General features: G+C 32.7%; 16 protein-coding genes, 1 long non-coding RNA gene and 1 pseudogene across 38 annotated transcripts; 10 read left to right on the forward strand and 8 right to left on the reverse strand.

Annotated features, from left to right (window-relative positions):
- The first annotated feature begins 12,455 nt into the window (after positions 1 to 12,455).
- Positions 12,456 to 14,449, forward strand: LOC111279789 (transcription factor MYB108-like). The gene is made up of 3 exons (XM_022866843.2): positions 12,456 to 12,749; positions 13,371 to 13,500; positions 13,581 to 14,449. The coding sequence occupies exons 1-3, from the start codon at positions 12,587 to 12,589 to the stop codon at positions 14,233 to 14,235; spliced, it is 948 nt and encodes a 315-aa protein (XP_022722578.1). The 5' UTR covers positions 12,456 to 12,586; the 3' UTR covers positions 14,236 to 14,449.
- Positions 14,450 to 21,872: 7,423 nt separating this feature from the next.
- On the forward strand, positions 21,873 to 25,449 carry A/N-INVC (Plant neutral invertase family protein). 2 transcript variants are annotated; one of them, XM_022867408.2, is made up of 6 exons: positions 21,873 to 22,928; positions 23,404 to 23,569; positions 23,751 to 23,962; positions 24,067 to 24,584; positions 24,665 to 24,713; positions 24,869 to 25,449. In XM_022867408.2, exons 1-6 carry the CDS (start codon positions 22,131 to 22,133, stop codon positions 25,196 to 25,198), a joined length of 2,073 nt encoding a protein of 690 aa, XP_022723143.1. In that variant the 5' UTR covers positions 21,873 to 22,130; the 3' UTR covers positions 25,199 to 25,449. The 2 variants fall into 2 exon arrangements, with proteins under 2 accessions (XP_022723143.1, XP_022723144.1); XM_022867409.2 differs by having other exon boundaries at positions 21,876 to 22,928; positions 24,067 to 24,560.
- Positions 25,450 to 27,216: 1,767 nt separating this feature from the next.
- Positions 27,217 to 31,661, reverse strand: LOC111280211 (gibberellin 2-beta-dioxygenase 2-like). The gene is made up of 3 exons (XM_022867410.2): positions 30,945 to 31,661; positions 29,095 to 29,467; positions 27,217 to 28,409 (listed from the first exon to the last, which is right to left on the reverse strand). Exons 1-3 carry the CDS (start codon positions 31,322 to 31,324, stop codon positions 28,146 to 28,148), a joined length of 1,017 nt encoding a protein of 338 aa, XP_022723145.2. The 5' UTR covers positions 31,325 to 31,661; the 3' UTR covers positions 27,217 to 28,145.
- A 7,294-nt stretch (positions 31,662 to 38,955) lies between these two features.
- On the reverse strand, positions 38,956 to 40,078 carry LOC149510810 (uncharacterized). Its single transcript, XR_016334794.1, has 2 exons — positions 39,942 to 40,078; positions 38,956 to 39,608 (listed from the first exon to the last, which is right to left on the reverse strand). It is a non-coding gene; the product is annotated as an uncharacterized LOC149510810 (long non-coding RNA).
- Positions 40,079 to 45,590: 5,512 nt separating this feature from the next.
- On the forward strand, positions 45,591 to 49,958 carry LOC111279635 (beta-glucosidase-like SFR2, chloroplastic). Of its 2 annotated transcripts, none has more exons than XM_022866603.2 (10): positions 45,591 to 45,820; positions 45,918 to 46,275; positions 46,400 to 46,538; positions 47,111 to 47,277; positions 47,656 to 47,877; positions 48,071 to 48,242; positions 48,344 to 48,577; positions 48,671 to 48,820; positions 48,917 to 49,046; positions 49,525 to 49,958. In XM_022866603.2, exons 1-10 carry the CDS (start codon positions 45,649 to 45,651, stop codon positions 49,710 to 49,712), a joined length of 1,932 nt encoding a protein of 643 aa, XP_022722338.2. In that variant the 5' UTR covers positions 45,591 to 45,648; the 3' UTR covers positions 49,713 to 49,958. The 2 variants fall into 2 exon arrangements, with proteins under 2 accessions (XP_022722338.2, XP_022722339.2); XM_022866604.2 differs by having other exon boundaries at positions 48,074 to 48,242.
- Positions 49,959 to 50,096: 138 nt separating this feature from the next.
- On the forward strand, positions 50,097 to 52,709 carry LOC111279114 (serine carboxypeptidase-like 26; annotated as a pseudogene). The gene is made up of 6 exons (XR_016334578.1): positions 50,097 to 50,823; positions 50,955 to 51,052; positions 51,177 to 51,417; positions 51,502 to 51,650; positions 51,735 to 51,830; positions 52,196 to 52,709. The product of XR_016334578.1 is annotated as a serine carboxypeptidase-like 26 (transcript).
- Positions 52,710 to 53,577: 868 nt separating this feature from the next.
- On the forward strand, positions 53,578 to 55,162 carry LOC111280129 (F-box protein At5g49610-like). The gene is made up of 2 exons (XM_022867304.2): positions 53,578 to 53,841; positions 53,942 to 55,162. Exons 1-2 carry the CDS (start codon positions 53,821 to 53,823, stop codon positions 54,992 to 54,994), a joined length of 1,074 nt encoding a protein of 357 aa, XP_022723039.2. The 5' UTR covers positions 53,578 to 53,820; the 3' UTR covers positions 54,995 to 55,162.
- Positions 55,163 to 56,747: 1,585 nt separating this feature from the next.
- On the forward strand, positions 56,748 to 62,819 carry LOC111279099 (uncharacterized). Of its 3 annotated transcripts, none has more exons than XM_022865995.2 (10): positions 56,748 to 57,072; positions 57,864 to 58,788; positions 59,065 to 59,194; positions 59,275 to 59,726; positions 59,999 to 60,079; positions 60,169 to 60,267; positions 60,907 to 61,065; positions 61,229 to 61,315; positions 61,549 to 61,620; positions 62,161 to 62,819. In XM_022865995.2, the coding sequence occupies exons 2-10, from the start codon at positions 57,991 to 57,993 to the stop codon at positions 62,485 to 62,487; spliced, it is 2,205 nt and encodes a 734-aa protein (XP_022721730.1). In that variant the 5' UTR covers positions 56,748 to 57,072; positions 57,864 to 57,990; the 3' UTR covers positions 62,488 to 62,819. The 3 variants fall into 3 exon arrangements, with proteins under 3 accessions (XP_022721730.1, XP_022721731.1, XP_089612866.1); XM_089756740.1 differs by having other exon boundaries at positions 57,065 to 57,768; XM_022865996.2 differs by lacking the exon at positions 61,549 to 61,620.
- A 767-nt stretch (positions 62,820 to 63,586) lies between these two features.
- On the forward strand, positions 63,587 to 66,012 carry RFC3 (Translation elongation factor EF1B/ribosomal protein S6 family protein). The gene is made up of 5 exons (XM_022865998.2): positions 63,587 to 63,971; positions 64,225 to 64,279; positions 64,382 to 64,438; positions 64,840 to 64,917; positions 65,389 to 66,012. The coding sequence occupies exons 1-5, from the start codon at positions 63,714 to 63,716 to the stop codon at positions 65,877 to 65,879; spliced, it is 939 nt and encodes a 312-aa protein (XP_022721733.1). The 5' UTR covers positions 63,587 to 63,713; the 3' UTR covers positions 65,880 to 66,012.
- Positions 66,013 to 72,955: 6,943 nt separating this feature from the next.
- On the forward strand, positions 72,956 to 75,340 carry LOC111280098 (uncharacterized). Of its 4 annotated transcripts, none has more exons than XM_022867261.2 (5): positions 72,956 to 73,072; positions 74,266 to 74,409; positions 74,483 to 74,678; positions 74,826 to 74,845; positions 74,989 to 75,340. In XM_022867261.2, the coding sequence occupies exons 2-5, from the start codon at positions 74,294 to 74,296 to the stop codon at positions 75,017 to 75,019; spliced, it is 363 nt and encodes a 120-aa protein (XP_022722996.1). In that variant the 5' UTR covers positions 72,956 to 73,072; positions 74,266 to 74,293; the 3' UTR covers positions 75,020 to 75,340. The 4 variants fall into 4 exon arrangements, with proteins under 4 accessions (XP_022722996.1, XP_089612867.1, XP_022722997.1 ...); XM_022867262.2 differs by lacking the exon at positions 72,956 to 73,072 and adding an exon at positions 73,361 to 73,551; XM_089756741.1 differs by lacking the exon at positions 74,826 to 74,845 and having other exon boundaries at positions 75,022 to 75,340.
- Positions 75,341 to 75,940: 600 nt separating this feature from the next.
- On the reverse strand, positions 75,941 to 79,757 carry LOC111280042 (protein REDUCED WALL ACETYLATION 2-like). The gene is made up of 16 exons (XM_022867195.2): positions 79,487 to 79,757; positions 79,297 to 79,388; positions 79,069 to 79,209; positions 78,896 to 78,952; positions 78,749 to 78,821; positions 78,452 to 78,610; positions 78,125 to 78,274; positions 77,787 to 78,042; positions 77,589 to 77,704; positions 77,341 to 77,427; positions 77,170 to 77,258; positions 77,023 to 77,085; positions 76,866 to 76,922; positions 76,618 to 76,714; positions 76,383 to 76,541; positions 75,941 to 76,285 (listed from the first exon to the last, which is right to left on the reverse strand). The coding sequence occupies exons 1-16, from the start codon at positions 79,517 to 79,519 to the stop codon at positions 76,280 to 76,282; spliced, it is 1,635 nt and encodes a 544-aa protein (XP_022722930.1). The 5' UTR covers positions 79,520 to 79,757; the 3' UTR covers positions 75,941 to 76,279.
- Positions 79,758 to 82,205: 2,448 nt separating this feature from the next.
- LOC111280027 (importin subunit alpha-4-like) lies at positions 82,206 to 85,125 on the forward strand. The gene is made up of 10 exons (XM_089756263.1): positions 82,206 to 82,811; positions 83,149 to 83,245; positions 83,342 to 83,433; positions 83,526 to 83,657; positions 83,755 to 83,940; positions 84,090 to 84,253; positions 84,340 to 84,418; positions 84,524 to 84,652; positions 84,747 to 84,878; positions 84,987 to 85,125. Exons 1-10 carry the CDS (start codon positions 82,452 to 82,454, stop codon positions 85,023 to 85,025), a joined length of 1,410 nt encoding a protein of 469 aa, XP_089612389.1. The 5' UTR covers positions 82,206 to 82,451; the 3' UTR covers positions 85,026 to 85,125.
- Positions 85,126 to 85,785: 660 nt separating this feature from the next.
- On the reverse strand, positions 85,786 to 87,468 carry LOC111280030 (uncharacterized). 2 transcript variants are annotated; one of them, XM_022867179.2, is made up of 3 exons: positions 87,254 to 87,450; positions 86,791 to 87,144; positions 85,786 to 86,273 (listed from the first exon to the last, which is right to left on the reverse strand). In XM_022867179.2, the coding sequence occupies exons 2-3, from the start codon at positions 87,142 to 87,144 to the stop codon at positions 86,040 to 86,042; spliced, it is 588 nt and encodes a 195-aa protein (XP_022722914.2). In that variant the 5' UTR covers positions 87,254 to 87,450; the 3' UTR covers positions 85,786 to 86,039. The 2 variants fall into 2 exon arrangements, with proteins under 2 accessions (XP_022722914.2, XP_089612390.1); XM_089756264.1 differs by having other exon boundaries at positions 86,791 to 87,468.
- Positions 87,469 to 89,389: 1,921 nt separating this feature from the next.
- LOC111279115 (uncharacterized) lies at positions 89,390 to 93,603 on the reverse strand. 4 transcript variants are annotated; one of them, XM_089756710.1, is made up of 4 exons: positions 92,669 to 93,602; positions 91,622 to 92,420; positions 91,116 to 91,257; positions 89,390 to 90,971 (listed from the first exon to the last, which is right to left on the reverse strand). In XM_089756710.1, exons 2-4 carry the CDS (start codon positions 92,160 to 92,162, stop codon positions 90,944 to 90,946), a joined length of 711 nt encoding a protein of 236 aa, XP_089612836.1. In that variant the 5' UTR covers positions 92,163 to 92,420; positions 92,669 to 93,602; the 3' UTR covers positions 89,390 to 90,943. The 4 variants fall into 4 exon arrangements, with proteins under 4 accessions (XP_089612836.1, XP_089612834.1, XP_089612835.1 ...); XM_089756708.1 differs by having other exon boundaries at positions 89,390 to 90,976; positions 92,669 to 93,597; XM_089756709.1 differs by lacking the exon at positions 92,669 to 93,602 and having other exon boundaries at positions 89,390 to 90,976; positions 91,622 to 92,647.
- A 1,216-nt stretch (positions 93,604 to 94,819) lies between these two features.
- Positions 94,820 to 99,275, reverse strand: LOC111280004 (galactokinase-like). Its single transcript, XM_022867132.2, has 13 exons — positions 98,953 to 99,275; positions 98,407 to 98,591; positions 98,117 to 98,163; positions 97,853 to 97,947; positions 97,642 to 97,724; positions 97,506 to 97,574; positions 97,170 to 97,355; positions 96,864 to 96,998; positions 96,615 to 96,749; positions 96,116 to 96,186; positions 95,746 to 95,823; positions 95,192 to 95,333; positions 94,820 to 95,112 (listed from the first exon to the last, which is right to left on the reverse strand). Exons 1-13 carry the CDS (start codon positions 99,113 to 99,115, stop codon positions 95,002 to 95,004), a joined length of 1,500 nt encoding a protein of 499 aa, XP_022722867.1. The 5' UTR covers positions 99,116 to 99,275; the 3' UTR covers positions 94,820 to 95,001.
- Positions 99,276 to 104,752: 5,477 nt separating this feature from the next.
- Positions 104,753 to 115,764, forward strand: LOC111279147 (flowering time control protein FCA-like). 8 transcript variants are annotated; one of them, XR_016334853.1, is made up of 19 exons: positions 104,846 to 105,495; positions 105,840 to 105,934; positions 106,148 to 106,226; positions 110,213 to 110,295; positions 110,400 to 110,451; positions 111,053 to 111,120; positions 111,379 to 111,445; positions 111,644 to 111,723; positions 111,812 to 111,882; positions 112,123 to 112,185; positions 112,313 to 112,475; positions 112,957 to 113,031; positions 113,108 to 113,689; positions 114,071 to 114,265; positions 114,369 to 114,557; positions 114,641 to 114,706; positions 114,976 to 115,038; positions 115,116 to 115,371; positions 115,458 to 115,764. XR_016334853.1 is itself a non-coding variant. In XM_089756712.1 (19 exons), the coding sequence occupies exons 1-18, from the start codon at positions 105,147 to 105,149 to the stop codon at positions 115,158 to 115,160; spliced, it is 2,385 nt and encodes a 794-aa protein (XP_089612838.1). In that variant the 5' UTR covers positions 104,846 to 105,146; the 3' UTR covers position 115,161; positions 115,458 to 115,764. The 8 variants fall into 8 exon arrangements, 4 of the variants coding, with proteins under 4 accessions (XP_089612838.1, XP_022721774.2, XP_089612839.1 ...); XR_016334854.1 differs by having other exon boundaries at positions 114,641 to 114,679; XM_089756712.1 differs by having other exon boundaries at positions 115,116 to 115,161.
- A 2,897-nt stretch (positions 115,765 to 118,661) lies between these two features.
- Positions 118,662 to 120,466, reverse strand: LOC111280154 (WRKY transcription factor 71-like). Of its 2 annotated transcripts, XM_022867339.2 has the most exons (3): positions 119,840 to 120,456; positions 119,535 to 119,678; positions 118,662 to 119,339 (listed from the first exon to the last, which is right to left on the reverse strand). In XM_022867339.2, the coding sequence occupies exons 1-3, from the start codon at positions 120,307 to 120,309 to the stop codon at positions 118,925 to 118,927; spliced, it is 1,029 nt and encodes a 342-aa protein (XP_022723074.2). In that variant the 5' UTR covers positions 120,310 to 120,456; the 3' UTR covers positions 118,662 to 118,924. The 2 variants fall into 2 exon arrangements, with proteins under 2 accessions (XP_022723074.2, XP_022723076.2); XM_022867341.2 differs by lacking the exon at positions 119,535 to 119,678 and having other exon boundaries at positions 118,791 to 119,339; positions 119,840 to 120,466.
- A 9,114-nt stretch (positions 120,467 to 129,580) lies between these two features.
- On the reverse strand, positions 129,581 to 133,099 carry LOC111298600 (prefoldin subunit 3-like). 2 transcript variants are annotated; one of them, XM_089756587.1, is made up of 7 exons: positions 132,802 to 133,099; positions 132,494 to 132,551; positions 131,582 to 131,653; positions 130,790 to 130,909; positions 130,605 to 130,706; positions 130,165 to 130,297; positions 129,581 to 129,719 (listed from the first exon to the last, which is right to left on the reverse strand). In XM_089756587.1, the coding sequence occupies exons 1-6, from the start codon at positions 133,068 to 133,070 to the stop codon at positions 130,211 to 130,213; spliced, it is 708 nt and encodes a 235-aa protein (XP_089612713.1). In that variant the 5' UTR covers positions 133,071 to 133,099; the 3' UTR covers positions 129,581 to 129,719; positions 130,165 to 130,210. The 2 variants fall into 2 exon arrangements, with proteins under 2 accessions (XP_089612713.1, XP_022749063.2); XM_022893328.2 differs by lacking the exon at positions 129,581 to 129,719 and having other exon boundaries at positions 130,002 to 130,297; positions 132,802 to 133,098.
- Positions 133,100 to 138,520: the final 5,421 nt, after the last annotated feature.

The raw sequence follows: 138,520 nt of genomic DNA on the forward strand, positions 1-138,520 counted from the left end.
AATATCTTCACATCTGTCTTCTCTATGTGGGATTTTAGAATACCCTTGCTATGCATTATATTTTCTTAAATGTAGTATATGCTATGCAATACGTGTGAAATTCAATGCATGCTATGCAAATGTTGGATAATTAATTCCTATTCAATTGTGGTATTCAAGTTTCTCAAACTCTTTTCTTGGGGCTTCAAACCCTTGATTCTTTAAAGACCAAGTTACACTATTCTTTTAAGATCGAGCCAGTGTAACTCTCAATCATCTTTTTCATTTAGTTCTTACATTCTTTCTGTAATAAAATCTCTTTCCAAATTCAATGTCCTTATCAAGAACTGAACATCTTAATTTTGCCTTTTTCACTTTTGACTTTTTCAATGTAATGTAAAAATCTTTCATGCCATTATTCATTTATCAATCATTATTTCAAACTCAAAAAAGTAAGAATGCACTTGCACATTTCTTCCATTGTAGGGTATTAAGAAGAAAAGAATAAGAATGGTTAAGAAACAGTCACCAAAAGAGGCACATAAAGAGTGAAATAGAATGTCTTTTATTAGCAAAATGTTGACAAACTTTGGCTAATAAAAAACTACAAGGATAAGTATGGGAAGACAACGCCCAAAAATGAACAATCAGACAATCATGATAACACATCTCAAGGTTTTTCTGAAAACCTAACCAATCTGATGCATTTAACAACTTAGAGCTCCTCCGAATTTGCTAGCCTTCATGCCAATGAATTTTCAAATTTGATGTCCTATTCTCCTTATCTAAGCTGCCTTTTCAGGTTTTCAACTTAGATAAACCCCTTATGACTCAAACCGCCCTTTTAGGATTTTCGCCTTGAGTCTTCCTTTTTCATTCACTTTTTTTTTATTTCATTTTTTCTTCTTTTTTTCAAGCATAGTATTTTTTCATAGCATCAGAATTTATAAGATGGGGTAAATCATTTCCATTCATCTCAGTCAGTATCAGTGCTTCACCTGAAAAAGCCTGTTTCACCACATACGACCCTTCCTAATTCAGAGTCTATTTTTTTCTATTATCGTGTTGGGTTGAAAAGATTTTCTTCAAGATCAACTCTTTTTCTCGAAAGCAATGGGGATGAACTTTTTTATCATGAGCCCTCATCATTCTTCTTTGATGTAGCTGATCATGGCATAATACCGTCAATCTTTTTTCTTCTATGAAATTTAATTGTTCATAGCGTTCTCTAATCCATTCAACTTTTTCCAACTCAACTTCTTTTAGAACCCTCAAGGATGGGATCTCCACTTCTACTGGTAATACAACTTGCATCCCATAAACCAAAAAAAATGGGATTGTCTCAGTAGATGTGTGCACTGTCGTTCGATATGCATGTAGTGTAAATGGTAACTTCTCGTGTCAATCTTTATAAGTCTCGATCATCTTCTCAAAATTTTTTTTTATGTTCTTATTGGCTGCCTCCACTGCTCAATTCATTTTTGGATGGTATGGTGTCGAGTTATGATGCTTGATCTTGTATTGAGCACATATTTCTTGCATCATCTTACTATTTAGATTCTTGACATTATCTGAAATAATTTTTTCTGAAAGTTTATATCTACAGATGATCTCTCTCTTTATGAACTTACAAATCATAGATCGTGTTACATTTACATATGATGCTGCCTTCACCTATTTTATAAAGTAATCTATCATCACAAAAATAAATATATGCCCATTAGAAGCCTTTGGGGTGATAGGACTAATGATGTTCATGCCTCACATTGAGAATGGCCAACGTGGTGCTAAAACATGTAAAGCAAATGATGGAGTATTGATCTTATCAGCATATATCTGACATTTATGACATTTACGAGCATAGTCAATGCAATCACTCTCTATTGCCAACCAATAGTATCCTACTCTCATGATCTGTCTCACCATCATATGTCCACTGGCATGTGCCTCACATATTCCATCATGTACCTCTTTAATAATTTTTCTTGCTTCAGCCTTACTTACGCATCTTAGTAATACTTGATTATAACTTCTTTTGTACAGAACATCCTCATCCAAAAAAAAAATCATAGCTAATCTTCGGATGACCTTTTATCATTTTTTGTTGCTTGAACTAGTATTGTTGATCCTTAATATACTGTAAGATATCATAATACCAGGGCTTCCTATCTTTCTCTTTTTTTATATTGGAACAATGAGCTGGCATATCCTTAACATCTAGCCTAATGGGTTGAATGTCAGTATCGTCATTAATTCGAATTATTACGGCCAGAGTTGTCAAGGTATCGACAATCAAATTCTCTTCTCGAGGTAGATGGTCAAACTAGATATCTTCAAATTACTTTATCAACTCTAAAATATATTTATGATATGAAACGAGTTTTAAATCTCTCGTTTCCCATTCTCCTTTCAACTTATATATAACTAGAGCTAAATCTCTAAATACTTTTAATGCTTTCACTCTTCTATCTATAGCAGCTTGTAAGCCCATGACACATACCTCATATTCAGCAATGTTATTTGTGTAATTGAAATTTAACCTTGCTGTTACAGGACAATATTGTTCTTCTGAAGAGATCAAAATCACCCTAATTCCATGTCTCAAGGCATTGACAGCTCTATCAAAATACATTTTTCAACACTTTTCTTCATGCTTCCCCTTTTCCAGTTAGAAAATAGTCAATAGATCTTCATCAGGGAATTTCAACCTCATTGGTTCATATTTTTCAGTAGCACGATATGCAAAAAACCACCCTCTTTTATTACCTTTTGGCTTACATATATAATATCATATTTCGATAGCATTATTTACCATCTAGCAATTCTTTTAGACAAAGAAGATTTCTCGAAGATGTATTTAATTAGATCTAATTTTGTTATAAGCCATATAGTATGATAGAGCATATATTGTCTGAGTCTTTTAGTAGTCCACAGTAATGCACAACATATTTTCTCTAATAAGGAATACTTGGATTCATATTCTGTGAACTTTTTACTCAGATAGTAAATAGCTCTCTCATTTTCACTAGACTCATTTTGTTACCCCAGCACACATCCCATTGAATTTTCACACACTGTCAAGTATAGAATTAAAGGTTTCTTTGAAACAAGTGGTACTAACACTGAAGGGTTTGACAAGTATTACTTAATTTTATCAAAAGTCACTTGGCATTCTTCATTCCATTCTCTAAGATTATTCTTGCAGATAAGCTTAAACATAGGATCACATTTATAGGTAAGCTGAGAGATGAACCGAGAAATGTAATTCAATCTTTTCAAAAAACTTTAAACTTTCTTTGATGTACTTGGAGGTGACAAATTTTGAATTGCCCGTATCTTGTTTGGATCAACTTCAATCCCTCTTTCACTAACCATAAAGCCTAGTAACTTTCCTGACTTTACCCCAAAGGTGCACTTGGCTGGGTTTAATTTAAGCTGCAATCTTCTCAACCTCTCAAATAATTTTTTGAGGCTGGTGACATGATCTTCATTCTCACAAGATTTTGTAATCATATCGTCTACATACACCTCAATCTTTTTATGCATCATGTCATGAAAGAGCGTCACTTTAGCCTTTTGGTATGTTGCCTCAGCATTCTTTAACCCAAAAGGTATGACTTTGTAACAAAAGGTTCCCCACATGGTCATAAAAATGGTCTTTTTCATATCATCTATAGCCATTTTTATCTGATTATACCTTAAAAAACCATTCATAAAGGAGAAAATTGAATGTTTAGCCGTATTATCTACCAGTAAAGACAAGATTTACATAGCTATGGTAATACCCTAGATTCGAAGCTGATGGTATTTTGGGGTATACAAGATATGAGAACTATTGTGGTAGAATATCCTGTGTGGGTTGGGTTTGTTGTAGACCAAAACCTAGATAATACAAAGGGTCGACCACTTTTTATGATGGGAGGCCTTGTTGGCTTATTTTTTTTTTATTTTTTTTCTCTTGTTCAGCTTATTGAGAGAATCTAGAATCTTGTTCAACTCATTCTTAATCTTTTTCTGTGTTTTCTCCAGCTTTTCAAATCTGTAAAAATTTTTTTGCTCCATCTGTTTAGCTCTGGCTCTTGTGTTATATCGATGGATAGGGTTCTCACTAGATGGAGCTATCATTGAACCTTTAATATCATATTTTAGAATTAACAAATTTATATGACTATCTCATGGTTACTTTGTTAAGTGTAATGAGTGAGAATATAATGAATAAAAATACATGTATGCAAAGAACATTTGTCTTAAGACGATATTTAACTAAAAGATTTCATTTATTCCAAAGAACTTTTATTTACATTGAGTTTGTCATCTTAAAGTTATAACCATAAAATCGTTTGATCTGCTCATATTGGTCCTTGGCTTCTTCGATAAAGTTTAATAGATGTTGCCCATGTTCTCCTACTAGGGCTATCACTTGTTTTAATGCCTCTGCATTTTCTATCACCTCTCTTGTCTTGCATATCCCTTTATAAATTTAGGTTGATAGGTGCTCAATGTACTTTTATCTTTCTAAGTTCTCTCTTTTACCACACCAGACTTGGTATGATAACTTTCTATGCTCTATAACCAATGCAGTAATATGATCTTTTTGTTCATTCAGCTTTTATCTTAACCTGCTTAGGTAGCTATTCAACATGTTATTCTCTGTTTGTACTTGGGTACTTTCTTCTTCCAATTCAGCATATTCTTGTTTCAATCTTACATTCTCTTCAGTCAGCTCAATAATTGTTATCTCTTTGGCCCTTTCTCTCATACATAATCTCTTATGTTTTTAGTGTAGCTCTGCTAGGTCTTCAATAGTTGTATCACGTTCTCTAACAATCTTACAAACTCTAGCTTCATGTCTTTTAGCTCTATTTTTCCACTGATCTTTTTTTTCTCGAAGCTTCTAAATTTTTTGCTTTAACTTATCCTTTTCAGACTCAAACTATTTTATCGTAAGCTCTAATTCTGATGGTGTCTTTTCAGATTTTCCTTCTATTGACGGTTGAAAGCTTTCATAAGTGAATATCATTTCTTGCTCTTCAAGGTAAATATCCTAGAGTGATTTTATCAGTAAATGATTCAGGACTCACTCTTCGAGGGTTTTTTCATGCTTTAATCATCTCATTCATCCTCTGAAATACTTTTGGATTGCTGTAAGAGAAATCTAACTGATGAAGCCCATGCGTCATATGAATGAACTATTCTACCCTGAACTACCTTTTCACTATGAGTAGTGCATAATTTGTCGCTCCCCATAAACCCAAAAGTGGGACCACTGTATTATCTCCATACTGATACAACATAGGTTCACGATTCATCAACGAGACCAACCATCTTACTTCGGTACTGGTCAATTTTTGTAGGAAAGCTATCCATTCCTTTTTAAACTTTTGTTCTGACCACCCACTTTCACAGAATTCTTTGATTGAAGCTCGATTTGAGAAAGCATTTTTTTTCATTTGAAGTAGCTTTTTATTCATAAGTATAATAACTATATGCAGCTTATAAAGCACCCTCCATTCTGATGACAGTAACTCAAAGATCTGATAGTCTCTGCTAATATTACCGTTGAAGGGTTATAACCATTGATCACACTCTCAAAGAAGTCAACCATCGCTATTTCAATGTAACCCAAAACTTTTGAAAAGATCATTATTCCGTATATAGCTAAGGTAAATACATCTAACCCCTATTTTTCATTGGCATGTTACACTAAAAACTCATGAAAGAACTTTTACGGTATGCAAACATGTTTTTGTTTCTTCTTTGTATGAGAATCCATAACTTCTTTGTCTATCCCCATGAGTTGAGCCAGACCTTTACGAAATCCTGACTTGTGCTTTTTGATATATATCTTATTAGGAGCCTTGAGGTGCAAACTCAATAAAGTCGAATATTCTTCGATGGTTGATGTCATATCAACTTCATTGAAGATGAAACACTTGTATGCAGGATCCCAGAATTATGCTGTAACTCTGATTAGTTGATCGTCGATAACTACTATGAGAAGGTGTGCTATATGCCCATGTTTCTGGCAAAACTTCTCTTGTCTTAACGGACTCATCTTCTTCCATATATCAACCAAATCTTCTAGATTATTTTATTTGAGGAGGATAGATATTTCTTGAGATAAGGTAGAATCATATTTGATTGGTAAACCATCCCTTATCTTCAGTTGAATCTTTTTTAACTGGACCCTTACTTCGTTGGGTAACTCGCAAGGAGCTAATACAGATGAAGAACAAATTAGTCATTCTGTGGAGTCCATGAAAAATTTTTGTTGAAGACCATCTTTCAAGTAAATATTCTTTATGCAATTTTATGATATGAGCATGAACCAATGCAAAAGAATGAGAGAAAAAGTTAGTATGCTAAAAAAAAAAGGAATAAATAAATAACTAAGTAAATTAAAACATCACACAGAATAAGAGGAATGAACCTTATGCTTTTAGTCAATTCTAAAAGGGAAGAATGATGGCTCTATCTATAGGTTAGGCATTCTTAAGGTTCACTATATGTGGTTTAAGGTTAAAGTCTAAAGGTTCTCAAATTGCTCCTTACATCATTGTTCATCACAGACTAGTAAGGTATCCCAATCCTCACCCATTACAGGCTACAAGCGGTAAAGGTTCAACTTGAGTGAGAGTATTTCGCTAGCCATTGCAGAGGAATTAAACCTCACGAAAGCAATAGGTACTTTACTCCCTCCTAGAAGGATGGAGCTTGGGTAAAGAGCTCATGTTATGCATATGCATATGAATGACATAATTAATAAAGTAAATAAACATGAATGAATAAAAAAAATCTATACAAAAGGTTTAATTTTATTAGGTTTTTGGATAACACAAATTTATTTGCTGGCCTGACTCTCAGACTTCCTCAGCGGAGTCGTCAAACTGTCATAACATCTAGATCCGGGGATTCATCGCTAGACATTAACTTGAAGGAGTTACCATAAATCTTTTTTATCTATGTGTGATTGGCCACCTAAAGAATCTATCCTTTTGAGGAACACCTAAGCCTAAGGGTCCCTAAAAGAATAGGTTCAGGTTTACTAACCAGAACAGAGTTCGGGAGTACGGTTACGTGTGAGAAATGTTATAGCATCCTCACAACGCCCATCGAAAGATGGTACCAGCTTAATTTTATGTTATCCAATAAGCCTTAAAATTTTATCAAGTGATTAACTATTGAAAATTATTCTCAATTGATTCTAATACTTTTAGCAAAAAATTAAAAAAAATTCTCTCACCTCAAGAGTATGCAAGAAAATTATTGTTTCACTTGCAAAGGCTCCATCGTCGGATTATTTAACATTAAAGAAAATTCAATAAACAAAAAAAAATAAAAAAAGAATAATGATTCAGCTTTAGATATAAATCCTTTTCTCTTCAAAAACTCATTGCTTTTGTACAAAGAAAATTGATACTTTCAACTTTTCCTCGAAAATATTTTCTAAAAGTTTAATTTCGAGAAAAATTGATACTTTTAACTTTTCCTCAAAAACCTTTTTTAGAAAATTATTTTCAAAGAAAATTGATATTTTCAACTTTTCCTCAAAAATATTTTTTCAAAAAACTTATTTTCAAGAAAAATTGATATTTTCAATTTTTCGTCAAAAATATTTTTTAGAAAAACTTATTTTCAAGAAAAATTGATACTTTCAACTTTTTCTCAAAAATATTTTTTCAGAAGACTTATTTTCAAGGAAAATTGATACTTTCAATTTTTCCTCAAAAATATATTTTTTGAAGACTTATTTCCAAGGAAAATTGATACTTTCAACTTTTCCTCAAAAATATTTTTTTTGAAGATTTATTTTCAAGAAAAATTGATACTTTTAGCTTCTTCTCAAAAATATTTTTTTGAAATTTTATTTAAAAAAAATCAAAAAATAAAATAAGATAAAAATAAAAATAAAGGTAAAAATAATAAAAATAAAAATAAAATAAAATAAGAAATACTAAATAATTCTAATTTAATCAATAAATAATACTAATAATAATAATAAATAAATAAATATAAAAAAAGGAAAAAAAAACCTTTTGAACTACTCGGCTCAAGATAGAAAGGGCAGCTTGAAGACGCGGCTCGGGGATGTCGGCTCGACTCGACTCAGCTCGGCTCCAGGGATCGGTTAGCACTCGGGTCACACGTGGGTCAAACATAGGTTGGCGCTTGGGTCGGGTCGCCTGATTTCAAAACGCGTGAATTTTTTGGGAATAGTAACGTCAAAACGATATAGTTTTCAGCAAGTATAAAAGGCTCTAACCTTTGTTTTTCAGCAGACCGCTCATTCCTTCTCTCTCTCTTCCCTTCCCTTCCTTTCTTCCTCCCTTTCTCTAAACTATCTCAGATTTCGGTTGAATTTATACTGTAATTTGGAAAAAGTCATCGAAATCTTCAAATTTGGCCGAAAAACTTGTCAAAAAATTCAAAGTTCGTCGAAAAATTTCATCGAATTTTGAAAATTTTCTAGAAATTTTCCAAAAAAAAAGCAAAAAATTCGCAAAAAAAATTCCCACCAATTCTTAAAGCTGTTATAACGTACCAGAACCCTTTTTAGCTTCTGTTTTCTTTCTGTGTGTGTTTTCTGTTCATTTTTTGTGGATCTATTTATAGGGATTGATCAGAAGAGTTTCTGATCAATCCCAAGTCCCTCTTGGATTGGGATTCAATGCTTGAATCAAATCTAGATTCTGATTGAATCTCAAATTTTCGGTAGAATTCTAAATTTTTATCATAATCCCAATCGAATAAGAAGAAAAGGAAAAAATAAAAATAAAAAATAAAAATAATATATTAATAGATAACTAAAAGAAAATAATAATAATAATAGATAAATAATAATAATAATAATAATAGATAAATTATAATAAAAAACATATATATTAATAGATAAATTAAAAAAATGTTAATAGATAAAAATAAATATATTAGTAGATAAATAATAAATATATTTAAAAAATAATAAAAATAATAAAAATAAAAGTAAAAATATGCCTATTTTATCCATTTAGACTAGACCCAATTGATTCAGATCTGGATCAAATTGGGTGTCTACAGTATTGCATCTCATAATAATTTTTTACATCACTTTTCAAATGCATTTTATCCAAATTGAACTTTTTCAACCGTAATAGCAATACTAAATTAGATCCTAGTGTCATTCAATTTTGATTATTATTTAGACTTGTGTAGAGAAAAAAATATTTGAAACATAAACATAAAAATTATTAAAAATAAAATTTTAAATGCATTAGACCAAAGTATGAAAATACATCTTTTAAATTATTCAAGGAGAGAATTAAGTCCGAACAAAAATTAGAGATACCATTGATCATATTCTTAAAGAAAAAAAAAACCCTTTTTCTTTTGATTCATGAAATAAAATATGTTGCAGAACTTCGCTTGGAGACTATTTGGTTTTTTTTTAATTTTGTTTTAATTTTTGCTTTTTGGAAAGAAGTGTAAATTTCGGTAAAAAAAGAAACAAGTGTAAATTGATATAATGGGATGATATGGAAACAAATAATTTATCAAAGTAATTAAAATTCCTCTCTAATTTTGATGTCCAATTAAAAGAAGGTACTGTCCTTTTAACCAAAAGCAAATGAGACATTGATTAATTTGTTGGCAACTTAACATATACTGTCCTAGTTGTATGTTTAACCTATGCTTTTCAAATGAATTTTATTTAAAATATGATATGAGATAAATATGATATAAAAAATAAATATTAAAATGACACGATTAAAAATTTAATAATTATTATATAAATTTAATAAAATATTTTTTTTATATTTTATATTAATATAAATTATAACATATAATTTTTATATAAAATATGATATAAATATTTAATATTTAATATTTAATATAATAATAATATACGAATCATTAAATTTACATAATTCCACTAAAACTCTCCAGCTAAAGTAGAAAAAAAAAAATTCTGCCGGTTTCAACAGGGAAGTGGCTTTGAACATAGGGAAAGCTATAGCCATAACTCTTGCTAATTAATGAAGTTAAAATTGGGAAAATTATGACTGGTCCTTTCCCCCTACTATCTTCTTTTATTTAGTTGAGTAATTAAAAGATTGCTAAAGCCGCCCTAAGCTACTCTTATCACAAAATAAAGACTGTGCAAGTTTGCTTCTTCTTTTGTTTTTTAATTTTTTTCAAGTTATGCTGAATTTGTTCAAAATTTGGTCCCAGATATATACCCAACTTTTTCACAATATTGTCACAATTATAATTTTTTTTTCTCAAATTCAAGTGTTTTTTACTATGGTTTTTAGGATTATAAAACTCAGTTCTTATTGTTGTAAGCATAATTATGCTTTAATGCTTTCAAAAAATATAGTATAGGTTTTATGACCGGAATAAATTGACATAGTAGTGGTGACGAAAAATAGAGGTGTTTATAATTTGATTTTAATTAAATTATTTGATCGAATTGATTTAATTTGATTAATCGGTTAGTAATCGAATTAATTTCGATTGGTGAACAAAAATTATTTTAGAAGAATTTTGATTTTTGGTTAATATGGTTTTTGAATTAATTAAAATTTTAATCAAAATATAAAATATCCAAATATAAAATGAAAAATACACCAAATGAATCATTTTATTTCATAAGTTGTTAAAATTTTTAACATAACACTTTGGTAGTTAAATATTTTATATAGGGATGAGCAAAAGTTGATTTGAACCAACTAGACCGACCGAGACCGAGTGAATTCGATTGAATTAGTTTGGTTTATTCGATTTTAGTTATAATTGATTTTTTAAATTGGTTAAATTGATTAATTTGATCGGTTTTCGGTTTTTAAAAATTGATAGCCGAATTGATCGAATTAACCGACTTTTTAATAAATAAAGGTAAAAAAATTAAGATAAATATTTTTATTTATTTTTTTCTTATAAAATATTGTTAAAATTATTAAATTTTTTAGTCATTTAGTTTGAATGATACTTGAGTTTGAGTTTTATTGAATTAAATTTGTAGTTAAATAATTATTCATAATAAAAAAAATTGATTATTTAATCGAACCAACCGAACCGAACCAATTTTGGTTGGTTCGGTTATGATTGGTTATGAATAATATTCGGTCGGTTCGGTTAGTCGATTAAATCTATTATTAATTTTTTCAAACCGAATCAATCAATTACTCACATTTAATTTTATAGGATAATTTTATTTAGTTTATTTAAAATATGAAAAATTAAAAATTAAAAATTAAAAATATAATATAATTTAATATATTTATTATTTGATTAATAAAAAAATTAATTGAATAGACCAAGTTAAATTTGATTTGTTAATTTTTAAAATTAATAAATTTGATTCTATTAATATAAATAAAATATTATAAATTTATTTTAAATAATTTAATTTAAAATTAATTGAATCAATCGAATAAAGAACCTATAATGCAACAAGGTAATTTTTATTTGAAGGGTATGGCGAAAATTGTTGATAATTTGGAAGGTTTAAGAGAAGATAAAGGCTTTTCTGAGAAACACGAGATGAGAGCTAATGAAACAAAGAGTACGTAGTGAGGCATAGAATGCTGGTTTGCTTGCATGGAGTCGAGGGCTGAGGGTAGAGCCATGCCCACAACAACAGCCGCCTAAGCAATTTAGCAATTAGCAACACCGTCAAGAATTAGCAACGATAACAATAACAACAACATTTAATTAATTATAAAAAAATAAGAATATATAATATATCATTTTCAATTCAACAATGAATAAATAATACTAGTTCCTACAAAAAAAATATTATTTATATATGAACATGGAATTCGAATTTCATACTTCAATTTTTATTTTATTTTTTGATTTGCCATGTAATTAAGGTATTCCCAATATAAAGTCTAAAATGTTGCAATTTGTTCCGTAAATTTTATAGTTATCAAAGCATATAGACAAAATTGCAGACTGGAATGAATAAAAATAGACAACTTGTTTGGAAGAGAAGAAAATAAAGAGGAAAGAAAAGAAAACGATTCCCACGGAACTGATAAACTTATAAGTTAATTTATTGGCACACACAGAGAAAATAACAAAGTCACAGCGTCAAACTTCAAAGCCCTGTTGCTACTTGCTAACTAAGTTACTATAAAGCTTAAGTGCTTAATTAAATTAATTACTTATTTAATTAAACCTATGTTCCTATTATGATTAGATTTTATAATTTGTATGTTCATGTAAAATATAATTCGTATATTGATATTATATTTTATATAAAAATTATATATTATAATTTAAAATATATATTTTTAAATTCGTAAATGAATTTTACTAACATTTTAATTTTTGTATTTTTTTTTATCATTTTCTTATTATGTTTTTCCATCTTGTCTTAGATAGTCCATCTAATTGCGGCTATTCTTACTTTCTCTCTCAAATGCTTACCTTTTCCTCTATTTTCAAACCAATCTCCATCTATAAAACCCCACTTCTCTATCTTCCCTGTATTAATCCAACTCTCTCTCTCTTTCTTTCTTTGTTTCTCTTTCTCTTTTCTGTGTCTCAAAAGATATCTCTATATAAAAAAACTTTATTCTTTCAGATTTCAATCAACCAGACTCACCATTTAAGGAAAAAAATGGATGTTAAAGCAAGGGGTTGTAGCGCAAACACCCAAAGTGAAGAGGATCAGATCATGGACTTGAGAAGAGGTCCTTGGACTGTTGAAGAAGACTTGAAGCTCATCAATTACATTACTACTCATGGCGAAGGTCGATGGAACTCTCTTGCTCGTTGTGCAGGTAATAAATGCTAATATGTCACCATATGTATTTGTTGTCACCCCCCCCCCCCCCTTTTGGTTTAGGTGAGATTAACGTGTGGCCATGGAGAGACCTGTGCCATAGTACAACAAGTTGGCAAGTTGATTTTAACTTTTATTTTGGGTCTTGTTTTCATCTTCATGTCCTATCCTGATTAATCAAATGAGCTTTTCAACATGATCACATGAATGCCCTTTCATCGCCAAAAACAAAAGTGAAAAGGTCCTGCTTTCCTCTCTTCTTTAATCCCTCTCTCTCTTCTCTAACAAAAGTGCAAAAAAAAAAAAAAATCTTGGGGTTTGCTGATTCTTTCTTTTTCTCCAATTTTTTGATTGATCCTGAGGATTTAATCTGTATATAAAAAATACCAACCTGAAAATTAAAAGCCGGACGTTTCATGGAAAAGCTACTGTAGCCTTGATTGTGAGGTTGATGATGCCCGTATAGGAGAACTCAATCATGAAAGTTTTGAAGCAAAAGCTACAACTCATGAAAAAAAAATAGTATAGGAGAAAATGCCCTTTCTTTTTCCCCAAACACTTGTTTTCCACATAACTTTACCAAAAACTTGTCGTGTCTAAATAGAATTCAATGAAACAGGTCTCAAACGGACAGGAAAAAGCTGCAGACTGAGATGGTTGAATTATCTCCGCCCCGATGTTCGACGTGGGAGCATCACTCTTGAGGAACAGCTTTTGATTCTTGAACTTCACTCTCGCTGGGGAAACAGGTAAAATGTTTTAACCTCAACTCTCTCGATCAGTTTATGATTTTTTTTTTTCCAAATTTACAGATATTTTTATGTTACAGATGGTCCAAAATCGCCCAACACTTGCCTGGAAGAACCGACAATGAGATCAAGAACTATTGGAGAACTCGTGTCCAAAAACATGCGAAACAACTGAAATGTGACGTGAACAGTAAGCAATTCAAGGACACCATGCGTTACCTATGGATGCCTAGGTTAGTTGAAAGAATTCAAGCTGCTGCTGCTGCCGCCACACCCACCTCCACGACCGCTGTTACCGAGGCCTCTACCACCACCTCCGCTTCCGTCACCACAGCAGGCAACATAGGCATGGGGCAGATGGTCATGCCTCAGGGGGTTATAGGCAATGACTTTGGAGGCGTACAAATAACCCCAAGTTACACCCCAGAGAATTCTAGCACTGCAGCCTCATCAGACTCCTTGGGCACTCAAGTTTCACCGGTTTCAGATTTGACTGATTATTACAGCAACATCCCGGTCAACAACCCTAATCCGGATTATCTCCAAGCTAGCCAAGTTGGTTATTCTGGGTCCTCCTTAATAAGTCCCTCTGGTACTAATTACTACAACCACGGCACAGATTTTCAGTCCCTGGAGCAGAACAACCCCTGGCTAGATGGTGCTGATGGATCATACAACTTCTTGAACGCTGAGGATTTTTTTTTCTTGCAGCAGCAGTTCAACTTCAACATGTGAAGATTTCTTCAAATATACTAATAAATTCATGGGGGAAAATGAAACTCAACTGTAGATGAAAAAAAGAAAAAACAAAAAGGAAAAAGAAAATCAGAATAATCTTTTGTATTTTTGCTAGTTTTTCTTTCTATTTTTTTATTTGGGGGTGAACAAAAAAAACTTGTAATTTGAGGCTTTTGTTTCTAATTAATCTCATTCATTGATATTGACTTAATTGATTTTTTCCTTTTTATTATTTTTTAAATTTTTTTTTGGGTTTATAGAAGCATATTTTAGAAAATAATTTAAATAATAGATAAATGTGAATAATTGGTTCCACCATACGTTTTTAACAATTATAATTAATTATTATTAGAATTTGCATTATTTTTATATTTATATTTATATTTATATTCTTCTACTTTTGAGACCTTGTCCATGGGGCATGAACCACAGACCCTAATCCTCTCCCATAAGCTTCTAGATGTCTAAAAGGCAAAGCTTGAGCTTAATCAGCAATAAACAAAGAGAAGTTGGCCATTAAGAGACTTTTGGACATTCAAACATTTTATCTTTTATCATGTTTAAAGAGAAAAAAATAAAAATATAAAGTACAATTGCAAACTCCATTAACTAGTTTCTAGTTTTGTTTTGTTTGCCTTTGTACGGTCATAGTGTTTGCTTCATCCCACTTAACCAGACAAAGCTTTTATATTAGTGCGTTTAAAGTAAATTTCATTCACACATTGTGATTAGAATTGTTTATTTTAATTTATTGTTAAAATATTAAAAGTATTTTATATTAATATTTAATAATAAAATTTTTTCACAAATCAAACCAAAATTGAGCTTGAAAATTTTATCCAAATCTAAATCGTAGAAAAGTTTGATGGATTGTGCCATCTGATCTGTGAATAATCTAGTTTTGTTAAGGGTAAAATTGTTTAAAAATATATTTTTTTAATTTATAGTGCAAAAATTAAAAGTGATGACAATTGATAATTATTAGAATTGGATCAGATTTGATTTTTTAGATTTCATATAATTTTATAAATTTTAAAAATTTGATTTGAATTCGAATCGATCTTTCACATGATTTGATCTTAACCAAACCAAAATTTATTTATTTTTAAATTTTTTATATATTATTTTAGTATAAAATTTTAAATATTTAAATAAATTTTGATATAAAATTATTATTTTTATTTTATAAAACTTTAATATATATAAATTAATAAAAATATATAATTTGATTTAATTTTTTTATTTTTATTTTTTAATATGATATTTGATTCAAATATAATATATATTTAATATTTAAATTTAATTTAAACTGAATAAAAAATTTACATCAATCACTATAATTTTAAATTATTTTTTATTTTTTTCATCTCTCGTGACATCTCCAAGTGTGAATATAAAAATTTGTATTTACATTTTTTTAAAAAAATCACAAACAAGAAAGGCTTTTTTTCTTTTTAAAAAAAAAAGGAAGGCTTATGAATAATATATTATTATTTATAGAATTTACATACATAAAATAACAATCTTTTTCCTAAAAGGAGGAAGCGGCACGCGCGAGGATAACGAGAAGGTGAAGCACGTGATGGAATAGTTTAGAGAGACAGAGACAGAGAGAGGATGGCGGCTGGGAATTTTTGTAGGCCGCGTGCCAATGGAAGAAGCCACCGATGTGGTCCCATGTAAAAAAGATATTAAAGAACGACACGTGTCATTAAGGGATTTAACAATAGTCAGGAGCAGTATGTTTTCTCAGTTCCTGGGACCCCCAAGTCCCAAGGCCAACTCCAAAGGCAAAGGCACTTACGGCCGCAACCCTTGAAACAGGCCTAAGCAACAATTCCACGTCAGCCCCTATTTGCCCTTTTTTTTTGTCAAATTAAGGAAAGAATAGGGTAATTTTTTTTTAATTCTTAATTTACCTTTAAAGTTCTTATTCGACTACTTACCCAATTGAAAAAAAATATTAAATGCATAAATTTTTTTAAATTTTTAATTTTTAAAAAATTAATTTTAAAATATCAACTAATTAATTAAGAGATAGTCGGCAGAATAAGCAACTAGTTAGAGACAAAGGAACAATGTTGTTGAGTTGAGACGTGATTACGTAACCAGCTCTTTAATTACTTTAATTAAATAAATTATTAATTATGTTGCAAAGATTAGATGAATTTTGGCAAGTGGATAGCACTTGCTTTACATGTTGTAAACTTTTATTTATTAGCTAATTAAATTAGGTTCTTAATACTATAAATTAAAATCGCCTCAAGTATTAATTTTAGACTAACCTACATTATCATTAATCAAATCAAGGTCCAATTAATTAATTAATATGCCATTACTTTATATATAAATTTATAATATATGCTACTATATCTGATAATGTCAAATTCACATATATCTATATATATTAGTCTTTTGCACAACAACATTGATATATACATATATGTTATAAAATTATTACTAAATCATTGATTATCTTTCTTATTTTTAAAATTAAATTAATTTTGTTATATTTAATATTATAAAAAATTGAATTATGATAATTAAAATTATAAATATAATATTTTATCAACAGATCATATAATTATTAATAAAAAGATAAGATATTATTAGATCATTCATTGAAGCCTTTGTTTTTTCCTATTCTTTTATATATCATTTTCATTTCCAATATATAGAACTTCACATTAAGATCTTATACTTTTGAAATTAAATGGTTAAAATATATATCTACATACAGGCTTCAACACATATGATTAATTAAGTTGATGAAAGTCATAATGGCAATTTGTGGGCTTACATTACATGCATGCAATCGCAAAACCTAGCACTTACCTTCGATCCACGTTCAGGTTTTTAATTACCTTCCCTAATCACCCTTCTAATAAACTTTCAAAAGCTGACTCTTTCATTCTCTTCTTTCTGATGATCAGGGCCCATCCGAACCACGGAGTGATACACATCACTCAGTTTGCAGTGAAGATCTGTGGGTCCTGATAGTTCCACGTGGAGATCAAATTGGCATGCAATGATATCGATCATTGGATGTGACCTCACTTCCCCCCTGATGATTTTCCTGAATAGTGGACGGCTACTGTTTGGAAAGCTACCTTACAAATCTTTCATTTCTTTATTGAGGGGTCCTTCAGCTTCAGCCATTCAACAAGTCATTTGAAAAAAAAAAAAAAAAACAATCAAAAAGAATAAGAAGATGCTTTCTGTTCGTTCAGGACTAAGGCTTTTTCCCAGAACTGAAGTGGTACCTCAAAGCCAAAGGCTGACCACGGAGGCAGCCCACCTAACAACAGGCCATGTGCAAAGATCTCTTTATCGTCTGGTATGACTTCGATTATCGAACTAACAGGAATACATACATATCGTCAACTGAAGGCTAGAGATAAGGCCCTTCGTCGTCAATTCAACTCTAACACCTGATTCTGTATTTCCTGTGCATGCGAAACGTTATTTTTTTTTTATTTTGATTTTTCTTTCGTCAACAGGAAGAAAAGTCTTGCTCCCACCATCTTACATTTTCTTTCTTGACTGAGAATGTGTATGAGATGTTACGTCAATGCTTTATCCCTGAAAAAAAAGGAAGTAAGAAACTGAAAGGAAATTACGGTGGAAATTAAGAAGAAGTTGCATGTGCCACACAAACTTTTAATGGCTTTGATTTTATTTGGATTTCCAACTGGTCATTCATTGTGCTTTGCAAATTGCAAAATGCCATGTTGATACTTACATTATATTCATATTTTACTTTCAATTTCCTTTCCAAAAATTTTAAATCACAATTGACAAGGAAGAAAATTTGTTTCGTTATCAGCTGCGTTAAATTTGATTCACTCTTTTAATTTAATTAGCCATAAATAAAGAAAAATCAAAGAGAGTAAAATAGTCAACTATTAGCGACAGCCAATCAATGTGTAGCCTAGAGGTCTCAAACGGGTCGATCTTTAATTACCGACTTCAAAATATTCATTTTGGACAAGACCAAAAAAATGCGTTTAACCTTATTGTAAAGGGGGACTGCAATTACATGATCAGTAAGTTGGAACCAGCTTCTCATTTATGGCTATGGACTTTAATTTTGCAGCTACCTTCTCTTCCTGAGCCGCGAGGCCTTAGCCTCAAAGAAATCACCACGGAGGCTGTGGCGCTTGAAACTTGTTTTGTTTCATGCATGTGATCGATTACTGAATTAATCCAAGTAACCCTCAAATTCTCACGTAGCCGATATATATTATTGATCCAACCTTTAAGATGCTAAAACATCATATATAGTTGCAGCAATACTAACGAAAGAGGTTCAAGTTCAAGGGCCAGCAACGCATATCATGTTTTTCAATATTGTTAAAAGGATATCGATCAAGCCAACTGACGTATATTACCGTTCCTTGATCACTTGAGACAAGCTAGTTTGGTTTTGAAGGCAATCCTTTACAGAGGTACTCCTCTAAGCCACTTAGCCACAACAATTTGATGGAGTTTCAACCAAAAGGTAAAAATGAATCAGTGCTATAGCTTTCAATTTCTATATATAGCTTCATCATATTGCCAAAAATGTGTACAAGATCTTTCCAACCTATAACAAATAAAGTAACTGCTCATGTTGGGATTCCACTATAAGTTAATTAGAACACATGTTCTTATGCTTATCTTAATTGTCTACTGCGGGCCCAAGTAAGGTACAAGTTTTGTACTATACATTCAAGCACTTTCCTGCTGAATTACGCTAATGTTAACACAACTTAAGCGAATTGCTGTCCACAATTTCATGCTTCTTCAAAGGGTTTCATGAGCATTATCTGATGTTTCTCCTTCGTAACTTCATTACCTTCAATGGAAATGATGTTAATGCGAAAGGCATATGTCCCTGCCACAATTCTAACCACAATCTATAAAGCGAGTAATTGGAATCAAAATTCATCCGGTATATACTCAATTCGTTATACCCTATTCTTTGAAAGTAGATTTTAAATTCAAATCTCTTTTTTTTTTAGGTAAATTTCGCGTAAAGAGAGTACAAAATCAAACCGGTATGAAATACTATTAAAATACTATCACTAGGGAAACAACCATATATGTAAAGCTTAATTTATTGGTATCTGACTTAATCAAATTCTATGTATCATTTGTAGAAATACCAAATGCTGTGGAAATTAAACCAATGCAATGAGAGAGGAGTCAAAAGCTCCATTTCTACAGCTTAATTTAATTATACCATAAACCTTGTTCTAACCAGTTAATGGATGATTCTTAACAAGATAATTAAAGCAGCCTATTTGATTGACTAAAAGCTTGTTTAAAAATAAATTAAACCCCAAGAAAAACACGGGTCAATCAACTGGGTTTTTTAATCTATTTTATGGTAATAATGATTTAGAAGCGACTGGTCCCCTGCACCAATTTAATCATAGTTTAGTATACATCCATTCGAAAACGATGTTCAACGTGAAAATTTGACTCCAATTTCTTTCAAAAATTAATATATAAAAACAAATAAAAAAAGAAAACTTTTCTTATTAGTTTAGTTTATCTTGATCTGCATATTGTTTTCGGTGTTTTGCTTTTCGCCTAACCATTTTCATTTCCAGTTGTGCTGTGTGGTGAAGGTGAGAAACACACAATTGAGTCTTTTCCACAATCCATATCAATAATGGTGGAGAATGCAAGGATAGGAATGTCCAATATTACCTATATTTAATGAAAATTTTGAATTTTTTCGAATGAAGATAGAGATGAATATTATATTATATTCATCTAGATGAAAATTATTATAATTTTAAATTTTTATTAGATATAAGATGAGAATGGATAATATAACACTCGTATCGTACTTATATTTTTACATATATTTATATATATTTAGTAAATATATTTTTATTAAATAATATAAATTATTATTTTAAGTTAATTAGAATTAATATATTTTTATTGAAAACATATATATTAATAAATATTTATAAAAAAATATCTAATTATATAAGATAAAAATAAAAAACTAAAAAAATAAATTTTTTTTAATTTTTTTTAATTTATGGTTTCGATGATTATCTATATTCATTAAATATCCATGAGAATGAAAATAAGAATAAAAATAAATTTAAAATATTTATTAAATATGAAAATAAAAATAGATATAATTTAAAATTTTAAAAATATTCAAAAATAAAAATAAAAAATACTCCATTCGTTTTATATCTTACCTAGTAACATCCATTTGCTCGTATTACGAAAATTCTTTATTTGTCGGTTCAAATTTTAGTGAAGTGGGTTGAAAATACTAGGAAAATGCCCAAATATAATCTAGACATGACTAGAGTTAGGCCCATATTTGCAATCCTCCAATCATCATGATTGGACCCAAATTCACCACTTAACTTTTCATTGGGCACAAAATGGAAAAAAAAAGAAATATTTTGGGCTTTTGACCACAAAGTAATTTTAGAATAAAAAAAATAAAATAGAAATGCCTTGACAAATAACAATTGGGTTTTTCCGAAGCGTGTAGACCACTTCAACATCTAGCGTGTGAAACTCGTTTCCCCGCCCATAATATACACACGTTTCATGCGTGCGACACACTATCGGACATATTGCCCCCGCACGTGCCAACAAAAATATTTTCCTTCAAAATATCGCCATGTCACTCCAACATTTTTTTTTTTCCCTCATTTTCTTTTTCTTTTTCATTTTCGACATCTCTGTTAAATGGAAAAAAAAAAAAAAAATCTGTTGTTATCTTTACTTAATCCAACTCTCACACGTTTTAAATGTACGTATAATGATACGTATTTTTTTGGCTTTTACGCTACTTTTGGCTACGATTTTATCCTGTCGTAAAATCCACGTGTTCAGATGAAACACATTGCGCTTTCTTGTTTTCCTCACATTTGTTTAAGACTAGAAGATGGGGACCACCGCCGACCAACCTGATCCATTCGTAGTTGCCAATTTTATTAGGACTGTTTTACCCTTTCTATTACAATTTTTTTTTTTGCTTTTTTTTCCTTTCGTAATCAGAAAAATACGTTACATAATATCAATTTTGAAAAGTCAAAATATATAAAAAAAAAAATTACAAGTTAAAGAGAATATTATTTGCTTTATTTCATATTTTAAAATATCTCTGATTTTTACAAATTTCTGTGCTTTTACAAAGCCTAAAATAGTAGAAGTACTTTTTAAAATCTCATGTTGATTTTAATAGAAAATTAAACAATAAAATTTTAAATTTATATGTTGAAAATTAAATCTGAATAGAATATGTAATATAAAACCTTCTAAATTTCTACTATTGAATTTTATAATTATTCAAAATTATTTGTTTATTTTATTTTCGTTATTTTTGTATCAAAACGATGATATTTAGGAATGATTCCTCTTGTCCAATCGGCGATCGTCAATTATAAAAAAAAAAACCATTCAACTGTCGTGCTCAGACAAAGTTGTAAAAATCAACCATGACAAAACAATCTCATCGTTCCAATGGTTTTCTGGTCAATTCATACAAATAATATTCCAAAGGTCTTTAAAGTGCAGGGACAAAAATGTAATTCCATCCAGGAAACTCCCCCTTTCTCCTGTCTATAAATACTAATGAATGCCTGCCTGATTCAATTCCCAAATTGTATGAATCCCAGGACAAGCTCTCTCTCAATTCAACTGTAAGTGTTCAATTCAGAATTTCGTTTCCATTTTTAGTTCTTTAGTATATACTATTTAATTAATTATTATATTATATATATATATTTTTTTTTCTAGCTTTAGGCGTCTCTGTGTTTTTCTGTTCTTCAATTTATAAGATTAACAGAGCTGTGTATATACATATTCCCTTAGATATATTTAGCAATTTGTTTCTTGAATTCATAGAAAAGGACAAAAAAAAAATGAAGTCTAGCACTTGTATTGGAATCTCCAGCATGAAACCTTGTTGTAGAATCCTAATTAGTTATAAAAGCTCTTCCTTTTTGGGGTTTTCTCCCCCGAAAATGAACCGTTCAGGAATCTCAAATTTGTCGAAATCACTTTCCAAAGTAGTTGATCGCCGTAGATTTCACTCTTATAAGCATATTAGGTCACAGATTGTAGGTTGTAAGTGTGTTGTTGATCTGAATCGGAGGGCTATTAGCGTGTCCGAGTCGAGTTGGGGTCAGGCTAGGGTATTTGCGGGTAGTTTTCGTGTGGATAAAGGTAGGGCTAGGGGTGTTTTAGTAATTCCTAAAGTAGCGTCAGATTTTAGGAACCACTCAACGTCCGTTGAGCCTCATGTTAACGAGAAGAATTTTGAGAGGATTTACATTCAAGGTGGGCTGAATGTAAGGCCTCTGGTGATTGAGAGGATTGAGACAGGTAGCGGTTTAGTTAAAGAGGATAATACTGGAGTAGATGTTAATGAGAAAGGTGTAAATACAGATAATTTTAAGGGTTTGAATCTGACTGAGCCTAAGATTGAGAGAGAGGTGTCTGAAATTGACAAAGAGGCATGGAATATACTACGTGGTGCTGTGGTGAACTATTGTGGAAATCCAGTGGGGACCGTAGCCGCTAATGATCCAGCAGACAAGCAGCCATTGAACTATGATCAGATATTTATCCGTGACTTTGTACCTTCAGCGCTTGCTTTTCTGCTAAATGGAGAGGGGGAGATTGTGAAGAATTTTCTTCTTCACACATTGCAGTTACAGGTACATATGATCTTTATGCCTAAACATTGCTTTTACATTTTAATCAAATTATCAGTGTGCTTTTTGATCATTGGTGGAAACTTGAACACCATATGTAAATTGATTGGTCTTAATGATATCTTATTTAACTTTATGATTGTACAACTGATTTCTGAATTTGTAGAAATTAAAAAGATGTGTTATCAACACTAAGCTACATTTAGCCCGGAGAAAAACATGAATTGGTATTTGCATGTCACAATGATACCATAGAAGTGCAAATTCGGAAGTGCAGATCATAACTTGATACCACTTTGCATTTTTATTTTTGCATTTCATAGATCCTCAGGGAATTTCATCATCAGATAATATCAAAGGAGGCTCATTACTTTAACTGGTGGATTAACTTATGGTTATTAGGGTGATATATTGATGGGCTCTCTTGCATTCTTTCTGGGCATTGGCTGTTTTTTGATGATGTTTTTGTTGGTTTTAGAGCTGGGAGAAGACTGTGGACTGTTATAGCCCCGGGCAAGGGTTGATGCCAGCAAGTTTTAAAGTTCGATCTGTCCCTCTTGATGGAAGCACTGAAGCATTTGAAGAGGTTTTAGATCCTGATTTTGGTGAATCAGCCATTGGTCGTGTTGCCCCTGTTGATTCTGGTAGGATAGTATGACTTTTAGTCACCGAAGAGTTTATTTATAATTAATTCTTTAACATCAAATGCCATAAAAAATTTTTCTTGCTGGTGTTAATTCTCTGATTAGCAATTATTTATTTTCCAATAATGGTTCCATCTCGTTGAGATGGTGTTAATTCTCTGATTTTGATGTTAATTCACAGGGTTGTGGTGGATTATCTTGTTGAGAGCTTATGGAAAGATCACTGGGGACTATGCATTACAAGAGAGGGTGGACGTACAAACAGGCATAAGACTGATCCTAAATCTGTGTTTAACTGATGGTTTCGACATGTTTCCTTCGCTGTTGGTCACTGATGGTTCCTGTATGATTGATAGACGAATGGGTATTCATGGCCACCCTCTGGAAATTCAAGTAAGCTGAATACTTTTTTATTATATATTTATATATATATATATATATATATTAGGCATTTCCCTTGTCTATTTGTTAAAACCCAAACGACCCTGATCTTACAGGCTTTATTCTATTCTGCTTTGCGTTGCTCCCGTGAGATGCTCACTGTGAATGATGCAACCAAGAATTTGGTAGCTGCCATAAACAACCGACTCAGTGCACTCTCATTTCACATCAGAGAGTATTACTGGGTTGATATGAAGAAAATCAATGAGATATATCGTTACAAGACAGAGGAATATTCTACAGATGCCATCAACAAGTTCAATATCTATCCAGATCAGATTCCTTCATGGCTAGTTGATTGGATTCCTGATAAAGGTGGCTACTTCATTGGCAATTTACAACCTGCTCATATGGATTTTAGGTTTTTCACTCTTGGAAATCTTTGGACCATTGTTTCTTCTTTGGGAACCTCGAAACAGAATGAGGATGTTTTGAATTTGATTGAGGAAAAATGGGATGATCTTGTGGCTAACATGCCTCTTAAGATTATTTACCCTGCTCTGGAGTCTGACGAGTGGCGGATCATCACTGGAAGTGACCCAAAGAATACGTGGGGCTTTTTTCATTGCATTCTGTGATTCTCTTTACTTCTCTGTAAGCATAACAAATTGGTGAATAAAATTATTCAGAAACTGACTCCTGTCTTGTTTGCAGCCCATGGTCATATCACAATGGTGGATCCTGGCCAACGCTCCTGTGGCAGGTAAAGCTTATGTATATTTTGAAATCTTTTATAATGCTTGTGAAGGTTGATAATGTAGTCAGTTACCTATCTAATACACCTTAGTCATGTAATGATTGTAATGATCTTGAATCTTGTAATTATGCTCCTTAATGAATTGCATTTTGTTATTTCAGTTTACATTGGCCTGTATAAAAATGGGGAAGCCAGAATTAGCACAAAGAGCAGTTACTTTGGCAGAGGAAAGGCTGTCAGCGGATCAATGGCCTGAATACTATGACACAAGAAGTGGAAGGTTTATAGGCAAGCAATCCCGGCTCTTCCAGACATGGACAGTTGCCGGTTTCCTTACCTCAAAGATGCTATTGCAGAATCCATGGAAGGCATCCCTGTTGTTCTGGGAGGAGGACTACGAGCTTCTCGAGACTTGTGTTTGTGGCCTTAGCAAAACTGGTCGAAGAAAGTGCTCACGCCTAGCTCCTAGGTCTGCGAGTCCTGGACGGTAATGACCCTTTGTTAATAAGGCGTCGGTGTCTTTGTGTTTCCTTAGCAAGCATGGGAAATAAAGATGGAAGAACAGAGTATAGCAATTATCAGAATATTCTGAGTACTAACAGCCATCATTTATGTAAAGCACCTGTTTGTTGTATCATTCATTGACTTGAATTATGAGGCTCAGTTTTTGGAGAGCTTCTAACATATTGTAAGGTTCTAAACCTGAATAATTGAACATATGAATTCATTATTCTATTATATATATCACAGCTTCTTTATTTTATGCTGTGAACACATTGTTTTCTTTATCTAATTTAAGTTCTTGCCTTTGAGTCTTCCCATCGAGGAAAGAACCAAGGCATTGTCCACAAATTGAGGGTATGCATTGATATATTCAGGCTGCCATTGTTGCATAAAATCATAATTGTGGCCATGGGAGATCTAGCTCGATTCTTATGGTCGTAATTTCTGATGACAACCTTCATCTCATTGGCAAGAAATCAACTCCACGGAACATATGATACTCCTTCCTCAGAAAACTTATCATTAGCCAATTTTCAGAATATTCTGAGTACTAATTCATGTTAAGTACTTTTAATGCTACATTTGATTTCCAAAATCATAAGGAATTAACTTAATTTTGAAACACGATCTCTGCTTTTATTTCTCTTCTGATACAGGAATCAAATTGCCGGGGTTTCTGAAGGATGCAGCCTGAGCTTGAAAGAAACTGAGTCAATAGTCTAAAGGGCTTGCATTCAACTTGTTCATAATCAGATTCAGACAAGAACAGGGTGCCATATGCCAATTTCTAGGCAAAAGAGTAAGGACCTGGGGAATTGAAATTAGGAGCCCAATTGTGCTGCAAGAATGGCCCCAAACCTGCAAATTAGTCCAATTACGCCCCTGTCAAGCCACTCAAAGCCCACAGTGCGAGTTACAGAAGCCTATCCTCCTGACAGCCCTCCATCCTTATCTACACATTTGAACTCTGGAACCCAACATCAAATCCTTAGCACTGAACTTTAATGCATTATCACCTTTTTCCTGGGAAAATGGCTTCATGCATATCTCAACAACAGTGGACCTTTGGCAATTTCCTAAAAGTGAACGGTCTAATCCAAATCTACGTCAATAAATTATAAGCTCTTCATTTTCATCGTCTGATTTTATTTTGTTGCATTACTTTCTGTGGATTTTGACACAAAGCCGGTACTTGTCTTATGTCCCCATCCAAGTTCTGAAGTGGAGGCCTGGAGTGGAGCCATGCTATCTTAGCCAGGCAATAAGACTCTATTCAGTGGAGTGGAGCAATCTGGTATCAAGACTCAATTCCATTAATTCCCTGGTGAGACTACGCACTTGTATGAAGGTTAGTAAAGGAAAGGAAAGGATGCCTTAAAAGAACATCTTCAGTGGTTGTTTCTTGGTCAAACACCCCCAAGGGTTGATGCCATGATCAATGCCACGGCAGAAATCAACGCCACGGAAGATATGATGCTTCTTCCTCATAAAACTTATCATTAGCCAATTTTCAGAATACTCTTTTCAGTACTTATTCATGTGAAGTACTTTTAATGCTACATTTGATTTCCAAAATCACAAGGAACTAAATTAATTTTGAAATACGATCTCTGCTTTTATTTCTCTTCTGATAGAGGAATCAAATTGCATTGGGCTTCTGAAGGTAGTAGCCTGAGCTTGAAAGAAACTGAGTTAATAGTCTCAAGGGCTCGCATTCGACTTGTTCGTAATCAGATTGAGACATGAACAGGGTAAGGGACCTGTGGGATTGAGATTTGGTGCCCAATTGTGCTGCAAGAATGGCCCCAAACCTGCAAATTAGTCCAATGACTCCCCTGTTAAACCACTCAAAGCCCACAGTCCTGAGTGGGTTCCACGAGTTACAGAAATCTATCCTCGATCCTTATCTACACATTTGAACTCTGGAACCCAACATCAAATCCTCAGCACTGAACTGTAATGTGCATGATTACCCTTTTTCCTGTGGAAAGTCGCTTCATGCATATCTCAACAATAGTGGACCATTGGCAATTTCCTAAAAGTGAACGGTCTAATCCAAATCTACGTCAATAAAATATAAGCTCTTCATTTTCATCGTCTGATTTTATTTTGTTGCATTACTTTCTGTGGATTTTGACACAAAACCGGTACTTGTCTTATGTCCCCATCCAAGTTTTAAAGTTGGAGGCTTGGAGTGGAGCCATGCTATCTTAGCCAGGCAATAAGACTATTCAGTGGTGTGGAGCAATCTGGTGCCAAGACTCAATCCATTAATTCCCTGGTGAGAATACGCACTTGTATGAAGGTTAGGAAAGGAAAGGATGCCTTAAAAGAACATCTTCAGTGGTTGTTTCGTGGTCAAACAACCCCAAGGATAGGACGACATGTTGAGTAACTCATCTAGTGCTGTAAGCCATGCTAGCTTTCAATTTTGTGAACTTTTGACAGGCCATTGAAAATGAAAAACCCCTACTAAACTGCTTGACATACCTGTCTTTGGTCCCTCATTATGTCCTATTCAGCTTGGAGTATGGCATCCAAATTTCGATTCCCCAATCTTGTGGTCATTTCCTATTCATAGCGTTCAGTCCACTGCATTGGTATGTTCTATCTCTATCCATGGCCTTTCTCTCCCAGTGTATGTCATTTCCCACTCAGGACCATTAGCTAGGGTCAATCTTGCAAAAAGATCAGGACCATAAGGATTATTGTTCATGTGCAGAAATATAACTGCACAAAAGAATGCCAAAGCTGCTTGGAAAAGAGAACTTTTCACTGATGACTAAACTACATATAACATAAACCATTTTCCCACCCCAAATAACAAGTTTATGACTACATTTTCTTCCTGTAAACAAAAACTATGGGAAATGGGAAGGATTACAGCCAAAATTCCCCCATCAGGAGCAGCTAAAGATGTAACTTGGAAAGTCGTCAAGCAACGTGTTCATCTATACTGTGCTTTCTGAAAAGTTCAAGGCGGCCTTCTCCAAGCCGGAGAGAATATGAAGCTTTCTTGTATTCACCCCAGGTAAAAGGCCTGTACAGCAAAGGCTTTTGGGGGGTGACCAGCTCTGCGGGAGCACTGACCCAAGCATGTAGTGGTGGTGCCCCAAAATAGGCCATTGACATTCTAGACTTGTAGGAATTGGTCAAGGCTCTGTGCCTCACGCTTACGAACCTCCCATTGGTCATAGCCTTCAAAATATACCAAAATGAACATGTATTAGTTTATGGTACTGCAGAAGCTTACAGTAAGAAACTGTTCACCTACCATTCCTACCTTTAACATTTCAACTTCATAAAGGAATGTCTCTAACTTAAACTACAACCATTTTGGATGAGCTAGCTGCCTTTCCTGTCTCAAATTGGTTTTTGACGATCGCTTACTCAGCTGTTTATCTTACAAAATAAAGTATAGCTTAAAACATAAGTATGTCCCTGCAAGGAATCGAACCTAAATGTGCCAGTTAAAACTTTTCTGTTTTTATTAACCCAATTCTGAAATGTCCCCCAAGATTTGTCTCTAGAGGAAAGGAAAAAGAGATGTTGGTAACCGTACCCAAACTTTACGGATTACTATAGCTGCTTGCAAGAACAATAAATGGTAATACAGCCTAAGCAACCAGAAACTTTTCAGTTCCATTTGTTCTCAAAGAAAAGTTAGTAATCAATTACTCAAGTCCCTAGTGTTCATTGGATAGAAACTCATATATGGGGGTCCCTTTTATAGGGTGGTCAATCCAAAGCTGCAGTGAAAAACTGCAGTGATTCCAAAAGCATATTTCAGTTTCTATCAATCCAATTCACCTTTTCTTTTGGGGGGTCTAAGACGTTACTATGATTACTATGAGAGAGAAGCGAATGAGAGAAATGTACCAACCTGTAAAACATCACCCACATTAACACAAAAGGCAGTGGGGTCAGGGGGGACAGGGACCCACACACCTTCATCCAGAGAAATTTGCAGGCCACCCACATCGTTGGATCTCAGGATGGTCAAGATCTGAGGGTCGGAATGCTCCCCAAACCCAACCTTGCTGCTGCTGTGACCATGAAATGATGAGGGCGACGTTTCCCTATCCTTGCAGAGAATGGGTGGATAGTGATTGAGCCTGAAAAGCGAGTCACTTTCAACGTCCCTGATCATCCTACTAAACACTGATGAATCATGGACCCACAATCCCTCTGCCATCAGATCCAGGATCTCACATGCCAATCCCCTAACTGCTTGTATGTAACCACTCACAGCAAAGCTGCAACCATACACAACACACAATCACCATCACACATTAGAAAAACGAGTAACTAGCAAACAATCCCAGCATAACTAAAGGTGCGGGCTTGAGTTAAAAACTCAATACTGTCTCAGCCTGAACACTGTGCCCTTTGTTTTAGATTTGCTTTATCAGTTTTTCTTTCTGTGTTTTGCTTCATTAGGGAAGATTAGTCAACCTGTTACTTTTCTCCATTTTTGGGTAGGGGCATGAACTCTGGAGCCACTGCATTTTTTTTTTTTTGAAACATCCCTTCTTTCAATTCTTTTGATTTGATTAGACCTTCTCCGCTGCAGCCCTCTTTGCTGTGATTTGTCATTCTGATATCGCAATCTTTTATGTCATGATACTTTCCTTACAACCCACATTTCTTCCAAGAGGTGATGTTTCTTATACGCGCTTTCTAGGGCTCGTAGAAATGAGCCCGACCGCAAACATAGGGAAGTGTCTCTGACATCAAATCCCACCTTGTAGGAGAGTAGAGGAGAACTATATCCCACATACCACAGTCCCATGTGACTTGAGGCTATTTCGAAACTCACGTGTATTCATGATTTTGAATCACTTTTTTTTTTTTTTAATTTTAATATTTCTCTTCTCGATTCCTATTCATCCAATGAAAAAACTATATTTTTCTCTACATGTCTTTGGTTGACCTTTAATTCTTTACCAAAGTTAAAGAGAACAAGACATGATCTGCAGTTTCTTCTCAAACCAGTTCTAAACTGACCTATGTTTTGATTTTTCCAGATGTCCTATTTATGAAAGAATTAAACATTATGTCTTAATAAAGTTTGGTTTTTTGGCTAAAAGAATGAAAAACGGCCTAGTTGAACCAACCGACAAATTTAGATTATGACACTGAATCCATAATTTTACTTCTCAGTTAGGAAACAAAATTTCGGTTTCACCAAATGGTCTGAAAGAATAATAGTAAAAAAACACAAAAAAAAAGAGCTACAACTTGGCTATGAAGCAGGTTTTCTTTCCGCATATTTTTTCACCAGATACAACCCTACCCAAATAAACTTGCTTAATATCATGGCAAAAGAAAGGGAAACTACAAGTAGGCTTTTTTTGTGAATGTATAGTTGTAACATTTATTTGGGGACTTTTGAAAGGCCACAACATCAGCAAAATATAGTAATCATTGCCATTTAAAGCAGGTATATATGGTTGGAGAGTTGAATGCAATGGTATAGAAAAGAAAATATACAACTCATCAAAAGCCCACCTTCATGGATTCATCAAATTGAACAAATCAGTAGGAAAACATGCTGGCAAAGATCTTGCTAGTCACTGAACATGGCCCAAACTCATCAACTTCATATAGCTTATTTATATACTTTGTATATATTTTTTTTCTCTCTTTTTACCTATCTATCCTTTGGCCGCCATTCAAGAAAAGGAACATGCAACAATTGAAGTACTAAAAAAATTGAGGAAAATAAAGTACCTGAACTTTTTGGGGTCATTGGAGATGGTATTGGATCTCTGAGAAATGGATAGAGGGTTGGTATCAAACAGAAGATATTCAACTTCTCCAATATCACCATTGAAGCCAATGTTCTTGCAACCATAACCAAAGGGAGTGGCAGGTCCAGCTCTTTGTTTCTCAGAGAGTGGCTTGGCAAAGAAGTTGAGACCTTCTTCTTCCATTTGGGCAATGATATCCTCAGACACTCCATGGTTGATCACCTGAAAGAAACCATACTCTTCACAGGCTTTAACAATGAGGTTTGACACCTCTAATCTCTCAGCTGAAAGGTCCACGACAGGAAGCACAATGGGTTGAAACTTTTCAGCCCGAGCTGGGTTTGGTGAAGCCACCACCATATCTCCTCTCTTTGGAGCTCCAACAACACTTAGAACAAGAGAACCAATTAAAAAAAGAATAAAGACTACACGGATTCTGATATTTGTATGTGAAAAAAGATAGGGCAAAGGGTGCGTTATGAAGAAACGTAAGAGCCTACGATATTTAAGAAGAGAGAATCTGAGAAAAGTAAAAAAGAAAAAAACTTTTCGTGTTGATGATTCAGGGAATCACTTCGGGTGAAGTACAACTGTACAAAGCTTTGGCAAATTCCTGTTTCAGAAAAAATTTGACTTTCATTACACTCCCCTTGACTTTTTCTTAATCCTCTTTTTTATCTATCTTTTTTGCTTAAATGTTGCTTTAAATAATGAATACTCTCTTTTTTTACTCTAACTTGTCTTAGTATTTAATTTAAGGACGAAACTTACGTAAATTTTTTTAATTTAATGTAAAAATTAATAATATATAAAAATTTATTATTAAAAATATTATTTATAATTAAATTTTGACTAATTTTTATTTAATTGTAAAAAGTTTATCAATATTTTTATTAAAAATATTTATTAATATATATATTTATTAAATTTTTTTAAAATTTTACACACTTAATTAATATAATAAAATCTTTTAATCTATCCATTTTAATTTTTAATTTTCATTTTAATTTAATCATTTTTAATAAAAAATTTTATTAATTTCACCTGAAAATTTTTATATAATTTTTTTAATTTAAACCCATTACCAAATTTCCATTTCATTATTTGTGTCAAAATTATGTTTGGATTTACATTTTAATTAATTATTTTAAAAAATAATATTTAATAAATTATAATATTTATAAAATTATATTTATTTTTTAAAAATAATTTTTTAAAAAAATTTAAAAATAAATAAATTATTCAATCTTTTAAATTAAAATAAAATATATCATATTTAACAACTTAAAAAAATAATTATAAATTATATATTTAAAATAACCTCAATAAATTATCCACAAAACTCAAAATTAAAATATGAGTATAAAAATACTCTACCTTAATAACTAATTGGACTAACCCTAAAAAATTCCTTCCTTTGTTTGCAAGTTACATTAAGTATGTTCTGTGACTCCTTTTGTAAGGATATTATTTTATTCTCTTTTTTATTATATTTTCATGACATCATCGTATTCATAGACAACTTTATAGTATTGTTGGGCGATGAGACAATAATTGGGTAAACTTATAAAATTAATTTCTGCTGTCCAAATTTGATGTCTAATGCTGAAGTTAGATGGATTAAAATAAGGTTAAGATCTCCCAATCTGCTTCAAATATTGGTATTTTGGGAAATTAAAAATAAATGTTTGGCCCTAAACAAGTATGGGTTCTCATTGGACCATTGAACAGGAAAAGAAAGCACGAGGAAAGCAAACTGAAGTTTCCCTCTCAACCCCTTTTAACAGCTTAAGAATATATAAATTATTTAATTTTTTAAATTAAGATATATCATATCGTATTTAATAGCATAAAAAAATAAATATCATTATATCTTTGAGATAATTTTAATAAGAAATTATTAATTAAATTTAAATTTATTATATCAAAAAAAATTATATTTATTATTTTAGAGATCATAATGAATTGAAATAGGACAAATTTTTGTTCGCCTTAAATTTAACTTAACTTTTATACTTGTAATACCTAAACCCAATCCAATGATTTTTTTTTTTTTACATATTGACTCGACCTGATTTAATATTGTATAAAATTGTATTTGATCTGAAATTAATAAAATATTATTTTTAATATAAATATAATATTAAATAAAAATATTTAATTATATTTAATTAAAAATAACTAAATATATTAAATTGGATCGGAATGAGTTTACTTAAAATTTGATCGGATTTTTTTTTTAAATTATCTTATAATTAAAAAAAAAAAAAAAGCATAAGAGGTCGAACTCGTTGAGGATGAGTTGGGCCGTCATTCGTATACTAATTGAATCAATTTTTTATTGGTAATTAAAAAACTCTATCACACATTATTAATTGAGTAAAAACAAAAATTAAATGGGTAATTCTGAAAACCAATTCTGTTTAAATTATTCATAGCTATGTGCTGTTTTTATACATGCATGGACAAGAAATTTTGGAAAAGCTTCAGTCTTGCAATTATTCATACCATTCTGAGGCACTGTCCAACAACAATCACAATTGCATTTTTTTTTTTTTTTATGAATCACAATTGCATTATGAACATTGATGAGACTCTGATTTTTTTATAGCTTTGAGTGGCACATGGCAGCGGTGGCCCATTTCAAGCCCAATCTGGTGTGCAATTTCTAGCAGTCCGAAGGTCCAACCCACCAATAAAACATTAGACAGAGATGCAAGCAATTTGTTTTTGGGTAAAAATAATAAAAAAAACCTTTGAATTTCATCAATCTTTTTAGATAAATTCTTATATTTTTATTGTATCTAAATAATTTTTTTTTAAGTTATATTCAAATAAACTTTTATTTCAAGCAAATGATAAATTTATGTTAAAAATTTATTTAAATACAAATTAAAGATTAAAATTTTATTTGAACATAAATTAAAAATAAAAATTTGTTCGAGTGTAATAAAAATTAAAAAAAAATATTTAAATAAAACGATATAATTCAAGAAATTTTTTATTATTTTAACCTTAATCTTTTAAACAAGACATGCAATAATTGAAGTTGAAAAGCCCATAATTATCCATAAAGATTTTTTTATTAAATTATAAAGATATTACCCAAAAGTTTTTTGAGTATATGATTCAGGTTGGTTAGGATTTAATAATCAATGAAGTCACTTGCATTATCCTCCTTGTCCCCTCTCTTCTTTTGTGAAAACAACTTTACCCCTTACAATAATTATATAGGGAGTCAAATATCAACAGTTACCTAAATTTAGGTTCAATGTTGAAAGAAACATGCTACCATGACAGTTACCCTTACAAGAAATTGAGTCATAAATGATGTCACAATATATATAGCATGATTTTAATTTGCTTTTAGAATAAAAAAAAATTAAAACTATCTTGAAATTTGAAGTGAATGGAATAGTGTACATGCATGTGTAATGGATTTATATTTTTAACTCGAAAGATATGTTTATTAGATGGAGAAAATCTAATGATTTATAAGATCAAAACTATTATTTTCTCTAATAAACATAGGATTCGTTACATTCTCTATTATCTAATTGTATAACGCTCTATTATCAATTCTCTTATCGATACAAGATTCGTGGCACATGTGTATATATATATATATGTTATTTATGTCAAAATAAGGGTAGCAAGAATCATACTTATCGGAATAGAATTAGGAACCCTAATTAAGATAGGGCAACAAGAATATGGAGCATGGCCCGAAAAGAGGAGACAGATTAAGCATGCCTAAGCTTTTAAAATTTCTTTTTAGTTTATGTTAAGTTGCTGCTCTTTGTATCCATCAACTCGGATGCTATCAAAGCAGTTATCTTCTTTCTTGTTATTCAATTTGGCATAAAATGAATAAGCATGAGTTCTTCTTTGATGGTGGGTTCCTATGTAAGCCTATCCACTTTCAAATCAATGGACGAAATTTGAAAAAAAAAAAAAAAACCATTTTTGAACTGTTGACACTTATGAATGAAATGTTTACAATATTGAAAAAAGAAAACGATAGGTTAAGAATCATATAACACTTATTAACGATGGAAGTCAACTAAAGGATAATATTTCTTTTCATTCCTATTGAAAAATCCAATTCTTTTTTTTTTCAACATTACTATACAATTTTAATTTAAAATTATATTTTAACATGATTCTTTTTTTTATCTTTCATACAGTCGACTATCAATTCCAAAATTAAGAGATATAAAGGTTAATTTATTCTTGTTGTTTTACACAGTCTTAGCTTTCTGTATGAAGTTCACATGCATGCACTATGTAATACATTTTGATAGTAAATGGTAACCAAAGGGAAGAATTAGAACAGTTATTAACCCAACAATAACTTGTAAGGGAAAATAATCCTTAAAAATTGTTTTTATTTCTAAAATCAAAGAATATTCTTTGGAAATCTTTTACAAATTTGTATAGCATCAGATATTTATTTATAGTTAATCAAACCAGAAGAAACCTATTATAATTGGATGTTAGCTGAGCTGAGTTTTCAATGTCTTTTTCGGAATGAAACCTCTAGAAAATGACATGGGTGGAATAAATTAGGGTTCATATACACAAAACTAACAGTCACGCTTTATCGATAGAGTGTTAAATTTTTACTTATAATAAGGATTAGCATTCAATTTTTAATCAACTCGAATAAAAAAAAAAGTATAGTTTGTGTGAGATTAATTTGGGATGCCATGGAAGTCCAATTATTGGGTGGGATCAGTGTGCCTATGGTGGACTGTGGGTCTTTGACACAAATTAAGGCAGACAAACAGCTCAGAGCACATATGAAAAGCTATCATTCTCTTTGTAGTTACAACTTTGACTACAACTCGCAAGTTCTATACCAAAATGAAAACAAATTCCAGCTTCTTAATTGGTTGGTCATGTCATGTTCAAACTTGAAAGCTTAATCTTGTGGAATATTATTGTATGATTATGAATCATGGAAAAGAAAAACCTAACAATTAATCAAAGATTTGTTGATTGTTGGGCAGCCCAGATCCTTCAGACTGTCCTTGGCCCATTCAAATACATCTATTTAAGGCTTATTTGTTGCTGTTTCCTTCACAAGACTCAGGGTCCACCCCTATCTGATCAGCCATAGCCCACAGCTTAGGAATATATTCTTGTAAAAAGGGCAGTGGATGGGTGGAATTCGTTACTACTTTCTAGCTAGCTCCTTGTCAAAAATCAAAATCCAATGTGTTGTTATACTGAAGATGGAAAAAGAAGCTTAAATAAACTAACCAGGATTGAATGATATCCCCTCATTTGATCAATTCTTCGAAGATGTATTGATTTTGGTAGTCAAGTGTTTTGCTAGTTATCTGGATAAAATTCTGAAAACACAAAGGAAAGAAAGAGAACGATTATCGACGAAGGCCGACGATGATTTTAGCATTTATAATTTGACATTTAAATTAGAAATTGATCTAAGAGAGAGGAGGAAAAAAGAATGGAATAAAGACTTAAAAGTTTTAAAGTTTAAGATATAATAAAAATACAAAATTATTCATATCTTTGTGATGAAAAGTTTTGGACTTAAGCTGTACAGGTCAACTTAAAAGACTAAGGTTGATCTCATAGATTCAAGCTAAGTTGATTATTGACTGCTCATTTAAAGTACGATAAATCAATATATTAAAACATTTACTCTTAAGTTGTTCAGATAATCAAACTGACGTAAACCTTAATATTTTAGATCGATTTAATATATCAACTCAACCAAAACAACTAATATATCTTTATTTGTTTATTGCCTTATATTAAGTAGAGAAAAATCTATTTTATAATTTAGACATTAAAATGCCCCTATCATCAAGCATAACCTATTTTCAATTCCTTGTCAAAATCAAGACATTGGAGTTTATATTTTGCCCATGGTTTTTTAAAAATTTCGTTTAGGCAATTATTGAGAGGTCATTTATCAACTATGAATACTCTCCTTTTCAAGGGTCATGGAAAGAATGATTGGAAAAATATTGAAAAAAAAAAAAAAACCCTAATGAATGTGCCATGTTAGTATGTTGCATAAAGATGGTAAAAAGATAGAGAAAACAAATGGGCCCAATGTTGGCAACACCTAACACAAAAGAGTTGAAATAGAATACAAGAGACATCATGAGGCTCAATTCAAGCTTTTAGCTTTTATGTTGTCACATTCCCCCCCTAATTCACTGCCAGAAAACACATAGGAGTAAAATAAATGGCCAAGCCTTGGGGTGAGACAAGTTAAAGCCTGCCCACTTGAGGACATAATCATTTTGTGGTAGAAAACTCAGCAGCACTCCCCCTTTTTGCTACTCAAAAAGTAAGTCTAACAAGATAATAATTACCAAGTACTACCCAATTTGAGAAATTCTTTGTTTGACAAAACAAAGCTACAACAAAGAGTCTTTTCCTAAGCAATTAAGAATAGAAGTTAAACCCAATGGGCCCATTATAAAAGCAACAGAGGCTGCCTCAGTAGAAATGAGCTATGCCATTACTCTCACCTTCACTCAAAATACTAACCTGATTTGTGGGTTTTTCTCCTCAGTTTGCGGTATGTTTGGGTTGAATTGTTATTTCAAAACCATGTATGTTGAGTCAATTGAGGTCCATGTGAAGTCTACACTTTGCTTAATCTACATATACCTTCATATATGTTTTCAAATTGCATGTTAGATTATCATCATAGTTGGGGACAGATGTTGATATTCTCTTCAGGTATGTCTGACATAATTTATTCTTTTTTTTTTCGCAAGTAATTGAAGTGATGCAAGGAAACAGCCTCTTGTAAATGTAAAAAAGTAAATGTAAAATTGCGTACAATAGATATTTTCTGGAATCCCATGCATAACGAGAGCATTTTATGCGCTGGCTGCCCTTTACAAGTAATTGAAGTGATAGGTTTGGTAAACCAAGACATTATTCGAGCCAACCTGCCTACAAAAGTTATTTGATCATGATGATGCTGACATATTTCCAATGAAGTAAAGGAATCTCTTATGTGAAGTTGAAATGTGAAAAAAAACAGTAGTAAACCTAGCTATTGCCTCCTCTGATCCCATTTCAAACTCTGGTGGTTGTATCAATGTGTTGTATAATTCATCCTACCCCAAATTGCTTGTTACCATTTAGGTTTTGTGTGAAATGAAATGTTTATTTTGAGTTTCCAAAGTCTAATCCACATCAATTGGGACAATCCCAATTTGGCAAGGAAGGAGCTTCCTTTCTAATCCACATCCTAATTCTTGAACGTAGCTCATATATTAATTATCAAGGGAATTGTAAGAGTTGTGGGAGTTAAAGACACATTATCCAAACATATATTTGTGTGGTAGATGGCTGAGTGCACAGTTGAAATTACTTTGGATTCCTTTGAAGTCTTGACCAAGAATATTATATAGAACACTTAGTTTAAGATTTCTCAAATAAGCATTTGCATAAAAATATGTATTAAAAATAGCATCTATATTCCCAAGAGTTCTCCTTCTTAATCAAGACAAGTTGTCTGAAAGTAGTACTGCCCTCTCTGTCAAAGTGGGTTTTCTCAAGTATATGTTTCTTTATGCGTTTTGTACTGATCATCAATTCATCATCACTCATCAGCAATGTTACAAAATGAGTTTTAACTGTCGTTGGGCTTATATGCCAAATTGGGTACTTCAATCTTTCACTTATATCCCACTTGTCTTGCATTAAAGAAGAAAGTAAATCAAACTGATACATGGGCATGAAATTAAGGAAATTAATCAGCTTTTGTGTGAATAAATTTCTTTGGAGAGAGACAGAGAAGAAGATAGATGAGAAAAGCTCCAATAATACAGTGGATATATATATATATATATATATACGTTAGTGTGTTGTACATTAATTAATTCATTAACATTAGAGCAGTCAGTCACGAGGAGAAACTCTTACACGCAACAGATCAGAGAGAATATTTGTTCTCTCACTTGTTAGCCGAACATCATATAAAACAACGAAACTGATGCCATGGAAAGCATATTTCTGCACATATAATAACAATCGACAATGATGGCCTTAACAGAATATGAAACTGAAAGCTTTTACTGTTTAACAAAAATACGAAAACAAATGCTTCCATTCAACCACTATACTGTTATTACAAGCAAACTCTACCTCAAAACATGGATTTCACCACCGTTTCTTTCCTAAATTTTACATGTTATCAGGATGGAAAAGCAAACCAGGATAGGATTTTGATCAGGGACAAGTTTTTTGAGGAGAGATGGCTAATTCAAACAGCTCAGGAGGGATAGACAGGGAAGGAGAAGAAGAGTTGGACAGGAATGGGGAAGAAGAATAGGCAAACTCTATATCAGAATGTTGTAATATACAGTTCACAAAGAAAACAAGAACAAAAGGAAGAAACACTGGACGGGGTCTTACAAGGTCAAGAAAAGGTCTTACAAGGTCAAGAAGACAAAAAAAAAAAAGAAGAATGATGATGTAAAAATAAAAATAAAAAGCTCAGGTAGGATAGCACCAGATTAAGATGAACAAGCATCTGTTGGATGGTAGCTGCCGGCACCAAATTGGAATCCACCAATAATTTCATTCCTCAACAGTACTTGCTTGCCCTTGATGATCATACTCCCATGCATCAGTACTAGGGAACCTGCATGACATACATGACAAGAATACAGATGGAATGAATAGGGATTGATTAAAGGCAAATTGGATCAATTCTTTGTAAATACATATGAACTCGGCAGATTTAAGACAATCAGCTGCAACAAAAAAGAAGAAGAGCTTGACAGTGGGAGAAATTTCTTTTTTTTTTTTTGTTTAAAAAAATCGTTTTAATTCAATCATGAAATGTTTGAACCAGCTGAAAGTGCAAAAGAACATGTAGCATAGGCTTTTATGAACATGTGAAGAAATAAATAATAATGACAGCACAGAGAAAAAAGATCAGAGCTTTGACACTATGAAAAGTCTTTTTTCATACCCTGTGGAAGCTTGTGCTTTGCTTTCTCCTGTGAAAGCTTTTCTTTTTCCTCCATATTTTCTAGAGAATGACAGCTAATGAGAATTATAAGCACAGGGAAAGGTGAAGACTCTTTGTAAGAGAAAAGTGAGAGATGGGGTTAGGCTTATAAAGCCAGAGAGGTGACTCAGACAGCGAGGAAAAGGGAGAGATTTCAGGGCAGCCCATGGACCTGAAAGCAACTTGTCCAGGCCCAAAGGAAAAAAAAAAAAAGGAATTTGGTTCAATTAAATACATGTTTAGACTAATGAGACTGTGTATGTTTGATTTGCGTGGTCTTAGTTGTACAAAAAAAAGGTGTTTTTGAAATATTAAAACTTTTCATAGAATAGATTATATATACTTAACAATTACATAAATTTTGTCATAGTTTAAATTTTATACATTATTAATAAATTGAATAATATCATCTTATTAATAAATAAATATAAATTTGTATTAAATCCTTAAGAGAAATATACAAAATTTTAATTTGTTTTAAAATTTTTTCATTAATGAGTTAAATATCATCTGATTCGTTAACAATATATAGAATCTATATGCATTAAATATAAACTTCTTTTATACACATACTTATAACATAGTGACTAAATTTTAAAAAAATAAAAAAAAAGTTGCATTGATGTATAATTTAATTATGTGAATGAAATATATGTATATAGCATTGTCTTATGCATCTTAATCATTATATTAAAACTTTTCTTTCTTATATATTTCTATCAAACAAAACCTTAATAAAAATTAACGTACATTTGATTTTTTTTTTGAAAGAGTGGAGTTTATTGAACATTAATTTTCTAAAGCTCAAACCACAACATATGATCACTTGTTGAAGGGCACCCTAATTTATAGGGGAATATACATAGAACCTCAAGGTGAAAAGGGCATGTGAATAGAATTGATAATTTCAAATATAATATAGTAATATAACATAAAATCGATACGAATAAAATGATTTAAAATTTTTAAAAAAATTATAAATAAATTTAATAAAATTAAAAATACATATTTTATATTTTCTTGTAAACACAAATTATAATATATAATTTTCATATAAAATATGACATGAATATATTAATTATTAATATTTTATACGATATAAATATATAAATTATCAAATTTACATGTGAGCGAAAGAGATGTTAGCATCACAGTCTCCTAAGATATGGTCAAAATAATGCGAAATTAATCACCTTCCCCAATTCCTTGGCTTCCGTTCTTTATTAATTAATACTGTATTTTTGGCATGGATCGATCCTCTCCATTTCCTCACTTTCTAGCATATCCTTGCACAGTCAACACTAAATCATACACAAACTTAAAATTCTTATTAATTTCATGGCCCAAAACAATACTGTTAGCAGTATCTTATTGTTAACAAAACCTGAGAAGAAACCCCCGAAAGTTTCCAGTCCCACCATGGCCAATGTTACTTCAATAAATATATATTAATTTCCTCGTTTACTTTTGGGTTTTTCTTTTACAATAGCCATGAATCTTCTGTTGTCAGGTGATAGCATTTGAATAACCGGTGACATTAATGGTTAATGAATTCTTGTTTGGCTTATGGCTTTGACTGAAATTTTGTGTTTACAAAAACAAAGGTGAGTGCCATATAATTACACCCAGTAAGCCAAATTTAAGTATGAAATATTAGGCGGCCATGCAAGAGGGCAGCGGCAAGCTGATCACATCTTCCACTATTAACGCTTAGGAAATTCTTATTATGTGGTCGTTACTATTTCTTCACAAAATTGATTTATCATGTGATCATTATCTTTTCTTCACAAAATTGATTTATTTGAGTGTATAACACCAATGCATACATACCTAATAATTTTTACTTTTCTATCCTATGTGAGATTAATATACCCTATCTACTTTCTTTGAGTGCTTTGTGTAACATTATGATATGTATTTGTCAATTGATCCTTACGGCTGCTGCTTACTTCCATTCCCTGCTCATTTCCTGACTCAAGGGAAGGCCATTCCAGTTGCGGTCCAGCTCTAGCTATAGCCCCTTTTGGCCCCTTCCCCATATCATGCCCGTACCATTGCTTCGCTCTAGAGTCTAGCCATAATCCATATATGCATGTAACGTTAAATTGATATTTATTGGAATCCCTTCCCGTTCTATATTGGAGTAAAGGCTTTTAAAATACATGGAATCAAAGGTTTGAAAAAGATCAGTACCATATTATTGCCGTACTCTAATGCTGTCTACTAGACTATGTATTAGCCACGATCGATCCTAAACCAGGATCGCAATATATAAAAGAAAATAAAGAAAAAAAGAGAGTTTTTAACCGTCGATGTAAATAAAAATGATAACGATTCGAATTAAATCGAATTTAATTTAATTTTTTTGAATAAAACATAATATTATAAATTTTTAAAATTTAATTTGAATTTGAATCAAATTTATTTGAACCGAATTTTATTGGTTTAATTTGGTTTATTGATTTTAAAATTTTATTTTTTTATTTTTTATATATTATTTTAATATATTTTAATAAATTTATAAAAAATAATTATTTTTATTTTATAAAAATTTTAAAAAATATATAATTAAGTTTGATTTTTTTTTGTTTTTTACCTCTAAATCTAAAATTTGATTTAAACTTAATATATATATATTTAATATTCGAATTGGATATAAATTAAATAAATAAATAAAATTTAAATTGAATTAAACACTATATAATTTCGATTTAATTTTAATTTTTTCGATTTTTTTCTCGTAAGGTTAGAATCAAGCCCTTTTCGCCATGAAATATCGTGTAAAAGTAGATATATAGAATCATTGAATTACCATTGGACTTGAAGCTGTTGCACTAGCAGCTACCAGCAAATTGTTTTGCCTGTAGCAGATTGGGGAAGTTGATGTGACATATGAGACCCAGAATAAGAAAAACCACGTTTGGACAAGGAATCACTGAAATACTAGGAGACATCCACTACTTGGAAATAAATCATTAGAGGATGCAAACCATGCATGCAGCTACTACTGCTACTGAATGATCAAAGCTTCAAAGCAGTACTCGTTTGGTGCTGGAGTGACTTTGACAATAAAACTTCGTAACCATATCAGGAAACCAATAATGTTGAAGATAGGGATAAAGGATGGTGTTTGTGATTTGAATTCCATCGGTACATGTCTCAAAGAAAAAAAAAAATTCCCTCTGCATGTGAATCCAAAATGGAGCTGTGCTGTTCTGTTCTGGTCTTTTGGAGAGGCCCGTTTGGTAGAAGAAAGGGAACAAAACCCTGCAAAGATTCTTGCAGACAAAATAGTGATTATTTTCTTCTTGAAAAATCTTGGTGCTTGGTTGGTCCACCTACAGTTTTCCAGGTAAAATGGTGACAGCCCATTTCTTTTCTTTTATATTTTTAGTCACTTCCCTAACCCACTTCTCTAACCCAATTTCCCTGTCATTTACAAAGAAGAAAAACAGATGCAATTTTAAATTTGGAAGTGCCAAATCGATGGAAGCAAAAGCCTCAAGAGTTTTCTGGCTCAAAGCGTGAAAAATGAGAAATTATCTGATTCTGAAACTGGGAAGAAAAAAAAAAGGCCCACAAAAATTCACTCATTTAATTTTGCAGATTTTCATTGTAATTAGGAACACACCCAATTAATTGGCTATTATCCACTTGAATAAAATTTATATGAAATTTTATCGGTAAAATTTGTAAAATTTTTTATTATAAATAAGTAAATAAAAAATTTAAATTAATATATTGATAAAATTTAATGTGAATATTAATATTATGTAAAATAATATTAAAAATATTGTTTATAATTTAAATTTAATTGATATTTATTTTACCATAAAAATTTTATTAATATTTTATTAAAAATATCTATTTAATAAATATATCAAAATTTATTAAAAAATTTTAAATTTTATACATTTGATTTATATAATGAAAATTTTTAATTTATTAATTTATTAATTTTAATTTTTAATTTTAATTTTTTGTTTATTCATTTTTCATAAAAATTTTGTAACCTTTACCTATAAAAGTTGGTGTAAATCTCTTCCTATCCGCTTTACATGCTGACAAAAACACTCATTCAAAATACTTGGCGCATCACCTGTTTGAGGTTGACTATGGTAAAAAACAAATGAACTAGTTGCTGAAAGCTGATCGTGGACCATTCACTGCTTCCTAGACATAACCCTTTATTTATTTATTAAAAAAAATTATATGCATAAATTTTTTTTAAATTCGTAATTTTTAAAGGTTTATGTGGGCCACCTTGGGTGCAGATAGATGGCTATGTTGGTCCAGCCTGGTCCATCTGGGGCCAATGGTCTCATCAATAATGTTGTAATCCCAATCCCCATCAACGTGGTAGGCTTGTGGGTTTTAATGTCTTATTTGGGCTGGACCCATTCTTTTACCTTTCACCATGTATTATCTTTTAATAAATAATTTAATAAAGATCACATTATTGTTAAATTAATTATTAAAATATAAATATTTTATTAAAAGATCACATTAGTGTTAACTTTTTTTTTTTCAGTGTACCAAAAAAACCATATTGTCAACTATTAGTTATATTTTAGCCAATAACATTCAAATGGTGGAAAATATGATAATAATAATTTTTTTTTCATTTATCAATAAAATCATATTGAAAACAATCTTGAATTTTTTTGTCTTCAAAAATATTAATTTAAATTATCTACTCACACCAAGAATATAAAATAAAGTAACAAAAATTCTATAATTAAACTAAAATAAACTTTTCATAGTTATATTTACTTATTTAGGAAGTAAGGGTTGAAATTTGAAGGTGAAACATATACACGGAATATATTCAAGTTTAAATTTAAATTTAATTAGAGGATAATGATTTATATTAAATTAGATTATTTTTTTATAATACATAAAATTAAGAATTTATAAATTTTGATATGATCAGATTTGAATCGAATTTTATTAATTTAGTTCGATTAAATGATTTTTAAATTTTAAATTTTTTATATATTATTTTAATATAATTTCTATTATATTTAAATAAATTTAAGTATAAAATAATTATTTTTTATTTTATAAAATTTTAAATATATAAATTAATAAAAATATATAATTTAATTTGATTTTTTTTATTTTTTATTTTTTAATTTAAAATTTAATACGAATTTAATATATATATATATATATATATTCAATATCTAAATTTAATTTAAATAGAATAAAAAATAGATTTTTTTTTACCCTAAGTCCAACTGCCCACTTATCGCTGGCCTAATATAATTATAATAAAACACTAGCCATTTATCAGGCTGGGCCGGACTTCTAATCCCTGTGATTTAACGCGCCACCGGGTTCGGCGGTTCCTGTCAATTATATGAGGATGGTACCAGAAGCATCAACTTTACCCACGCTCCATCAGAAGCGAAAGTTTCACTTCGCTTGAAAACGAACCGCGCAAATACAGAAATACAGCTTGCGTGCACGCCACCCACCTTCTGTGGTTTAAGGCTAAGAACGGATTCCGTTACATCCATGTCCGAACTATGCCACGTGGACGCATCTCGTTTTTCCAAGTCACCATCCGTGTCTTAATGATAACAAACCGCTCGATCTCGAAGTCCCAACTCTCACGCTTATCATAAAACAGTCTTTCAATCTCAAAATTCAAACAAAAGCAAAAATGGCGTTGACAGCGCTGTTTTGGTCGGCGACGAAGCTCGCCGGAATAATTGTGACATTGTCCATCGCAGCCAACGCTTTCTCTTTCTCGCGTTACAGGAAAAAGAATCTCCGACGGTTCAAATCTCCAATCGACGAATCCTCTGATACGCTTGCTGATTTCAATGTCAACGGTAACACTCAATCAGACCCAAAATTTCTTTTTATTTAGCGTTCGAGATGGATTTGACGATTTAGAGTGAAGCTAGCTGGTTATTTTTATGTGTTCAGGTGAGGAGGAAAATGGGTTTTTCTTTGGATTAGCAACAGCGCCAGCACATGTTGAAGACAGGCTCAACGATGCTTGGCTACAGTTTGCTGAAGAAAATCCTTGTCATAAATCAGAAACAAGAGATGATCCAGCGCAAGCTGATGCAGTGATTGGTGGTGCTGTTGCTGCTGATGGTAGCTCTCATCAAGCTCCGTTAACAGGGAAACAGTCTAACAAAAAGAAGAAGCCTCTTAAGGTTGCCATGGAAGCCATGATAAGAGGGTTACAGAAGTTTGTAGAGGAGGAGGAGGTTGAAGAGCCTGCATCGAATGACGAATGCCATCATAATGTAGCTGCATGGCACAATGCTCCTCACCCGTAAGCCTTATTATGTAATTTGATGCCTTTAGTTACAAGAAGGGTCCTTGGTGCATAAAATGTGTCTCTTACTCCTCTCTGGTTTTGTACAACTTGAGAAACGGATTGCTTTAATCGGTTTCAGGGAGGAAAGATTAAGATTTTGGTCTGATCCTGACACAGAATTGAAATTGGCTAAAGATACTGGCATCAGTATCTTTCGAATGGGAATAGACTGGAGTCGAATCATGCCACAGGAGCCAGTTAATGGGATTAAGGATGCTGTAAGTATGATGCTACTTTACCATATGCTTTAATGCTTGTCATCTGTTTTGTTTCCATTTTTCATAATATAGACAACAGAAATTACAAATGGTATGATATTTTAACCAAGTCAAGTTGATGCCTTTCTGACTGACTCCGGATCTGATTTTGGTTTGGTCTGCAATTGAAATATGTTTCTATGTCCATGGGAATGACTGCAGAATGTTTCACTACAAATCTGAAAGTGACAGCTAAAATGCTTGACCATAGCTCAAATATACCCAATTTATCTCTCTCTCTCTCATATGCATGTTCACACCATACGTAGTGTTGTCCATTTTAATCTACAATAACTGTTAAGGGATCCTTGAGTTCAGTAAGTAAAAGAGAAACAAGTTGGAGGGTATTTATAAGGCTATCATACTTGTGACAAAAGAGGGGAACAATCCTCCTGCCTGTTAAAAGTATTTGTTTGTTGGATGCTTTTTGGTCAAATTTTAGACGCCTATATGACTTCCAAGTTTCCTTGTTTTTCCTATATTCAACTTAAATGAATCCATATTTAGTTAGGCCATATGGCGTTGCTTTTTAGGTCAATTATGCCGCATTAGAGCGATATAAATGGATCATCAGCAGGGTTCGCTCTTATGGAATGAAGGTGATGCTCACACTGTTTCATCACTCACTGCCCCCATGGGCTGGTGATTATGGTGGATGGAAGCTGGAGAAGACAGTTGATTACTTCATAGAGTTTACCAAGTAAGTCTTCCATTAAGTAGTAGTTTCTGTTTTATACTTTTGCATCTCTGATTTCAGTAATCATACTTTTCTTAATGCAATCAAGGTTGAGCTGATTTCAGTATTCTCATCTGTCCGTTGCATAAGCCAAAAGAGAAAGCTTTATAAACAAATTTTACTGTCTTTTGCTTTAGGTATTAAAAGAAAGGTAAATTTATGGAGTTAAAAACTTACAGTTACTAGGTGTGAAAGTGGTAAGAATTCAACATTCAATTGCTGCTCTTAACTGAACTTTAACTCAAATTATGAGACAGAAAGATAAGGCTGCTTTTAAGAATGTCTGGTTTTTGTATGTCCTACCAGTTTCATAACTCCTTTTTTTGTGTGCATATCATGCAGGCTTGTTGTCAATGGCGTATCAGATATGGTTGACTATTGGATAACATTTAATGAGCCTCATGTCTTCTGCATGCTTACTTATTGTGCGGGTGCTTGGCCTGGTGGTCATCCTGATATGCTGGAGGCTGCCACTTCTGCTCTACCAACTGGTGTTTTTAGACAGGCCATGCATTGGATGGCTATTGCACATTCAAAGGCCTATGACTATATCCATGAAAAAAGGTTTCTCTTCCTTATGAAGACTCTGAATAATAGGAATTTTTATCAAAGAATTTCACATATTTCTAACAAGTTGGATTAGTGGGTATTTGAAGATCAGAAAACATAGATATACATGTCCTCACACATTTGACAAATTTTCTATATTTATAATTGCTGTTTCAAATTTATAACATTCCAATACTATTTCTTTCAGCAGCTCATTATCAAACACAGTGGTTGGTGTAGCACATAATGTATCATTTACGCGGCCATATGGTCTCTTTGATGTTGCTGCTGTTACATTGGCCAATTCTCTCACTCTTTTTCCATATGTGGATAGCATATGCGACAAGCTGGATTTTATAGGCATAAACTACTATGGACAGGTTCTTCTTCTTTTTCCCCATTTGACTTTTTTTAACAAAAAATTCCTGTTAACAAAACAATGTACATATAAACCTATTGACCTTATTCTTCTGATGGCCAGGAAGTGATATCTGGTGCTGGACTGAAGCTAGTAGAGACTGATGAGTACAGTGAATCAGGGCGAGGGGTTTATCCAGATGGCTTGTTTCATCTGCTAATACAATTCCATGAAAGATACAAACACCTTAAGGTTCCCTTCATCATTACAGAGAATGGGGTTTCTGATGAGACAGATGTGATCCGTAGGCCGTATCTTTTAGAACATTTGCTTGCTGTTTATGCAGCAATGATCATGGTTTGGCTGTAAACTTGACAAAATCTGGAATTTGGTTTTCTGAAATTAGTTATTTACAGAACCGAGTGCTAATCTTCTTCTGGCTTATTACAGGGTGTCCCCGTGCTCGGTTACCTTTTTTGGACTATTTCTGACAACTGGGAATGGGCTGATGGTTACGGTCCCAAGTTTGGACTTGTAGCAGTTGATCGTGTCAATGGCCTTGCTCGGATCCCACGTCCTTCATATCACCTATTTTCCAAGGTTATGTTCTTTTCCACATGAATGTTCCATCATTGGGCTTCCCAATTCAACTCTCATGTGTTTGTACTGAAACATCATAGTCCATGTTGATTTCAGGTGGTAACCACAGGCAAAATTACACGTGAAGACAGGGAAAGAGCATGGAATGAACTCCAAAATGCTGCTAAAGAGAAGCAAACAAGACCCTTCGTTCGAGCAGTTAATAAACACGGTTTGATGTATGCAGGTACTGTAGGAGCTCCTTCTTATTGTAAGTTTATATTAATCTCTTTTTCTTGACATAGATAATGGAAAAAGATTGATTCTGTCACTTGCATCCCATTTTAGGATGATCTATGATTAGCCACATCCAAAATAAATGGTGGATAAGTTGGACCTCACAGTAGAAAGACAGTAATAATGATAAGAAATTGGCATGAAAATTTTCAAGATAAGACCAAGCATAGAATGAAGTTTCTCTTTATTGGTTTGACATCTAAAGTTTAATAAAAAAAATGTAGGAGGTGTCACAACCTTAAATACATTACATGCATGGCTCTGTACTAGTCACTTGCAAATGACCTTGTGGAGGTGCAAGTTCAATTTTTGTTGTGAATTGCAAAATCTGACTTGATTCATAATTGCTGTTAATGTTTTTTTTTCCTCTAAATGTCAAAGTCCCAATAATAATGTTTATATTATTTGTTGTCATTTTGGTTTGATAGGAAGCCTTGACAAACCTACACAGCGACCTTATATTGAACGAGACTGGCGATTTGGACACTACGAGATGGAAGGTCTTCAAGACCCGTTAAGCTGCTTTTCACGATTCCTTCTCCGACTTTTCTCCTTCAAAAAGAAAAGAAAATCAAAACAAGTTGATTCTGAATTGGTTCTTGAGCCTTTGAGCTGAGTGTCTGACTGCCTGTCCATACTGATCTTTTGTTTCCTTCAACATTGCTACTAAAGTTAGGACTATTACATTTTTAAGTCAATATGTGTCAACTCTAATATTAGCTGACTGTCTTCTTTCTGTCTCGCATGCAACCCCAAACCTAGATTTTCTTTTTTTTTTTTTTTGGGTTTTGGCTTTGTCAATTTGTACAGGTGTTTTTCCCTAAGACTCGGGTTCTTGTAATAAAGTGATTTAAACATGCAACCCTTCCTTCCTTTAGCTGTATCTCCTTGCATGATCTTGCAAAACTTATAATCAAAGAGCCAATCATTTCTTGGATGGCATAAGGTGCTGATCTGTCCTTCAGGCACCTGAAGAATCTTCACGATGGGCTTTCTTTTCTTGAAAGCAAGATTCTAGCTTACCCTATCTCGTCTTCTGCTGGAAATTGGCAGGGCCTCGAACCATCCGCTTGGCAGAGGTACTAAGCAAAGTCTTTTAGGCGTACCTATTCCTTTGAAATGTAAGATAATTGCTTAAAAATGTCTGTATCATTAATATGAATGTGGTTGGATTGCAACATAATTCTGTCAACTAGTCAATGCCGGCCGTCTCCACTGTACGAATTAACGAGAACAAAAAGATCCACCAAAAAAACCATGAAAGTGATCGTTATCCTATTTGTTATCAACTAAAAGATGTTTTCCCATTGGATCTCAGCCATTTAATTTCTTAGTTGACTCTTTTAGCTAAGTGGTTAATTAGATACCATAATGCAAGCAAATATATTCCTGAAAGTACTCCAGCTTTGCAACTTATAGATGAGTTGCAGAACTTGAAATACAGATGGGATCCTTAGCTCCAGCTAAAGGAGTTTTCACTTGTCCCTCATTCACATGTTTCTTTCTTGGTTTTTTAATTCCTTGCATTAATACATCAGGAACTTACCTGACAGCTCAGGAATCTGATAGAGCAATCAATCTACCTGCCCAACCGGCGAGCCTATCTATTTCACACTTTTCAGGGTATATCACTGTAAATCAAGAGCATGGTAGGGCCCTTTTCTACTGGTTCTTGGAAGCTCAGTCTCAACCATCCAAGAAGCCTCTCCTACTCTGGCTTAATAGAGGTTATATGAACAATTATTGCAAGTTTGCAAATAATTTTAAGTCTAGTATAAATATGCAACAACTCATTCTTGACAGTCAGTGTATAATACTATGATTTGACTCTATGACTCTTATCTTTTCGCTGTTAAAGGACCTGGTTGTTCTTCCATAGCCTATGGTGCAGCTTCGGAGTTGGGTCCACTAAGAGTTGGTAAAAATGGTGGTGACCTTCATTTCAAAGGCTTTATAGTAAGCTTTTATGCTATACTGCAAAATAATGCCATTTCAGCTATAGGAAATACCACAAACTCACACACCAGCGTCTAATGAATATATATGAGCAAAACATTCCTAAGGTAAATACATGTTGCAGGTAGGAAATCCACTAACCAATGATCACTATGACCTCACTGGCATAATGGACTATTCTTGGAGCCACTCTGTAATATCAGACGAGCTCTACCATAAAGTCAAACGAGTGTGTGATTTCAAGGTCTCAAACTGGTCCATTGAATGCAATGATGTTGTTATGGAAGTCTTCGGAAATTGATATTTATAATATCTATGGCCCCAAATGTGTTATTAACGGCAGATTTTCATCAACTGCTAGGAAGGTGAATATCTAGCTATCTAGCATGAAATAAAGTTTCTCATGAATGGAAATATGATGTTAAAAGTGTAACCATGCCATTTTGCAGGCAAAAAACTATGGCTTAAGCAGGCTGAGGATCCCCGCAGGAGGCTATGATCCATGTTATTCTGAATATGCGGAAAAATACTTCAACAGGGCAGATGTTCAAACATCTCTCCATGCAAACACCAGAGGAGGAAAATGGAAGAGCTGCAGGTAAGAAAAGGAATTCCCAATTACTGGTATTGATTAACATTTAATTTTCATATTTGATTCCTAACGTGATTTTGATTTTTCCAGTGATTCTGTCTCGATGAAATATAATATTTCTGTTTTCTCCGTACTGCCTATCTACAAGAAGCTTATCAAAGGAAACTTGAAGATGTGGATCTATAGGTAGAACCAATTTTCATACTCCATTACTATAAAATGGATACAAATTTTGATTATAAACTAAGTTATTCCTCAAAATCATATGAGATTTGGGATTTTTAAGATCAACAGTGTCAAAAGTTAAGTTTGAGTGAAATTGTCAGTTTAAGTGCTCTAATGCTGTCTCATCTAAGAGTTGCCAAATTGGAATGTTGGACTATGAATGCCCAACAGGATAAGAGTGGAATGGAATAATGAAATGAGATTAATTCAAGACTTATGTTGTTCCAAGTCTCCTAATGGGGACAATCCAGAAACAAAGTAAAAGCAAAGTTTGGGGAAGAAATAATTGAGTCTTATCTTGATTTTGCTTGGTTGGTTTTTAACAGTGGGGACATGGATGGAATAGTAACAGTTGAAGCACTTGGGCTTCCTCTTAAATCACCCTGGCAATCTTGGTTCCACAACGATCAGGTTCTTCATTATCTTTACTACTGCATGAAATAAATTTTGAATGCGTAAAATTGAGCAAGAGAATAAAAAAGGGCAGCTGCCTAAAGCACTCCCGCTATATGCGGATCCCGAAAAGGATCTATTATAAGCAATTTTTTTTTTTTTGGATATTTTAGCAAAAGGTTGTTTTCATGATTTGAACGTGATTACCAAGGGCTGACATTAGTGACTGTGAGAAGGACTGGTCACTTGGCACAAGCCCTTCACATTTCTTATGACTTATGTCCAATTTCTCATTTTCTAACATACACTAAAAAAATAATAAATAAAATATTTTTAATGATTTTGTTGTTGGCACAAGCCTCCCTTTGTTTAAATCTATGAAAGAAATTATATTTGTAAAAATTGTGTAATAAGGATTAAATAATGGTACAAAATTTCATTGGCCGCTCTTAACTTTTTTATTCACATTCCCATTTATCTCAATATTCCAATAACTTATTATTACTATATTATTAGTAACTTAATTTTTTTAATAAAATAAATAGTGTAATAATTTAGTAAAAACAATTAAATAATTATTACTCTAACAATGTTGCCACATGTCATGTAATAATAGTTTATCCATTTGACTTTTTTTATTTGTTTCTTACTTTTTTTTATTAGAAAATAAAAAGTAAAATATAATTAAAAGTGGGATACATAGTAAAAAAAATCAAGTTTGAATAAATCAAATTCAATGTGCAATTATGCTTTTCATTTTCTTTTAGTCAAAAAAGATATTTCTTTAATTAATAAAAAATAAAAAAATTCAATAACTATTTGACTTGTTGATAGATTATTATATTCTTAAAATCTTAGTGATTAAGATTGAATTATTAACAATTTTAAATACAAAACAAAATGGACTTATGTTCTTTTTTTTTTAGTAGAATTGGTTTTTGGTGAATATATTAATCGTCAAAAATGGAAAGCGTTAGGTTACTATAATAGCACAAAATTTGTTGCGCAACTGAAGCCTTTGGGAAGGAAAACGCCGTCGTTTAGTTTGAAAAAGCTAATTCATGAAGCAGGACATTCTTGGTCGTCCGGATATTCCAATCTATAGCATAAAATGATTATAATATGAAAATAATGTATTTTAAAATTTTAATAATAATTATATATAAATTTAATAAAATAAAAAATTTTATTTTATATTTTTATATCAACATAAATTATACATATAATTTTTATATAAAATATAATTAAAATATATAAATTTTAATATTTTATATTATACAAATACACCACTATTCAAATCTAAATATGGATTTCAGTTAAGGTAACTGGGTTGAGTCCGTTTTTAACCATCGGAAAAGGAAAAGGAGAAGGAAAAGCCCATTTAGTTATGTCTTCTTTGTGAAGGGCCCTGAACTGCAAATTCACTGCTATTTCATGGCAGATCGCTTTCCCCAAACCGCCATCGTCTCCTTTCACATAATTAGCTTCACCAGACGATTCATTAGAAACCCAAAAGAATTAAAAAAAAAAAAAAAGAGACTTTTTCTTTGTCTCAGAAATGACAGTTTCAGTTCACCTGGTAAGCAAAATTTAATTCTTTGTTTTTTTTTTTTTTTTGGTTCTCGATTGAATTATGAATTTCAGAGATGGGTTTTTTCCCTGATGAAGTTGTTCTTCAGATTCTGGCAAGATTGCCTGTAAAGTCCCTTTTTAAAGCAAAAACTGTCTGCAAACTTTGGTATAGATTAGCATCGGACAAGTATTTTATAAGACTTTATAATGAGGTGTCTGGTAAGAACCCAATGGTGCTGGTTGAGATTTCGGATTCAACAGAATCGAAATCAAGCTTGATTTGTGTTGACAACTTGAGGGGTGTCTCTGAATTTTCGTTGGATTTCTTGAAAGATAGAGTCAAGGTTAGAGCATCATGTAATGGCTTATTGTGTTGCTCTAGCATTCCTGATAAGGGTGTTTTCTACGTTTGTAACCCTATGACTAGAGAGTTTAAGTTGCTTCCTAAGAGTAGAGGGAGGCCTGTCACGCGGTTTTATCCTGATGGGGAAGCCATGCTTGTTGGTTTAGCATGTGATTTATCACGGAATAAGTTTAATGTTGTGTTAGCGGGCCATCATCGCACATTTGGTCATAGACCTGATGGGACTTTCATATGTTTGATATTTGATTCCGATTCAAATAAGTGGAGGAAGTTTCTTTCATTTCAAGAAGATCATTTCACCCATATGAACAAGAATCAAGTTGTATTTGTTAATGGTGCCCTTCATTGGTTGACTGCTAGTTGTTCCTATATACTTGCCCTTGATTTGGATTATGAGATATGGAGGAAGATTTCATTGCCTGATGAAGTGAGTTATAGGACTGGAAATAGAGTTTATTTGTTGGAGTCCAGTGGGTGCTTATCTTTGATTCAGATTTCAGATGCATGGATGAAGATTTGGGTAATGAAAGACTATGAGAGAGAACTGTGGCATATTGTGGATAGGGTGAGTCTTAGATGCATTAGGGGACTAGTACCTGGCATTTTCCCTATCACTCAAACTGGTGAGTATGTCTTTTTGGCAACCCACAAGCAGGTCTTAGTATACCATCAGAGGGGTAGAGTGTGGAAGGAGATGTACTCTGTGAAAAACAGTGCTACTTGTCCATTGTGGTTCTCAGCTCATGCATTTCAGAGCACAATCTTCCCTTGTGATTTAGGTTTGGTAAACATATAATGAATTATTGTACGTAAATAACTCATTTTAAACATTGTGGCTTGTACATTTGTGATTTTTAAGCTCTTTCTTTATCATTTAAAATTTATTGTATACAATTATTCATACGAACGATTTATTAAGCAGAGTATGCTTGTGGTTCTGAAATTTGTACTTTTGTTGGCAAAAGTTATGGTCATAGGTTATTAAGTATAACCTTTATTTAGTATTCAGCTAATTGCTGGTAGTGGGACAAATTCATGACATGGTTCTGAGTGTTTGAAGCATTTTAACTGCATTTTGGCTGACCATCACAATTAATCAAAGCTTGGTTAATTGTAGTATTTGTTGAAATCATATCATCTCAGTTCAACCCAACAAAGATAAATGCCTACAAAAAGTTATGGATTTCAGCATTGTTTCCTCATCCAGGTTTCATTGCCTTGAAAACCTGTTCCAGAATTGTTTTCTTGTTGAATGCTAGAATGTTTTCTTCTCCAGAAAGCAAAATCAGATCACATCATCACCATTAATTCCTATCTTTTTAGTCATTTTCGTACCATTTTTACAGAGTAGATATGGGGTCAAAAGTTGTGCATGTTACTTTTTCCCTTTTCTCCTCTATCTTGAAGCTTGGAAATGAAGTGGATATGTTATGAAGTGATGCCTTTAGCTTTCTGCATGAAAATGCTTTATATGTTTGGATAATTGAATGGAATGTAGTATGTGGAACTTATTGCTGGAATGGTTTGGTTTTAGTTAGATGGAATCAATCATAAACAAAATTCAAGGATGCAAACACCATTTCTCTTCAATTTATTTCCTTCTTTTGAAGTTCAAATGCAGTAACGATTCATCAACACATTAAACATCAATTATATGCCAAACTTGGACGGTGACAGCAATGACAGAGGTTACTTTTAGATATAGATAAATTATGTGTTGTATCAGCCTATTCTTTTGTTTAAAAAAAAAATCATATTTATTATTTTGGAGATTTATAATACTTTCATTTTACTGCATGAAATTTCACTGAATTAGATTCACAAGAATCACGAAATCTAGCTTTTCAATACAAAGTGAAAATTCGTGTTCAAATTTTTTTTAGCCCATTCTATTTTGGTAGTTTGATTGCGAAATTTTTGTATTTTTGAAATATAAGTGTGTAATTTGTTATGATTGATAGAAAATGAATTTATAATCTTGATCGAGATACTTTAATCTCGTCGGATAGTCATTTTAGTTTATGGAGTATAGAATATATGAAATAAATTATGAAGTATGTGAATTATGATTCATATTTAATATTTAAATCTTGCGATCGTTGAATTTAAATTTTAAATTTATTAAATATTATTTTAAAATGAATTATAAATTAATAAAATTAAATTTTAAATTATATATATATTACTTGTGCTACTCAAATTTGTTTAAATTATTTTTTTATTAAAAAATTCAAATATTAATTTTATTTTTCATATTATACTGATAAAAAATTCGTTAATGATCACTAATATATTTCTTAAATTTTATTTTTTTCTTTAAAATCACTACTCAAACAAATGAGCCTAGCATGCTAAATCTGTTAATTATTTTCTTAAAAAAAAAATCCTTCGACAAAAAAACCTGCTAAAAGCCTAAGAGGCTAAAATAATAACCTTAACCAGGAACAAGAAATTCGAGGACAGAACTGAACCAAAGGTCAACAACCAAACAGGCCCTAACAGGAAAATCCAATCTTGGTCATAGGATGCGAAGAACACAACATACATTTAGAGCTTCCTGTGTTTAAGACTCTCTTTTTTATGCAGTTCCCCAAAATTCTGTCTTTGGTTTTTTTAATCTTCAAGAACGCCATTTTATTTTTTTAAAAAACCTTCCCTTTAATTTAACCCTTTTGTTTTTCAATCAGTGGAAAACAGATTAGACAAACCAAATTTTAGCTTTATAGCATCAAGAACAAAAGAATATCACGCTTTATTGACCCCCTTTTCTTTAATGCTCATTTACTTCTCATTTTTAGGGCTTTTATTGTTTCTCTTTATTTGGGTCTCTTTCATTTTTCTTCTCCATAGTGACTGCACTTCCCCTGGTCCAAGGTAACTGTTCCTTTGCCTACCCTTTCTTCTATCAAATGTCAAGTCTTTGTTTTTGCAGGATTTGACTATCTGGGTGTTCTTTATTTTCTTCTTGTAGATTATACAGGCCTTTTTTTTTTTCTTTTAATATTTCCCTCTTGCTGTTATGATTTCTGGGTTTTGGTTCCCAAATGGGTTTTCTTTGTTATTCTTGTTTGTTATAGCTGCCAGCTTGACAGAGGCATGTGAATTGTTTTGTCTATGTTATTGAATTAGCTGTGTTTAGTAACATATTGATTAAAAAGTTGACTGTTATTACTGGGAATAAAGTAAAAGATAATTTGTTTTACTCATTTCTTGTGGAAATTACAAGCTAGGTTTGGTTTTCTTTCTAGGAAATAATTTCCTTTTGATAAATTGATGAATTTTTGTGGAAGTCTTGTTGGTGCTGTTGTGAAAATTGTCAGATAGTTTTTCTTTCACCAGTCTTTTGTGCAATTCGTACTTTTGCGTGATAATAGACTATGATCCTCTCAATTTTGGATTTTCTTTGATAGTTCGTCAATTGGTAACATCAGACCTCTGTTGCTTCTTTTTCTGTTTTGTATCAAGTAACTTGTTTTACCTGGTGTTGGGTGGCAACATCAAACCTGATGAATATTTAGTGCATGAACTTTCATCATATACCTGTTTTGGCATACCCTGATACAAGTTCTAGTAAGTATAAATTCATAGGTTATCTTATAGTGTGTTTTTGTGTTAAGCATTTCTCCAAAATATACTGGCTAACTGTGTTCATTCTTTGGTTGCAGGTGAAATTTTTTTGGTTTAGGGGAGGTCTTTTCATGTCAAAACTATCATCCATGGTTCCCTTTCTGGACTAGGGATGGCTTAAAGTAATTTCCTTTCTTACGAAGCTACGACAATACATATAATTTCATGGCTCGAAAAGGTAATCAGCAGAAGAATGGGAAGAAAAGGGGTTCAGAGGCAGTCCCCAATGCAAATGGAAGAGGTAAAGCAAGTGAGGTAAAGGTTTTCCCTGGAGAGGAACTACCAAATGGTAATCCTCCTGGCAGTCCTTCAGCAGAGAGCGTTAGCAAAGGTCATCATGCAGGTACTGAGAATAACTATAAGCAGAATGCTGAGGAATCTGTGACAACAGAGAAACATGGGGATGCAGCTGAGGTTCTTGGCCGATCAATATCTTCTGGGAGCAATTCAGAGGTTTGTGTTGAAACTGCACCTTCAAAGGAAGCTTCAAGTGGAAGGGAAGAGAATGAAATATCACCTGGTGAGAACCTTAATCTGAAACACAAAAAAGGAGTTTGGAGCTGCTTGCTGAATGGTTTTCACATTAAAGATGCCTTGGATAATGTAGAGTTTTCAGATAATGTGGTGGTAAGAAATGTGAGAGCATCAGCTGTATCCACCTTGAAGGTGATAAGCCAGTGGCTGGAGAGGCAGAGGCCAATTTTCATTTCCCTCACAGCTAACATGTATAATGCTCGAGATCGTGTCAAAGTAAAGATTGAGAGTTTATATCCCGTTGTGTTGAGATGGCTCGTGCATTTTGGAAATATAATGCTTCTTTTATCATTAGTCTGGTTGGACTGCACTCTTAGGGGCATTGATTCCTTCCTGCGCATGGGTACTACATCTCTTTTTTCAGTTATATGGTGCAGTATTTTCTCAATGATTGCCGTGGTCGGGATGGTGAAGTCTCTTATGGTGTTGGTAAGCACTGGTTCCATCACCTCTTTGTTTTCCTAACGTTTCTTTTTCCATGAGATCCTGATGCCTTAATTTGCATGTTGAGGATTTCTTGAACTATCGATTGCATAAAAATGTTTTCACAAGGATTTATTTGATTTTGTTGTTGAATTTCTTGGGCTATTGAGTGCTAGGTTTGTGTAATTTTTTTCAAAACGATTTATTGAATCTTTTGAGGAATTTCTTGAGCTATTGACAAACTATGCATTCATATTACTTGTGTAAATGTTGATTACACAGGCCATAGCTGCTCTGACAGCAGTTTTTGTTGGGGTTACTGTCGCAATGTTGGTAGTAGCTGTTTTTGGAACTATTTTCCTGTGGTTTTATGGAAGTTTCTGGACAACACTTCTTGTGATCTTCCTTGGAGGTAATTTTTTCCCTTTTCTTAGATCTATCTGCAATTTTATTCTGTCAAACTTATGGAATTCTAATTTTTCTATTATTCAGGGTTGGCATTTTCATTTAGCCATGAGCATATTGCGTTATTGATCACCACAATATATTCTGTATATTGTGCTTGGATATATGCTGGATGGCTCGGTTTACTTTTGGCTCTAAATCTATCATTTATCTCAAGTGATGTTTTGATCTACTACCTAAATAACAACATAAATCAGCAAGCAAGACCTGATGGAAACCCCGAACAAACCAATGGAATGCATGGTCAACCAGGCTTCTTCAATGAAGAGTCAGTGCATGCTTCATTCTCTGAAAATGTCCCAGGGTTTTCAGCAGATCGTGGTCCTGGTGTAGCTTCAACTAGTGGGGTTGATACTGAGATAACTTCTGAAGAGGAAGTTGCTCGATTGTTGAACTGCACTGATCACTATTCTGTATTGGGTTTGTCACGATATCAGAATGTTGATGTTAATGTACTGAAGCGAGAATATAGAAAAAAGGTACATCCTATGTTTATTTCACACTATTTGTATGATCATAAATCATATTTCCATTTGTGATTGTCACTCATTCTGAATATTTCTTCAAAATTTTCTGGAACTTTATTGGCCAAATGTGATATAGTCAATGGAGTAAAATGTAAGTGAGTTTCTATGAAAGTTCTTTTGGATAAGCTTACACATGATACCCACTGTTTGTTATTGTTTTCCAATTGCTTACCAAAAAATAGGAACAAGATGTCTATGGTATTGAAATTTGCACTGTTTGCTAGGCAATGCTGGTCCATCCTGATAAGAATATGGGTAATGAAAAGGCTGCAGATGCTTTTAAAAAACTTCAAAATGCATATGAGGTAATCTCTTGGTTTATTATTCCCCCCCCCCCCCCCCCCTTTGGTGGTTTGACATTTCCTTTTTGTTAATAATATAATTTCATTTATAGGTCTTACCTGATTCCTTGAAGCGAAAAGCATATGATGATGAACTTAGGAGGGAGGAGCTGCTAAACTATTTCCGCCGGTTTGAAAATGCTTCTCAAAAGGTTTGAACATACATCCTGCAAGTTTTCACTTGAATATAAAGGAAGAATATCATGTTCAAGTTGCTTGGAGACTTTGGTTTCTATAATCATCTTTGACTTTCCCCCAGCATCCTTATTTGTGATTATTCCTATTATGCATTCCCAGCAGAAAAATGTAACAAGTAGTTTTTTATTTTATTTTATTTTATAGATCATTAAGCTCATGATTATCTAATTGTACACATTTCCAAGTCATTCATTTGGTGCATCTGTATTCCAGTTTATGACTTTTTACTTGTCTCATTGAACTATGTCATTTTCTTAGCTGTATCAGAGGGTTTTCACTTGTCAGACATGTCTGTGAAACCCTAGAGTAGCTTTATACTGCTTTATTTATTTTAAGTTTTTTATTTACTGCCACTGGTCATTTGAGTTAGAGCTTTGAAAGGTACTAATGCTGTATTAAAATGTTTTTTCTGATTATTGCCAAGTAATGACTGTCTTAAGCATTTCATTTCTATTCGTTTTCTTAAAGGATGTGGATCATGTTTGCATGGCAAATATTTTTCTGAAGTGGATGGAAGTTTTTTACATGTTCTCAGTAGGTATATCAATCTTTGCATCATCTTACTTAACATTTTGTTGCAATTCTTTGTCCAGAATGGCCGACATGGTTTTTTTTCCTCTGTATTTGCACGTTCAGAGGCTGACGGGAAGGAACCTTTTGGAGAATCTAGGCAAATTGCCTGCAAAAAATGTGGTAACTTTCATGTCTGGGTACACACCAAGAAATCAAAATCTCAAGCAAGATGGTGCCAGGTATGTGCTTTCCGCCTAAAGCATGAATTGTTTTAACTTGTCCTTTTGTTCATGACTTTGACAACCAGCATATTGTTATCAGGCATGAGAAACCCAAATATCTTTCAAATGGTGTTCCCTAACAAGGAATTAATTTTGTTTTTGGAACTTTATCTTGTCTAAGGAATGCAAAGATTTTCATCAAGCAAAAGATGGAGATGGATGGGTTGAACAATCTTCGCAGCCCTTTTTTTTTGGGTTATTGCAGAAGGTATGCACTGTCCACCTCTCACTACATGCTGAAATTTTTCTTTTTTGCTATTTCTTTGATTCAACACAAAATGGATAGTATGATCTCTAGAAATGCAGTTGAAAAAGAAGAGGTATGGGAATTGCTTTTAAAATATTTACCCCCCGTTAGTTTAGGGTCAAGTCTTGTTTCAGTTGATATTCTTGAGATTTGTTTCTGCTTTTTTACATAAAGTTATTTCCTAATTGGTCTAGGTGGATCCTCCCTCTTCCTATGTCTGTGCTGATAACAAGATATATGATGCTACTGAGTGGTATATTTGTCAGGTAAAGTGATGTTTACTTGGTATTTAACAAGTTAATTTGCCATCCATCATGAATGAATTTCTTTGAAACATCACAGTCGAAAGTTTAACAGGATCTAGTGCTTTCTTTCTAGTTATATGTACAAAAGTTTGAAGTGATCTTTGGTTATTACAAATGAACTTTTCAAAGTATATACTGAAAGTTTGACCCAAAATACATATGGAAACTGTTAATACAAAGATATCTGGAGTTGAATACGATGCTAAAATGGGTTTTGCGAGCTTTCACAAGTGGTACCTATTTGTCTTTCCTAAAGCCCTAGGGAGAGAGAAACTCAACATTCCACTTTGACATTCATATCTGTCTTTTGTGAAACTGTATTATTTATCTCTTCAAACATTGAAATTGGCCTTTGATATGATCCAATTCATGCATCTAGTGGCAAGAAATGTGTCTGACTTTGATGTGGACACCCTTGCAATCTGCATCCATGTCTAGAGCCACTCTTACAAAGTCTATAATTGAGGATAGAACACTCAATACTGCTGGATTTTGTTGCAGGGAATGAGATGTCCACCTAACACGCATAAGCCAAGTTTTCATGTGAATACTAGCGTGACTTCCAAGCATAGTACCAGCAAGGGATCAAGTTCAGGACAGAGAGGTGGCAAGATACCAACACCTAATCTGGAAGAAACCATGACAGAAGAAGAATTCTTAGAGTGGTTACAGAATGCAGTACAAGCAGGCATGTTTGACAATTTTAGCGGCAGCACCTCTGCTGAGACCCCGTTTGCCAAACCGGGGAGTGGCTCGAAGAGTAGTGGTAGCAATACGAATGGTGGCAGTGGAAATAAGAGAAAGAAAAAAGGAAAGAAACAATGGTGAGCAGTCATCATGATTTGTTTGTAACCCCAGATTCCTTAGAGGGTTAAGCAATTTTTGGCAGTAAAAACAACTGATTGCCTCCTGAAAGCATGAATCCAAGTTGAACTTATTCTCGGGAAAGTATGAGTAGAGGCGCCTTGAGCATATTATCAAGCCAATGTAATGTAGCATTTTATCTTCTTCCTATCTTTTTCTTTTTCCCGCAGTTTCCTCAAATAATTAGATAAGGAGCATCATACAAAGTATGAAATAGATTGCAAAGCCTGGAGGTTAATCTTTCCTGGTGACAGCATTTCCAAATATTTGCAGTGGCCTACTTATTCTTGTCTTTATTTTGATTTTTTTTTTTTTTTCTGTTCAGAGGAAAGTCTTGCCATTAACTCAAAATGGATTGATTTAAATTAACGCGAAATCTCGTATAAATCACAATTCACACATCCCAATCTTTCGATGTAAGCCTGTCTAATGCGAGATGTGAGTTTCACTTAATTGGGACGTTCAGGCATTACTTTTATAGTCCATCGCTGATGGCTTACGGAAACAAAGAGAACATATAATTTGTTGTTGTTGTTGTTTTTTTTTTTTTTTTTTTTTTTTTTTAGAGATAAAATACGTTGTTAATTTAAAATCAGTTGATTTGAATTAATACGAAACCTCGTATAAACCACAAAGCACACATCCAACCCCATGTGAGAAGCCGTCTGTATTTCGATCTCGATTAAGCTAAAACTGAATGGCAAAGACAAAAATGACCAAAGCCTAGAGCCGTAGAAGCAGTTTTGTTTTTCTAGGGATGCTTTATGATGCTACGCTTTATAACTCCAGAACTGGTTTCATGAGTACCAATGCAATCAGTTGCCACATATGAAGCTAGGAAGATAGTTCAGGACAAATTATCTTCTTTCTTTCCCCAAGGAAGAAAATTGAAAGGATGTGAACCACGAACAATGCGATCAAAAATGAAAATCACACATCTCATCTTTGTGGAGAACTTGACAAGAGCGATGTATAAATAGGCTTTCAGATGTCTGGCACTTGATCAAGTAAAGCTGAATCCTTATCCAATCTAAGCCCATTGGTATTGGGTAGTACATGAAGCAGATTCAACCCATTGGTTAGTAGCGGCCAGCTAAACTCCTAGAAATGGCCCAATCCAATCTTTTTTATCCATAATTCCATATATTAAATCGATATCTTCTTGTACCTGCGCTTTGCCGGTTCCAGCAATGGAGTCACTCCTACACTCTTCTACAAAAGTTGTTGCTTCGAGTCTACCAAAACTGAAAATTAAAAGTGGGTTCTTTGACAACCAAAACTCTTTCTTGAAATTACCGCATGAGACCTCTTACCTTGGTCGTAGAAAGCTTTTAATTGTGGGGGCAAAGAAGAAGAAAAACAATGATAATAAGCAAAACACTCACAGTTTCATCCCCAAACCAGATGAGATCACTGGGTTTTTCCCTGAAGCTGTGCTTCTCAAAGAGGTCTCTTCTCTTTACAAATCCTTTTTCTCTCCTTCTCCTTGTATGCTTTCTTTGTTTGTGTTCTTGTATTTCTGCAATATCTATAGGGGTTTCATTTCTGACATTAGTAAAGATAGAATTTTCTGCTTAATAAGAGCAAGAGACCAAGGCTTTCTTATTGAGAACTGACTATTTTTGTGTTTCATGAGAGAAAATTTAACTGCTTAATCTTTTTGACTGAATTTGGGATGTGGGTTTTCTCTTTGAATTGCAGAAGAAAGTTCAGGAAGATGGTAGACTTCTCCCGGATTTTGCTGATGATGAAGAACGTAAGTCAGCTATGTTCATTAAGTTTGTCTAATCCACTCTTTTATTTCAGATAAATAAATATGGCTGTGTTGTACTCATTAAGTTTGTTTGTAAATTTGCAGAAGAGTTGTATGAATCTCTCAATCTTCAGCTGCAAAGCACATTGGACGTTGAACGCAGTAAGCCTGCTAGTTTGTGCTAGAATACTAGGATTAAACATAAAGAAATTTATGGTTGGTTTCTTGAAGAATTTATTATTCTATCATAGCCATCAAGCTTTTGATTTGGTTTTCACAATTATAGTCTCTTTTCCCTGCTTCTTCCCTTTTAAAAGCAAGAAATATTATACTGGAATAAGAACATCTTAAAGTGGTGCATTTCTTGGATGGTTGAAGGATTTGAGGAAACTCATGTTTTGATTAGCCTGTGTAGTATCAAAGTTGCATTTGGTCTGATTTTAGTCAAATATGGAGAAGCGAAACTTTTTATCATTGTATAGACGACATGGATTTTCTCTTTATAATGATGCTTTGACATCTGCTCACTTTCTCATGATTCATTATTCTCCTTGTTTATACAGTGCGACACTATGAGGTTGTTTATTTAGTTCATGAGAAACATGCCGAAGAGGTTGAAAGTGTCAATGAGAAAGTTCAAGGTGATCTTTCTCCCTTCCATATATCTGTTCTTTCTTCTTTGTTCCTTCCTTTTTTTCCAAGTAAACTGTATGCTTATTGTTCATTTTTGTTTTGGGCTATTAGCATCCTTTCATTGAATATCCAACAAATTCCTTCGAACGTATTTACAGAGTGGGAATAGATCTCTGAAACAGATTTACTGAGTGGGTATAGATCTCTTCTTTTGCCATTTCTGAGGAAAAGCGAACAGAGTTCATTTCTAAGGTGGTACTGGGATGATATCTAATCAACTTTAGAATTCTATCAATTTTAAAAATGAGATAAAATGGTCAAGCCAATGGATAAAATTAATATCTATCTTTTCTCCAAAATGCTTCTTGTGATTGCATATTCGTGCGGAACTTAATTAGAATAATCTAAAAAAAGGGAATAATTCCTTTCGCAACCTGCTGTAAGTTTCTTCTATTATATCTATGAAATACATGCTGCAGATTTCTTGAGGGAGAAGAGAGGCAGGTTGTGGAGATTGAATGATTGGGGTCTCCGAAGACTAGCATACAAGATAAAGAAGGCTAAGAATGCCCACTACATCTTGATGAACTTTGAGTTAGAAGCTAGATGGATTAATGACTTTAAGACCATGTTAGACATAGATGAAAGAGTCATTCGGCATCTGGTGATAAAAAGAGATGAGGCAATCACAGAGGATTGTCCGCCTCCACCTGAGTGGCACACTCTAGGTGCAGGTGGAGATGATGATTTTGATGAAGAGGAAGATGATGAAGATTATGATGATGTGTATGAAGTCGAAGATGATGAAGAAGACCTTAGAGAGGATTGGGATGGAGAGGATGATGTGGATATTTTTGAAGATGGTATTATTGCAGGAGATGATGATTACATAGAAGATTCGGATAATAAATCAGCTACTGTGGGTAATACAGGTAGAGAAAATCTTAAAGCTGAGAAAGTTGCTAAATAGGTAGCTTTCTTCTAAACATCTCTTTGCGTTCAGGTTTGAGAGCTATTCTTGGAAGGTTTGTATTGTATGTTTCTGAATTTTCATGACTATGAAGTATTAAATGAAGAAATTATATTGATATGAACAATGAAAATCATGTACCAAGCTCAACAGCCAACACTTTTAATGGAGGTTCCTCTTGACTTCTAACCCAGGGAGAAAGGCAAATACTGCAAGCAAAAGCTGTAAGAATTGCTGAATGCTCAGTATGCATAAAGCTGTTCCAATTTTGCCGCTTTGAACCATATGTATTAACAGGCCTAGAAACATGCGCAATTCAGTTGGATTGCCATGCGGCTCTAACATCATCTTATTGATGGATAAATCCAATGGAGGAAACGATTTTAAGCTTCAAATTTTACGGGACTTCTAATCTTTTATGAATGCAGCATTCTCCACTCCTCATTTAGTGGCCAAGAAACAACACCTCGAAATCCCCGAGTTAATGGCTTCCACCAGCATTAATACAAAAATTTTAAGGTTAATATGATTTTAATATGTGATCTTATAAAAAAAAATATTATATTTTAAAAAATTTATAATTCGAATAAATAAAAATGCTTAGGAGGGGAGTCTTGTCGCAATAGGTAACGTTGTTGTCATGTGATTTAGATTCAAACGGTGAAAACAATTTTTTTGCATAAAGATTAAAAAAAAAACTATATACAATAGACTTTTTTTCGGATCTCATGCATGGCAAAAGCTTTATGTACCGAACTGTCCTTTAATAAAAAAAAAGCTAACTTAATTAAAGGGGGCTAAAACCTTTATAATCCATATCCTTGGAAGGAAAAAAATGAGTTTTGTAATCCACTGAGTGAGTCTTCATGCATAGACATACCATTAAACCAAACTCCTTTAATCCTCCTCCTGAATCAGTAACAGATACACATAAATTTTGAGGTTTGACCAAGCATTCCCATTTGCCTCGTTACAGCCCCTTCAGCCTTGATCCTTGTATATATAAGAGCAATACCTTCAAGTAGACATGCGTCACTATCACTAGCAAAAGTAGTAAAGTACTCAAGACAATCAAAGCCATGACACCTTCCTTTTCCTCTGCAGCCATTGTCATTTCTTCCCTGTTCTTCTCCCTCCTTTCTTTTGCATATTCTTCATACTTTCTCGTAGATTATAGACAATCCTCGCTCCCGAAATCCGATGTGAATTTGTTAAGGTTTCTTATGAATCTAGAATATTTATAGGCTGAGTTTTTCTTGTACCGTGCTTTGGGTCATGGCTTGGATAAAGTTGTTCCAAAATTAACAATGGGGTCCACCTCCCATTGATGCCAAAGTGGCCAATCTTCATTCATTGACGAAATATGTAATCCTACAATTTGCTTTCCAAGAAGTTGGACGCTTGAAGCATGTCTTTTCTGATATACTCTCATACTTGTTTCTTTACGTGACAGGTTCTGATAGAGCAATTAATAAGACAGTGAAGGGATTTCCAAGGCCACAATTTGAGTGCATCATCATTTGCCAAAAGTAATAGATCATACATTTGGGAAGCCATTGGTGCCCCTTTTGACCCTTGCGCCAATAGCATCAACTACCTCATTGCTTCCTACTTAATTCCTTATGTTGGGCTCACCGGATATGTTTGTGCAAACCAAAAAGTCCAGGGTTCAAAGAGGGTAAGCCCCACTTAATCCCCGAGAAAACAATTGAACTTTTAAAATTCGATTGTTATATGTGCATGTGTTATAGGAGTTTTTAATCTTATATCATACATAAAATGAGTTAAGAGGAGTCCTTAATTTTATATCAGACATAAAAAGAGGATCATTGGAATATATAAAGGTTCATATCGTTTTTTTTTGTGATGTATTTTTGTAGGATACAATCGTGAGGTCAGGAAATCAGAACGGACAATACCTCACAAAAGTTAGTGGATGCCAAGGTTCTGAAGCCACACGAGCCTGGAGCTTAAGTTTCGGCACGTGACAAGTAATATCAGAGCCAGCTCTAAACTGCTGATCTGAAATATCAGATGAGTGGATGTCAGGGTCCTGGAGCTGCACAAGCCGACAAGTAATATAAAAGCCAGCTCTAAACCACTGATGGCATGAGCCAGCTCTAAACCGTTGATCACATGAGCTTGGCACGCACATGACAAGTAATATTAGAGTCAGCTCTAAACCGTTGATCTGAAATGTCAGATGAAAGGGCCTGGAGCTTAAGTTTCGGCACACCAAGCACCTCGAGTGGATGTTAGGGTCCTAGCCAAGCACCTCAAGTGGATGCCAGGGTCCTAGAGCCGCACGAGGCTGTACCTCGAGTGGATGCCAAGGTCCTAGAGCCGCACGAGCTTGGCACATGAGAAGTAAGCCTGGAGCTTAAGTTTCGACCAGCTTTAAACCGCTAATCTGAAATGTCAAATGTATGGATACCAGGGTCCTGGAGCCGCACGAGCCTGGCACGCATGTGACAAGTAATAACAGAGCCAGCTTCAAACCATTGATCTAAAATGTCAGATGAAAAAGCCTGGATTTGGCATGCCAAGCACCTCAAATGGATGCCAGGGTCTTGTAGCAGCATGAGCCTGGCACGTGACAAGTAAGCCTGAAGCTTAAGTTTCAACACACCAAGCACCTCAGGTGGATGCCGGGGTCTTGAAAGTAAACCTCGAGTGGATGCCAAGGTCCTAGAAGTAAGCATGGAGCTTAAGTTTCGACCAGCTCTAAACCGTTGATCTAAAATGTCAGATGAGTGGATGCCAGGGTCTTGGAGTCGCACAACCCTCTTGGAGCCGCACGAGCCTGGCACGCACGTGACAAGTAATATCAAAGCCAGCTTTAAATCGTTGTCAGGGTCTTGGAAGTAAACCTCGAGTGGATGCTAAGGTCCTGAAAGTAAGCCTGGAGCTTAAGTTTCAGCCAGCTTTAAACTGCTGATCTAAAATGTCAGATGAGTGGATGCTAGGATCTTAGAGTTGCACGAGCCTGACACACACGTGACAAGTAATATCAGAGCCAGCTATAAATTGTTGATTTGAAATGTCAGAGCCTGGAGCTTAAGTTTTGGCATGCCAAGCACCTCGAGTAGATGCCAGGGTCCTGGAGCCGCAAGAGCCTGGCACGTGACAAGCAAGGCTGGAGCTTAAGTTTCGGCATGCCAAGTATCTGAATGCTAGGGTCCTGACCTCAAGTAAATGTCAGGGTTTTGGAGCCACACCATGTGACAGATAATATCAGAGCCAGCTCTAAACCGTTGATTTGAAATGTCAAATGAGTGGATGCCAGGGTCCTGCAACCGCACAAGCCTGGCATGTGACAAGTAATATCAAAGCCAGCTCTAAATCGTTAATCTGAAATGTCAGATGAACGAGCTTGTAGCTTAAGTTTCAGCACGCCATGCACCTCGAATGGATGCCAGGGTCCTGCGCTGATCTAAAATATCAGATGAACGAGCTTGGAGCTTAAGTTTCGGCATGCTAAGCAACTCGAGTGGATGCCAGGGTCCTAGAGTCGCACGAGCCTGGCATGTGACAAGTAATATCAGAGTCAGCTCTAAACCGTTGATTTGAAATATCAGATGAATTGATGCCAGGGTCTTAAAGCCGTACGAGCCTGAAACTTAAGTTTTGACTCTAAATCGTTGATTTAAAATATCATATGAGTGGATGTCAGGATCCTAGAGTCGTACGAGCCTAGAACTTAAGTTTCAGCTTTAAACCACTGATTTGAAATGTCAGATGGTATTGATTCTGATCCATTTGAGTATGACGAAGAGCCCTATAAAGATCACCTTGATTCTTATCAAAGAGAGACAGGATTAACTGAGGCTATTCAAATAGGTACGGGTCAACTAAAAGATATTCTTATAGCAATCGGGGTTATGAATTTTCAGTTTATGGGGGTAGTATGGGATTTGCAGTAGGCGAGAAAATCACCTGTTTGATCCAATATGCTACCAATAATCAAATAAATGGATGCCAGTGTCCTGAAATCACACGAGATTGGCACGTGACAAGTAATATCAGAGTTAGCTCTAAACCGTTAATCTGAAATATCAGATGAATGAGCCTAGAGCTTAAGTTTAGGCACGCCAAGCACCTTGAATGGATGTCAGGATCCTGAAACCGTACGAGCCCGACACATGACAAATAATATCAGAGTTAATTCTAAATCATTGATCTAAAATATCATATGAGTGGATGCCATAATCCTGAAGCAGTACGAGTCCCTATAATTTGTTTCTTTTTTTTATGTTGCTGAAAGAGCACCTATCCCAAGGCCACGTCTGTCTCAAGCTGTAAAAGCCATAGCTCAGATTATGCTATCTGGAAACTTTCAGCCTGGTTGCGGATTGGGTCGAAATATCCAAGGCATGCCAAAACCTGTCAAATTGCCAAAAGCTGATGAGAGTGAAGCCGGATAGGTCCCTTTGCTAAATGAAGTTGTGAGTGTGCAGGCAAAAAATCTTATTTTGATATTCTTTCTTGCAATATCTAATATTTGGACAGGGAATTTTATTAAAAATAGAATTCTCGGGAGATTATTATAAATATATAATTATAAATATAAAATATATAAATTCAATAATAAGTCAATAGTCAATAATAATCAATAATAAGATAATAAAATAATAAAAAATAATATAAATTCAATAATAAAAAATAAGAAAGAATAAAAAATAAAAAATTTACTCTTGACAGTAATATATATTGTATATGTAAATCTTAGATGTGAAAATATGAATAATTCATTTATGAAATGAAAAAAATATATATATAGATGGAAAAAGGGATAGGTTGGACGTAAAAAAATATAAATTGAACTTTTTTTATTCTTACCCAATTTTTTTGTTTGACTTTTTTAGAAAACAAAATACAAAAAAATGGGCATTCTATGTTATGACGGATTAGCAAATTATTGGGCTGAGCTGGATTTGAAGTAGCGTAGACATATTGCTAACGAATTTACAGTTCATCCCCATTAACCATTCAGGCATCGACCCAGGGAGAATCAATTCTAGGTTTATTGATAACCCATGATCAACTTCCTTTTGCAGTACCCCACCTTCAAGGGAAGTCGAATCCCACTGCCTTTTTGAAAGAGAGATGTCCTTGAAATGTCAATGAGCGAATGTCAGGGTCTTGGAGTTGCACGAACCAGTTTTAAACCGCTGATCTAAAATATCAGTGGATGCCAGAGTCTTGGAACCACACCTCGAGTGGATAACAAGGTTATGGAGTCGCGAATGCCAGGATCTTGGAGTTGCACGAACCAGTTTTAAACCGCTGATCTAAAATGTCGGTGGATGCCAGGGTCTTGGAACCACACCTCGAGTGGATGACAGGGTTCTGGAGTCGCATGAGTCTGTCACGTGACAAGTAATATCAGACCCAGCTCTAAACCGCTGATCTGAAATGTCATATAAGTGGATGTCAGGGTCCTTGAGTCGTATGAGCTTGAAACTTAAGTTTCGACTCTAAACCGTTAATCTGAAATATCAGATAAGTGGATACCAAGGTCCTGAAGCACAATTGAAATGTCATATGAGTGGATGCCAAGGTCCTGGAGCCGCACGAGTCTAGCAATATCAAAGCACTTCGAGTGGATGTCAGGGTCCTAAAGCCGCACAAGCCTAGCAACTGATAAGTAATATCAGAGCACCTCGAGTGGATGCCAGGGTTTTGGAGCTCTCTAAACTGTTGATCTGAAATGTTAGATGAGTGGATACAGGGTCTTGGAGTCGTACGAGCTTGAACTTAAGTTTCGGCTCTAAACCAATGGATGCCAAGGTCTTGGAGGCACACGAGCATGGAGCTTAAGTTTCGACACGTGATAAACCGTTTGATCTAGGCTAAGCACCTCGAGGTAGGCAGGGTGGCTAGCTTCTGACCGTTGATCTGAAATATCAGATGAGTGGATGCCAGGGTCCTGGAGCCGCACGAGCCTAGAACTTAAGTTTCGGCTCTAAACCATTGATCTGAAATGTCAAATGAGTGCATGTCAGGGTCCTGGAGCTGCACGAGCCTGTAGCTTAAGTTTCGACACGTGACAAGTAGTATCAGAGCCAGCTCTAAACCGTTTGATCTACGTCTAGGGAAGTAGGCAGGGTGACCAGCTTCTGTGATGAGAACGTCATGAGATTGGATAAGGAAGAATGTCACGAACTTAAGAAAGAGTCATTAATCTCACATCAGACATAAAAAAAGGGTCACTGGTATGTATAATGATTCATATCGCCTTCCTCTTATGAGGCTTTTTTTATACGATAAAATCGTGAGGTCAGGGGATCAGGATAAATAATATCTCACAATAATGTAAATCATGACAGTCAAATTGATTTAAGACGTCAAATGAATGGATACTTAAATTTTAAAACTACATACATATAAAATTTAAATCTCGACACGTGACACATGCACGTTGTTTTTTCAGCGGGTTGCAGGACTCCTAGACCTAGAGTCTGGCTAAGATGCTGTTACCCGAGGATTGCTATAAGAGAAGGCACTGGAGACGGCTAGTCCATTTCACAGCTAAGGATCAGGCTGGGACATGCGGGGAGGAAAGATAAAGGCCTTGTTATTCTCACAGATTGGGGTGCTGAGGGCAAAGTCGCTGGCAATGTGCTTGCTGGAGATGAATTTTCAGTAGCATTTGACAGAACCCCAGAAGAGATCTTAAAGATTGTATATAGAAGTGGCAACGAATCCCAAGGGAGATAGCAAATGGCCGTATTGCCAGGTCTCATTTACACAACGGTCATCGCTACCAGGCTTCCATTTGCTTAACAATAAGTGCAAGTAGTTTCTACTTTATATTTTGTTATCATAAATTATTTGAATTAGAGACTTTATTTTCTGCTGGTTATCAATCAAAATTCAAAGGCCACGACTCAACTACAATATAGAATATAACAAGGCATTGCAATATAAAAAGCAAAGCCACATTGAATAGAAAAAAAAATGGTAAAACTATACCTGAAAGTAAATTGAAGGAGGAGTATCCTTGGGATCATTTTGTAATTTATAAAAATCAAAGGGGAAATAGTGAAATTTATTATAAATATAGGGGGTTGTAAGGAATTAATCAAAGTAAATAAAATAAAATTACAAAGAAATCGACTTGGCTGGCTTGAAGTAAACTATCAATACCAGAACAGAAGAAAAAGGGTCGCTCGGATTCTCCGATCTTCTGGGTAAATCTTTCGTTTTTTTTTTTTTAATTATAATCAAACACTCAGCCTTCGTAATCAAAGCCCAACTTTTATTTTTTTATTGGATTTTCTTGTTTGTTTTTGAATGATTTCTCGATGCTTAGATCGTTTACTACCCCTACGTTTCAATTATCTTTGGATGTGAAAGTTTGTCAATCTATATTAGTTTCTTTCATATTAATTAGTTGAAATTTGGAATTTTGATAATATCTGTGCTGTCTCTTGATCAAAGCCCCAAGATTTGAAAGGTGCTGCTTTTTCTGTTCTTAGGTCATTGGGATAGTAAAGCTTAGCTTTTTCTCCTACCATGCCCATTAATTTTTATTATTAAGTTTCATGGTCACTTCTTGAGCAATCCCAGTTATTGGATGGTATCATCTGCTGTAGTCAAAGGATGGATTGACCTTTAATACAAAAAATTTCAATGAGATAAATGCTTCGTGCATCTGTTTTCACACCAGGTAATGCTGAATTGATCCTTTAGATTGCACATTAAGGATGTGTTTGGTGCACAAGATTATGACAAGATAAGATAAGATGATATTACGAATAAAAATGAATAGGATTAGATTAAATAATGTCATCTTATTTTGTATTTGATGTGCGCAATGATTAGAATAGGATAATTTATTTATTGGTCAAAATTATCCTTCCTCAAAGTTTATACAATTTAAATTATTAATATAATTTTTAAGGGTATAATAACACATGTTAGTTCACTCCCATGGATTAAAAATAATCCTTTTTACTTTGGAATGATTGAATCATCCTATACCAAGAGGATGATTAATCTTCCTTGTAATCATATATATCTTTCTTTAGGTATAAACCAAACATAATATAGAATGATTCTCATCCTATTCTATCCATCATCCTATGTACCAAACATGGCCTAAGGACTTTATGATTGTTTCTTTGGGTTGTTCTGAAAGGCCGGCCTTGTTTAATGATCCTGTTGCAGAGGAAACCTACTCTGTTAAATTGTGACATGGAATGCTTGGATTTTATGTTGCTATGTTGTTTTTTAAAGTATTTTGCCTGTGCTTCATTAGGTAATTCACCTTCTGATATGGGTTCGGCTGTTTCTCTTTGTTTCTTTGAAACTATGGAATTGAGAGTATCAGTGGTTTGTATGAAATTCAAAGATAATTCATTTATCTTTCTTTTGTTTCCAGGAGTTGTAAACCACATAAAGAATAAGTTATGGCTGGACATGGTGATTCAAGTTCATCTCAGAAGAAATCAAGTGAAGTTATGAATGATGTACCAACTTTTAGTGCGGAGAATTTGCAAAATAACATGAAAGTTATATATTACAGGTTTGTTTTCACATTTAGTAAGATGCCAAATTCTGTCTTGATGGCAATATCTAAGCATTGTTATCATTTGCAGCCGAACGTTTATGTCGATCATTGGAGGGGTTATTGCTGGAATTTTAGGGTTCACAGGCTTTATGGGTTTTATCTTCTATTTTCTTGTCATGGCAGTTACTTCAATTGGACTCATTGCAAAGTCAAAGTTCTCAGTTCACTCTTACTTTGATAGCTGGAACCGGATAATACTCGATGGATTCATGGGTGGGCTTATGGTAAGCTTCTTTATGTTTTGAGTCTGTCCGCACAAAATTCCGCCTATGAATAGTCTAGTTGAATCAAAAATTTCTGCTTTGCTTTGGTTATTCTTCATCCATTCTTTAATAATTTCATCGGCTTACAACGTTCTTGTAATTTCGCAGTCATTCGTGCTATTCTGGACGTATCCTTCATTTAAATTACAAAACTTTCTAGCAATGATTCACGTACACGCTGCATGTTTTGTTTCTTGATATGAATGTACCATTTAGATATGTTTTATCAATAACACATCCAATCTACTGCTACTTTCTTTAACATAAATAGTTTTGCCTATGACATTGTGCATATATTCTGAAGAAGCATCTGCTTCATTTCGCCTGGAAGAGAAGCTTTGTTGTCGTCCTCGCTGCTGGCTACAACTCTATGACATATTCTTACAATCTTGTTGATTTGTAAGCGGATTCCATAGTGTCATGTCCATCCACGTTTATCTTTTAATTCCTTTCTATTAGTTTTTCGTTTCCTTAATTCCTAGATTCAATCAAACCTTGGGGAGATAGTCAAGTCTTTTTATGTTTCTAGCTTGTTGCTATTTGCTAATATAGAGAAATGCTCTGAGATTGGTAAAAGGAATGATCTTTCCAAGTTTAGTAATGGATGTCTTTATTTTTATGCATGCTTCTTGTTTTGCAGATTGTCCCATAAATTTATAGTTAGTGCATTCATCTTGATCTCTAAATTTTGGCATTGGTAGATATGTGGTCATGGATTTTAATATCCAAATAATCTTTCTAACCTTTTTATTTTTGCAAATTACATTATCCCTCCATTAGAGGTAAAAATGTCAATTGTAAAAGGTTTGCTACAAGCGTGCAGTTATATAAATATATATATATATATATATATAAATTATTTGATACATTGGTAATAAAATTTTTGAATTTAAAAAAAAAAAATTAAGATGATGACATATGTTTCACTTTTTTTTCTAATTTAATTTTTTTAAATATATATAAAAAAACATGTAATATCATCTTAACTTCGTTTGTAATTATAAATTTTAATATTCAAATATTTATATATTTGATTCGAGTAAAAATTCACTTACATTAAAAAAATGTTTAAATTAAATTTATCACACACTTGAATAGAAAGAACATTTTTAAATTTAATAATTTTGATTAAAAATTCTAAAAAATATAAAATTTATACTAGCTCAAATGAATCCACATTTGATTTTTTCCATGCACACGTGTATATTAAGCAAAGGCAAATGTAAGAAGAATATAAGATCAATGTAAAATGCAAGCCAATGTGAGTTGCTTTAGACATGGTATGGTCGCTATATTGTACTAGTGGAAACCAATAGGGAACAAAAATAACACCTCAATTGGAGGTTTTATGCTGACTTTAAATCTTTTACCTATACAACTGATGCTGCATGTTCTGAGACTTCGCATGATCGACGGCTTCTCCAATTGAAGTGTGATGGATTCTGCAATTTTACGTTTCCATTGTGAAGGTAAAGTCAGCAGCAGTCGAGCTACTCTACCAATGGCACAGCAATGAACAAGGTTCTAGTGGCAGGCTTTTGGTATTTCTATATTTATAATTCTCACACCTGCAAAGTTCAATGTAATGATGGCCGTCGGATCAGATATTCGAGCTTTTTGCTATTTGAGTCTTGGTGATTGATTCGAACTAAAGAAATAACTTACCAACAGCTGAGGTATTCTGAGGAACACAAAGGATAACGAGTATAAAATGCTTGAGATTACAACAGCAGTAATTAAGTTGTGGATAAGGCGCTTGTTGTCTTTGGTAGGCACAAAAGCTGATTTCAGTATATTTGTCAAGTCAAAGAGTCTGTAAGATATCTGCAGACAAGAAAAAATGTCAGTTCATGACTAATGCATGATATTTGAAGTTTCAAAGATGACACCATTTACTTACTGCAAGGTATATGGAAGTAGTGAGCATGAAATTCAACATCGGGTAATCTGGGATCAAAGAAAGCAGTAGCTTAGGCTGACCATCTGGGACTCCCGATCTGCACATTGATTCGATATTGTCTTAAGAAATATAAATAAATGCTGCTCAGCATGCATCCTATGCTATGATTTTAAAAGTTTGAATTATCACATCAACTCTTTGCAAACAGCTGAAGCACCAGGATTCCAACGTTGTCAACTTCAACTTACCTGAGCCATATGTGGATCTGCGAGATGTAGGTCTCCAGCGTTATCTTTCCAAGCCACCTGGAAAACAAAAGATGAATGTCAGACAAAAATTAGTTCGTCCTTATGGGTCTTCAGAAAGTAAAAGAATAAAACAAGAGATGAGTTAAAAGCCACTTACGCAAAAAGGGTTAAACTGTAGCTTCGGAAGGACTGGGTGACATTTCGTAAACATATATACACACTGATGAAAACAAGGAACAAGACTTGAGTAAAAGCCAAAATGTTCAGATTTGTAAAACATCAACACAGGTAACATGAGACCTACGTTATAGGGATCCATGAGGTATAAGGGTGGTACTTATTGTAAGTGATCTTGTCAAGCTTGTATATGTACTCGAACCAGAAAAATCCCACCTACAAGTTTATTAGAACTTCATGAATAACAGATGGAAATTCTAGGAAACAGAACATAAGTCAAAAGGTGCATATATGATACCGTCAGGGCTATTATCGCCACAGCCATTTTAATTGATACTCTCCTCTTCACCTCTGTTTCCTCAAGTTTTTCCATCCACCGTTCAACCTGCAACAGTAAATACTCAGAATCAAGCCATCAACTCCAAAAAGAAAACACTAATGCAGAAGCAAGCTAGCTTGTAAGCCTCATTATTCCTAAATAAATTGCATTAATTCATAGCAAGAAGATACAATGAAAAGATGGAAAATAATTGCCCCAGGACTTACAGTTGGATGGTAGTATGCATATATCATTCCAATAATCCATATGTACCGATCAAGGCCTGAGCGGAAATGCCACTCATGCAAGCGGGGAAAGTTTGGCTTTGCAGGATCAGTATATCCTGCAACAGTTTTTCAATTTTTTTTTCCATCAACATGACCCAAAATATTTAAATAGAAATTATACTTTGGAAAGTTACCCACCAAGAAAAAAAGTAAATGGGCTCCAGAGAAGTTCAAACACTCCAGGCACTTCCCATACTAGGATAACCACCAAGAAGCAGGCAATGATTTTTAGAGCAATCACTGACCCATTCTCATTGTACTTGTTCAGAATACCAAGTGCCCCATAAACCATAAGAGTGAACAGAGTATGCATGGGGCATATATAGTACAGCATATAACTATTATTGAGGACGACACAGCAAAAAAATACCAAGAAATTGAGGCGCCACATCATCTGTTCAGCCAAAATACTCAAGGTTGGAACATGGAAGAAATTATCATAAGTTTATATATCTTCGCTTTAGGGGAACTCATACCTGTGCAAACCTAGCAAGACTGAAATCTTTGCGCACATAATAATATGAGAAGTTCCCAAATCCAGTCATCCACACATAAGCAGCAATGAAAATTCGGATAGCATTATAAATCTCTGTTGCTGCAAAGTAATGGTACATCAAAAACAAGACCTGCAAAATAAAAGGGGCACAAAAATAAGAGTAAGACTACCAATCCAGGTGTCGCAATGCTTGAACACTCGAAGCATAACCAGCATCAGCCAAAAGAGTTTTTACTTTTTATGCAATCCAACACAAATTCTAAGAAGATTTTGCAGATTTACTACATCATGTGAAAGACTCACAAACCTGCATCCAACCTTTCCACTCCTCTGTTTGATGTCTGTTCAAATAAAGTATAGATTTCCCCGAAAATGGTGACTTATCATGGTGAATCTTGAAAGAAGTTATCGCTGATACTATGATGAGAAGGAAGTAAAGGAACAAGAAAAGATCCCGATTGTAACTCTGCATAGACAGATTATGAATAAGAAAACTTAATTAGCAAGCAATAACAACGCGTTTTAGACAATATTTATTGCAGTGAATTTAAAATCTATTCAGCCACAAAAGATTATAAGAAGGAAATGTACTATGAATCTTCACCTTTTTCGAAGAGGCAAACACATCAGTGCGGTCGCATATGTAATAGTACGCCAAAAGAACACCGATTTCAGATCTATAAGATTACAAACTATTAATTCTCAGAGAGAAATGCTTCATATATTAATCAACGAATTGAAATTCACTTACATAGCTCGAAGTGTCAAGCGATTCTCAACCAAGAAAGTCTCTTCCATTATAAGAAACCTTAACAGAAACAAATCGTAGAAATGAAGTAACTGATCGACAAAATCGAAAGAAATGAGAGAAAAAAAAAACAAAAACAAAACAAAACAAAAGAAACAACGGCTCTGATGACAAACTTGAGAATTGGAGACAAGGAAGATGACGAGGAGCGAGCTTTAGGAGAAGCTGATTGAAGACCTCCGCCTTCCAATAAAACCGCTCGATCATCCTCTTTAACAGCATCGTTTCCGATTTCAACTAAATTCACATCAGAGTGCCTAATAACACAAAGTTTTAATTTTTCACCAATAAATTACGTTAATTGCAATCGCATTACAAAGAAAAACGAGGAATTTAGAACTGACGCTTTCGATGCGACTGATTTTCTCTTGTGCTCCAAATATTCTGCATAGATCCAAGCTGAAATCACCGGAAACACACCAAGAAAAAACGAAACCTGGCAAAAATTTTCAAAAATTAAGATTTTATTTAAAAAAATCGTTTAAAATGCAAGATCGGATAGCAGCAGAGAATGCTAAACTGAGTACAACGCACCTGACCGGGAGTGATCGGGCCGACGATCGTCATTATTTAGCAAAGTGAAGTTAAGCCGCCAAAACGAAGCGCATTTGAGCGTAAACAGTGACTAAAAAAAAAAACCAGATCTGTTTGAAATCTGGTTTTTCCGGTGAGTGAAAGGAAAGAAAAAATAAATGATAAGAAGCCGAAGAACACGGAGAGATGGATTTGATTCGAATCTAGCGGTACAGAGAGAGGTTTTTTTTTATAAGTAAATTAATTAACTAATTAATTAATTTTTAAGAGTGAAAGAAAATGTGAAGAAACAGGGTGCAAATTTAACTGTGTTTTTCTTTATTTTTATAAAAAAAAATTATAAATAAAAGTGTTGGATTATACTTTAAGTTTAAATTAAAAATGATTAGTTGTTGAGTCCCATGTTTTCTAAGCCGTTTCATGTTGAATGGACGGTGATAAGAGTTAATTGTGATTAGACGAGAGGATATTGACGCCTCAACCATATGTTTTTTAATCTATTTATCACTTCTTTGTCAAAATTAATCTAAACGCTTAATATTATTATGACATTGGAGGACAAGCATTCAAACTATTAATATCTTCATGGAAAATTTTTTAAATATTTTTTATGATTGGAAAATTTTGTATATTTTAAATATAAATTTAATAACTTTTCAAAAATAAAATTTTAAATACATCAATTTAATATAAAAATATATATATTTTTACAACGTTTGAAATATTCAATCAAAAAAATTAAGCTTCACTATAATATGAAATATCCTTACCAATATAACACAAATCATAACTGAAAAAAATTCTGAACTCAACTGTCCATGATAAAATTAGTGTAATCTCACTTGATATTGTTAATTTTTTTCTTTAATAAATAAAATATGAAAAAAATATATTTTTCCTATGAAAGATTGAATATATTTATTTATTGTTATTTTTTTAATTAATTATATGTTATTATTTTAAATATAATATAATAATATGTTATGAAAATAAGATAAATAAAAAATATAAAAATATATAATTTAAATTTTTAATAAATTTAATAAAATTAAAAAAATATATTTTATATTTTATTATCAATATAAATTATAACACATAATTTTTATATAAAATATTATTAAATATATAATATTTTAATATTTTATATAATATAAATACATAGATTTAACTTAAATTCAGGTTTTGAGTGCAATTTATAAATTCATGATGATCAACGGACGCAATAAATTTTAGGGGTACGCTGATTCAACTTCAATTGCTTACAACAAATAAATTAATTATTGACACAAAACAAAATAATTTACACGTGTCATGGAATGCTTAATCGATGAGCTGTCGGCAACAACTTTGAATCGCGTGTCGAAATCACCGACATTATGTGTGGCTGGCGTTGTCTATTCCCTTGATCTACCCTTTCATCTGGGTGGAATTTCAACAGTGGGCCTTAGCCCTGGCTTCTTGGACTCCATACTTTGGTTTTTCTATAGGCTGAAATTGGGCTCTGTAGTTTTTAATCAACTTTTAATTATTAAAAAAATGATAATAGTAGTATTTTTAACAAAATAAAAAGTATGTTTAAAAATAAATATTTTTAACATATTATAAATATTTTTAACTAAATTTGAAATTTTTTTAATTTTATTTTCAGGATTAATAATATAACACATATCTCTTAAGGTATAACAAAAAAAATTTAAAATAAAATATATGACAGTTTCTTAATTTTACTTGTAAATTAAAAAAAAAATTCGCAATTTGACAATAAAAAAATGTTTGTAGAAGTTAAGATTTGAAATGTCAATCTATTAGATGATATTTTTTAAACAGTTGAATTAAATTTTGAATTTATGAACAAAGAAACTTAAAAAATATTGAAAGTCTATTAATTTATCTAATAGTCAATAATGTACCTTCACTTAAATTCATGGTAGAAATTTAATAATTTTAAATTAAATATGAAAATAAATAAAAATGAATTAAAAAAAATTATTTCAACAAATATGATTTAATTAAAGGCACATTATCGGCCCTTAAATAAAATAGTGAAAATTTTTACTATTTTTTAAATATTAGAGAGAATACTTTCTTTGTGAAAATAATATTTGGAATTTCATCTATGTTAATTAGTAGTGTAAGAATTCTAGGTGATTCTATACATTTGGATATACCTGACAATTTAAAATATAATACAATAAAATAATACGAATAAAATACATGGAGATAACATGCTTAAAATTTTTTAAAAATTATAAATAAATTTAATAAAATCAAAAAATTATATTTTATATTTTCATATCGATACAAATTGTGATACATGATATTTATGTAAAACACGATAAAAATATAATATTTTACACGATACGAATATGATATTTTATGATGATACGAATTATCAAGTTTAAATTTGAATAAGATAAAATTTGTTAAAACAATTTTAAAAGTTTTCAAAGTTGAAATTAGAAACTTTAGAATTGTTTTGAAAGTAAAATTATAAAAAAAAAAAAAAAAAAAAAACTGGACGAATTGTTTCTATGTGTTTGTCCCTTGCTTATTTAAGTCTGTTTTAATTTTGTAACTTCATACTATAATAAACATGTAGTATATACAAACCAAATGGCCCGGCTTTATCTTCGGATGTTAAATATGAACACAATAGTAAATTTTAGTTATAATTATTTTGTTTTTTAAAATGAATTATTCGATGCACCTATAACCGGCCAAGACAAAACAAAATGTTACCTAAAATATTCGTAGTAATGGTTGACGTGGGTTAGGCAACGAGAAATAAAGACAAAGCAGAAACAAAGTGACAAGAAAAATCCAAAGGTCTGCAGCTCTGTCTTGCCTTTGTCTCTCTCCCTACTCGAACAGCTAAACTAGTTGAACGTTTCACTCCAAGCCAAATCCGAACAAAAGCACACGCACAAACAAGAACAGTCCCAACTTCCAATCGGCTTTTTGCTTCATGAAACAAGTTGCCAATAAACAAACTGAAAAAACACAGGAAACCCTTTGTTCACGTGCTCATCGAATCACACTATATAATTCATCAAACCAATTATTGTTGCTACTGTTACCTTGGATTTTGCAAAGGTTTGTTCTGAGAGCAATGCCACTAATAAGGCCAAGTAATACGAGGAAGAAATGGTACAAGACAGGAGTAGTGGATGGAGAGGAGGCGAGAAGGAGAAGAAAGGACAATTTGGTAGAGATAAGAAAGAAAAAGAGACAAGAAAGTCTCCTCAAGAAACGGAGAGAAGGGTTTTTTCTTCACAATCAGAACTTGTATCAGCAGCAGTTCAGTCATGAGGTCTCCAAAGCAAATGTAAGAATTCACAGAAGTTTTTCTTTTTTCTGATTCTGTGCTTGATTTGGGCTTCTTTGTCTATTAGGTCTTTGAATGCTGATAATATAGGCTAAGTTCATCTGATTCAGTGACCAAAAAGCTCATGAATCCATTGCATGCTTATGAAATGGCTATCTTTTTATGGTTATACTTTCCACCATTTCTCTAAGCAGCATGTTCCTGTCTGGGTAGTTTAGTCAGTAGTGGTCCTTTTGGTAGCTGTTCCTTTCTTATGAGGGATGTTGTCATTTTGTCAGACAAGGGTCTCTTGCAATAAGATGAGTAGCTGACTTCTAATTCACATTGTTGATGACAGTTGGAATGTCTTCCGTTGATGATAAAAGGAGTACTATCTGATAATCCAGCGTTGCAATTGGAAGCCACAACTCTATTTCGAAAGCTATTATCAAATGGTTTGTTTGATGTCTTGCTACGAAGATTTGTCTTCATTCATTGTTGCTTTACCTCTATAATTTGGTTAACATTAGCTCACATATATACACCCGCAGAGCGCTGCTCCCCCATCGAGCAGGTAATCGAAGCAGGCATTGTTCCTCGATTTGTGGAGTTTCTTGACAATCATGATCAGCATCAATTACAGGTATGAATTTGTAAGGTTTGCTTTAATATTCTTCCATTGAAGTAATGCAGAGTTTCTTCACCGAATCATTTGGGCTTGAATTTCATCTTCAGTTTGAGGCAGCATGGGCATTGACTAATATTGCATCTGGTACATCTGAGCACACGCATGTTGTTATTGAACATGGTGCTGTACCCAAATTTGTACAACTTCTTCGTTCTTCAATTGCTGATATTCGAGAGCAGGTCACTTTCATTTTAGTCTTGATATATGCTACATATCTGTTCAATCATGCATATTTTCTTCTGTTTTTTCCCCTCTGACTTCCCTGTGGACTACCAGGCTGTTTGGGCATTGGGTAATATTGCTGGTGATTCACCAAAGTCTAGAGATATTGTTCTTAGTCACGGTGGACTGATTCCATTACTGGCACAATTGAATGAACATTCTGAATTATCTCTGCTAAGGAATGCCACTTGGGCTTTATTAAACTTCTGCAGAGGCAAGCCGCCAGCGCCCTTTGGTCAGGTAGGCAGGATCTACGAATTGTTATTTTTCAGAATCCCCCATCCCCCACTCTGGCTTTGTTCTATGTGTGTCTGGTGGAGTGGAGGGAGGGTGAAGCAAAGTTTGTGGCTGTCACTTACAGAACATGCGTGGTTTTCTTGTTGTTTAAGGTTAAGCCTGCCTTGCAAGCCTTGAAGCACCTGATCCAATTGACTGACGAAGAAATTCTGACCGATGCTTGCTGGGCCTTATCTTATCTTTCCAATGGTACAAATGATGAGATTCAGGCTGTGATCGAAGCAGGCATTTGTCCACGACTTGCGGAGCTTCTTCAGTAAGATGTCTTGTGGTTATACGATGTTTATGTTTCATCTTTCAGTTTAAAATTTCTCTTATTTTTTGTTTGGTTATTGTTCTCAGTCATCCCTCACAAACTGTGCTTGTCCCTGCACTCCGGACTATAGGGAACATTGTTACCGGTGATGATTCTCAGACTCAGGTATTTATTGTGCATGTATGATCAACAATTCAACACAACAAAATTTGAAATATTTTTCATATTTTCTTGATCATGACAGTGATTGACTTGTGAGTGTGTTTTCAGGTTGCAATAGACAGCCAAAGTCTCCCCTGCCTGTACAAATTTCTCGCCCAGAACTACAAAAAGAGTATCAAGAAAGAGGCCTGTTGGACAATTTCAAATATCACTGCTGGAAATAGAAGTCAAATACAGGTTAAAATGCAGGAAGTATTTGTGTCTGCCATTGAATTACTATAAACTAAATAATTGCCAAGATCTAATGAAATACATCATTGTTTTGCAATAGGCTGTTATTGAAGCAAACATATTTAGTCCTCTTGTTCACCTGCTTCAACATGCCGAATTTGAAATCAAGAAAGAGGCTGCATGGGCTATTTCCAATGCTACCTCCATAGGGTCCCAAGAGCAGATTCAATATGTTTTGCTTCTCTCTCTTCCCTCTTCACTTGAAGATGCCTATTCTTTGTCATGAAATCGATGTCTTTAATTCCCATTAACAAAGTTGTTTGACTGTTGTTTTTCACAGATACTTGGTGAAACAAGGTTGTATCAAGCCACTATGTGATCTACTAGTCTGCCCTGATCCGAGGATTGTGACAGTGTGCCTTGAGGGTCTAGATAATATTCTAAAGATCGGTGAGGCAGATAAAGAATCAGGCAAGAGTGTGGTAAATATCTATACTGAAATTATTGAAGAATGTGATTGTTTGAACAAAATTGAGAACCTGCAGAGCCATGACAACAATGAGATCTACGAGAAGGCAGTGAAGATTTTAGAGAGGTATTGGTTAGAGGAAGAAGAAGAAGATCACTCTGGTGGCAACTCACTTTTTTCTTTTGGAGTTAACCCTCCCATTGGAGGTTTCAAATTTTGTTGAAAAGTAAACTTATAAGTTCCGATGTTGCTTTCCAATTTTGAGGTCAGGAAATGTGGTGTGAAAGCCAAAAGGGTCGATTTTTGTTGTCTGATTCAAATGCTTGTCCTAAAAAAATATTAATCGTTTGCCAAATCTAGTTTTTAGAAGCTCCGTGGTTCTGGCTTCCATCCTGGTTTACCATATCATCCAATCTGACCCGAACACAGAGATCAGAGATTGGGTTCGCAGTTGGCAGTGACCTGTTCAAGGCCCACGAGCCAAGTTGAACCAGAATCATATCAGACTTGTATGATCTTAAAAGCTCAACAGGCCCTCCAACCAATTGCCAATTTGATCAATTCAAAATTGCAACAAGATACCATAATCATCATCATAAGCTGATCATGCAAAAATCGTAAGATATCCAATCATCATTCAGCACATGAAAATTTTTAAGAAACCTGACCAGAAAAAAGCATGTTATCATCTTGAAAATGTGGGGAATTCTCAAAGTCTACAATTGAATCTAACATCATAAAATTACACAAATTCTAAACCAACTGTTTCTATGATTACCAGATTGAACATGTAAACCCTAATAAAACTGAACCATGATGATACTATCATTCTTTACAGGAAGAAAGAGAGATGGCTTTTGAGAGAGAAAGATTAACCTATATGGCAATGGGTCACTGATTTGTCCTAAATCCAAGGGGACAGTTTTATCGCTTGGCGGGTCTCTCATCATCCTCTCCTCCATCATCATCATCAGAATCAGAATCATCTTTGTCCGACCTCTTTCTCTTAGGTGGGGCTTCCATCTTTCCACCATCCTCATCTTCATCTTCATTTTCATCCTCTTCCTCACCATTTTCTTCTGGTTCGAAATCACTAGCATCTTCCTTATCTTCAGCAGGACCTACAGGCCGTACAAGGTATTCTGTTCCCATATCCTCCTACAATTGACAAAAAGAAAATTAAGAAACCCATTTTCCACAGATTTTCCTAGTTGCCAAACATGGAACTAGTTAAAAGTTGCGCTCAACAAATAAAAACGATTCTTTTATACAATTTAAAAAAAAAATGTTGTATTTTGTACTGTGTAACGCCATGAATCCAACAAACATGTTCGCAAGTGAAAAGCTTTAAATTATCCAAGCACGACGGAGCGACTGTTGATTTTGGATTGTGAAATCGGCTATCAGCCTTAGTAGCTGAGCAAAATCAATAGTAAATGTTCTTGGATTTGTGAAGTTGTGTTGATAGAGCAGCTTGATTTTTTAATAATCACGAAAACAACTCTCAAGATTTGAGGCTTTAACGTCAGATTGGTGAAAGAATCAAATGATTAAGAAGCAATTAAGTAAGAAAAACACCGGATCTGAACAGTTTCAGCTGAAAAGCCTTGAAAATACAAGATTTTGAAATAATCACAACGACTAACTGGGATCAAAATAGATTAAAAGAATTTACCTCCTCTTCTTCTTCCTCATCGTCATCGCTGTCGTCGTCGTCGTCGTCATCGTCACCATCTTCGCCGTCGCCTTCACCGTCGTCCTCGTCGTCTTCATCATCCTCGTCGTCATCGACTGACTGCACCGGAGGACCATCGGAAGAGGGAATAACCTGCACTTCATCATCATCATCATCATCATCCTCTTCTTCTCCGTCTTCATCGTCGTCGTCATCTTCACCGTTGTCATCTTCATCGTCGTCCTCTTCGCCGCCTTCTACTTCACTTTCATCTTCACCGTCCGCTTCTTCCTTTTTCATAACGTTAATTTCCTTTTCCTCTTCAAATTCCCTCTCTTCTTCCATCAACTTCATCTTTAGAAAAAAAAAATCAGAATTAAAATCAGAAATTTGGGAGAAAGAAAGAGAGAGAGTGAGCAGGGAGAAGAGAGAGAGAGAAAGGAAGCTTGTTTGCGCTCTCGACCAGTAGCTTCTGCAACTGTGATCTCAGCCGTTGAAAAGAGGATTCATGCGGATTGCTGACGTGGAAAGCGATCGAACGGTCTAAATGAGAGAATATGTAACTTTTGTGGTAACTGGATCATTGCGGCGCGCCTTTACCGCTTTTCCTCATCAGCTGCTTGTCACGTGCGAGGAACAAGTTGGGGGAATCTAGGGCTAAAATTTTCCATCGCTGTCCCATTAAATTTAAATCCATCAAAGGCCGAGCCTTTACTGTGGAAATGTTCACTTAAAGGCCCAAATTTTCTTTTTGCGTTGTCATGCTCTAATCTTAAGCCACGTAAAATAAAAAAAATTCCTTAAAATTTTGTTTTTAGGAAAATTAATTTCACTTTGCACGCATGCATCCTTCTTTAAAAAAATTATTTTAAAAAATATTACACATTTAAATTTTAATAAATTCATAATTTTTAAAATTATAATCAATAATCAAGATATACTATATGAATTAATATTCAATTAATTTTAATCACATCATCGGCTTAAAGCAATATTAAATACTCAATTAATTCAGACAACTGATCTTACACGCACGCAAAACACGAAAAAAATTTAAAATCGACTGATTTAAATTAATACAAAATTTTATATAAATCATAATACATATACCTAAATTTCATGATGTAAAAAGCTTATCCAATACGATATATAAATTTATTAGGGACTCGCAATCACCATATTTAATGAAATTTGATGAATGAAGTGTAGCAAATTTATATAAACCTTTTTACTACGTAATTTTATTATTATATATAAAATCGAATATATATAAATATATATATATATATATGTATGTATGTATGTAAATGGAAAATATCCCACCAATAATTGTCTTAAATCCAACTTTATGGTTAAGCAACAAGAGTCCCCTTGGAGGCTTCCGGAAGCAAAACAGAGGCAGATGTGCCGCATGTGGTCCCTGTCAGTTTTCCGCTGGCCGGACTTCGAATTCTCTTTCCCAACGTCGGTTTTCCGTTGGCCGGACTTCAACTTGTCGTATTTGACCAGTGGTTGGAGCTTGCAGAGTTTCAGGTGGCTGGGTTTTTCCATCCTGGATGATGTTTTCTGGACTTTTGTCATGGTTTTGGAATCCTTAGCTTTATTTGCCATGCTCTGTTTCTTCTTCCTTTTCTGTGGCTGTACGCTTTGATTCTTCAACACCAAAATTTTTAGTAAAGCCATCGGCTTAAGTTTCGCGGTAAGTAATTAGCAATTTTAATCTGAAATCACATAGTTAGAATTCCCAACCCCTGTTCTTCTTTCATTGTTCTTGACTTTTCCCTGGATTGAGATGAGAGCTAATGTCTTTGTCAAACATTTCATCCATGAGAAACTGTTGAGGGGATGAAAAGACGGTCTGGGTTATTGTCTTTTTTGCAATATTTCAATGCTGTAGAAGTTTCTATCAAGTTGCATGGACTATTGCCATTGGAGAATACTATAATTTCTTGTCAGAAATTGAATCAGTCCAAATTGTCAGAAGCTAATAATATTAATTTATTTAGTTAAAAAGTGATCACATTCTTCATCTCAACTTGGTTTAAAATCTTCAAGCATATCAATTATTGGAGAGAAATTATGATGGCCAAGTACGAGGGCAATCGATTATCGCATGGCCGTAAAGAGGAAAAAAGGTTTTGAAAGTGGCATTCATCAAATGCATGGTTGATCGAACCCTGCCTTTAGTTTTGTGTTCTTCCAATTGTAGTTTTAAGTAAGGAGGTAAATGATATATTAATATTTATAAATTATTTGAATTTGATTAGGATAAAATTAAATTTTAATTTAATTATTTTTGAATCAAGTTTAAGATGAAATAATTTGATTTATCGAGTAAATCAAATTTGAGATCCAAATGTTTAATTTAAATAATTTACAAGTCTAATCGAATTATTAAATTTTAATATATTTTATTATTTTAATTAAAAAATTATTGTTTTACTCTTACATGTAGTATATATCAATTCGAGTTTAAATACATTCAAACACATAATTAAATTTAAAATCTAACAAAAAAAATCAAGCTCATTTTTATTAAATAAATTTAATTAAGGGAGCTTGAAAATTAAAACATTTTCAATTAAATTCGAAGTTCAACTTCTGACTAATCAATTTATATTGATTCAACTCGATTCAATTATGCTTCTAGTTTCAACTTTCAACCATACAAATAGCATATCTTTCTTTGTCTTCATTGCTTACTTCCTTTTCCTTTCATCATTTTATGGGCTTTGCATAGGCTGCAATGGCTTGGGATGGGACTCAATGCTCTTGTAGTTTTTAAAATGCAAATTGTGATTATAATCATATTTGGTCATGTAAGGTGTTTTTGTTCATTTATTTTTAACTTCTTTGGCCTTCCAAATCCTTTGACTCCAGAGCATGATTGGAATCAATGCCAAATCTAATGCTTTCTCTGGTTGGAATGGCAATTATGAGTGATGCTTTCTTTCTTTTTTTTTTGGTCGAGAAAAATTTAAGACAAACTGTCAACCTAATTGCCTAATTGGGATTTATGGATCTATTGCACTTTTACCTACGGATTTTTTGGACTTACAGATTGCCTACCAACGAGAGACCATTAGGAGATTCGAACCAGTGTGCATTCACCCCTTACCCTTTCAAAAGATTTGGAGAGATGACTCAAACTAAAACTAGTCCACGCGAATCCACATGACATATGGATTCACGACCCAAGCTGGATTTCACAGGCCACTTCACAGTTCACACCATTAATTCTGCTTAAAATTTTGAGAAATAAAACACAACATGTGATCTTCAATCAGAAAAACATCTGCATTGGTCGCAAACAGCAGGCTGTGAGTAAAAAAGCATGATTCGGAAAACTCTACTTCAGTTGTAAGAGACCAGCCATATAGCAAGAGGCAGCAACAAAAAGCAGCATTCAGACATATGCTTTTAGCTCGATAATTCAAATACCACTCTTCATGGTTGAAACATTCACCAGACTTGCTCTAAGATTATATTTGGTAAACAAGAAAGGATAAGCAATTGCATCATCCGAGACCCTAAAGGATAAAGGATAAAGAAACATTACTGTGAATAGGTTTGTTAAGAGACAAGAACAACAAATACCCGAAAGAGGAACTCTCCTCTCCAGAGCCACGAGTCAAGACCCGAAACAGATAAATTTCAGACTCACAAGTCAACTAGAGTGTTGATCCCAAACAAGTTCGCGTCAGATCCTCCGGCACTATGCTCTCTTTTTAACATCAGAGTTTTCGTAACTCTAGGATTTAGCACAGGCACAGCATATTTTAATGAACATTTATCAGGAAAAGAAAAATAGTTTCATAAATTTTGCCGATCTGAGTTTCATAATGAGATATTTATAGAGAATACACATAATCCCACAAGTCACAACACAATCTGATCAGGTAAGTTGTTGTGCAGGCTAATTGTTGAGAACCATGGCCAGAGGCCACCAATAATTTAGGTGGTAATTTAACTCAACCCCCCACTTCAAGTAGCATACAAGGGATAAATTACCAGAAAAATTGAACGCCGGAGATTTGAAGGCTGTGAATACAAAACATCATCCAGCGAAATGGCTTTGATGGGAACAGGATCGATTTGTATATATAGCCACAAATAGAACTCTTGCCATCAAACAATATTTCTCACCTTTTCCTTAGCATCTAAACCTGCAACCTGCGCCACTAAACTGCAGAAGAGAAATCAGATGTGAAAATATTTTCACAAGACTACCATGCTTCTGTTATCTTGATTCTTAAAAACTTTAAGAACTAACAACATATTGAAATGCAATATAGAGTTGTTTTGCTGCTATAACTGTTACATACTAGGGAGATCTAGAATCAGGTCGATTTCGAATGCTTGCAGATGGATTCCCAGAGAACTGAACTGAAATTAGACCTCCCTCCACTGCTCCTGCTGGCACTGGAGATCCTTGGATACTTGTCGGTGTGCCTCTGGATGGCATTCCTGCATAAAGAGCAAACGAACATTAGTCCATATTCAGAGCTTGGAAACAAAAGTCAATGATCACTCTTAATACTAATTTGCATAAATAATTCAACTGGCTCAAGACTCTATCATTATTGAAGGTATTGAAAACACCATAGTAATTAGCAAAAACAAAGTATCCTGAAAAATCAAATTCCAAAGAAATGAAGCCAGAAACCATCAAAAGGGCAAAAATCAAGTATGGTGCTAAAACATTAATAAATCCAGAACACCATAAATAATGCATAATCCACTTTTTAAACCAGGCAAGCCAAGAATTTATACAGTTAAAGTAGCACAAACTGCAACATAGTGAATAAAAAATCCAATAAGGAAATACCACCTTGAAAGATTATGACAAGACAAAAAATAACTGTAAACACCATGGCAAACATGTTACTGTTAGAAGATGTTCCCTTAGCAGCCTTCATCTTCTTCAAGGCTTTCATCCGCTCAATTCTTGCGCGCTTTAATCTGGCAAGTTCTGCTAACTCCCTGATTAACTTCTGGTCAGCGGCATCTAATGATGGAGCTCTTGGAGGTCTGGGAGGTTTAGGAGGTTTTTTATTACTCAAACTTTTACGTTTCTCCTTCACTAATTTATTCTCCTTAGCATCTTTACAGTCCTCTCCCTCAATATTCAAGCTTGTCTCTGCCTGCACATTCTCCACATAAAGCCAACCAGAATTTGAATCATCACCAGACAAAGATACTCTATCATCTGATCCCTCAGAAAAACTGCCTTTAACCTTAGCAAGCAGCAATAGTGCCTTCTTTTTAAGGCCTAAAACATGGCTTCTGCTATAATCTTCTTCTTCACTAACAGTTACTCCATTTTCAAGGTGAAGTTCTAAATCTTTATCCCTAGGAGCCATCCAATCCATCACAACAAACCACCACAATCTCAATCTGTTTTATTTGATTAGCTTCTCCCAATGATCAAAGCACCAACCTTTGGAAATGCCAAGAATCATCCCATTACAAAAATTGCCTCCCACAGATGCATAAAGTTAGTATATACGCCTGTGTTCATCATGCAATAAAAAAGCAACGATATTTCTCTTTTCCTTTTTTATTAGGCTTATTAGCCAGAACCTCCTTAATATATCAAACCTCCGGCTAATAATCCCAATAAGCAGACCCTGTATCCATCAGCACAACATTAAAATTTCAATCATAAAATCCTTAAATGCCCAGAAAACACCAATCCAAGCTTGAAATAATTTAAAAAAAAAAAAAAAAAGGAATCAAAAGCTTTGGAAACAGAGCAAGAAGGCAAAGCTTTGGTTCGTACAAAAGCAACATAAATAAAAAACCATTCAAACCCAGAAAATATACCAATCAAAGCCCCACATTCATCAATATCCAATAAAGAAAAAAGCTGAAATACCTTGAAAAGGAAGCAAGAGGATCCCGGATCCGATGCCAAGGAGAAAGCCCACAAAAGAAGCTTGAAACAAGGGATGGGCTTTGCGTAATTCATCTACAAAAACTCATAATATATATGCAAATAGATTGACAAATGTAGCCAACGTAGAAGTTTAACAGCTTCGGATACAAAGAGAGAGAAAGAGTGATTTTAGGGGGAGAGAGACAAGGTGAGGAGGGAACTTTAAAAGTACCATATAAGTGGAAATTGAACAGACAAGAAACTGTTTAAAAATGTAACAAACTCGAAACTTGTTCCTTTAAAAATCAAACGTAGAAAAAGCTACTTCCATTGTTTTCCTTTTTTTATTTTTTATTTTTTTTAATTTCGTTGGCTCTGGTTTGGTTTGGTTTTATAAACCGTTAATGAAACAGGACCGACAGATGGCACAGTCCCCTTTGTTTTCCTCCTATTTCTCTTTTGTTACCATCAAAGCTTGTTATTTTTTCTATTTTTTTCTTCTTTTTTTTTATTTTTTCTTTCAGCCCCAAGAAGACTCACTCCGCTCAGGGTCATGAGCCAGATGCGGAAGTGAAGAGTCTGGGCTTTAGTTATAATGGTAGGGACAAAAATGGCTCATAGTTGAGCTCAACTCTAGCTGGACCAGAATGGGAATACTCTGTCACTGTTTTAATAAAAAGGGGTCTCCCAAATTTTAATAATTTTAATTTATTCATAAAAAATTAATATATACTGTTTATATATAATAAAAAATATGATTTAAATACACGAATTTTAATATTTTATATAAAATAAATGCATTAATTAAAAATTTATATACAATCAAAATTTTTTGAAAGTAATAATATAGAATTCAAAAGTCACACTAGTTCACATTAAAGGCAAGAAAGATTGGTAGAAAATATTAGTAGAATTTATTCAAAAAAAAAAAAATGTAAGGCCAAATTAAATGGGGGTTCACATCAACTTGGGGGCAGGAGGTTGGGATAATTTTAATCGTGCAAGAGCACGTTGGCTTGGATCTTTTAAATCCAGTATGGCCCATCATAAACAGGAGCAGCTAACCTAACTTTTAGTAATTTATTTTACGTACAAACGCGACGTTTTGGACTGATCAGCCCAAGTACCGAGCTCGGGTCACCATGGCCCTTCATCGGTGGAGCCTCTACCATTTTTTCAAGTTCACACAGTCAACACCCAGCACCAGCAGCACCTTTGCCGAATGGGTTCCTGGCTGCGTGTCAGCGTGCGAATGATGGTCTTGCCACCAGTTCAATCAAAACACTCAAAAGCCCCACTACCCAAATTTTGTTTTGCGTGGGAGAAAGTTTTCAATCAACTGTAACTGGGGCATAATCCTCCATTGATTTGGAGGGAAAAAAAAAGAATGAAGACAAGAAAGAAAAGATTTTTTACGCAAAGATGTAAATAATATATCACTATATAAATTATTTGAATTTGATTTAAATAAAATTTAAATTAAATTTAATATTATTATTAAATCGAGTTTGAATTTAAACTTAAACAATTTAATTTATTGAATGAGTTAAATTTAAATTTTTTAATATTCGATTTAAATAATTTATGAATCCAATTGAATTTTAATATTTTAATATATATTTTAATTAAAATTTTTATTTTATTTATATAATATATATATTTGAATTTGAATTCAAACATAAATAATTGAATGTAAAAATTAATTTAAAAATTAATTTTTTTAATATTTAATTCGAATAATTTATGAATTTAATTAAATTTTTATATTTTAATATATATTTTAATTATTTTAATTAAGAATTTATTATTTTACCTTTTATATATATATATATATAAATTCAAACTTAATTTTGAGCACACACTTAAAATTGAAAAAAAAAATCAAATTTATTTTTTTATTTGATAAACTATTCTAATTAAGTAAATTCAAATAATTTAATTTTTATTCAAATCTAGCTTAAATTTGAATTTTAAAATTTGATCAAACTCACGTTAAACTCAAACAACGAATTTCAACTCTAGTTTGAACTTGATCTTCTTATTATATTAACTCATGACTCAACTGAATTAATCTTTATTTCTACATGCAGTCCATCTCAAATCCATTTAGAGACAGGAGGTCGAATCGAGTTTGCTTATTGTCCAAAAGCATAGACAAAACAATCAAATTTTACTGAAATTTGTGGTTCCTTGAGCTCCAAAGGTTTTTATGACTTTTATCAGCAACATCCAGTTGAGGCAATCAAATTTTATTCGATTGGAGTAGACATAAGACGCGTCATATGGTCTCTTCAAATGTAAAGTTTGAAAATGTTTCTAAGTTAAAAAACAGACTAAAATTTAAGAATAGCGGCACCACTTGACGGCTTTGAAGCAAAAACATAGAGACCAAGGTCATTCTTGTTGATCACGCCTGTGTCAATCCTAGATTGGTAGAATTGTTCCTGATACAGAACCAAAATGTTAATGCTTGCTTCTGTGCCTTTATAACGCGAGTAAAAGTTAGGGCCGATAAGGTTATACCTTCAAATTGAGGATGAACTGGGGTACGATACTCTCTTTTACTAGGGCCACTGCACAACCACCCCATCCAGCTCCGGTAAGCCTCGCTCCTAGAGCACCGTTATCTCGGCAGACTTTTACCAGTTCCTCCAACTCTGGGCAGCTACTTATAGAAACAAGGAATGATAAGTAATGGTAGCTAACACAACATCTCCTCCATAATTTAAAAACATTGATTAAAAAAACCGGAATCGAAAGCAACATGCATTAACTTCAAATATCGGTGCCAGTTTTGATGTAATCACCCACAAATGATGTAACAGTATTAGTCAATAAAGTTCTCTAGTAATTATTGCTTTGCAAGACCAAAAGTCAAGTCAAAGTGTGGGACAGTACAAAAACAAAGGAGACTAGGAAAGAGTACTATGAGCCAACAACTTTTATCATGAATGAGAAAAGGCTCCACTCGGCTTCAATGTAAACAATAAAAGGGGTGGCAAATCATGTTTTTAATGAGATTGCAGTTATGATCTAAGAGCGCAGTTTGACAGACTATGCACATTCTGATAATTTACCTGCATTCATAGAGAACACTACAGCTGTAGTGGCTTTCATTCATTAGATCGCCAAGCTTCTTCAGCTTTTCCTCCTCACTACACAATGAATTATATAACTATTAACCATCAAGTATTAAAACAAGTTTAGTTTTCAGACAGAACAATTCAGATATCAATTTTCAATGCAGAAAGATAGATAAATTGTCAGCCTTTGAGAACAATCGTATATATTCAACAGTTGCACAAGAACTCCAATCAATCTTCGGGTGCATGAATATAGCTCTATTGCAACAGTCAACAAACACCGTAGGGAAATTTCAACTAGTATCCCTTAAAAATTTTATAACTTGTGAAAGACCATAGATAATTATCAAATATTAAAAGTCACCTTAAGCTTGATGCCACAGTATCCTTAAACGCATGAACCCGCTTTGCTTCAGAGTACACGTGAGCAGCTCTCTGGAAATTAGGATAAAGTGATAAATGATACACCATAACATAAAGCAAGAAATCAAAATATTACTTGCTAATTATGAGAGTTTAAAAAGTGCAAAAATTATTCAAAGGCCTGGCCCAATTCAAAGGATTATTGGTACTAGTCCTAGTAAGGAAATCAATAGTAAAGGGAGTGTAACGTGAGTAAGTACCCACCATAATACACTACACTCTAAGGAAAATGTGGAGACATAGGCTCCAAGAATAAAAAAGGCAATTATCTTTCTGTGTTTCTCAAAGCAGCTTGAAAAATGCTACTGATCTTACAAAATAAACATAGTAAATAAAATGGAATAAAACTATGAGCAATATCCAAAAAAACATAAATCATTATTAATTTTGATATTTATTCAAAATAAATTTCTATTCAGTTTCAACCAAAAGAAAAGTACCTGATGCAACTTGAAGTGCTTGGCTGCTTTTAACACATCCAAAGAGGTTGGGTTATCACCCAAGATTGATGGAAGCTTCCCCTCAGTGATTTTCTCTATTTCTTCAGCTGTATATGGCTCCTCCTTTAAAAATTCCTGCAGAAAAAAGGTAAAATTATAGTTTGACATAATAGAAGACATAGATTTATAACATTAAACAAAAAATAAACATCATAATATCATGGAGGCAGAAAATTCAATGATAGAAACCTTGACAGCAAGAACGGGATCATTAGAACCACTATCGCTGGCAAATTGAACACATAACCCTTCAACATCAGACAGAGTTTTGACTTTGTTTATTGCCTCTTGTGGTTTCATTCCAAGCTTTATTCCAAGCACGATCTGAAATTTTGAAGAGACAGAAAAAGAATGCACATTGTGAGTACCACCAAAACAAAGATAGTAAAAATGCCCATGATACAAGAGGCCCTCAATTCCGTCCCCTTGCCTCCCTCACTTTTCCCTCATCCTCCTCTCTCTCTCTCACAGCCAACAAACACAAATATGACTTACAGCAGCCAATCGACATTCAACAACTCTGTTATTATAATTTGTAGCAGCTGTAACAGCTTTTTGAGATTCTGCCAATGAATGGGCTATCACAAATGTTCCCCCAACAGGGAGCTGTACATCAGTTGCACGAATAGGATTGAAATCTATTAGCTCAGCAAACCCAGTTTTGGCCATTACGGAGATCGCCTGTCATAATAAAACAAGGTAACAAGTGACAGACAAATTTTCAATAATCACAAATTAGATTTAAATCAAAATATAACTTGGTAGAATGTTAAACATCACCACACTCAGGAAAATCAAATAAAATCATAAGTAGGTAGCAAAAAGTGTAACCTGGTCCATCCCACCAGATTGTGTTCCAATGTGCCGTTCACAATCACATGTAACTTGGGCAATTTCTTTCTGTTAAATGAACAGGTGTTACAATTTCAGAATTTGACTTGTGATTAAAAAAGTGAAGATAGCATACCTTTGGGAAGTTAACACCAAAAGCACCCATAATAGCGATTGTAGATGAGCAAACAAAAGCTGCAGAGCTTGATAGACCAGAACCTAGAATAAAAATGTAAGATAAGAGTCAATTTGTCCCATAAAAGAAACAACTGCCTCCCTATGAAGCAAAACTTTTATTCAATTAGCATCTAAGTCTTAGCCTACATGCAAGTGATGTAAAAGAATACCAGTAGGAACTGTTCCATCAATAAGAACATCAAGACCAACTGGCACACCAACATCCACTCCTTTTGACTTGGCATATTCGAAATAACCTTTATACCTGGAGATCATGGACAATAATAGCACCACCATTTTGAGGGTCAACATCTATGCCGCTTTAAAGAGAACTTGCATATTTGTTGAAAAGGATAAAAATACCAATAGTTTGTACTAACTGCAACTTCAAATTAGAAAGCAGATATAGGGAGCAAAAGAATTCAATATCTCACCCACAAATGAAGTAGTGGCCCCATCTATGATTCTTCAAGTCAATTTCCTGCACAATAAACAATGTCAGGTATTTTGACTCAAATTCAAAGCAATCCTTAAGACAACAGACCCATAGAAAAAGAAAAGAAGCATTTTTGCATGTTGCAGGAACTAATGCAACCAGGAAATGGAAGCTAGATACAGAAACTGCCAAAGAAACATTTGGCAAGTTACATAAGCAACTCAATTAACTAGAAATGGAAGATAACCGCTAGGCTAACACATTGATAAACAAAGGAAAGTCATAAACCTGGTTAGGATCAGCAGGATAAGTACAGATAGTGTACTTATCATTGACATTGGCAATTCGGAGAAGCTTTTCAGCCTCCCCTTCATCGTGCTTTCGGATAGCCACGATTGTGTCTTGCCGGATTGCCATCGGCAACACTGAGTATCCTTCATAGTCAATATGTTCTCCAATCAAGTTCACTCTCCCTGCACATAAATAGCCATTAAATCAACGTAATCAAGAATCACCAATGTTCACAATTAAAAATGCCAAACCACAAAGACCTCTAGAAAGAGAAAGTAAACGCTGTCTTTTTTTCCGTTTTAATTACTTGTTTTGATTAGTCAACACTCAACACAGTCTATTTTTCTCACAATGTTTCTCAGCAACCAATCAGAAAATTCTCTAAAGTCTAGTTCGAATTTAACATTTTTTCTAAACATGCAAAAAACAAAAAAAAAATCTGAAAAAAAAAAGGCTAAAATTAAATCAATGAGAGATTTAATTAAAAAGTTCGTTTCTCGCCTATTGTTAAGCTAAACAAACAACAAACAGAGAAAAACATACCTGGAGATCGAGCGAATACATCGGGAGAGTGACCGAAGACTTCAAGAAACTTGGACTTCAATTTATCGAATCGAAGCTGAGCTTCTTCAAGCTGAGATCCTTCACCGTACACCGGTTCAAGCGAAGAGTAAATCGGAATCGGAACCTCTTCGTGCCTCGCCATTGCTCTCTCTTTCGATCACCGCAGCAGTTTTCTTGTTTTTGAGTGATTGATCCCTCTACGCTCTTCCACTCCAAATCAATCAAACCGAAACAGAACAAATTGTGAAGCTCCTCCACTCCAAACAAATCAAACCGAAACAGAACAAACCGTGAAGGACTGTGCCTCTTTAACAGTTTTCTTTTTATTTTATATAGTAGTAAAATAATTTACCTATTTTTGTGGTTGAATAGAATATTTTGTTTCTGCTTTTGCTTTGTCAAAATTTTTAAAGCCATACTTTTTAACCTCTTTTATCGAATTGGCCGTTGCATTTTTCATGTTACGTGGCACATATAAAATTCAACAAAAGAAATTAAAGAAAAATGGATTTGGATAAGTATTTTAAAAAAATATACAGATAGCGATGCGGATAAACTCGAGCGTGGAAAGTGGTGGGGATGCAATTTCGGATTCGTAGTTACGGCAAAACCGCTAGAGGTCAAAATGATTGTTAGAGATATAATTACAAGCTTGTTTTTTCGAATAATCTTAGGATGTATTTGAACGAAAAGTGAGATTTATTTTGAAGAAATTAAAAATATTAATAAAAATAAGATTAATTATTGTATATATAAAATTAAATATTGTAACAATAAAATTAAAACTAATAATAAATATGTGTTTAAATGAAAATTAATGATAATAATGAAGTGAATTATAATGAAAAAATCATTAAAAATATTGAAGTAAAATTATATTAATAAAAATTTTAAATTATTTAATATTTATAAAATTAGTTATAATTTTTTTGCTTATTAATTTATCTTATAATAATTAAAATTAATTTATTATAATAAATTAATAAAATTATTTTATAATGTTTAAATAAAAATTTTAAATTATAAGGATATTTTTACTTTTGTAATATAAAATGAACGATAAAGAAAAAAAAAAAAAAAAAAAAGATGAAAACCTGCATTTGCTCACTAAAACTAAAATCATCGATTAGAAAAAGCAGCCAAACGTGTTCTACTTGGATATCCAAACCATTGGTGGACACAAACTTTTTTGACAATTGCAATGCACTCAAGATGCAATTGAAACCAAATGAAGCATTAATTGTTTTCACGTATAAAGTGGTTGACATTCCCAATTCCTATAAAAACGAATATTAAAAATTAAATGTTTCCGAATTTAAAATGGACTGTCCAATCATAAACATTGTTAAAGGAAAATTAACAAATAAAATTTTATATATATTATGATAAAATTTTTAATTTTACAAATAAAATTTTTAATTGATATTTGGATCAAATGACAAATTATTAGAGTTAATATTTATAGGTTGTAGGTTTCAAAAATTTATATGCATAATATTTTTTTTAGCCACCTAAATAACAAAAGATAAAAATTTTTTAAGGATAAATTAAAATTTTTTTAAAAATTACAAATAAAATTAAAAATTTTATATATTTTATATTTTTTTAATGTACTCTAATGAGTATATTTTATTCCACTAATTGTATTTGTGAAGTTTAAAATTTTATAGATGAAAAAATAAAAAAATAAAAAAATGAAAACAACGTTCCAACAACATTCCATAAGTACAAGACAAAATTAGTCAAAGACTGTACTTTCTTTTAGGAAATTATCATGATGAATTATTTTATTGTTGATATCAATTTTTTAAAAAAATAATAATAATAATAAATAGAGTCAACAATTTAACTTATTTTTGATGAGTTTCGATTCGATTCGATTTTATGAGATTGATTTTTTTTTTTAAATTTGTGTTTTAGGTCGGATCAAATCAGGTAAAATTATAAAATAATTGGAGTAAAATCAAGTTCGGATTTTGGGTAATTCTGATCCGACCTGATATTATATATAAAATTATTTTTAATTAATTATTTAATTATATATATTTATATAATGATTTTTTTAATATTTATATTTAAAAAATAATATTTATTAATTTCAAATTTTGTCGAGATCAAATTCAAGTATGAAAAAACAAAAAAAAAGAATTAAGTAAGGTCGAGCTCGAATTTAATAACATATAAAGTCGAATAGGGTTCAAGGCGAACAAAACTAACCCTAAACCCGACTTGATGTGAACTCTAATAATAAGATTAGAATTTGTCAAATATTTTTTTCTTTGAATAATTTATTTATTTATTATATTATGAGGATAAAATTTTAATACAAACAAAAAAATAAATTTAATTCGAAATTAAATCATTAATATCTCATTAAATATTTTTAACCTATTAAACTAAAAACTTGAAGACCCTTTGAATAAACTATTTCTTTGTCAATTTTCTTCTTATATGATTTGATACTTTGTTAATTTTGTTTGCTAAGTGCGGTGATTTGGTTGTTGACTTTTAAGGGGTTTGATCACGAAATATTGATTTATGTTGTTGAAATATAATTAAGTAGCTGGATGCCAGATATAGATTTTTTTTTTTTTTTTACACTGGCTTTCAACCAACCACAAGAAGTCCTCTTTGAACCGTTTTTCCATCTACTATTCTCTTGGGAGATCAGCTTTGGTTTGAAATGTGAGCTTGGCTTAAATCTTTCATGCTACTATTTTGTGGAGTTTGAGGTCATTAATGTTAAGAGTAAGCAAATTTTGGTTTGAATCAATTACATGATCGAAATTGAATAAATTTAATTCATTCAGTTCAATTTATTTTATTTTAATTATAATCAAATTTTTAGATTGATAAATTTGATTAAATTTTTATTTTTAAAATTAATAATTAAATCGATTTAATTAATTAATTTTGTAATAAGTAAAGATAAAAAACTATTCGTAACGCTCTCTTCAATTCAAGCAAAGGCTATGAAAGTTCTAATTGGCTTGGAATATGGAATGGATTCTAAAATTGAGATGAATATTTTTATTTATTTATTATTGTAAAATAATATTAAAATTATTAAATTATTTAGTGATTTAATTTAAATGATCATTGAGTTTAAAATTTAGTGAGTTAAATTTGTAATTAAATAATTATTTATAATAATAAAAAAATTGATCATTTAATCAAATCGATCTAATTAAAATGATTTTGGTTGATTCGATTATAATTAATTATTTAAATATTTTCGATCGATTTAATTATTTATTAAATAAAATTTAATTAATTTGATTAATAATTTTTTCAAATCGAATAAACTAATTACTCACCTTTAATTAATATTATATTCATACTGGTTTATTCTTACATGTGCAGTGATTCAGCATAGATCTTCTATAGTTTCACTATAGGACCAGTTTCTATCATCTTTTACACCTTTTCATGTCTCCTTTGTTAATCAATTCTCTGCAAGAGAAAAAGATAAAAGTTAGAACAAAACAGAGACCAAGTCAGTCAATAACCAAAAAGTAACAATGAATTAAACGAGAAAAAGAAAAATACATATTAATTTTGATAAATTCGATTATTAATTTAAAATGATGTAAAAAAAATTTTTAAAAGACCATAATCTCTGCCTGCCCCCTCTCTGCCCTTGGATGAGAAAGGGTCTAGAATGCATCACCAAAATATATTATTCAATATGCTGGAGAACTAGGTGTGATTCGATTGGTTTCGGCCTTTTTGCGGCAATGAACTCTAAAATAGGCCAAAGCATGCGTCATTACTCCATCTAGTACATTTAAGAGTTTATTCCCAAAATATTTCTCGCTTTTCGTTATAAGAAAAAGATTCCTAGTCTTTCTCACTTTTGTTAATAAAAAAATTTCATAGTCTTATCAAATTGATTATATATATAAAAAAATATTTTTGTAAATTTGATCATTTATATTTTCATGTTGTATAAAATTAAATTTTATAATTTATGTTAATATGAAATAAATTTTTTTTATTTTATTAAATTTATAATAAAATTTATTAAAATTTTAAATCATATCATCTTTATTTTTTTTATTATTTCTATGTTATATCATCTATCGATTTTTTTTTAAATTGTTAAGTTTATAAATTTAATAATTTAAATCATGATACGATTAAGTCAAAGCATGCATCATTGCTCCATCTATTACATTTAAAAATTGATTCTCAAAATATTTCTCACTTTCCGTAATAAGAAAAAGATTCCTAGTCCTTCTCAGTTTTATTAATGAAAGGATGATTCTTAGTCTTATCAACTTTATTATATATACAAAGAGATTCTTATAAATTCGATAATTTATATATTAATGTCTAATAAAATATTGATAAATTATATATTTGTATCATATTTTTTATAAAAATATAAAATGTATATTTTTAATTTTATTAAATTTATATATAATTTTTACTAAAATTTTAAATTTTATTATTTTTATAAATTTTATTTGTATCATTTTTATGTTATGTTATTTATCATGTTTTTTAAATTATTAGGTTTATAAATTTGATAATTTAAATAATGATATGATTACACCATACAAAAAAAATTTATCTTGTTTTTTAAATTGTTAGGTTTATAAAATTGATTATTTAAATAATGATATGATTACACCGTACAAAAAAAAATTATCGTGTTTTTTAAATTATTAGGTTTATAAAATTAATAATTTAAATCATGATATGATTACACCATACAAAAAAAAAAGTGGTATAGATTAAATTTTTAACAAAAATAATATATGAGTTTAACAAAAATAAAAAAAAATTATTTCATATTTTTCAGATCGTAAAATTTTAATAAAAATCATATATGACTTTAACAAAACCAAAAATTTTATTTCATATTTTTCATATAAAGATAAATTATAATTCGTAATTTTAGTATAAAACATAATATAAACTATCTAATATTTTATATAATACAAATTGATGACAAGAGAGAGTTATAGAGACGTCAATGAATAATAAATAAATAGATATCGATCATTATTTGATTTGTTTATATTGAATATATATAACTATAAATGAATAATTAATAGATTTAGATAAGATATGACAGTATTTATTGAATGTCCAATATTTGTATCCATTTTAAGCTTTAATAAATAATAACATGTATCCAAATTTATTACCCGTTTAACATATATAAAATATATAAAATTTTACAATTATAGAAAGTTTTAAACCTTAACAAATTACATTTATTTGTTATTAATTAAAAGTGATTTTGAATTTTAAATTAAATTATTATTTATTTTATATTTTGACAAAAAAATTAATAAATGAATATTTTAATATATTCATATATTTAAACGGATAGTACTTATTCAAATGGATTTGGATTCGAATAATAATATTAAATTTAAACATATTCGTGTATTATGAATATTAAACAATTTTAAATATGAATATCCAAAAAATAACGGATATCTATTATTGTCATTACTAAAGAGTTAATTTGAGTTCGATTTTTTATAAATTTGATAATTCATATATTCATATAATGTAAAATATTAAAATTTATATATTCGTATAATAAATTATACAAAAATTATATAATATAATTAATATCGACACGAAAATATAAAAAATATATATTTTTATTTTATTAAGCTAATATATAATCATTGTTAAACTTTTAAATTATATTATCTTCATATTTTTTTATATCATATTTATATCTTATTACGGTATTATTGTCTCATTTAGTTTCATCGTCAACTAGGTCTGATAGGGAGCCCCAAAAGCTCAAAAGAGTCCGAAATTGAAGTACAAAGTAAAGCCTAACCCATTGAGCCCGGTACCTGCCTGCCCCCTTCAAAACTACAACCGAAATTTCGTGCACTTTGCCTTGGGTTCTGTCATTTTCTTTGTTTTTTCTTCTTTTTCTCTCCCAGCAACTGCACTTGCCTTCCCTCCCTTATTTCTCTTTCTCTAATTTTATTTTTTTTTTAATTTTAAAATTCACATTTAGGGTTTCAACTTTCAACTAACACTCAGCAAAGCTGGATAGGCATAGAGGCGACCGCTTTAGCAACAGCAACAACAACAACGATAACAGTTACCCGGAATCTTACAGTTCTTACTACAATGACAACAATCACAACCGTCCCTCTCGAGGCCCCTCGCGTTTCTCCGACGCGCCTCCTATGAACCACTACAACAACAACAATAGTAATTTCAACGACAAGTTTGATAACCATGATTCCTACCACCACCGTCGACGTAGCCCTACCAGTGGCAGTGGAGGAGGAGGAGGGAATCGTCCGTTCTATAGTCCTATTAGTCTGCATCATAACAGCGGTGGCGGAGGCGGAGGGTTTCGGCCAATTGGAGGTGGTGGCGGCGGCGGCAGCAGAGGAGGTGAAGGGGGAGGGTTTCGGTCTATGGGTGGTGGTTTTGAGGGTAATTATCGACCACATCCGCCACAGCAAACTCATACGGGACAGAAACGCTCTTTTCCATTCTCTGGCCGTGGAGGAGGTTCTCCCAATAGTGGTCAGTTTTATTGCTTACAAATTTTTTTTTTTGTTTAAAGTTATTTAATATATTTTTCAATTGTAATTTTTCACTTATCTACTGCTTTCACTAATTAAATAATTCGTAAATTTGAAGAATTTTAGGGGATTTCCTTAGCATTTGCTTCTCTTTGGTGAATTTTCATTGTTTACTTCAATTTTTTTGTTCCTTGGCTGCTTGGATGGTTTCAGCTGCAGATTATTTTGTCTTGAATTGGCCGTAACTTTGCTTTTAATATTCGAATTTTATCTTCCTTTACAAACTTTTGACCATTACTTACATATCTTATAGACTGATTATCCTTTATTTTTTTCTTTGTCCAGATAGATTTGGTGGTGGTGGCGGTGGCACTGGAGGTGGGGGCAATTTTGCCAAACTTTTTGTGGGATCTGTACCATGGACAGCTACGGAAGAGGATGTAAGTCAGTTCATTATTGCATCATACTTTTGAAACTATCATACTCTTGTTTTTACTCTTCTTTTTGCTACCAGAGATGTAATTTAATTCACTTATCTTCATCTGATGGTTGTCGATTCCATATATTGAATAAATAGCATTTTAAGACTTAACATCATGTAATCTTTTGTCTATTTGTTCTTAAACAATGATCATTTATTCCTCTTTTGGCAGATTCGATACTTATTTGAAGAACATGGAAATGTGATAGAGGTTGCTTTAATCAAAGATAAAAAAACCGGACAACCACAAGGTATGTGTGAATATTGTTTCATTGTTAGATGTTTATTATACCTATCTTCTTTCAGGTCTGCTGAGACCTGATAGGAGCAAACTTAAGCTATCTTCGCCTCGGTTTGTTTTTGATACAATTTTTGCGCTTGTTGGTTTGGTTGCTGCCTCCTTTTTTTTTTTAAATGTTGCTCCTGTAAAACAAGGAGAGAAATGTAGATTTGCTAAAAACTGGTTTATGTATAGAAAAGTAGGGAACTTGTACCACGGATAGATCTATTCTTGAAATGATGGATTCAGTTGTGGGGGCATTAGCCAATAAAAATTTTCATGGGAGTGTCTATTGGCATTATTGTATCTTTTATATATATATATATATATATCAGGATGTGCTACTGTTGTACTACATAAAAACAAGAAATCCTATGATTTGTTGCTGTTGAATGGTGCATGTCATATTGTTATTTGGAGGATTTCTGTGGTTGATTGTTATCTTGGAGAATCTGGTAATTCTTATTTCTGGATGGAGTTGGAATGTCTGTGGACCAGTTTTATGTTGATGAGATGGATTTAAAGTTGGATGTTTATCAGATATGGATTGTAATTAGGTTCTATGTGTTGAAGGTTCTTTGGTTCTATGCCTCATAGTATTTGAAGCGTTGCGAGCATCATACTTTTGTGGGATTGATATATATATGCATGGCAATCGGTTGGTGTCTCTTTGTGTATTTGGTAGTTGGTTTAATTACTTTTTGTATAATAGGTTGGATGTACTGTCTATATTGGTGGCAGGCTCATGTTTTTGTATCAAGTTATATACTTATAATATTGCAAATTCTTTGGGATTTTTTTTTTCTACAAAAAATTAGTTTGTGATGCTGCTGTATTTTGTGACTACAACCTGGTGTAGCAGTTTATAGCATTGGTTGTTTTATAAGCAAATTTGTGGTTATACTCCAGGCTGGCTTTATAGCCTCACTTCTTTTTTTTTTTTTTTAATTCCCATAAATGTATGTGATTTTAATAATTGGTTGAATTGTTTTAATGCATTGATGTTTATTTTATTCTATCTATTATGTCTTGTTGGAAATGTAGAGGCCTATCCCTCACAGAAGTTGGATGCTTGGTGTTTATTAGTTATATTTCTTAGTGTTGATTGCCTCTGTAGTTCTTGCCTCATGTGCTAGAGAGTGTGAATGCTGATGGATTTTAATCTTTATGATGAGCTTATTCATCTTTTTTTTTTTTCATGGTTTGGATGCTGTTTTGATATGTGGAAGTTTTAATGTACAAGGAGCAATGAATTTCCTTGAGTTTAATATTGAGGGCTTTTGACTGTTTCCTGGAAATCGTTGCTTCAGTTGAACAATGGATGCTACAGGATGGTTTTATAATTCTTTGCTTGATGAATTGAGTCTGTAATGACTTGTGTGATGTGTTGGTGCTTTTTACCTTTGTTAATGGTGTACTTCATGGATTGGTTGTGGCATGGGGGTGATGTCAGCTGTTAACTTTTACTTTCATGGCACTAATCTTATCCCTTATGAATTTGGTGGGTCTTTTGTGAGCATAGTTGTTTACATGACCAAGCTATGCTTATTTTACACGTTAGCAGACCAATCAATTAAGTGGTTGTATTGTCGTCAAGCATGGAGGTTCAGATTCTAGAAGTGTAAAGGATAGTTGGCTGAAATTGTGGTTCCCCCCTTACAGATGGCTTTGTAAAACATTTTCATTCCTGCTTGTCGCTAGTCACTGCAATATAGCATTGAGGATAACTTTTGACGGAAATGCGTCATAAGATTCTCCACTTTTATTTTATTTTATTTTATTTCATTTTCAGCTATGTTTCTTGGTCATTCTCTGTCCATTTATATTTTTGTACCTTGTCTTGATTTACTATTAATTGTTGTGGTTAGCCTAGACAGATGTGGTTGTACATTCTTGAGAGAGAACTACAGTCCATTCTCATGGGAATTATTCATAGATTTGGTCAGAGTTGGTCAGAGTTTCATTTTTGTTTTATGGGATATTGGTGAGGAGTTGATGTTTTCTCTGAGTCTATATATTCATAGATGCTTGGTGAAGTGAGTGCCTCAATAATTCTGTCTTTGTATGATTAGACGGAATTTTACATAATTGTAGTTTATATGTGCATTAACCTTACTAATTTATTTCAACTTCAAAGCAGCAATACAACAATGAAGTTTGGTAGAATTATTGAAAATGGCACTTGATTTCTAGTGCTTGTCACATGAGAATTTTATGCTTGATAAACCAATTTGATTATTGAGAAGTGTGTGGAGATGCTGGAATTCCAAATTCCTTTTGTTTGGTATGAATATTTCTACTGCAAGTATGCAACTGATGGTCTCTAGGTTAATTTGTTACTTCCATTCTAGAATGAGTTAATAGTGTTAATGAGATGGATGTCGTATTTGTGCAGTAAGCGTAGTGCTGTTCATGATCTCTTATCTGGTCACGTGCTTAGCCATCATATATTATTTACTTAACTAGATTGCTAGAAAAGATATGGTGAGTTTTTTTGAATAAAATGAAGCAGGAAGAAACTGATGAGTGAGAGGCTTAAAATACTTGTTCGTTGGTTCTAGGGTCACCGAAGCCTGGATGTCTGTTGTGCTTGGTGCTTGTGCGCTGCACATTTTTTATCTTATTTGGGGCTATGGGTCGTCTAGAGAGAAAGAATGTAGCTTGGCATATTGTCACGAGTTCTTAATGTCAGTGGCAAATAGTTGTTTTTATAGAGTTTTGACTTTCTCTGTGTGCTTGTGCCTGGTGCTAATGCCTCTGTGTTATTTATTTGGGTTTGATTGGGAGAGAGGTAGAGTTAAGATTTAAATATTCTTATGTGTTGCAAACATGTAATGTTAATGACTAGCAGTTCTTTTTGGAGTGTATGACTTGATTGTTGTCTGTCTGTTTGGCTCCCTCTTTGGGAAAAGGAAAAGAGAGGAAATATAAGATGATATCGGGGCACTTGCCTTGCTGGTTTGCTTTATTGTTCGATAAACTCCTTTCTGCATGTGCACCTAGGTTCTGTTTGTAAGCATAATAATGCTTATTTTCATGGCAAATTGATGCTGTTCAACTTCCTGCTTATTTGAAACCATTTCCTTCTGTTTTCGCTTCTCCTCTTTCTTTTTCGCCTCCCACTTTTCTGCCAGGGTATTTCTGTTCATTCTTTGGTTTTATCTGGGATTTAGTGCATGGATTTAAAATTTGATAACTGGCAAGATTGTGCTTGTGGGTCTTTGTGTTGAGAGTAGCAAACTGTTGGTTGATTAGTTGCATGGTTGAAAGCTTTTTTCTATGTAGATCTTTAGCATTTCTTGTCACAATAATAGGTTGTTAAAATGGTGCTATTTACTGCAGGAAGGAATTATGCCCCATTGTTCAGATTGGTGTCTATATCTATAAATATTGTTCACTTATAAAAAGAACAACTTTTCTAGCGTTGCAGTGTGCTTGATCTTTGCTTTCTTGTCTTTAATGAATTATATTTTATTGAATGCACATAGGGATTTACTACCATACTTATTCTAAAGAACTGTCAGTCAGATAATCCTTCTTTCCGTAATAATCTAGTTCTTCTATGTTCTGTTAAGGATTTATGTGTCAGGGATGTATCCTGTAAATTGAGAGATTTGTGCCATGTACTCTGCCTTGTCCCAGATACAAATGATTTAGTTGAAGATATTTTTCTTTTGAACATTCTGATATAGTGGTTGACATTCCTTTTCTTTTTTTTTTTTTTGGTTTTATTTGTGCTAGATGAAAATAGATCTGTTTATATTAAGACTCTTGTCTTCCAGTCATGAATTTTTTTATGTTAATATTGGATGTTTTGGGTTTTTTTTCCTTTCTAGTTACATTCATATGCATCTATAACAGTATGTTTCCATGACATTCATGTGCCTGCCTATCTGCACCATCTCTGGGGGTGCAAGTGATCTAACCAAAATCGGAATTAAAACTCTGGTTGTGCAGGATGTTGTTTTATAAAATATGCAACCTTAGAAGAAGCTGATAGGGCTATTAGAGCCTTACATAATCAACATACTCTGCCTGGGGTGGGTCTTTTGCCCTTCAATTTCTTGTTTATGTATATAAATGAAATGGTTTTACATTCTCTTATAACTGAAATTGTTTTACTTTCTCATTCACATATTAACAGGGAGTGGGTCCTATCCAAGTCAGATATGCTGATGGGGAACGGGAACGCCTTGGTACTTTTTACCTATTTGTGGGATTTTGAAGCTTGATCTGTAACTTACATGTGTGAATATGTGTCGATAGAAGATTTTTTATGGATGTTGGATGCAGTATGTTCTCTTTTAATGTTCGGCCTTAAGGATGTCATGCCCATGGCACTTACTTTTACTGATACTTGTAGTTTTTGCATGTAGGTGCTACATGCCCTTATTTACTGTATTTTCTGATGCCCTTTAATTTCAGAATGGAGGGGCTTGTATTCCGTTGTTGGTACAGAAATAGGCGTCAAGTAGCACTTTTTCAAAAGCCTAGACATGTGTTTGTGCACATTTCTCTCATGTATTGCAGTCCAAGCATATTTGTGTCTATTGTTGAATTCATGTCTCATAATTGAAACTCCAAATGATTGAAGAAAATGAACATTAAATAGGAAAGAATGCAATTAGTAACAGTATGGTTTCCTGTGTGAGCATTAGTAGGAGAATTATTTAAATGCTTAATTAAGTTGGCCCAGATTTGAAGAATAAAGCACTATTGTCCTTCATTATATATGCTTATGCTTCTTATATATATTGTCTATTTTCTTCATAACAGATTTTGTTTCCTTAATGACAGGTGCGGTTGAGTACAAATTGTTTGTTGGGTCGCTGAACAAACAAGCTACTGAATTGGATGTTCAGGAAGTATGTCATATAAATATTTTGTTTGGTTAATTATGTTGTCTTTTTCTGTGGCTTTTATTATTCTAGTGTGAAAGAAGATTCTTTTTTTCTAATTGACCTTTTGTGGTTTCACATCAATTGTCACATATTTACTAATTTTTCTATTTTTCTTGTTATGCAGAACTAATGTACATTGACATTATTTACTAATTTATTTTAGTTTAAACTTTTTGTAGATTATACATTCTGCCAAACTATTAATTGCTATTTCCTTGGCAGGTTTTTTCTCGATTTGGTCGAGTTGAAGATGTTTACCTCATGCTTGATGAGTTAAAGCAGAGCCGTGGTGTGTCCTTGAGTTCTATTTATATGACCATCTCAGATTTGATGAATGGTTTCTGTTTTTGTTTCTTTTGTTTCATTATATTATCAAAAAATGTATCTTTTACGTAATTTCTGTTCAGTTCTCAGATGTTTATGTAAAATTACTTTTATTACATTTTCTCTTTTCGTTCCTCTAAGTATTTATTCTTTTCATTTTAAGGATGCGGATTTGTTAAATATTCCGATAGAGAAATGGCATTAGCAGCTATAGATGCTCTCAATGGAATTTATACAATGAGAGTAAGTATTGTTATTTCTTTCTTAATGTTCTGTTTACTGATTATATTATCAAAGGGTACCTATTGATTATCTGTTATCTACCTCTTAGGGTTGTGATCAGCCATTAACTGTCCGTTTTGCTGATCCTAAGAGGCGTAGGCAAGGAGCTGGAGATTCAAGGTTTTCCTTAAGACATGTTATGCGTTTCTTTATGTGCAACCTTGAAAACTGGGATGTAAATGGGAAAGGGGCATGCCTTTGGTGGTTATAGGTGTTTCTTTTATAGGACATTATTTTACCTTCCATTGTGGATGAAAGTTGATTGTGTATCTGTTTGTTGATTCATCTGTTGGCCTCTTGCCTATGTTGCACGGTGATTGAATTAGCTGTGGGCTGTTTTTAACTTACTTTCCTTTCCAGGGGTGTTGCTCCTGCATTTGGAGGTCCAGGTTTTGGTTATCGTTTCCAAGCACCACGGCCTAGGTACCCTCAACCTTGTTAACATATTCTGGCAAAGTCTAGTGCTTGAAAGCTTAACTGTCTCCTTATTTCATTTGGCTGCTCTTTTTTTTTTTCTTCTGAACTTCTGCTTTCATGTTAACCACTGTAGACCAGTACGCAACTTTGGTGACGCAATGGGGGATCATGTTCCACATACTGCTTGGCATCCTATGAATCAACAGAATGTGGGACCAACTTCTGATCCTGGTGTTCGGAGTATGGGGAATCAGTTGCTTCCTACGTCTGGTGACCTAGCAATACCTTTAAATCCGGTAAGAATAATTGTTGTATGGCACATTGTTAATTTTTACAGTGAAACTGTGTTAATCAGCAATATTCGTCTTTGATGGTATGTGGTAACATATTTTGTGCATGGAATGTTGAAGTCATTGTTGTAGTTTAAACAGTATATCCATCGACCGTAAGAAACTATTTTGTAAGGTTGATTTTTAAATATTTATTTTTTGTGGTTAAGCCGGCAAATTTGTTTTTCGTTTCAATCAAAGCAAAGATTCTTTCATAAAAGTGTAAATAACCTAATTACATTAACTGTCATTCAGGTACTGTGTCAATTGGAGCCTGAAAGCTATAAATTGGTGGTCATACTTTTCTTAATTTTTATCCTGTTAGGTCTTTTATGCTAGGCCTTTTGTAAGGTCTTCAATTATCAATTTCATGTTGCATGGAAATTTTCGTATTTCTAATTTTATTTTACATGCAAACTCTTGCTTACTATGCTGGTGAAAACACTAGGGTGGTCCTTTTGGCGGCCCTTCGGATGGCTCTCTTCCTAGCCTTGCAGTTTCATCTTCATCTACTTCACTACAGGTTTGTGAAAATTGTATGTGTTTTTGATGCTTTCACAGTCTGTGTTCCAGATTGAATTAGGTTTGTTTTATTGCAGGGATTTAATCAACCTTCATCACAAGTTGCAATAATTGGTCAGCAAATTGCACCTTTACGGAAGCCTCTCCAATCACCTCAGCATCGACCTCCTTCCTTTCAACTACAGCCTCTAGCACCTGTGTCATACTCGCAGACACAGACTGCGCATGTTGGTCAACCTCAAGTTCCTCTTCCTGCTACTTATACACCTTTCAGTCAAGCTCTTCCCTCACAACATTTAGCTGGTTTGAGTGGCCAGTTGCCTGCTTCTCGGCCTCAGGTCCAGCAGAATGCTTCATCTGCTGCAGTGCTACAAAAGCCTTTGAGTGTCAACTTGACACCCAATTTACAGCCCAATTCTGTGTCCACTACTGCAAATCAGCAACAATTTCCTGTTACTCTCAAGCAGCAACTGCTTCAACCTCTTCAGCAATCCCATTCTCAGCTAGCTCAGATGCTGTCTCAGCAAACACAAACTCTGCAAGCCAGCTTTCAATCATCTCAGCAGGCATTTTCTCAGCTGCAGCAACAATTGCAGCTGATGCAACCTTCAAATCAAAATATGACATTGCCGCAGAATTCAGAGGCTTCTAAACAGCAGGTATGTGGGTCCATGATGGTCAGGTTCACAAAGGAGTTGTGATATTTTTTCCAAGGTAAATTGGGGCTTACCTAGTCATTTTTAGGGGAAAAAAGGATCCATTTCATAATTTCAGTTCAAAAAATTAATCAGAAAATTTTATTAGGCAATAAAAATTAAGGATTTCAAATGGCCTGCTTATCATTGGATCCTTACTCTCCTCCATGTGTATCTGACATCTTGATATCACCATACCTTTCACTATTGTTAGTACCTGAACTGCCATCTTTAAATGTTAAATTGTGCTAGTTGCTGAAACAATTTATTTTTGTAATGGCATCTGCTTGTGAAATTTGTGCTGTAATTATTATATGCTGAGGACTTTGCTTGGTGCACTCTCAGTGGGCTGGGATGATGCCACAGACTGTTGGCAGCACTCCTCCTCATATACCTGGTACAGATGTTCTTTCATCTGCATCCGCTCCTGCTGCACCTCTTATGATGCCGATAGTAGCTTCAGTAGAATGTCATTGGACAGAGCATACTTCTCCTGATGGATTCAAATACTATCATAACAGTCTAACGCATGAAAGCAAGGTGAGACATTTATTTGAGATTTGGTTGACTGTGTGTCAGGGAATTTTCCTTAATTAATTAATTCATAGTGTTTTGATGAATTTGTTTCTGTATCCATATGCAGTGGGACAAGCCTGAAGAATTAACTTTGTTTGAACAATGGCAACAACAACAACAAAAGCCACCTGTTCAACAGCCTCAAACTCAATCAGACCCTGCTCAGCTAGCTTCGCAACATGCGCAGGTCCCAACCCAGCTTCTAAAACAGATCCACCACCCTCCACAGTTACAGGAACCCTTTTTTCCTACATCGGTTAGTTTTTGACTTTATTAACTGGGTTTTATTGTGTTAAATATTTAGTTGTGCAATGCTAACTCTATTTTGTGGAAATCCAGTATCCAGCTTCTGGAGTTAGGAATCAACAAAATACACAGGTAAATTTTAATCAACAAAATATAAAGGTAAAATATTATCTTAACAGACCAGCCAAATAAAAAGAGAACCTCTAGACTCGTTCTACTCTCTATGATATTAGAAGCATCTCAAGCAATATCGTCTTAAGTAGTTGTCAAACTGTTTCATAATAACATTGCCGTTCTTTTTTTTAATTTTATTTTGCAACCCGTCTTTTATAGTTATTAGTTTTATAAGGCAATTTTGTTTTCACTTCCTTTTAGAAGTTTATTGTCTCATAAGATCTCATATTCTTTTGGATCTTCGGATTTTACAGGAACTTGGTTATGGACAATTACCAGTGGCACCATCACCCAATGATCCAGCACGCTCCCAACAGGTATCAGCAGTTGTAATTTCCATTATGCTGTCTCCTTTTCAACAACTCTATTCACTTCTTTGGTCTATTTGCTGCAGGGGCTTCAGACGGTGCAGGATTTAGCATGGAAAAATAAGCCATAAGGTTTTAATTTTGCTTGATTTTCAATTAGACTTTTTAGATTGGATGATTGGGCTCACCAGGCCTTTGCTTCTGCTTGTTTGTCTAGAATAGAAAGTAAAATTAGAGAAATGGAAATGTAATTTGGTAGACACAAGCTGAAATCATGAGCTTGTAATTGTATGTGTCCTAACCTGTCATCTAAATGAGACAACCTACTATCCAAATATTTAGGTAAGATCAGTCACAAGTTGATGCGTCATTTATCCTTTGATCATCTTATTCATGTTTGCCTTAATGGGAGAATACTTCATCTTCAGGAACTTAAAATCGGAAGCTGAGCCGAGTCTGCTAATTGGAACAAGTTTATTCTTGGTGAACGCAGGGCGACAGTCATGGCAAAGGCATGGATGCAGCAGCAACTGCTGTAGGCTTAAATGCCAGATCAGACGTGTAATAGTAGCTACAATGTGAATAGTTTTCTTAAAATTTAGGGTGGCTTTTGCTAACAGTTGGTACTGGCATTAGTATTAGGGCATTGAATGCCATCTGTGCTTATGTAACATGATATTAGTTGCTATGATAATAATCAGATAAGTAAAAATAGAGCTTTGTTTTTGCTCCAAAGTGACGTTCCTTAACGAGAATTGTTATGGATTGGATTCTTTAAGGATCTATGATAGAAACTCCCTGCTCTTGAGCTCCGTTCACGAAATCTTAAAATCAAAAGGTGACTTCTCGTACAAAATCATGACCGTAGAGGGCAACCATGTCATTGAATGAGAGCCCAACATTCTGGAACTTCGCAGCCAGTGATGGCACACTGGAATTTGGGCCTTGAATGTTGTTTGTTGCTGTTGTTTTGCTAGCACCAAAGCTAATCTTTTTCTGCCCATCTGGACTGCCCAACTAGGGCCCTCCGACTGCAAATCCCCAAATTTCATGTTCCAACAAAACTGTAAAAGGTCTATAGTGTAAGCATTATTTTATGCTTTGAACTGCTATTTCATATGGGAGGAATCATAGCAGTACTTGCTAGAACGAAAGAGTCTCTGACAACCGTTGCAAGAATATCAGCACAAGAAACAGTTTCAGGGCAAACAGATTCAATTGCATCGATCAATTTGACCCCGCAGAGAATTCGAGTGTTCTCACCAGTAGAACCCTCAGTATCGTCCAATAAAAATGAAGCATCACAAACCTGCAAACTCACATCCTACATTATGTTACAAGAAAATCTAAAAGAGACAAAAAAAAAATCCTAGTCTGAAAGAGTGACGTGCATTAACAAAGAAATTATGGAAATGAAGACGAAGCAGCGAAGCTGCCATTCTGGAGTCTTGGCACAGCATTTTCAACCAAAGAGAAGATGATGCATGGGTTCCGATTAGGGCAGCTACTTTTATACGAGTTAATCTGCAGTAGAATACTAATGTGATCAAGACAAGTTTCGTTCAAGGTGTTTGGCAAATGTGATGGAAAGCTGAAGCGTTACCAAACAGAAAGCCAATTACTTGGCCATCTTTCGACTTCTAGGTGATAGAACTGCAAGTGAAGATTGTCCTTTATACATATAAGATTGTTATTTGAGATAAAAGGAAGCAAAAGCAGTCTAAGCTACGCGGGTGGTTAAAGGAATAAGAAGCTGTCGAACCATGAAAGAGGTGAACTTTATATTTCGTCATGAGAAAGGCCATGTGCTGCTTGGAGCTTTTGAACTACAACAGGAGAAGAGGGCCATCTGCCATTGTTATTGTACTTTTGTTGAGAGAAAGAGATAGAGAGTGGTTTGTGCCATCTGGGTCATTAGCCCGAGCGGTTTCAAAAAAAGATTGATCCAAGACAAAAAACGCTTTGGCCTAATTCATGTGCTGAAACCGAAACCGGAAAAGCTAACAAGAATTTATTGATCATGTCCAGGAAGCAGCAGTGGAATAGGTCCAAAGTAAAGTAGTACACGAAACTGCCCATGGCCATCAAGTGCCTTTCTATGGTGCTGATGATAGATCCCACAGAATCCTTAGTGCTCAAAATTCAAAAACCCAACTTTATTCTTCTTAATTATTAGTATTTCTTTCAAAATTGCATCTCAAGATTTGTTTTTGAACCTCTCTACATATACCCACCTCAGTAAATTAGATGGTATCGTCGTATTAATGAAATGAATTAAGTGTTATCATTCCATTAATGAGTAAATCTTTTAAAAAATATTAATTTTTATACATTTGTTTTAAAGGTTGATATTTACTATGAGATAATATCAACTTATTTATTGACAATACATAAAATTTATATATTGATAGTGTATCAAATATAAATTTATTAATTATTCAGTAAATATATATATTCTACATATAAAAATGATATTTCCATGGTTATTTCTGGCTTGGATATTACATAATTAGATCAAGAATCCCATATATAATTGTAGGAAAATGTCCCCCTTGTGGATTAGTGTCATGTATTTATCAAAGCAAAGTTTCCGAATGCTTGAAAAGTATATATAATTAACAATAGAAATGAAAATGCTGTCTAAATTTCAAGCCACCTTTTGTATGCAAAAATCTTCCAACGGGATCCCACCTCGAAGGACTTAGATGAAAAGAGATACTGATAAGACAATTGAGAAAAGTTTATAATTCTTTCAAGCACCTAATTATCTTTATTCTTACATGTTAGTCAACATATATAAATCTTGTTCCTGAGATGGTTCTCCCATACTAATGCTTGAGATATGGATCTTAACCTCTATAACATTGATCCAACAATAGAAAAAATTGTGATTTTTTTTCGCGTTATATGCACAACAAATTAAATATTATATTGTGCTATATATAGTAGATTCGAAAGATTAATTTCCTTTTGTTTAAAGTTCAATATTCAATTACAAGAACACATGCATATGCTGGTCTATGCATAATATGAAATAGTCTTTCAATCATACCGTGTATGGCGATATATAAGTAGCTGAGACAGTGCAACATGGGGAAGACTAGTAGAAACAGATCCTCGATAGGCCAAAATCTCTCACCATCCTCCTAATATATAGAACAACAAGCCACTTGCACCTTCAACTCCATATCTGTTAATTGGCGTAAAAAGGAAGAAAAAGGCATGAGCTGAAAAGAAAAAGGCTTGTGGGAATGGTTAAAAGTTGTTGTTGTACCTATGCACCTCCATGCATGTACTCCAAGATATAAACTCATTTTTTTCATTGTCCTCTCTCCAATCTTTAGGGTTACCTTCTCTACCTTCGTAGGGTAGATTTCCCAAATCAATTATTCTAGAATGCTCCTTTTCCCATAAAGTTCAAGAATTTCGCCCCATACAAAAAGTTTCTAGTAATAACTAGTCTTCATAACGACTTTTCCCATGAAGAAAACCCTAACCCTAAAGACTCCTTTCTAGCTACGCTATCTCTCTTGACAATATGCATATGGGTGCATGCACACAATGAAAAAGAATGATAAGAAGCAAGAAGAAGAAGAAGAAGAAAATGGCTAGAGTAAAGCAAAATGGAAGAATAAAAAAACCCAGTGTCTCCATAATTGAATACTCTTTAAATACAAAGAATAACCACAAGAAACACCAAGTACAAAACGAGTAGTACTCCTCCACAAGACTAAAAAGGCTATAGTGATTTTACACAGATAATAATAACCTGAATTAAAAGGTATATATAAAATGGTGAAATGGGTTCTTTATCTAAAGATAACCCCTCCTCCCTTCTTTTCAGTTTAGTTAGTAAACTACATATATGCCAGCAACATATAATTAAAACCCATTTCTACTCTTCCTTTGCCTCTTTCCTCATCTGGGTTGGAACAATATCCTGAAGAAGTCCATGGTCTCTTGGTGATGAATTAGGACTAAAACATCTCTTTTCAAGGAAAGCAGGAAACGTGGAATTGAACCTAGAGCTAGTAGTGGTATTAATATGCAGAGAAGGAGATGAGTTATATATATAGGGTTGTACTTGTTGCTGGTGATGTAAATGAGGTTGAGGAACAACAAAAGATGGAGCAGAAGCAGCACCAAAACTAGAGGAAACTGAGGCAATTCCTATGCTTCCTCTAGGCGTTATCGGACACGGATGCATATGCTGCCCTTCATAAGTGGTAACGACGATCATTGGATCATCGGATGATCTCTCAACTCTCTTCTTCACCCCACATCCAGCACTAGTGCAACGATAATAGCTCCTGTTGCAAGCATATTAAGAAGTACACACACTTCAATTAAGAAAGTTATAAAAATACTACTATAATCAACATTAAAAGTAGTCTTTTTATGATTTGAATCCTTGGGATGCAAGGAACAGATTCAATAATGATTTAATTAAAATAAAAGAAACATTAGTGGACCAGATGAGAGGGCATTTAGATTAGATTGTTAACCTGGGATAAGGGCTGTTTTTCACAGCTTTCTGCCCATACTTTCTCCATCTGTAGCCATCATCTAAGTGATCGATTTCACTCTTAGTCATGAACGCAAATCTCGGCTCTCTTTGCCTTTTTTGGTTCTTCTTTTTGGGTTTCAACCTAAACCCATAAAAGCAAGCACAAAACTTTACTTAAAAAACCAGCAAGACAAGTAAAAGTTTATCCCACAACAGAACTGAGAAACCCCATTTAAAACCATATATAAACCGTGTACTGAATCAAAGAAATAGCTTAAAAAAATATGACTCAAGAAAGCTTACTGTTTCTTTGTCTTGTATTGATCCTGATCCTGATCCTGTTCTTCATCATCCCCCGCTTTGGTTTGCTCATCATTTTCAGCTCCATTCGACGAGGAAGAGATCGAAGAAGAGTTTGGTGTAGCCGGGTTGTTTAAAACCTCTGAAGATTCCGGTATGGTGGAAGCCGGTGATGGAAGACCTTGAAGCTGCTTAGCGTACAGTGCTAGTTGTTGTTCATGTAATATTTCTTGGTGAAGTTCAGACGATATTGATGGAAGTGGTGGTGGTGGTGAAAGAACCGGAGGCTGAAAGGAATCGAATAAAGAAGGAGCAACAAAATCTTGATGCATAGAAAGCACGTCCATAAAACCTAAAGGCCCCAGCTTATCTCCACCACTACCTTCATATGCCCCTGCTGCCATGTCAAAGATGCTTCCTCCAAAACTACTTGCTGCTAGCTGATTCTCATCGGAAAACCTCAAATTTGCCATGGAATTCTCTTTCTTCTTCTCCACAGTTTTCACATACTCTTCACCATTTTTTAAGAAGAAAGCAAACCCAAAGGCTTTATCCTTGCATTTCACCAAACAAAGAATATAGAAAGAGAGTGAGAGAATGGGAGTGTTTGGGTCTTGAAGTGTGAACGGACTTGGGTTGGGAATTTGGAGAACAGCTTGGATTTTTGGAGCAGTGACCGCCATTTGCCGGTTAACTATGAGTAGGTGCTTGGCGATCAAGGGTGGCCCGGGCCGTTGTTGGACGCATTTATAGCTTATGGACGGCCCTTTCCTTTGGGTCCACTTTTGCGTACGCGGATTGTTGACCTGTTTAACCGGTTGTGTGTGGACGGGGCCGTCTTTTGAGTTCTTTTCGCGGTTAACCTTTTTAACTTTTAAATAAATAAAAAAACTTCTTTTTTAAAATTAAATTAATTATATAAGAAAAAACTATTTCTCTTTTATTGAAATGACTTTTATGCCCTTCTAGTTACTTCCTATTTGCTTATATATCACATTTATTTTTATGCAAATAAATAAGGTTTTTCATAATTTAAATACAATTTTTTTTCTTTTTCTTTATATTTTAAAGACGATTATGTCCCTTTTTTAATTGTCACTTGATTAATTTGACCTTTGAACAAAGATTTTACCATTTTTTTATTTGGAGAAAAAAAGAATTTGATGTTATTTTTAAAAAAATTGTACACCAGTCATTAAATCAACATGTTTGAAAATTTTTTATCTAATAATAAATATAATTAAAGCTCTAAAATCCACAATTAAATATTTTTTGTTGGATTGAATATGTATTCACCATTTTTGTGCAAATACATTTTTCTCTATTTTCCTTATATGGTTATTTTCATCCATTTTATCACATATAATAATTGTATTACAATTAAACAATTAAAATTTAAAGTTACGTAAGATCTATAATATTATTTGAAATTTATAGTTATTTGCGATGATAGATCCTTACACATTTTTTATTGTATTTATGCAATTATAAAATTATAATAAAATTCTATAAATAAAATAAAATACTCTCAAAATACAATTTCTCAATACGAACAAATTGATTTGATTTTTTTCTTAAAATCTTATGAAAAATTTTTGTACGCTCATTAGAAGATCAGTTCATATAAAAATATGAAATATATTTGTTTAGTTTTATTAAATTTATATATAGTTATAATTAAAATTTTAAATTATATCATTTTTGTATTATTTTTTATATCGTATTTATATCGTATCATTATATTATATTTTAAATTAACAAATCTATTAAAACTTGCTTAAAAAAATAGCTCAAGTGTCACTTTTTCCATTACCCGTTTTGCCAAGAAAAATTACCTAAAATATATTCTTTTATTTAACTGAAGAAACAAGAGTTTAAGGGCACTTATGGTTATTTCCATTTTCACGGAGCAAATGAGAAAAAAAAAAAAAGGAAAACAAAAGCTTTAATAAAATCCAAAACATAAAAAAGAAATGCATTAATTTACCAATAAAATAATTTGTACTTGAAAGGTCAAAAAATGAGTTAAAAAAAAAAAAAAAACCCGCATTGCGAATGCTGACACAATATACACGTCAGCAGAGTTCCAATACAGCTAAGCTTTGTCATTTTAATCACAAGATATTCTTTTTAATTTTCTTTTTAAAGTGAATCATGCTCTAAATAATTGAGACTCCCATAATTTTTCTTACTATATATAGCAATGTACTTTATTTATTTATTTTATCATTAAAAACTAGTTGATTTTACACAATTATAAAAGCAAAATTTACTTTTCTCAAATAATACAAATTTGCTTTAAAAAAATAGCAAAATTTATCATTAAAATAAAGGGTACTAATTATAATAATATTATATAAATTAAAAATTATTGTATTACGAATCTAAAATTTTATTTGTTAATTCATGTAATCACATTTAAATGAGGATATTTAACAAATTTAAATTTAAAAAATCTCAATGTATATAATTTTTTTATTTTCATATTATATATAAATAAATATTTGTACATATTTTTATAATTAAATATTCAAATGACAATTAATTGTTGGTTAATTAAAACCTTTTTGAATGCATCATTTTCGTTAATCTAGTTTCTTAACAAAGCAATATATAATTTTTTTTCTAATTTTTTTAATAATAATAATACAATCTATTGCTTAAGAAAATTAAAATAAACCCATGAAATGAAAGACGTTGAGGAAGAAAAAAAGTGATGTAAGCATGAACAAAAATAGAAAACATAATTGGTGAAGAACTTTATATCATTGTCCCACAGCAAAATGTGAGATAAGCCTATCACCATATTTCTACCAATCATAAAGCGTCCTTCACTTACTTTAGGTGATATGCTCTTATCTCTTCGAGTTATCATAAACCCCACAAAAAAAAAAAAAAAAAAAGGGCTAAATCCTCATTGCAAAAAAATAAAATTTCTTAAATAATTTGTAATTAAAATTTTATCGTGAAATTACATTTATCACGATACAAATACAAATACACGATCACTTCATATCCAGATAGATGAACGAACAATTGAATTACACGTGTATTTTTCATCTCTTTGGTAATCCTACGTGTCAAATCCAACTGTCTTCCAAAGCACATGCGCTTTTACGCGGTTTTAGTATGTTGCTTCCCCTAATGGAATTGCTTATTTTGTTATTCTGGCTTGGCTGGAGAATTGGGGTTGCTTCTAAAAGACGCTCTCTCTGTCTTTTTTTTTTTTTTGTAGAAATAAATTTAAGATAAGTAAATTATTTAATTTTTTAAATTAAAATAAAATTTATCATATTTAATAATAATTTGTATATTCGTAAAGATTTTAATAAATAATTATTGATAAAATTAAAATTTAAAATTTTTTTAATAAAATAATAAATTTTAATTGATTAAATTGATCATTTGATCGGTCTTTTCATCTTTTCTATTTAATAATTTTATCTCTTATTTTTATGCTTTTAATTATTTTATTTTCTTACCTCTAATTCCTATTTTCGATCAATTTATTTATATTTCTTTTCATTAATTTTTTCACTTTTTTTAATATAAATAAAAAATAAAGTAAAACTAAATGCATCAATAGACATCAAATCGTACTCATCACCGTTGTCTCCTAATATCCAACCAGTCATTTAACTCCTGCCTATAAAATTCAATAATTTAATAACTATATAAAAAAAGGATTATGAAAATTTTATTAATTTAATATTAATTTACAAAATAAAATTTTTTTTATAAAATTTAATTATTAAATTAATAAGATTTTATATCTTTTTTTTATTTTTTATTATCAAACAAAGCTAAAAAGCTTGAGAAAAAGACGAACACCTCTTAATATATATTAATTTAGAAAAACAGGAGGATGAGATTATCAATTTATTGAGATAAGAAAATTTTCATTCTCTTTTCAAAAGAAAAAAAATATTGATAGATAATGTTTAAACGACAATTGATTCTCAATTACTTGATGATTAATAGGGATAAGTAAAAGTTATTTTGAACAAATTAAATTAATGAAAATTGAGTAAATTTAATTGATTTAATTTATTTTATTCTATTTTTATTATAATTGATTTTTTGAATCGATTAAATTAATTTAGTCGATGAATTTTTAATTTTTAAAATTGATAATCAAATCATCAAATTAATTAATTTTTTAATAAATAAAAATAAAAAAATATATAAGTATTTTTATTTTTTTTTATAAAATATTATTAAAATTATTAAATTTTTAGTAATTTAGTTTAAGTGATATTTGAATATAAATTTTATTAAATTAAATTTATAATTAAATAATTATTTATAATAAAAAATAATAAAAAATTTAATTATTTAATCGAACCATCAAACTAAATTAATTTTGACTAATTCAATAATGATTGATTATTTAAAACTTTTTGTTCAATTTAATTATTTATTAAATAAAAATAAATTAATTCGACTATTAATTTTTTTAAATCGACCGAAAGACCTGTATCCTCACTCCGGTGATTAAGGTTGCAATCCACGAGGCATCCGGAAATCACACACACTAATTTGTCTTTTTTCTTTTTTTTTTTCATTGGCTGCATTTCACGTGCATGTGAAAAAGCTTCAAAGAGTGAGCGTGATGACCACGAAAAAGATGTGGTGCTTGGTCTTGGAATCACCCAACGGAGCTCCCTCTGTGAAAAATCTACACCAATGGGAAAAAAACAAATGAAGTAAAAGTAGTAATAATGTGAAGTTGTTGACCTGTGTTCCAAAAGTCTAATGCAAGCCAAAATGTCCTTGTTTAGGGGTCTGAATTCCAAGACGGAGGAACTGGTCAAAGGCCAAAGCTTCTGAATAATTAAAAAAAAAAAAAAGAGCTAGACGTTTAACATTTATTATTATTGCCATAAAATTTCACTTTTATTTCCATTTAGGGTGCTGTTCTCGTATATGTTAATCTTCATTTATATATATTTTTTATCCCAAATTGTCTGGGTATTATTAATTTTTATAAAATATGAGAAAATTTTGATTTTAATGTATTTAATATTAAATTTTAATTTTTTATAAAATTAAAATTTTACGAATTTTAATGTCAATAAGTTAAAAAATATAAAAAGTAAAAGTTTTGGATATTAAAAAATATCCAAAATACCATCGACATATTATTTTTTCGATATATAGAATTAAATTATTCACATTTTTCTTATGGACTTGAGCAGTAATATTGGTGGCCTAGCTAGAGCTAGAAGCTGGAACAGATTTGGCGGGGAAGAAAAGGGGTGGCCGTGACCCATGATTGTACCACTTTCATCGTCTCCTACAAACCCTAGTTATTGATAAACGAAGATCATATAGTAAATTTAATAATTCTATGTTAATATGATATAAAATATTAAAAAATTTTATATTTATATTATATTTTATATAAAAATTATGTTTTATGTATTGATATAAAATATAAAATATATTTTTAATTTTATTAAATTTATTTATATTTTTTATTAAAATTTTAAATCATATTATTTTTATATTTTATATTTATATTATTTATATGCAAATGAACAAAAAGGGCTTTCAAGTTTTTATCAAACTCAATCAAGAAAATATCATAACTTGATGATTGGCACTGTATCCATGTGTTATCCATTCCCCCACAAGTTTGATATTGCACTAGATTTTGCCATCATTGTTACTATTTTTTAAAAAGAGGAATCAAATTCCACTTATTTTAGTCTCTTCTTTTTTTACGTACAAATTAAAGTAACTTTAAATAAGGAAAAAGAAAAAAAAAAAAGTGAATGAACGATGTCTTCCTTTAATGCCTAGTAACCGGAAACATTGGGTTAAAGAACTTTTTGCCTGCCTCATAACATCAATGAGATAGCACACATATCTCAATGAAAGCAATAGCAATATTTTTAAGTAAAAATATTCATAAAATCATAACTTATAATTAATAGATATAGTTTGATTTAAACATTTTAATTGAATAAATTTGATTTTTTATTAATAAACTTAGTTTCAATAAGATTTTTAGGATTAAATTACATCAAAATTTCATGATAATTCTCATAAAATCATGTTTGTAATTAAGATCAAAACACACTTCTACTTCATTATGTAATTACATATTTGACTACAAAGTTTTATTTATGTGAAGTGTGGTTGGTATTTGAATTAGAACTTAATTTCACACTCGTGTCATATTGATACATGAATTATCAAACTTAAATCTTAATTTATTGTGTATTTTTTTATTTATTTATTTTGAAAATTTTAATACATACCAAAAATTTTTCGTATTTAAATTTTTTTGAATTCATAATTTTCAAAAGTTTGATTAAATCAAACCTAAATCTTGATTTATTGTGTATTGTTTTTATTTATTTATTTTAAAAATTTTAATACATACCAAAAAATTTACGTATATAAATTTTCTTAAATTCATAATTTTCAAAACTTTGATTAATATACGTATCATCTGAGTTAATATTAAGTTGGCTTGTGTGTTTTAAATTAACTAAACCTAATTAAACAAACATTAGTTGCATGGGAAAAATTATTCTTGGGTTTACAATATTTTCTTCATGCCATGTCATAGGTTATGAATTATGATTCTGATCTGTTGACATCATATCCACTATTAGCGGTTGTAAGGGAAAATCCTTCCTCTTTGATTACGTATTATGAAACAAAGTTAGATTCTAGAGAACAACCACATATTCCTTCCTTCATTTTATTTATTTCCTAAGCAATTTCTCTTATATATATATTAATAAATTGATTGAATGATTTTTGAACTTCCCAATTATCAATCAAGTCCACATTATTATTTGTCTCTTTCTATCTTTCTCTCAAAGACCAACCACCTGAATTAGACATCCACCATAGTCTTGTATTTATAGAACAAAGTCAATATGTATTATTTAATTATAAAAATGAATCCGAAACTTAATTCCGATAATTTATGTAATTTCTTTTAAAATTTGATATGTAAAATTCAAATCTTATCAATTGAAATCTTTTTCTTTTATTTTTAGGTTACAAATTTTTTTTTTTTTAAAAATGCTACTTAGAAATAGTTTTTTTTCCAAACTTTAAATATAAATAGACTTTGAATCCTTAATATTTAATTGTACAAAATGACCTACTATGGATGTGCTTCATTAATGTTGAAAAGTATGTAACTAACTGCTAGATTGAAAGTTGAAATTACCAAAAGCAATGGGGACTTTTTGAACCCACCGAGCAAGCAAGTTTCGTGAAGGTGAAATCTGTTGACTGAAAACAATGTCTAGAACTAGAGAGGAGGAATTGGAATTAGAATTGGAATTGGGATGGGAAACGCTCAGCGGAGATTGCGGCAATGGGAAGTTAGCAGTGTCAGCAAAGGTTTTAGGGTTTGAAATATTTGTTTACAATATATAAAATCGATAAGAATTATTTTTTTAAAATTTAAAAATTTTATATTCAAATTTAATCATAATTATTTATTAAAATTATTTTAAATGCGCGAATTTTATTCATTTATCTTTATTTAATTATCATATGATATATTTTATTTTAATAATAATTTATTTATTTTTAAATTTTTTAATATATATATAATTATAATTGAAAGAATTAAAAAAAAGGGGAGAAGATGGGGAAGTCAAATTTAGCAGCTTTTCCATCTAAAAAATTTGGCACTGGCAGCGTTAAAACGCGTCTGTCTGTCTTAACACAACCAGACAAAAGCACTTTAATTACACCAAGGGCCCCACTCAGGACAAATCACCCTCGCTTTTCGTGCACGTCTCTTTGCTAATTTTTTTTTGAAAATTAAATCAAATATTTTAAGTTATTTTCATATGTGTTTGAGGTGTATGTTTTCCTACTACGTAAGTCTTTTGTCAGCTTAGGACTTCTTTACAAAAATAATAAAATAAATATAAAATCAAATTATAAAAAATTTGATCGATATAAATCTGGTTAAAACAAATTATAAAACATGTAACAGGTGTTTCAGGCATCTTTCTACTAGAAGATTTCCATGTCCAATACCAGCTCAGAAGACCAGCTTATTCTACCAGAGGTTTTTTTTTTTTTTTTCTAAAACAGGATTCAAAAATAAAATATAACAACTATAGTTTTTTTTATCTGATATATCATTAATCGAATCTTTACCCTTTCCCCAAGTTGTAGAAAAAAAAAAAATCTAACCTGTGAAAGACTCTGGCCAACGGAGGAAGTCAAACAAGGATATATATATATATATAAGATCACAAGTCTTACAGAAATAAGATCCACCCAAAATTCATAATCTGATCCTATTCTTTTTTTTATAAGATTTAGTATAAATTACTCATAAACTTGAAGATGAAGCAAAGGGGAGATAAAAAATGTAGATGCATTAGTTGACTAAGATTTGTTTAGCAATGTCGTTGGAAAAGGTTTAGATTTTAAAAATATAATTATAAATCTTAAATATTTGATATTATCAAAAAAAAATTGTGAGTAACTGAAATATTTATAAAAAAATTTTAACGCAAAAAGTTAATGAAGAATGTTAATTTTAAGTCTAAATGAAAAGTGTCAAATTGGGACCAGCATTTAATATTTATGGGCCCGGTTTCAAGGGTCAACCAAGCGTGAAACAAGACCCATGCTGCTTGTGCAATGGAAATTTCATCTTGACTGCCATTTTCAAATTCAAGCTTTTTCAAGGTCCAACCTTGGAAGAAGAATTTAAGAAATGCTAGTAGTTGACGGGACAGCTGCCTGGCCCAGGGGGCCACTGGATTCCCATGGAAACAATAGTTTCAATGTTCTGTTACATCGATTTTATATCTGTCGGGAACATTGCACATATTTTACCTTGTTTTGTTTTGTTTTTTTTACCTTGAACATGGTAAGAGAAAGATTTGGATGATGGAGTTTAATATTTCAGCCTGTTATTTTGCAAAATGAAGCCAAGGTTTTAAGATCAGAACTGATGACAAATGTACAATTTTGTGGGCTGATGAGCAATACCCAAGCCTGTGAATCCATTGCTATACTGCAAAAATTTATAGACTTCTTTTGCATCCGTGAAAGTAAACATGAATTTATGCCTCAGCAGTTGTATTATTAAAACTTATGACGCCTAGATTCATCCGAGACTTGGAAAGGAGTCGGGATTATAGATAACAGAGTAGGATGAATATTTATTCGTTTCAAACTTGATTGATATTAAAATATTTTTTTATCAAAAACCTATCCAATTCACATGTTTAAATTCGTAATTAATTTAATTCAATCTGAAATTAATAAAATATTATTTTTAAATATAAATATAAATATAAAATTAAATAAATAATATATATATACACACCAAATTGGAATGAAACGAATTTAAATAAAATTCGACTCTAACTTAATTTTTTTTTTAAAAAAAAGATGAAGGCTGAATTCCCAACCCTACTTGGGTTTCAAGCCTCCAATTTGGATCTGAACTCTGAAGCTAGGGAGTGTTGTACCCAAATGGTAATAGAAAAAAAAAGGCTGACATTTTATGTTACACACAAACATGCCCCAATATTAACTTTAAAATCTTCCATTTTACAATGCTTTAATTATAAATGCCACCGACACGCTTGGGACCGCATGTGAAAACCTGAGGCGATTGAAAGCAGCAGTCTGGCAGCCGAATTCATGGTTCAACTTCATGTCAAGAAATCGAAAAAGAAAAAAAACCCAAGCCTGACAGAAAGGACAACAGAAAGTGTCGTTTGAAAATATATGATTCAATCGAGACCAAGGATTCCTAGCTTTCATTTTTCCTGTTTCCAAAGGGACCGCAAACATTTGGCTTCCAATATAATATCATTTCATTGGCTGCTCGATCATACATACGCATGAAGCCTAACACCATGTTCATTTCTGACTGCAAGTAGCAAAAACATAATTTAAAGCATAAAGAAATGACACCTTTTTCAGGCAGGATAAGGTGTTGCAGACATCATTTAAGACCCGGCTTACAGACCCTGTAATCTGGACAACTTGTCATTTCACCTGGTCAAGTTTTGCCGACAATTTCTTTCACATTAATCCATCCCCTTTCCAAGTTTCAAATTTGAACCAAAACTTGAATGTGAATGTGATAGAATTACAGAAAATAAAACACCCCAGACAAACTAACAATCACAGTGAAGACAGGTGTTACATCTGACGCCCCAAAGTATTACTATATTATATTATATATCAAAACTTGCTCCTAGCAAGACAAGTATGTGTTTCACTTCATTGAACTACAATCTAGGAATGGAAATTGCTAAGATATTGGGAAACACATTCAAGAAAACTAATGAAATGGGAGAATAGGAGCATACTCGGAGCATACTCTCCACCTCTATATCAAGGAATGGTATTCTCAGTTCATGAATCTCTAGCTGTAGCAGTGGCAGTAACTTGTCGAATTCTTCTTTGATGAACATCCCAATTATACACACGAGCCATAGTTACCTGTCATCGATGGTACTAACACAATCAAGGACTAAAAACTAACATATGTTGAAGATATATAATACACATTTGAAGCAGGCATTGAGCATTATGAAGGCAAATGAGCTAATTATATTTTCATTTATTCCATCCATTTCACTGAACAAAACATATAGTTTGGAACCTCTTTGGTTGAACCATGTTGCACATATCCAATGAATGTGTAGAAGGAGCTAGCATGCTTTTAGACATGTCTGGGCTCCTTTAATCACCACTAGAACCAACTTTGAAAAGAAAGAATGTAAATATTATAGAACAATGATACTACCTGAGTTATTGTCACTTGATCCCTCAAGAACTGCAAATCAGCTATAAGAACTTCTAAACTTGCTTTAGCATTTTCCAAATTCTTTTTCAGTAGAGAAAAGGCCTGTACATACAAAGTCATAGAATAACTTAGTCTTGTTCTGTTAATACACACAAACGGTAAGCACCAAGTTGCAACTATTGTACCTCTTCGCATGAATATTCCAACATGACATTTGCTCCGAGCCATAAACAAACTGAATCATTATCTTCAATGCGAGCCCGTGAATATATGCCTTCAGAGACTTCAAAATCAGCAATAAGAGCCTAAATACGCCAAAAGTAATCTTATAAATCATTAGCATAAATACTAAAGTTTTAAGAGATAACGAAGCCTAAATTTATTGGCTTCAAACTTGTCCGTACAACATTCGTACATCTATAAGATTTGAGCACTTCACCCCTAATCAAGCACTATATGAATGTCTTAACAATTAGATCCCCAATCCCAAAGTAAAAAATTGTGCCTCAACCCTTAGTATTTCTTGCAATACAGGCCCAAATGTAGCAGATCACAAGGTTACCACGTTTAGACACCAGAGATTTTCATACTATATCAATGCAGACATTCAGAAAGACAGAATAGTCCATCACAATTCAAAATATTATGAGGCAGGGTCAAGCAATAACTGTCTACCCTTCTTGTTACCACTATAAATGACTCAGGGTCATTAAAGGAGCCAGAAGGGTCCAAAAAGTTATGACTTCCTTAAAAAATACCTGATAACTATGGAACAACTGATGAACTGCGAACGGTTACTCAACAGTAACACCAAAACTACTACTCACGTTACATACAACAATAAAGAAACTAATGAGTTTCATCATGCTACCAGTGATCTATACTACCTCAAGTTCCAATACAAATATGAAGAATAAAAAACATCTTTAAACAGAAGAACCACAATATGACCAGTCCAGATTCATAGAAAGACGAACCTCACCGGTAGCCTTCTTAGCTTGTAAAGTGGCAACCACATCCAGGCATTTCTCAATATCAGGGATTTTTGCCTGATGAATAATAGTGAAGCACATTATTCAAAACCTTTACCACATGTCAAAAGTGAAGCAATATAGATTAAGCCCAGAAAGAATGTCTAGCCTAGTTGAATCTTTGGCAGGGAAATGAACATAGATTAACCCAACATAAATTAGTAAGTAATTCAATAACATGGAAGGCATGTAAGCTTGTTTGCATTCAGTATCTAAGAAAAAAAAGTTGAATGTGCTTTCTCCAGCCTAAGCCTATACAAAAGCTTGAACTAGCAAGGCAGATTCTAAGATGTTAACATGCCAAGTTCTTTGCACTTGCATCAAGCTTTTAAAAAAAGGCCATTAAAAGAGCCATTGAAAGAGTAATTACATGTATCAGCACAAGGTGCAATTAGATTTTGTCTAGCTTCATTTCTCTTCCTATGAACTAACAAGCATTTTCCCAAGTAAACAAATTCACTGCATATTACCATGGACCCTATAGATGGACTTTACAGGTGAGAACCATTTTGTTGAAATATCTCTAACTTCAACTTTTAAGACCAATTACGAATCAAATAAAAACCAACAAACATTTTCACTTCTACCTACACATTTAAGCTTAACAACAAGTGTTTTCCCCATGACTGATTCAGAAATGATTTTTTATCAGCGACCATGAAAAATTCTCCTCAATTTTTCATTTTTCTCATGAGACACATTAACCCAAATAAAAACCATCAAAGTAGACAAGAAACTCTAGTGTCACGCATCATTTTGCCCACACCATGAGCACCATCAAATGTGTTGTGGATGTAAATAATGAATAATACATCTAAAAAAGACAGTAAATAAAAGAAAAAGATCTCAAAATATCACCTGAAGATCTCTTTGCTGAGCAAGAAGCTTCATCTCAACCAACTTGTACTGCTGAAGCCTGGAAACTCAATAACTCAAACCAAAGAAGTCAAACTGTTAAACCCCAATTAACAATCAAAACTAAAAGCAACCCAAGCTGCCAAACTTAAACATTTAGACACTTTTATTAAAACTGGATATCAAAATTAAAAAATAAAATAAGAAATGAGCTTTTTTTTTTTTTTAATAAAATCAAGGCTCGGGTAAACCGAGAGCAAACAGAACAATAGAAGGCGATAGAAGGAGAAATAGATAGGAAAAGAATGGACCTTTCTTGGAGAAAAGCGAGGGCAGAGTTAACATCAAGGCCTGTTTGAGAGAGATAACTCTCGACGTCTTCAACGAATTGAGCTCCGGGAATTCCTCTCCTCTCCGTCGTCGTTTCGGGCGATGCTGAAGACGAAGATGCCGCCGCCATGCTTTTGTTTCTCGATTGAGTGATGAAATTGGATGAAGAGATTTTGCGCGAAGCCGGAGAGTAAGCTTCGAAGAAAGCTTTGGCTTGTTTGCTGTTGCTGTTGCCTGCAACGAGTGCCATTGGGGCGGGGGCGAAAAAGGTCAGTTTGATCGTGAGACGATGCAACTTCAACGACGTCGTTGCAATAATCGATGGAACACACAGCAATCATTCCGGCCCAAGGACAATGAAATTTTGGGCCTAAATTGCCAGTTGCTATTCTTTTTTATTTTAGGCACATTTCAAGGTGGGTCCGGTCCATAACAGTTTTCATGCCCATTTGTTTAAACCTATAGCCAGCGACCAAAGCTAAGGATAGACCAAGGCCAATAATTAATTAATTTTCCGGGCATGGTCTTGGATTCTTACCATGCTAGAAGGCTTCTGCCTTGTGGTACTTGGGGCTACATGTCCAGAGATCTTGAAGGGTCGATGCTTGAGACTATGGTGCTTGTGGACTGGAATGCTGCCCCAGGTCATCTTGAAACTTGTGGCCTAATTATGTTATGAGAGTTGGATTCTTTGTGAGCTTGGGAATGTTACGAGAGATCTTACGAGATCAAAGCCCAGAAGGGCTCATGTGGAGGCAAAAGGAATCATAACGGGTTGTTCATGAGGAAATAGACTTGAGAAAGTCATGAGAAAATGGAATTGAGAAAAATTGGCCTTGATTACGAGTAGTCTTGATGCTGCATGATTGCGTGATTTCAGTGTAGGAAACGCACTGTCCGTGACACGCTTAACTTCTTTATCTATCTATTATTTTCAACTAAACCAGATACTACCCTTTGTTTTTCTTCTCATTATAATTAATTACAATCAAATTACTCTTCAATGTTTGCATCGATTCATCCTTGACTTCACATTAATTACATAGAAAATCATTAAAAAGTAATCCTTATCATGTGTTGAAGACATGAAGCCATTTCATCAATAATTAACAAGTGCTTACAATTTTTCATGAATCCCATCAAAGAGAGGATGGAACAAGAAGTTCTAACATGGTGTACTGCAAAACCAGTAGCACCCTGGTCAGGTTTCTACCTTTTTTTTACAGCAATCGAGCCTCAACCAGCACAGCTAGAGTATCTTAAGATTAGGCTATCAGGTTTGCATTTCGATTGTGAGATTGCTTAACTATGTTCATCTTCATCATGGTAAATAATAAGGATTCCATCCAAGCATGCAAGGGACAAGGTGCGTGATTTATGGCAAGTGTTTCTGCTTACCTAAACAAGATAGACCTCTCCCTAAGATGCCATTTGATTTGCACTTTTTTTTGGGTCTCAAATTCAACAAAAGGCAGCCTGTTAATGCCCACTCGGAGCTGATATGCAACCGGTTCACCCACCAAGTTGCTTTGAGCCATGACCATTGCTGAAAAGCACAATAATACATCCAAACATTTGGTTCAGTTATTGGTGCATGATCTTTAATTTCTTCTTTTGATCAAGTTTCAAATCTGCTTCTTCAACAACATCAACAAATTAAGATTCATATCATATAACTTTGGGATCGACTATACAAAAGATAAAAAAAAAAATCATGTTAGGTTTTAGTTTCGAATCTTTTTGTGTCATTCGTTTTTATCCACTCATTTCAAATATGCTTCTTAAAAAAAAAAAAAAAAAAAAAAACACTACTACATATTAAGTTGGACAATTATTAATCCCACAAGTAATTTTAGCAAATCAATCTTGCCTTCAATGAAACACTACCAAAAGTTCTTAAAATAATGAACAAAAAAGTTTCTCCTATATGGCAGTAGAAATTTACTGATAAATGGAAGCTAGAAAGAAGTCTAGTTAGTAAGCCTTAGCTATAGATTTATTTATGCTCATGACATGCTATTGGAGTTGCTTCCAAAGCTCCTAACCAAAACAGTATTTGTATGTGAAATAATTGCAGGCAATGGCAGCAGCAAGAGGGGAATCCAGCCAAGGCCATTGGAACCTAACTTAATGACATCAAAGGAATAAGTCTTCCAAAATACATCCAAATTTAGTATGTGGGACAATGGAAATCAGGTTTGCCTAATCAAACCCACTTGGAAAGATACTGAGATGCAACCCCTTTAGTCTACCAAAAAGCTGATATTAAACCAACAAGAAGGCAGGCTATCTAAGCCTAGTTGTGCCCTAGTGCATGTGGTAACCTTTAGGCTCACATGGTTCAAGGGGAATTTTTGTGGTTTTGGTAACAGGGAGTGGAAATTTTGATAGAATTCCTCAATAATTCTTACCCACAAAACAAATTAGCTTAGACTTTTTTGTGCCCTAGGTGTCTGTGCTATGATATGTTGGCTCTTACTAAGAAAAGAGTTGATGTCAATTATCCTTAAATTACAGTGAATTGATTATGGTGATTTTTAAATTCTAAAAATTTTTAATATATTATTTAAATTATGAATTTATCTATTAAAATGATATTTAAAAGATTTTTTATTTGTTATATGTTAAAATTAATCATATTATAAATTAATATTATATTAATTAATAAATTTATAATTCAAATAATACATTAAAAAATTTTAAAATTTAAATATTATATTAAATATTTTTCTACATATTAACCCATCAAAAAATAAAATTATAATAGCTGATGCTTTAGTATTTTTTTTATATTTAAATTATCAAATTTTGAATTTGATCATGAAAAATAAAAGGACAATTCTTTATCAATAGATCACATGTCTCTTGGCTGCATCTTTCACTTTCTCCAATTTTTTTTCTTTTTCAAGTCAGTAATCCAAATAGAAGGCCCCCCCTCCCTTCCATCCTCTTTGACAAAAGAAAAGGACACTACTTCTTTCAAAGGGACATTAACAAGGCCGGTTCATTGCACATTTAAAGTCAAAAACAGTTTCCCTCAAATTACAGCAGTGTCACATGTTGTTTGTTTTTTTTTGAACTGTAAGCTTTGACCATTATCAATCCTCTCATGGAGGGTGTGGCGGTGGCGAAACAGGGTTGGTCCCCATAAATGCATTGCTTAAACCTAATAATAATCTTTTGTTTTCTTTTTTAAAGGCATATGTGCATATTTATGGCTCATCAGCTTCTATATCAGAAATCAAATGAAATTCCATGACAGGTTTCAGAATATGCTAGCTAGATAGAGGGTTATTAGGGATATTTTTGGGTTTAAATTAGTCTTTTAAAAAAATAAAAAAAGAATCAACAGATAATTAAAAATATTTTTAATTATATATTCTTCTTATCGAAAATCGAGATGAGAGAAACTCATCCTCTTTCCTTGACTTAAAAAAAGACAGACTTCTACGATTCTCCCTCGAGAGGGAGACGAGAAAGATTTTATGTCAAACTATTTCAAAGTTCTCTTTTTATTATAAAACTTTTTTAAGGATATTTAATATGCTATTTATAGTAATAATTTTATATTAAATACAATAGTTACAATTTTATTCATGATTTTAGATATTATTACTAATTGAAATGTTACTTTTTTATAACGGTAAATTTTGAAATGGTTGTATTTTTCGTAAGCTTTTACATGAATTTAGGGACTATTTTTTTTTTTTTTTGGGTGAAGTATAAAGTTGAATAAGGCTATTTCCATAAGCTAACATTTGTATAAATTTATATAAGGATAATACCTAAATGAACTCTCAAATTTTAATCAAAAATGAAAATAAATTCATGATCTTTTATTATATAAAACTAAGATTGTAAACTTTTATTTTATTATAATTAGATATTTGATATTATAACTATGCTTGCTTAAATTTATTTGGATAAACTAAATGACAAATATTTAAGATAATTATATTTTTAAAAATTATGTCAATTGAACATTATCCGTCCATTTTTAAGATTTAATAAATATAATTATAATAAAATAAAAATTTATAACCTTAATTTCACGTAATAAAAGGCCGATGGTTTGTTTGCATTTTGGAGTAAAATTCGAGAATATAAGAAAACTTATATTTTAACTTTATATACATATAATTTTTTTAGAATTTATATTTTTAATTAAAATTCTAATTTTATAAGTCCAAATATCTTTATGAAGGTCATTAGCTGACATATGTTATATAATTCGGATCGACCATTATATTGATTAATTAAATAAATTTGAGGTTGGAAAAAATTGGGGGAATCAAGCTAAAGGAGCTTGTTCAACTAATCAGGCTAAGTTTGGCACATAATTAAGCTAAATGCACTGAATGGCATCAAACTCACCTAATTAACTCTCCATTAAGGAAAATAATGAAAGAAGTAGGGCAAATATGTTGGTCAATTATTTACCTGCCCTAAGCTATAATGTGTCAATTTGTAAGCTACTACTCCTATAATTAAGAATTAGAGGAATTGGCAGATTATAGTTTGTTTTATATATATCTTCACATATATGGGTTTTATTTTAATGAGATGTATTTATTTATTAATCAATGTTCCCCTTAATTCTTCTTATAATATATAGATTTAAATGAAAAGAAAATGGTCATACCAAATGGATGATGGGATCTCTACCCTACAAAAACATTAATGCAGGAAAGATTTTGATACCCTACCTCAAGGGTGATAACAGTTCGGATTGGATAGAATTCAATTTTTTTTAATAATATATAAAATTATAAATTTTTAAAATTCGATTCAAATTCAAAATAAAATTTCGTACAATTCGAATTGAATCAAACTAAATTTTATCAAATTTATTCAATTTAGCATTTTTTTAAATTTAATTTTTTATTATTTTAATATAATTTTTAATATACTTAAATAAATTTAGGTATAAAATAATTATTTTTATTTTATAAAATTTAATATATATGAAAGTTAATAAAAATATATAATTTGATTCAATTCGATTTTTTTTTAATTTTTTACTTTCTAATCCAAAATCTGATTCAAACCTAATATATACATTTAATATTTGAATTTAATCCGAATCGAATAAAAAAAATCATTCTAAACTAAACTGAATATTATGATTTCGAATCGATTTTTAATTTTCTTGATTTTTTTTCACTCCTACCTATATGTTACTTCCAATAGTGATTTTCTTTTTCATTTTTGGTGTAATTGTCATACCGAAGACGAGGAAAAAGAACCCTTAAAATCAGAATCACAAGTAGTGATGAGTGGTGACCAAATGTAGTTGCCCATCCACACAATTCCTTTTGCCTTTTGATGGACAAGGCATGACCCCTCCATGTGGTTTAGAATACTTTAGGTAAATCATGCAAATTTTTTTTAATGCATGTCCTTTTCTCTTTCTTTCCTTTGGGTTTTTTTTTTTTTTTTTAATTGTAATCACATGGTGCATACCATGCCCATATATATAAAAAAATGCAGAAAAGGAAGGTAGATGGGGGAGGCTTTACATGGCAAAAGAAAAAGGTGTGCAGTAATTATACCTACGGTGTTGGGCTAAACCTTGACATGTCACATGTAACTAATGATTTTTTCATGTTTCTTACAATCTTTATTACCCAAGTTTGAACAATCTTTTATCTAGTTTTCACATTGAAACAGACAATAAAGTAATTAGAGAGGAAACAAGCA

The sequence above is a fragment of the Durio zibethinus genome, chromosome 27 (assembly GCF_047325235.1).
Source record: "Durio zibethinus cultivar Kanyao isolate XHJ-2024 chromosome 27, ASM4732523v1, whole genome shotgun sequence".
Lineage (NCBI taxonomy): Eukaryota > Viridiplantae > Streptophyta > Magnoliopsida > Malvales > Malvaceae > Durio > Durio zibethinus.

Excerpts from the sequence above, each read along its gene's own strand:
- LOC111280027 (XM_089756263.1), top strand. The coding sequence starts at position 82,452 with ATGAAACAAGTTGCCAATAAACAAACTGAAAAAACACAGGAAACCCTT. Across the intron at positions 84,254-84,339 it reads CGACTTGCGGAGCTTCTTCA|TCATCCCTCACAAACTGTGC; the intron begins GTAAGATGTCTT and ends TATTGTTCTCAG. Across the intron at positions 84,653-84,746 it reads GAAATAGAAGTCAAATACAG|GCTGTTATTGAAGCAAACAT; the intron begins GTTAAAATGCAG and ends GTTTTGCAATAG.
- LOC111280042 (XM_022867195.2), bottom strand. The coding sequence starts at position 79,519 with ATGACGATCGTCGGCCCGATCACTCCCGGTCAG. Across the intron at positions 76,715-76,865 it reads CAGATCCACATATGGCTCAG|ATCGGGAGTCCCAGATGGTC; the intron begins GTAAGTTGAAGT and ends ATCAATGTGCAG. Across the intron at positions 76,542-76,617 it reads CTACTTCCATATACCTTGCA|ATATCTTACAGACTCTTTGA; the intron begins GTAAGTAAATGG and ends TCTTGTCTGCAG.
- LOC111279099 (XM_022865995.2), top strand. The coding sequence starts at position 57,991 with ATGGCTCGAAAAGGTAATCAGCAGAAGAATGGGAAGAAAAGGGGTTCA. Across the intron at positions 58,789-59,064 it reads TGAAGTCTCTTATGGTGTTG|GCCATAGCTGCTCTGACAGC; the intron begins GTAAGCACTGGT and ends TTGATTACACAG. Across the intron at positions 60,268-60,906 it reads TTGAAAATGCTTCTCAAAAG|AATGGCCGACATGGTTTTTT; the intron begins GTTTGAACATAC and ends TTCTTTGTCCAG.
- LOC111280030 (XM_089756264.1), bottom strand. The coding sequence starts at position 87,144 with ATGAAGTTGATGGAAGAAGAGAGGGAATTTGAAGAGGAAAAGGAAATT. Across the intron at positions 86,274-86,790 it reads ATGAGGAAGAAGAAGAGGAG|GAGGATATGGGAACAGAATA; the intron begins GTAAATTCTTTT and ends TGTCAATTGTAG.
- LOC111280098 (XM_089756741.1), top strand. The coding sequence starts at position 74,294 with ATGGCTGGACATGGTGATTCAAGTTCATCTCAGAAGAAATCAAGTGAA. Across the intron at positions 74,410-74,482 it reads ATGAAAGTTATATATTACAG|CCGAACGTTTATGTCGATCA; the intron begins GTTTGTTTTCAC and ends TATCATTTGCAG. Across the intron at positions 74,679-75,021 it reads GATTCATGGGTGGGCTTATG|AAGCATCTGCTTCATTTCGC; the intron begins GTAAGCTTCTTT and ends TATATTCTGAAG.
- LOC111298600 (XM_089756587.1), bottom strand. The coding sequence starts at position 133,070 with ATGGCACTCGTTGCAGGCAACAGCAACAGCAAACAAGCCAAAGCTTTC. Across the intron at positions 130,910-131,581 it reads CTAAGAAGGCTACCGGTGAG|GCTCTTATTGCTGATTTTGA; the intron begins GTTCGTCTTTCT and ends TGGCGTATTTAG. Across the intron at positions 130,298-130,604 it reads ATCAAGTGACAATAACTCAG|GTAACTATGGCTCGTGTGTA; the intron begins GTAGTATCATTG and ends CATCGATGACAG.
- RFC3 (XM_022865998.2), top strand. The coding sequence starts at position 63,714 with ATGGAGTCACTCCTACACTCTTCTACAAAAGTTGTTGCTTCGAGTCTA. Across the intron at positions 63,972-64,224 it reads AAGCTGTGCTTCTCAAAGAG|AAGAAAGTTCAGGAAGATGG; the intron begins GTCTCTTCTCTT and ends TTTGAATTGCAG. Across the intron at positions 64,280-64,381 it reads TTTTGCTGATGATGAAGAAC|AAGAGTTGTATGAATCTCTC; the intron begins GTAAGTCAGCTA and ends GTAAATTTGCAG.
- LOC111279789 (XM_022866843.2), top strand. The coding sequence starts at position 12,587 with ATGGATGTTAAAGCAAGGGGTTGTAGCGCAAACACCCAAAGTGAAGAG. Across the intron at positions 12,750-13,370 it reads CTCTCTTGCTCGTTGTGCAG|GTCTCAAACGGACAGGAAAA; the intron begins GTAATAAATGCT and ends TCAATGAAACAG. Across the intron at positions 13,501-13,580 it reads CACTCTCGCTGGGGAAACAG|ATGGTCCAAAATCGCCCAAC; the intron begins GTAAAATGTTTT and ends TTTATGTTACAG.
- A/N-INVC (XM_022867408.2), top strand. The coding sequence starts at position 22,131 with ATGAAGTCTAGCACTTGTATTGGAATCTCCAGCATGAAACCTTGTTGT. Across the intron at positions 22,929-23,403 it reads TTCACACATTGCAGTTACAG|AGCTGGGAGAAGACTGTGGA; the intron begins GTACATATGATC and ends TGTTGGTTTTAG. Across the intron at positions 23,963-24,066 it reads GCCACCCTCTGGAAATTCAA|GCTTTATTCTATTCTGCTTT; the intron begins GTAAGCTGAATA and ends CTGATCTTACAG.
- LOC111279635 (XM_022866603.2), top strand. The coding sequence starts at position 45,649 with ATGGCGTTGACAGCGCTGTTTTGGTCGGCGACGAAGCTCGCCGGAATA. Across the intron at positions 48,578-48,670 it reads TTTATGCAGCAATGATCATG|GGTGTCCCCGTGCTCGGTTA; the intron begins GTTTGGCTGTAA and ends GGCTTATTACAG. Across the intron at positions 48,821-48,916 it reads CATATCACCTATTTTCCAAG|GTGGTAACCACAGGCAAAAT; the intron begins GTTATGTTCTTT and ends TGTTGATTTCAG.
- LOC111280211 (XM_022867410.2), bottom strand. The coding sequence starts at position 31,324 with ATGGTGGTGGCTTCACCAAACCCAGCTCGGGCTGAAAAGTTTCAACCC. Across the intron at positions 29,468-30,944 it reads AATGACCCCAAAAAGTTCAG|CTTTGCTGTGAGTGGTTACA; the intron begins GTACTTTATTTT and ends GTATGGTTGCAG. Across the intron at positions 28,410-29,094 it reads ATGTGGGTGATGTTTTACAG|GCTATGACCAATGGGAGGTT; the intron begins GTTGGTACATTT and ends TATATTTTGAAG.
- LOC111280004 (XM_022867132.2), bottom strand. The coding sequence starts at position 99,115 with ATGGCGAGGCACGAAGAGGTTCCGATTCCGATTTACTCTTCGCTTGAA. Across the intron at positions 96,750-96,863 it reads ATCCCGTTCTTGCTGTCAAG|GAATTTTTAAAGGAGGAGCC; the intron begins GTTTCTATCATT and ends TTTTTTCTGCAG. Across the intron at positions 95,824-96,115 it reads ACTGTGGCATCAAGCTTAAG|TGAGGAGGAAAAGCTGAAGA; the intron begins GTGACTTTTAAT and ends TTCATTGTGTAG.
- LOC111280129 (XM_022867304.2), top strand. The coding sequence starts at position 53,821 with ATGACAGTTTCAGTTCACCTG. Across the intron at positions 53,842-53,941 it reads TGACAGTTTCAGTTCACCTG|ATTCTGGCAAGATTGCCTGT; the intron begins GTAAGCAAAATT and ends GTTGTTCTTCAG.
- LOC111279147 (XM_089756712.1), top strand. The coding sequence starts at position 105,147 with ATGAACCACTACAACAACAACAATAGTAATTTCAACGACAAGTTTGAT. Across the intron at positions 111,121-111,378 it reads CTGAATTGGATGTTCAGGAA|GTTTTTTCTCGATTTGGTCG; the intron begins GTATGTCATATA and ends TTTCCTTGGCAG. Across the intron at positions 111,446-111,643 it reads TGAGTTAAAGCAGAGCCGTG|GATGCGGATTTGTTAAATAT; the intron begins GTGTGTCCTTGA and ends TTTCATTTTAAG.
- LOC111280154 (XM_022867339.2), bottom strand. The coding sequence starts at position 120,309 with ATGGCAAATTTGAGGTTTTCCGATGAGAATCAGCTAGCAGCAAGTAGT. Across the intron at positions 119,679-119,839 it reads CAATACAAGACAAAGAAACA|GTTGAAACCCAAAAAGAAGA; the intron begins GTAAGCTTTCTT and ends TTATGGGTTTAG. Across the intron at positions 119,340-119,534 it reads AAAAACAGCCCTTATCCCAG|GAGCTATTATCGTTGCACTA; the intron begins GTTAACAATCTA and ends TGCTTGCAACAG.
- LOC111279115 (XM_089756708.1), bottom strand. The coding sequence starts at position 92,162 with ATGGATTGGATGGCTCCTAGGGATAAAGATTTAGAACTTCACCTTGAA. Across the intron at positions 91,258-91,621 it reads TCTTGTCATAATCTTTCAAG|GAATGCCATCCAGAGGCACA; the intron begins GTGGTATTTCCT and ends CTCTTTATGCAG. Across the intron at positions 90,977-91,115 it reads CCTGATTCTAGATCTCCCTA|TTTAGTGGCGCAGGTTGCAG; the intron begins GTATGTAACAGT and ends TCTCTTCTGCAG.